This window comes from Labrus mixtus, chromosome 17, assembly GCF_963584025.1.
Source record: "Labrus mixtus chromosome 17, fLabMix1.1, whole genome shotgun sequence".
Classification (NCBI taxonomy): domain Eukaryota; kingdom Metazoa; phylum Chordata; class Actinopteri; order Labriformes; family Labridae; genus Labrus; species Labrus mixtus.
In genome coordinates this window covers 15576003-15720181 of record NC_083628.1, presented here as the reverse complement: position 1 = coordinate 15720181, position 144179 = coordinate 15576003, and the positions used below count along the sequence as shown (strand labels likewise).

At 39.9% G+C, this 144179-nt stretch overlaps 2 protein-coding genes and 1 long non-coding RNA gene across 4 annotated transcripts in view; all 3 read right to left on the bottom strand.

Moving 5' to 3' along the window:
* Positions 1-21342, bottom strand: part of ulk1b (unc-51 like autophagy activating kinase 1) — a 25386-nt gene extending 4044 nt beyond the window's left edge. Inside the window, exons 1-25 of one of the 2 annotated variants that reach the window (XM_061060760.1) lie at positions 20672-21342; positions 19589-19681; positions 18444-18485; positions 15445-15477; positions 14158-14194; positions 12367-12540; positions 10397-10470; positions 9983-10084; positions 9124-9182; positions 8102-8184; positions 7752-7802; positions 7287-7378; positions 6063-6228; positions 5857-5911; positions 5598-5684; positions 4884-5015; positions 4628-4776; positions 3688-3932; positions 3353-3558; positions 2726-2847; positions 2338-2466; positions 1655-1839; positions 1149-1333; positions 533-651; positions 235-392 (exon numbers count right to left, since the gene is read on the bottom strand). In XM_061060760.1, the coding sequence (XP_060916743.1) occupies positions 235-392; positions 533-651; positions 1149-1333; positions 1655-1839; positions 2338-2466; positions 2726-2847; positions 3353-3558; positions 3688-3932; positions 4628-4776; positions 4884-5015; positions 5598-5684; positions 5857-5911; positions 6063-6228; positions 7287-7378; positions 7752-7802; positions 8102-8184; positions 9124-9182; positions 9983-10084; positions 10397-10470; positions 12367-12540; positions 14158-14194; positions 15445-15477; positions 18444-18485; positions 19589-19681; positions 20672-20761 (2868 nt within the window). In that variant the 5' untranslated portion in view covers positions 20762-21342. The remainder of the gene's footprint in view (positions 1-234; positions 393-532; positions 652-1148; positions 1334-1654; positions 1840-2337; positions 2467-2725; positions 2848-3352; positions 3559-3687; positions 3933-4627; positions 4777-4883; positions 5016-5597; positions 5685-5856; positions 5912-6062; positions 6229-7286; positions 7379-7751; positions 7803-8101; positions 8185-9123; positions 9183-9982; positions 10085-10396; positions 10471-12366; positions 12541-14157; positions 14195-15444; positions 15478-18443; positions 18486-19588; positions 19682-20671) is intronic. The other variant, XM_061060761.1, reaches the window with a different exon arrangement.
* A 10935-nt stretch (positions 21343-32277) lies between these two features.
* On the bottom strand, positions 32278-121066 carry LOC132992291 (matrix metalloproteinase-17-like). Its single transcript, XM_061061504.1, has 10 exons — positions 120565-121066; positions 72863-72995; positions 71609-71744; positions 54609-54895; positions 45569-45745; positions 44974-45076; positions 42335-42417; positions 41498-41650; positions 41089-41346; positions 32278-33786 (listed from the first exon to the last, which is right to left on the bottom strand). The coding sequence occupies exons 1-10, from the start codon at positions 120697-120699 to the stop codon at positions 33461-33463; spliced, it is 1791 nt and encodes a 596-aa protein (XP_060917487.1). The 5' UTR covers positions 120700-121066; the 3' UTR covers positions 32278-33460.
* Positions 99185-100109, bottom strand: LOC132992420 (uncharacterized). The gene is made up of 2 exons (XR_009676330.1): positions 99876-100109; positions 99185-99796 (listed from the first exon to the last, which is right to left on the bottom strand). It is a non-coding gene; the product is annotated as an uncharacterized LOC132992420 (long non-coding RNA).
* Positions 121067-144179: the final 23113 nt, after the last annotated feature.

Genomic DNA, 144179 nt, shown 5'->3' with positions numbered 1-144179 from the left:
AATCCCTTGATCATAAAGAAAATGCTCGGAGCCAAAGTTTTAAAAGAGAAATGAAGAGTGATGGGTGGGATATTTTTTGCCTTGCATGCACTACAGTTTGTAACGAACGCTAGGACTAATTGCTTGCTGGATGCCCACAGAAACAGTATCTGACTCATTTGGCTGTGGCCCCTTGGTCAATAACCTTTATTTCCGTCTGTTCTGTGCAGCTGTCTGACTCTTCCTCTGGCTTACCATCTGCACAGTGTGGCTGAACAGCAGCCGCTCGGCTGTGATGGAGGTGATTTGGTCCATTAGACGGTGTTTCCTGGAAAAGAAGCGCTCCAGACGAGTGCTGAGTGAGCGACAGGATGCCACGCTGGACTTGTACAGCTCATTCAGCCTCTTAACCACTGTGTGTGTAGATTAGACATTTGAAAAAAAGAAGAAAAGTCATTATGCATTCTGTTTATAATACACATTTAATTTCATTGTTTTAAACATATTCAGAACTTAGAAAGTAATCTGTCTTAAAAAATGAAACGTGTCATACCTTGTTTGACTGTAGTAGATGGGTAGAGTTTGCCCTGTTTCACTCGCTCCATGGCTGTGTGTAAGGCAGTGGACAGGAGTTCTGCGGTTTTCAGGTAGAGAACCAGCTGTTCTGCATGACTACGAACATAATCACACAAATGTTAGTGACAGATCTGTATTTTAGGAACTTGATCTTAGAATGGAGGGTGCAGTCACTAACTAGCCTCTAACTAACCGCAGCGGTCAATTAAGAATCTGGATGAGCAGAGTTTATCCTTTTCTATTAAACAAGAGGCTCCCAATTGTCAAACTTTAAACTCCAGCTGTAGAATCCAATACTCCATAACTCAATTATACTGATGTCAGTTTGTCTTTGCTTGAAAAGGTTGTAGACATAGCGACCAGCATAAATATTAATACCATATTCCAGACAATATTCTTGATATTGACAATATTGAAGTACAAATCTACTAACTACAACATGAAAGTCTGCATTGACAAGTATTTCTGCTTATTTGCTAAATTTAAAAGGTAATGCACAGGTACAATTTCCACATCTAAATAATTTTGCATTAACTCCAGAAAATAGCATCATAGCTCGTCACCAAATAACAATGCTGTTGATGTGTCCTTACCTCCACTCTCGGCTCAGTGAGCTTATCTGATCTGCTACCACACTCTGCTGCTGAATGAGGCAGGGATGAGACTCGTCCGCCTGCTCCTCAATCACCGCAGCACCACGCGCTCCAGCCACCTCCATCAGACAGCGGGCGAAATCCAACATGAACCGCAGGCTTTGCACAGTGTCGGTATGCTCCTGCTGCACTCAGACGGAGACAATAAGAAAGACAGACAGTGAAGGAGAGAAAGGGAGATGGGTTTGTGATAGAATTTTAAGGGAAGAGCACAATAATGTGATTTCCATTCCATGTGCATTGGTGCTAAGATCAGAGGTTATTCAATGCCTTTTATTAGTCCGGACTGGAGATCCACCCAAGGCCATATTGCCACAGTGTCTTACCACTACATGAATGAATCTGACTGATGTACACAATACTCGAAGTCAAAGGAGGAGGATAAAAGAGATGGCTCCTTTTTCGCTACATTTCAGATCAATGCTGTGTCAAAACCTGCTTCTCACCTCCATCAGCGTCTCCTCAGGCAGTTCGGGAGGCTCAAAGGTCACATGACTGCCCATGTTTGCTGTGAAAGGATCAGTGAAACTGAAGCGAGGACTTGAAGGAGCCTCAAAGCCATCCAGATACACGGCAGTCTGGTGGAAGCGACTTGTGTAAGAGCCTGCAGGGCTGACTGAAGTATAGGAGCCTGCAGGAGTCAGATTAAAGGGGGACAAAGATGTAAGATATTTCATTCATATCATAACTCATACCAATTTAAAGGTTTTACTCAAGAGCCATGAATTTTCAGTCCTATGAAATGAACAGAAGGTCAATGTTGCGTGTTGTTTTTGGCTTACACTTGTTATTGACCACTTAGTGGACGGCAGATTTGTTAAAGTTAATGATTAACATCCTTCAGAAGCTTAATGAATTTGTCTAAAGTTCCCATTAGAAATAAGACATTTGTGTTTATGGAACACTAAAAGTTTGGGTTATCGCTTCTTTAATGCAACTACAGTGCATCTCTACATAGATTAAGTCTTGGTCAGTAGAACTCCATGATCATTTATTAAGTTTCAATATCATGGAAATACATTTTTGCTGTGTTTGCATGTGTGTGTGTGTGTGTGTGTGTGTGTGTGTGTGTGTGTGTGTGTGTGTGTGTGTGTGTGTGTGTGTGTGTGTGTGTGTGTGTGTGAGTCACCTGAGTGTTTCCTCTGTCTGCAGGGTTGAGGTGGGGTGCTGCCGCTGGGAGGAGAGCCCACAGTGAAGACCACCTGTGCTGGGCTGCAGGAGCCAGGTGCAAGGCCTCCAACACCACCACCAGGGGGGGCTGAAGCGCAGTAAAGGGCAGTGATTAAAGGGCAGAGCCTTGAGACCATAGTTGAAAATGAAATCTTACAGAATTAATCTGAATATTGCTGTAATGCATTTTTTTTTTTTGCCATTTGTTACGCAAACTAATAGCTGGAATCACAAATATTAAAACTGTGGGTAATTTAGCTTTCAGTCTACTCCATGGTAACGTCAGCAAGAGTGTCGAGATTGGAGAGTACATGTGTTTGTTAATGCAGGTCAACAAATGTTCCCACCTGTAATGTCTATGGCTTTTTCAGAGGTCAAGTTCTCTATGCTGCCTCGCTCACCGGCAAGTCCAGCCGGTCCAAATGCAGCCATGAGCAGCATGTCAGACAGACGACCTGCACTCTGGGACCTGCACCACAGAGACACAGAGCAGAGAGCACAGAAGAAAAGAAAGTGGTGTGAATTATTCAACAGCTTTGATGATTTTTACCAGCTGCCTTCTCCTTTCCTTTTTTTTTTTTTTTTTTTTTTTCAGTTTGTCCCACCTGCAAGCTTTTATTTAACAGGCCCTCTTTCCACTCCATTAAAGGTTAATCATACCTATCTTTATTTTCTTTCTCCATGCCACAGCTAAGAAGAATAGATTAAAGGTGATTTGTAATACTAAAGATGTCTAGCTACTGCATTGTAATTTAACTTGAAAGCAATAAAACAAAATGCAATTTGTAAGAAAAGTGTAGGCAATAAAAAAAAGACAAGCAATGCAAATGTTTAAAAGGAAGAAGATACATCTCCCACTCAACAGTAGGTTATCATTGCACATGCACTTCTGTCAATTCACTCCTCCTGGAAATACATCATCAGCATGCTAAACAAAGCAAATACAAAACAAAAGAGAAAGACAATCGTCTAACCTTCCAAAGCCCTTGTTTTCATTGTTAAGCCTGTGGATGCAGTGGGCAGGCTGGGTGACCTGCGTAGGCGTGAGTTGTCCTGGGTCTCTGGGCTCTGTTTGTGCAGTCCTGCTGCCAGGCGAGCCAATGACCAAACCCTGCTGTGTCAGGAAGGTCACAAGGTTTGGAGAGCTGGGGGGTTTGGGGAATTCAAATGGAGGGATGGCCTGAGAACAGAGACGAGAGGCAGAGGAGAAAGGGACAACAGTTTAAATGCTTGGAAGTCTCGTTCAGGGTATCTTAGGAGAATAAAACACAAGCACATCCTTCTCTTTATATCAGAAAACAAAACTCACCCTGGAAGGGGAGCCAAGGATGGTAGGGAGGGGGCTACGCTGCATGAGCTCACTGAGTCTGGGGGAAGAGTGCAAGGGGCGGACAGCCATCATGCCTGCTGAGGGGGCCACCACCGGGTCTGAGTGCTGCTTCCTGATCTTCTGCCTGCCACCACCACTGGCACACTCCAACAGACAGGGGGCACTGTGGAGCCGCGTACCCAGCCCTGTCGTCTGTGGGTGTTGATGAGACGTCGGCTGGGGAACTGTGGGACAAAGGATGGTCAAAAAATGTTTCTGTTTTCAGACAGCAGGTGGCATTGCAAAAATGAAATGTCAGACAACAACAACACAATGAAACATGCAGAGAGATAGCAGAGATTGACAAGTTCCATCTAACTCCCCTGCTGCTCTGCTGGCATTCAGACAGCTGAGAGACTGTCAGCATGAGGCACAGAGGAGATAAGAGCAACCGGTGGTGAGGAGAGCGTTTGTGTATTCATGAGGTTGCTTCTTTTTCAAAATCAATAACTTTCAAAACTATTGACCGATGTTGACTCAGAGAAACAGAAGCTCTTTTCTGAAGTGCCGGAACTAAGCTCAGCCGTCCTCACGTCTTTGTACATTCATATTGATTCTGTGACGGCTTAATATTGGTGTCCCAGTCTGTGATTTCACATTGAGTTCCAACTTTGCGGAAGTACGCCACAGTGGGAGTTTCCATGTCTGACAGTCAGACATGGAAGCACACACACTGGACCCGCCTTCAAATAAAATATGTGAGATGAAAATCCCTCATTGCTCTAATTGCTAACTAACCATGGCAGTTGTATTAACAATTCACAAGCCAATCGGTTAAAGATAACACTACACTGATAATGCTAGTCCATAACTTCATTCAACATGTAGAGTACACAGAGAAAAATCAGTATCAGTGAAATAAGTTTACAACGTGAACTACCTTGAGGTGAGAGCTGGAATGGTCTTGCACCTCCAAGGGAAAGTCTGCGATTGGTTGTGACTGGTCCCTGCCCGTGTGGTGGTGAGGGCCCGTTCCGAGCAAAGCCCAGAAAGCTGCCACTGCTGCACCGCCGCACTGGTGTCGACAGCCTAGTGCAACAAAGTTCAAGATTCACTATAGCCCACTAAGAAAATGGAACTACAAACTGAAAAGTTGCAACAGCTGCGCTGTGTTTGTGTATCGTGTGGACACAGACCGTGGTGAGCCATCCTGTTTGGTTGAATGGAGGTTCTGCTCCATGCGCTGGTAGTTCTGCAGCTGAGTGGGGACGGGGACAGGCAATGACTGACCACTGTTTCCATAGTTACCTCCTGAGGACTCGCTGGGCCTGCCAACAACAGTGAGAGGACGTGAGTGCTAAGGGAAACAGCTAGACATGAGGGGAGAGAATGTGTCTGTGTGTGTGTTTGAGGGGACAGAATAGTTTAGCACAACAGCGACACCAGATATGATGGAGTCAAAATGTTCAGTAACTGTCAGTCCTGTCAAACTTGTACAGTGTTTTTAAAAAAAACAACAACAACCAATTAAAACATTGTGTTGTTATAAATATTCTGAATAATATATTCCACAACTTTCAATATTTTTGATACAAAATAAAAATTCTTCATGGCAAATGAAACACTGAGATATACTAATGTGGCTATTGAGCGAACGAGTAACTTAATTCACAGCCTAATTCAACAGCCTGCAGCCCGATAACACAAGTCATTTGTGATTACTTTCAAATGTTACTTTGTACCTGAAGTTCACTGCTTTAGTGGATTAATAAGTGTTCCAGATTTAAAAGTGATCAGTCTACTCTGCCAGCTACTTCAACTGCTGCCTCTTCTTAAAAGAACCGTTTTTCAGATCTCAGAGTGCACTACAAGTATCATCACAGCCAAAGCGTTGGTCTACATGTCGTTACCTGACAGGACTGGGAGACCCGCTGTAGGACGGTGAGTGGGGTGGTGTTTTGGCTTGGCTACACAAACCAGCTGAAGCCAGCAGAGAGCTAATTAGAGAGCAGATGAGACACAGGAGACAGGTCATTGGGACGTTCCATTTGAAGAAAAACAGTATGTATTTATGTCTCGGTTTTCCTGTGAAATCAGTGATAGTCTATCTCCTCCTGATATATACAGAATATGATTTATATTTATGATAAACTGATCCTTGCTTCTTACCCGCTGGTCATCAGACTGTCCTGAAGTACTTTACTCTCACACGTCAGCTCAGCTGCTGGGAAACCAAAATATATGAAGAGATTAGAAAGATCACAAAAAGAGCACTTATACATTAATAGTAAACATGTAAAAGAAAACAGTCCTAAAAGATGACATCACACTTTTATTTTTTTTCATTGGATCCCAGAGGGACAAAAATCTCTTACTGGTGAAGTTAGCAGGCACCATGACGAAGTCATCTGTGTCGCAGGAGGAGGAGTTCTTGCTGCTGCCACCGCCCCCAGACGAGTCCTTGAGGAGGAAACCAGTGGCCTCCTGGGTAGGGGAGGCCAGAGCTTTGGCACGCAACTGCTGACCCTCAGCAAGAGACTGCTGCAGAGACAGGGAGACATACAGAGTAGTAGATTTGAATGAAACCTTTATTGCCCCTAGGGGAATTTGCCTTGCACAGAGAGCTAAAAAAAACACAATACAAACAAAAATTTACAGGACAGCAGATAAGAACACATAAAAACACACTAAAGCATCACATGATTCAATGAGGGATTTCAGCAAGTTAAATAAAGTGCAGAGTGCCGAGTTCGTCCTGTATAATCAGTTCTTATTAAGCAGCTGAATACTGCGCGGTACAAAGGATGTAATGCCTCTTTTAGTCCTCATCCTGGGCATTCTGTACCTGCGCCCTGAATTCAAGAGTTCATACTCTGACCAAAGGGGGTGCAGAGGGTCAGCTGTGATCTTCATGGCTAAATTCAGTGTGTACCGGTCTGTCAGGAAATAAATGCTGTACATTTGCTTCCCAGTTATCTTGCTGCCTAGTTTAACAACTTTGTCCAGTTTGTTCTTATTTTGTAAGGACAGTGCTCCTCCCCAACACTGAATACAAAAGGTCAGCACACTTTCAATAAAAGTCTTGTAAAATAATTTCAGCATAATGCTGTCAACATTAAAATTTCTTAGTTTCCTCAAAAAATAGAGGCGCTGTTGAGCCTTTGCATATCTTGCTTTTGTGTTGGTGTTCCATGTCAGTTTGTTGTCAATTATTGTGCCAAGATACTTATACTCTGGTACAATTTCAATTTCTGTGTCCATCATATTTACAGGGGAGAGAGATGATTGTCTTCTAAAATCAATAATCATTTCTTTGGTTTTCTTTGTATTTAAAATCAATGAGTTATCAGAGCACCAGTTGTAAAAGTTGTCTAGCTCAGCTCTGTAAGTGGTCTCATCGTCATTTAAAAGACCTATCAGAGCAGATAAACAAGAACAGAGAGGATAAAAGAGCAAACAGCAGAGGGTGGCCTAATAGGCACACACTTGGTTGAGTTCTATGGCTGCAGATAAAAAAAAAAAAAAGACACAGCATCATTACTGAGGCAGAGTCAGAGAAACAGGGAGCAATGAGAAGGTTTTACAGATATTAAACATACCGGTGGTGAGGCGAGGTGAGAGGTGGACGAGCTGCTACAAGAGCTGGCTGATGCAGAGCTGGGGAAGCAGGTCATGGACACAGTAGGAGTCGCTGTAAGAAAAAAAAAGCAAAACACTCATTAGTATAACTCAAGACTCACATCGCGGTTTTGTGAGAAACACTGAATGTAAACAGAATCTTCTTCTGTTTAAAAAGTGCTTCACAGGGGCCTAAACATGTCATGACTTTAGGGTGTTGTAATGAATACTTCCTTTTTCATGTTTGCATCTCAATCCGGCCGGCTTTAATACTAGATCAGGATGTTTAATAGGATAACTTTCACTGAGTCAAATTACGGCTAATACAGTTATATATTATTTTGGACAATTCATGTGTGGTTGTGTACACAACAAGTAAAGTCATCGTCGATGTACTGACAATTATCCAACCAAGCGAAAGAAGCAAATTGTTTATTTGTACTCACTCTTTTTCATGGATGAGCTGGCTTCCAGGAAAGGATGAGAGAAAAACTCATCTAGTAACAACACAAGAAGAAGTGGAATCAGTTAGAGGCAGTGAAGCAGAGCAACATTTCCTACATTAACAATCTGTGATGATCCACAGGATTGTGCATCAAGTCATAGAAACATGCACGCACAGCCTTCTCTCTCTGGGTATTTTTTTTTAGAACTCTTTCTTTTAAAAAAAAGAAACACTACAGTCACAAGAATATTTTTGAAGATCTGTTGGGTGCTGTTAGTTAAGAACATTAACATCTACATCAACAGCAAATATTCATGTTTTTGTTTTTCACTGTGATTAATGTTCACTTACCAAAGTCCATGCGGTCCTTGTGGTTTCTCTGCAGCAAACCCAGCAGCAGGTGTCTCAAATGGTTTGAAGTCTCTCTGGGGATGCTGAAAACAAGCACAAATATATCTTCAGATATTATACAATGGACCAATATAAATACATCAGTTTTCCTGGTAGGACAACTTTTAGGGCGCACTCACACTAAGCCCAGTTGTCCCGAAAAATGCTGAAGTATGATTACCATAGTGGCCCCAATTCATTTTCTTTAGTGAAGTCTAACAATAGACTTGAATTTTTACTGACTTTGTAGCTTATTTTGAGTCTTTTTGGTCAGATATGGCCCTCTAACACTCATGGACTTCTCATCTGACAAGGCGGCTATAGATTATACATCATCCATCATCGTCCAAGTTATGTTACCATGCTTGTCCTCGTACATGGGCAAGCACGGTACGTGCCAAAGAAAATCTCTTTTAACCGTGCCAGGGCCAAGGAAGTGTGCTGTGCTTGAGCACGGTACGGAGTATTCACACCAGTCAAACAAACTGGACTTTGGGGGTCCATCGTGCTTGGGTACAGTACAGTGAGCCCTTAGCTGGTTTTATCAGACAGCTGTGATAAACTGAACTGTAAAGTCATTTTAGACTTTGTGCTGTACAAAAAAAAGAGTTAATTGTTGGTAGCTTTCATCTTTATTGTTGCATTATGACCTGCTTTTCAACTGTTAAAGCAACCCGACTCCCATCTCTGTAGATCAATATTTTTTGTTGACTAATCTACATATTACATTTTTAAAAGCAGTGCAGCATCATGAAAAAGAAAAATACACAAGTCTCTAAGATGAGCTAGGGTCAGAACATCACATTCATTTTTTTGTTATTATGAAGATGAACTGCTGGAACGTTTCTTAACTCTCATTCTCAACATCTTCAAATAAATGTAACAAAGTACACGATGAAATTCACTTTATTTTGTGTTTTACCCTCACATCTGTTTATCAAGCCAAAAAATGTTCATGCTGTCATTTTCTCAAATCCACTTACTTGGGGCTGAGAGTTTTGTTTTTTTCATAAAACAGCCGGAGGTCCTGGGGACTGCTTGCCTGGAAATAAAGAAAGGATACGGAGAAAGTTGAAAACCAATAAATGTTCTGACATCTTATTTATTCCACAGTTATATAAACGATGACAATCTATGCTAGCAGTGTGCAGGCTAAACCCACAGGCAAACACCTTTAAGGACATGCTCCCATCTCTTTTGTAATGACACATTGCGACATGTTTGTCAGTGAAGCTAAGAGTAACGCTGCTCTTGGAGTTTCAAACATCTTGCAGGACGGTCTAGAGTGCATGAGGCATTTTGTAAGATGGTATGTGTTTCATCTTTCACTTCATCACCTAAGTCAGCTGAGGAAAATGATTGGGTTTCTGTTCCAGCTCTTGTGTCACATGATTTGGAGAGAAGAGAGACAGCTTGTTTGAGTTCTTCAACAAACAGAGTGAGTGGAAGTTTCTTGGAAACGAGGAAAACATGTTAAAGGGACATTCGGCAGAGTTTCTGTGTCATTGTCAATCATTGTTTATTTATTTGTAGATACTGTAGTGTTTAGTTTTTTATTACTTAGCGCTTCATTTTCATTACCCTGAACCACATGACATTCTGAACTTAATGCACATAATGCAAAAGCCACTAAAGAAGTAAACAGACAAGAAGCCAGTCCTGAAAATAATGTTGCGACTACTTCTATGAAACTGTGATTATTCAAACTTTTCTACAACAGAAATAACAGCTCAAGATAGATTGACATGATCTTTGGCCTTAAACCTTCCTGAAATAAAATCATTCGGATTAGTTCGGTCCCTGAATCAATCATCATGCAGACTGTTCATGTAGCGCTTTTACCTGAAAAGGTGCCTTCCCAGTTAGACACTGAAACACTATGGTTCCAATACTCCACAGGTCCGCCTTGGCATCATAGCTTTGGGACATAATGACTTCAGGAGCCTTGTGAGGAGGAAAATGTGAGAATGAGACGCTTTAGTGGAAATATGAATTTATGAATATGACGTATTACAGCTGTACTGTCATAGAGACTGTGTTCAGCTAACACTGTGAATCTAGAAGAATTAGCCCTGAGTAGAAAAAAATCAAACACTTCTTGTTCATGTAAATATCCTTATTTTGAACTAAAACTACAGTTTGTCTTTGTGGAAACACAGATGTCATCAAACATGATCTTTTGTCCAACTAACAATCTTTAATTTGACATTAAAATGATTTACTTTCAATTTCGTAAGAACCTACAAAAGAGCTCACCATGTACATGGGGGAGCCACAGAGAGTTGCCGCCATCATGTTGTTCTGAAGGTACCTGGCAAAGCCAAAGTCGGCTTCATAAAGAGAAAGGAAAGAGGAAGACGGGTTGTTAGAAGAATGAGAGACACTTGGGAAATGGGATAACATTGGTTGATGGATGCTAAAGCGGCCATATTGTCATAGAAAACACATGCAGATCCCGAGGACAGTTTCAAACTAATGAAAGAGAAGAAAAAAAAAGAAGGAATTTCCTGAAGAAAGATTTAAAGCTGAATTTTGTTTAATATGACTTAAAAAATCTGTGGTAAAAAGTCAAATCCACACAGGCTATTTAATCATCATTCTTAAGCAAACCAGTCCACTACGGATGTGCTTGAGTCAGTATCTGTGTCCAAGTCAGCACAAAGAGTGTACAGTATACGGACAGTCTGTTTGTTAGTATGACTGAGCTGCGTTTCCCACAGTCATGAGGATTATAACATTCTGCAGTGATGGGGACTGGCACAAGCCTCACATTGAGCTCCCACGGGGCGATCGAGTCTCTCCAGAGGACCAGGAATTAAGAGGCTTAAGGATAAGCAGAGTTTCCAAACAGCTGAACAAACACTTGCTTTGTATAATTGGTTTTGACACTTACTGTAAAGATTGCTTGCTCAGTCAAAATCTAAAATATAGAGAATTTTTCTGTGAATACATTTTTCACTTTATTGATTCTTTTATTTTAGTTTCACCAGGTGAAGACTGTAGACACTGCAGCTCAGGGAAGATTCCTAAAAAAAATGAATAAATTCTCTCAAATGAGTTCAATAAAATAAGGGGGGGGGGCGGGGGGATCATTATAAAGCCCTGCTGCAAAGAGGTAAATAGGTTGATTAGAGAGTTAGGGTTTCAATGTTCTGCTATTAATGACATACAATTAGAGTACGCTTCAGTAGAAAGTCCTGGTGCTTTACTACTTTAAATGTGCTTTTTCCCTTTCTTCACATAGTTTGGTCCATACAGAGTATTTATCAAAAGACCTGTTTAATTAAAAGAAATGTAAATTTTAACATACATTGCAAGCTTTTTTTTTAGATGACAAGGCTCAGTGTGAACTACATTGTATAAATTGAGTTATAAATAAACCATGAGATGGATTGTTTTCTCTTTGGTTTACCGTAAAATCCAGAATATAACACCGGCATATAAGACACACAGTCTGTTTTTGGGCTCTCCCAGTGAAAAAATCTTGACGATGTCTATTTTGTTCAGCAAAGTCTACAACGTGCAGTTTAGGTTCAGCTCTTAAAGCACACATCTGTTTTGCTTTGTGGAGTTTGCACTTCTACTAGCTACAGTACGGTAGTTGAGTTTACCCGACGGAGACAGTTGTGAAGCACCGACGGCATGAGAGTTGTGCTTGCCCACCTCCGCTGGTCACTCCTCAACTTTCCTCAAAATCTTTCAATCTAAAGAGCACTCCACAAGGTTTATTTACTGATCCATGTACCACTGTTTGCTCTAAATGCATGATGTTGACCTCGTGAGGGAGAAAAGATGTCATAAAGTCACACAGCCAGCCTGGTCTGTGTCACTATGTATCCCAGCACAGTGTGCAACCATCTTGCAATACACAATGAATGGAGATGAATTTTTGCTGTGGGAGATTGTGGCAGCTGCACCCTTGATAATGACGGTACATGTGTCAGCATTTTATTGTGGTATATAGGACGCAGCCAACTTTTAAGATGACTAAACATAGGTATTAAAGGTGAGTCTCTACAGCAGACTTAATGCTAATTGTTTAAATGTTTCTTTTACTGTTGATGTCTTTTAATGTATCTGCAGGTAGAGTGGTTATAGAGTTACATTTTTTTCATTCAGTTGATAAGTATGCATCTATGGCCTTTTGCATCAAGAACAGTGGATTAAAAGCAGCATAAACATGTCAATGCGCCGTGTGTTTCATGCCCTTTGACTTTCACACCTACCGATCTTGATGCAGGTGTTGTTGGAATGTGACTTGCGTCCTGGTGGGTAGGAGAGCAGAATGTTCTGGGGTTTCAGGTCTCTGTGGATTATACCTTTGGCCTTTAGGACCCTCATGGCCCCTGCAATCTGCTGCAGGAAAACCCGAATAGTGTCCTCACTTAGCGTGCCTTTGGCTGCGGAGACAAGCAAACAATAATTAAGAACAAGTTGACTTCTTTACACCGGCTGTGAGGAGGGATTCTAACAAGTTACAGAGCATGTTCAATTCACCTTTGCTGTATGACAAAAGGGTGTGGTAGGTGCATAGGGACTGAATGAGCCTCCTTCCTAGAATTGGATATTATTCTAGTTTTCCTGAAACATCTTTGAGTCAGACAGACTATCTGAATTACCTTCTAAAAATATCTATAAGATGATTTTTCTCCCTGTCCTCTGTCATCACCCCACTGCCACCTCCTGCTCCCTATCCTTCCCTCCGTCCAATCACCTCCCTCAGCTCACTGTGAGACAGTATGGTTCTATGTCAGAGTCCCTCCCTGGTCTTGGATTTCGCTCTGGTACCACCTCCCTTCTGCCTTTCCGACAGACTTTTTACTGTCAGACTCAGGCTTGACTTGGGCCAGGAAAATAAAGTTGTGTTTGTTTGACCACAGCGGGCGGTTTACCAAATACACCTCCTTTTTTTTCGTTACCAAAAGGAGACTAACATTAGAGTATGGTGTTTTATTTTAGCCTGGGTACCAGTTAGACAGAGTAAGAGGGTCTGTCCCTATTTTTTTAACATAGTGGTGACCTAAACCATACTTTCTAGAGTATGTTTATCCTACACACTGTGTGTGTTAAGACTGAGGAAAACAGCACTGGATTTTCTCTGCTGTGTATTTCATCGTGTGGCAAAGACAATGATCCATGTCAAGGTCATTTAAAGTACATGAAGCACAAGATCTGCCTCTAGTCTTTGCAGGAACACAGATCAAAGACAGTTTCAGCCTTAATGTGTTTATTCTAATTTAAAGTTGTTCTCTACTTATTTTCTTGTCTTTGCTAATGTTGATCACTTTTCCTCTTTTCTTGCCTGATCTCTTCTCAAACAGTTTCTGACGAAATGTTATTTGTAGAGGGCTCCAAGAATGTGTGTAACATGGATCTGGGTCAGATGTATTTTATCTGAAGGTCTAATTGGTTTCTTGTAGCATTGTCAATTTACAAAAAAAGATCCTTAAACAGGTGGACACTGTAGTTTCACTGTAAATTGTTTAAAGGGGACATGTGAAAAACCCACTTTTACAGTGCTTTTGAACTTATATTTGGGTAACCTGAGCGTCTACCAACCCACACATTGTGAAATAAACCCATCCAGTCCTTTGTTTGTGGTCTGCACAAGTCTTACAACACAGAGAAAAATGCTCAGGTTCAAATTTGCTCAACTTGTGATGTCACAGTGGGATTCTGGTAAAAAAAAAATCTCCCTACCCTCCCCTGATATCTCCACCCATTGACTCCATCCCCAGCCTAGAACAAAACTTTTGCGCATTTATGCCATTTTTATTCTCGCTACAGAGGAGTGATGCCAACCGGGAAAACTCAGGGGGGCTCATTGCATTTAAAGAGACACACACACCAAAACGGAGCGTTCTGAGAGAGCTGGTTTATACAGGCTCACAAGCCTCCTCTGGTGCTTGATTCATGGTCATATTTTGACCAAAGCACAGCACAGATGTTTCATTTAGACCACAGGGGACTGTTTTAAAAAGGTAGAAAAGGGGTATAATATGTCTTCTTTAACTTACAGTGTAAGTAGTCAGCGAGGTCACCTCCATTGCAGTACTGAGAATAGAACAGGAGAGGAAGATTGAGAACAAAATACATAGGAATACAATTGAGACACACAGCAAACATATAACTATGGTGAATAAATGTGTGACAACAACAGCTCTGTGAGGGGACTAGAATTCAAAAGAGATCAGGGCAGTGATTTGCAGAGGAGCGCTGTGTTTACAGACGGCTCTCACTCACAGACACAATATAAATGAAGCGGGGGAAGGACAGGTTGTGCTATGAAAGTCTGTAATTTCCTTATGGCACTAAGATAAGCAGAAACAATAAAGAAAATGAATGACACAAGACAAAGATAATATAACTGCTGTCCTTTTTGAAGCTATATTACACCTGTGTTTTTGCTTCATTAGAACTTGTTATAATGAGTAACTACTATTTCCTTTTTTTTTTTTAAATTGAATCACTTTGAAACTCTTTGGTAAAATACAAAACATTGCATCAGTATCATTGTTGAAATGATAATAAATTAACAGTAACCTTGTAGAACCCAGGAAGACTAGTTATGACACAGCTATTGGGTAACGTAACTGAATAACCCAAAAATACATGTTTTTCTGATTACATGTTATGTGCCTAGTGTGTGTGTGTGGTTGTTTTTTTTCTCTCTGGTCTAGTCCACACATAGGTGGGTATTTTTGGCCTTTTCCTATACTCGCAATGAAAGTTTTTCAGATATTGTAAATACATTTTTGAATGTGCTCATACTTAGTCCCTCCTTCTTTTGCCTGGGTTTTATTTTTATTTGTATTGTTCCTCTATTTGTCCCATAGCCATCTCAGGGAACGTAACATTACAAATTCCATCCTTTTATGAATCCCTACAGCTCAGCATATTCACTGTGAATGTGAATACTTCATTTGAGGTCGGACACTTCTGATTAGTTATGTCTGCTTTAAAGCAAGAATGACCAAGATAGCATTATGCATTAATCCAAATGATGAAATTCTATCACAACTAAAAGGGCTAGCATGAGAGACAATTTCTGAACTTGCATATATGATAATATGTATTGTACTGGCTATAAAAACTCAACTTAGTTGGGGAGTATTTTACCCTGTGGTTCTCAGACATTGAAATAGCTCAGAGTGAAAAAACAGTAGTAACATTTGGATGTTGGCTGGCGGTCATTGAGCCCTCTTGATGCCTGAGAACAAAGCTAATTATAGCCCAAGCCCTGTCTGCAAAAGCTGAGACAATATGGCGCTGAGCAAACAAAGCAAACATCAGGGGCAGCTTACCTCCATTACCAGGTACACTGAGCTGGCAGTTTCCTAAAGAGGAAAGAGATAAGAGAGGGGAGAAACAAACAAACGTCAGCAACAGACACAGGAAGGAAACAGGTGGAGCTGGTGCTTGCAACAGTCTGCATGGTAGCACAGAAATGAAGGATTAGCTAGATGCTACAACAAACGTGTTTGTTTGAGTGTTGTGAAAAAAAAAAACTGTGCTACATTTATGTGCCAGAAACTGTCAGTGTATCAGAGCATTGGCTCTGCTGTCAATGTCACAAACAAAATAATTAATACATCACAGAAGGATTTACTAATTTACTAACAACTTGGAGATGTCCTGATAACACACTGAAGGGGATTTTAGAGTTCCACTACTTGTGTGACATCATTTATCTACTCTTCACTTGTTTTCCCACAGACAACCTATTTGAGGCACTAGTTTTCAAAAAAGGAAAACCACAGTGTGGCCTGGTTGGAAAAGCCCTCTTATCACATAGCAACAGATGACTGCAGTCTCTCACTCTGACCTACGTATCTCATTGAATCCCCCCAGTTAGAGGCACAGACTGTTTTGTTTAGTTCAGCTGAGTCAGACCTTTCAGAATTGGTTGTCTTTGGCTTTTATTGAAAGTGGAAAGCAACTGGCCAATCAGCCAGTTTTTCAGTCAAAGAGCCAAGCGTCTGGTGTTTACAGGCTGTCTGTCTCTGCTGCATTTATTCAACAGTATAAACACACCAGTGGAAAATACTTGATGACACATCATGACTAAAGTTTGAAAGTACCATGACTAGGTATATTGTTCTGAAATAGTCAAGTCTCATTTGCAGCTGTGACCTTTTCCTGGAGATGAAGACATTACAATGGTCCCATGTTTGTCAATGAGCAAAAACGTGTATCTAAATAAAGCATTGCATTAGGGCTGAAATGTTCCCAGTCCTTTCTGGAATATGAATATGAAATGTCAAACGTATTCAAGAAATGCAGCAATACACATTTTTTTGAGGGGGAATTGTGTCGAAAAATGACTAAGGAGCCATGCTGAAATTCACCAAACCTCTAGTCCGAGTCAAGACTCAAGTCCCCAGTGTTCAAGTCCGAGTCAGCAAAGAAGAATCTGAGTTGAGCGTGTGAGAGTGCCCTTTACTGTGATCTGAGTTCAGGTTGAGTCCCCATTATCCAAGTCCAAGTCAGAGTCCTTAAGGTTGAGTCTGAGCTGAGTTCCTAACACACCAGCACTTGCAGAAACTGAATAATTGATCATGGCCTTTCAAAACATAAAAATCAATAACAGAGTCTTTGTCAATTAGTAAGTCTGAGTCCCCCTCTCCTTTTTCCAAGTCCAGATGCAGTAAAAACTCAAGTCTGAGTCATTTGTGCTCGAGTCCAAGTCAAGCCACAACGAGTCCTGAAAAATCCGGCCTCAAGGTGGACTCGATTCCAATCCCTGGACTTGAGAAATACAACACTGCTAAAGAGTATTATTCTAGGTTTAGACTATCAATCCATAAATTGGCTCTTTTTGTTTCTTGCTCAATATCTGTGAGTGAAAGGGAACTTTGTATCGCAAAAATCTTTACTGGGAAGCTTTTGTTTGTAACTGTGGGACAATCCATCTACTACAAAATGATTGACTTTCAAACTCATGAACAAGTCGCTTTAAGAAGGTATGACAGAAACAACGTGGAAATCAAAGAGAGCTCTCAGGTGTCAAGTGCATGGTTTGGTTTTCCATTTCCTCCTGACCTAATTAGAATGCTGAGTGGTCGGATCCCCCACTCAGAACATCAACATGGACTGATGCTGAGCAACAACAAACCTGTAATCTAAGAGCCCAGCTTGCACTATCTGAAATGACCAGAGAGAGGTGCCACTCTTAGTCAGGAGAGAGATAAGAAGATGAACTACTCTTGAGTTCTGCATCGGAGATCTGCTGCAGTTTTATCCCTATTTGTCACCCTTACAAGGTGACTGTGCTGGGCTGGCTGAGCAGCTACCATTGCTCAGCAAATGCATGTATGCATCACTGGTCAGGACTTTTTTTTTTGTGAACCTTTTTGCATGATGACTAAGCTGTCTTACAGAAATAGATAAGGGTGGCGGATGAAAGGCCAACTGACAGAAAGAAAAAAAAAAATGAATTTCCTGCCCTGGTAATGAAGCATACAGTATCTGTTTACATCTGCAATTCATCTGAGGTTTAGTTATGAGATGTAAGATGGGATGAAGAGGTGAATAGTTGCCCTTACATGAACGCAAAACCACAATTCTCTTCCTGATCTGTAACGGAAATCAGTAAGGATGCACATCAACATTCTAGCAACATGTTTTGCAACACTTGTATTACTAAATGTTGACATCTTGCAAGTAATTCGATACCTGCAGCATTTTTTTTTCAACTTCTTTACACGATTAGTCATTGGGCAAAAAGAATATAAACATCTGATGAGTTACAGAATTGTTTCAGGTCCTACTCCAAACTTTCTGGCAGCTGAGAGCGGCAGACTTGGTTTTAGGCTTCAGGCATGAACATCACCCTAGGCTGACAGCTTGTTCCTGGAAAAGGGTAACTAAGGGAGGTCAAAAAGTTACGAAAATTACAGTTCCCAGAGAGCTTTGAAAACAGGAGACCAACAGAAGCAGCCCATGTGACTGTCGACAAAATGTAAACAGTGTTGGACTAAGGCAGAAGTATTTACTGGAGGCTTTAAAGGATTTTCTAAACATGGAGAAGCAGAGGAAAACACGCCCCAACAAGAAAACAGAACACATTTTTAAAGGCTCATTGAACAAGAAGGGAAAACAAAGCTGCATGAGGTAGAAGTGGGTCATAATGGAACAGACACATTCAACAACCCATCTGCTCTACATTGTGAGCATAGGCTGATGCCATAAACCGGGCCAGTAAGAAGTGTGATGATTATGTACATAAACAGCAGGCGTGACACTGTTGCTGTCAGCCTGTTTCTGACATGATCTAGATGTCTGTGAGTGCAGCAGTACATACCTGAAAGTCTAGTAAGGCAACTATGTTCTCATGTTTCAGTTCCTGCAGAGATGACAGAGAAATTATGAGAAAATGATTTTTGAGCTCTGTATGAACTGCAAGAAACTCAAGACTGTTAACTTTTACTTTAACTACATGTGGCACCTCTCAACATCTCGACATCCTGAATGATACAACAAACCACTGGATGAGTCATCTCACATTATGAAACATCAAGGTGACACATTCGTCAAGTGAAACAATGTACTTCTGAGAAATGCCACTGGTGGTGTTCAAAGAAGATGCTGTTCTTTTTTTTTTAGGTCAACATTCTTTCTAGTGTCAGAAAAACAAACGTTTCTTAATTTACAATACTACAAGGACAAAGATCTGCACAATAAGAAAAACATGAATATTCAATATTAGGGTAATGATATGTAACGTGATAAATAAACCACATTTACAAAGTGGATGTTTGCTATAACTCACAGTTTTTAAGTCTATCTGCTGTTCTTCATGTTTTGCAGTACCTTTATATAGGTACCTCCTGAATGCAAAATTCAATTTGGCCAAAGAAGAGATGCACTATCTAGTTATAAGCTTCCCCTTGATTCGTATCATCAATTTGGTGGCAACTGTAACGTTAGCTTTGGGCACTAGATAGCCAAGCGGCTATCTTGCACTCCCCATGTACGGAGGTTGCAGCGACCGTGGGTTCAAATGGTTCATGTCATTTCCCCCCAACTCTCTCCACCCACCAGCTCCTATCCCTCTTCAGCTGGCCTGTCCAATAAAAAGGCTAACATGCCTAAAAAAATAACTTAGCTAGCATGATAAACCAAGTGGTGAAAAGAACAGCACTTCCGCTATTTTGAATTATTTCTGATACTGGAGAGAGACCGGTCACAAACACATGCAATGTGTAAGCAGCAGAATAGCAACAAGACACAAGAACTGCAAGTTACAGCAAATATGCAGACGTCAATATATTTGTATATCTATCACAAATCATATTGCCATGAAGTATTCAACACTATTATCACACATACTCTCATATTGTTTAGGTCTAATTAAAACAAACTGCTGGGTTACTTATCGTGTCTTAAGAACATAACAACAACATGGGAACGGGGAACCAATTGGAAAAAGAGCACTTGCTGACTTACCTTGAGGATTTTGATCTCTTTCCCCAACAGTGTCTGGGATTTGGCCAGGTTCTTCTTGTTTATGCATTTCACTGCAACCTCCCAGTCGTGTTTCTGGAAGGACACGGAACATAAACAGAAAATAAACACGAGGCCGTCTGAGTAGTAAGCTACGTGAGACACTTAGCGTTTGCATCATTCGTCAATATCAACTATTTACACTACACTACAAAAGCCAGTGAATTAGAGACTTGAATACATTTGGACTGGACACATACGGTGACACACAAAGCATACTAACTGGGGATTATTTTGAAAGGATGCTCCACTACAGCTGGCCATGCTGTTGGTGACAGTGGTCTCCTTATGGATTAAGGTCTGGTGACTATAGTAGTGTGGAGCAGCAGTGAGTCTTGTTATAGGACAAATACAACCTAATGTCATTGCCAGTGAATTTAATGGCATTACGGTACATTTGAGGTATTTTATTTTGTTCAAATTGCAATATTTGCAATTAAAGCCCTTACCTCTTTCGATGATTTAACCTACTAATGGAGCAACAGAGATGCTAGGCCTATTTTTAAACCTCAACCTGTTTGTTTGTACTAGTCTAACCAAATGTGACGTGTTACATTACTGGTGTTTATTAAATAGCTTTAAACTGGTATTGCAGGACATGTTTCAACATGTTCATTAATAATGGCCCCAGTATGAAGCAGCTCTCTAATGGAAACATCTCTGCTACCACACATTTGATTTAGACATGAGTACGTGCATCATCCGCATTTTAAACCATACGAAGTGTAAAATATCTCAAAAATGACTATCCATACACTGACAAAAGGTTTTGCAGGTAGGCCTATAAAAGAAAGCATTTCATCATTTTAATCCAAAACTGTCTGTTTTTTTTCTTTAAAGAACATCCTGTGTGAGCTCCCAGGCCTCTTAAGGCCGTACAATGAAAACAATAACAGCAGATGGCACAACGACACGCACAACTCTCAGGTAACCAGACAACCAAACCATTCACCGACAGTTCACCTCGTCTATGTTTGCATTGGTCGATATCTTTTAAAGTAAATATTACACGAACACAATATTCACCTCTCTGTTCCTTCCCTTGAAGACGACAGCAAATGCGCCATGTCCGATCAGGTCCTTCCGACTGAACTCAAATTTCCCCACCGTCTCCATACTGTTCCAAAGTCTGATATTATATTACTCAGACTTTGACAAATGACTAGGTGTTCTCAGGTCAGTCTTCTTGGTAGCAAGTGCTCCTTTCTCCTCTGTCAAATGGGGGCAGCAGCAGGGATGTTCACCCCCTCTCCCACTTGCTATGGGCTGCCTTCCTGAAAACAAACTGTCCTCTTCTCTCATGTTCACACGCAAAGTTTTTTTTTAGGAGTTTAACTCCTAACGGAGCTGTATAGTGATCCCCATCGCTGTCGACGCCACCAACACAAAGTTATCTAACTTAACAAGCAGCTATCAGACGACTTTAGCTGCAGCTGTCTTTGACGGTCCACCTTAAACAGCAGCTCGCTGCGTTTTGTTTATATACAGAGGATTCGTAGTTTTATCGTTTGAAGCGGCCCCACGGCAAAAAAAGACATTGACTGCGAAATTAAAAAACGCCCATAGTGTCTAAAAACCAGAAAAGACAAGATATTTGTAGTTATCTATTGCAAATAGCAGCAGACTCGCCGAAAGTCACAGCATCGATAGTTCCAACAAAGCAGACGGCGTCAAGCCTCCGCACGAATAGCGCATGCGCGCAGAGCAATTACAGCTGTTACTTTGACGTCAGATGATCAGGAGCCACGATGTTTGTTTTGGATGGTTAGACGAATTTTATTTCGCTTGAAAATGAGGATTGGTCTTTAGCCTATATATTAACAATCAAAAACACTAAATAATTGAAGAGCATTCTTGATTTTGGAATACAGATGTGTAATCAGAAAAATGCAATAAAGAGAAATATGAGACGTAGGCCTATACGGGGCATTCTACCTTATTAGTTCAAAGTGCAGTCCCATTACAAAAAAAGGTTTAACAAAACAATTAAGTGTTCAGACATGGATATTTACTGAGATTATATTATGATCTATTTAAACCCAGGGCAAAAAGCTAAATAAATACAAAAGCATCATTTATAGGGTAGTAGCCAGGAGAAGTAGCTGTCCCCAATCCTGACCCTTAAATTTCAATTTATGTAAATACCACTTAAAACATTTTTTGATTTGTTTCAACGGTGTGATTTAAAATATCTTTATGATTAAGTTTAAACAAAGGTTGAAAGACTTAGATTTATTGTGAGTTTAATTTTAAAATTAAAAAACTATGCTCCAAAAATCATGTCCCTTGTTTTCATGTCACTACCGAAACATAAGAGTTTAAGTGGCTTGGCTGAGTCTAGATTTAAGCCACACCCCTGAATTTTTGACCAGGAAGTGACATTGCACCCCTGTACCCCATGGCTGAATGATAGTTTTTTAAATAAATGTGCTTCAAAGTCTGAAAATCAGTCTGTAACTTTAAAAATTGTCACTACCAAACACACATTCTCTTCAATTATGTAAACTTTTTGGGGTTTTATGCAAATGATTATGTTTCTATGGGTGTACAACTCTTCAAAGATGTGTTTGCTAGCCATGTGCTTGCTAGCATTCTTTAATTATGCTCCAAATTAGCTAGAATTGTCACTACCGAAACAGTCAACACCGATTCATATGGTCAAGTTCGGTAGTGACAAAATGGACTGGTTAGTAGTTAAATCTCATCATTTTGAAATAAATGTATTCAAATGTCTTAAAAGCAGTAAGTTTCTTAAGTATCATCATTTCAATCATCTATTTACAGCAAATAAGCAATTTACAAGTAATATTTGTACTATAAATGGTCAGGAATTAACATTTTTCTTAAAAAATAAATAGTTTTTTTGACCACTAAACATACGTGCTTGTAATATTCCCAACATCAGACATGTTATGAGTTAATATTAAGCAATAAGGTTGAGGGAATATGATAAAACACTACAAAGAAAATACTGGTCACTACCGAAACACTGGTTGTTTGTAAAAATATATATATTTATTTACATAAGGGAAGTAAACATAATATTAACAGGTTAACATGATATTGTTTTTATATTAATTATTTTTATTAATACTATGTTTCGGTAGTGACAAATTTGGGGAGAGGAAAAACATTCCGAAACAGCCTAAAAATACAATATCAAATTTAACGGTTCTTTTACTAGATTTGTGTACATATATATGGTACAATATATTTAGGGATACATTTTTGGGAATAAAACTTCAAACATTTCAAAATATTTCCAACCTGACTTTGAACCAATTCAGTAGAATGGCCCGTTCACTTTATGCTGACGTCACAGCGTTTTTGAACTTTTTAATCAATTAGGCGTTTCTTTTTGCCTAAATTCAACGATTCTTTAAATACAGTATGTTTTATAATACCACATGGCCTTCATTTAAATGTTTACAAATAAACTATAATTATGGCTAATACCATAAACACTTTCATTACTATAATCACCAGGCATCCTGTAATGAGAAAATATGGATGGAACCCAAGGTGAAAATCAGCTTTATTTATACAGGTAATGTAAGAGTTGACACAAAAAGCAGTCAAAATATAGGATGAGAGGGGGTAAAGGGAGACAAATAATTTCTCAGCATCTTAAAAATTCCAGAGATCCACATTTCCAAAGGGAGGGAGACAAATATATACATAGAAGAGAAGAAATCAGTTTCAATCCCCATTTGCCAATTACAGCAAGTGAAATGAGTGTTTGGGAGAGGAATCATAATGGAGAAAATTACCAATGAAAAGAGGAGACAGCAGTCAAAAGAAGAGGAGATGATGGAAAAAATGTTGAAGACAAATTAAGATAATCTGGAAAAAGAGGGCATCAGAGACGTATGGCGCAGTGGCAGCTGGAAGAACATCAAAGAAATGGAGAAAAAAAAGAAACTACCGGGAGGGGTTTCTATGTCAGGATATAACTCAATGCTTACATTATAAGTGAATTATATATACCAAATGTTCTAGTCTCATACATAAGACCAAATTCCTTTTAGCAGGCAGCTGTCCAAGGACTCTTTATGGCATACAAATAGAGGCTGGTAAAGCAGAGGATAAGAAATTCACTTGATCTCTTTAGTTTGTGAAATAAGAAGGAAATTATTTTTTCTACCATTAATTGTGTAACTGTTTCACTAATGTAGAAGAGCACTACTCTGTCTTTGTTTCAATGACTTAACTTTCCCCTTAGTTATGCCCAGAGACACATTGACTCTGAACTTAACACACATTAGGCCCCTTCTCTTTTCCCCCTTCCATTTAGCTCAGTAATATTACAATTTTGCATTTAAGAAGTCAGCAATGATGTAATGTGTCTTTTTACTGGCTTGGATTTAAAACACTGCTTCATAACCTTATAGCCCTATTATTATCCTTTTAACGTTACTTATTATTTATTTTTTTTACAGTGAAATAAACAACTTAAACTATCCACTGAAGTGCTCTTTAATCCTGTTACACACGCAGAACACTCCATTCATTGTATCGGTCTGTTAAGACTAAAACTCTCTCAATCAAATAAGAATCTAAAACAAACAAATGCATTTCTAAAACATTTCATTAAATCATAAAATATTCATCATCATTTTCATAAAATGTCATTGAAAGTTTTTTTTTCAACTCAGGTGCAGATGCTAAATGTGCTCATAGTTTATATAAAAGAATGCAGCAATATCAAAAAGACTGAGATATGATTCATAACTCTAAATTCCAGCATAAGCTTCAACTAAGGGGTTTATTGTTTAATGCAGCTTAATCAGCTATTGTTGTATTAAATGCAAATTTTTGTCATTTTTCGGGGGGGAGGGGGTAGATTCCTGAAACACACAAATTCAGAGCAGTTCCCATGTTTAGGTATACTGGACACGTTCTGATCTGGATATTAAAGTACCAGAAGAGGGCGATAGAGGACCACAAAAGCGTGCAGATCTATCTATGGCATTGTGATGGAATCGCCCATTTATTTTCCACCAATTTCAACCAAATGTAATTGAAATAAAGATGGATAAAATAAATTATCTTAAAACTCACTTAACAGTTTAGTCCAGTTGTTGAACATAAACATCAGTGAAACATAATCTTAACTATAAATATTTAACCTCAAAATGTCATGTAACCAGAAATAAAGTCTACCAGGAAGCAGTCAAGAGTTTTTGAAAATACATATTTTGGTTGCAGTGTAAACATTGTTAGTACATTGTCAGATATGAATTATTCAAAATAAGGTTACTTGTTTAGGAGTGACATTTTACAGATGTTTTGGCACACAGTCGATGCACCTGTAAGATCACCTTGAAGCATTACGCACCCAGCTCACTCTCCCTGGCGGTCTGAACTGTTGAACTATTGCATCTTGATGTGAAGTGAGATTGCAGTATTGTATAATACTGGTGCTGTACTGTCGTTGTGCATGCCATCATGAATTAGTCATCATGAGTTTTCCTAAGCCAAGAATCAGGCTTCATTCTTTATAATGAGATGCATCTCTGACAGCAGGCTGCTGATGCTGTGATGTGTTCATGTTTATAAGAAAAAAACATGTCAGGACTAACTATGCTACTCTTCAACACATTTCTCTGAGTCAGAACGTTTCACTATGCAGGACAGTTGCTGTATTTTGCTGTAAGCAGCCCACCAGCCTCTGTCACAGGTGTCCACTCTGCAGGGGTGTGCTCGGGTTCTGAATATTTTAGCTGCTCTGTGGTTCCCTCAAACTGATTGATCGATTCTCCCTTCTCCCAAATGAAGCCTCTGCTGGTGACAGCTGGTCTGAAGGCCTTCAGGACTTCGGTCTGGTTATAGGAGAGGCTCTGATGGAGCCCTGCACACGAATTGAATGCAAATAATGTGTTAAATTACACTTTTAATCAAACGTTATAGCACATGAAATATCTTGAATTCCTGCGGCACACATGCATGCACACATACTGATCAACAAAGAGTTAGCTCATTCATCCATGCAAGGGCGTAATAACCAGTTTTATCAGGACACACTATGTATATGCAATTCAGCCATGTTCTATATATATGTGTTGTAAAAGACCTTAGTTCATTAACACAGTTTAGTGTTACTATTATTTTAGAGTAGTTAGTGATTCTTTTCCTCTTTTTTTTAAATTTATTTTTTATTTTTTATTTTTTTACTTTTATTAACCAAACGCGCACACACACAATCACACAAAAAGAAGGAGATACAAACAAGACGGGAACTGTGGTACGGTACAGTTTTGCAAGCAGACTTAGACCGAAAAACAGACAAAGAAAACAAAATAAAAGGAAAAAGGTAAGTAATTAAAATGAGTGAATTAGAAAGAGGGACACAATAAATAAATGGATAAACAGGACAAAGAGAAACATGGGGACAGTAAGAAAATAATGTAAAATAAAACTGGTCGTGATTTTTGGTGTTATTTGTTTGTTTTTGTTTTTCCCTTTGTATGGATGCAAACATGATGATTACCAAATACAGACTATTTGTAAATTATATTAAAATGGTAGTTAATCTAATTTCCTCTCTCCTCCTCGTTTACCCACTTGGTTCTGCTGTGGTGAAAGTGATTATTTTCCTAGCAGAAACCCAGTAAACAATCACTGACTTTTTCTATAATTATTCATTTTTCCTTATCTGGAATGAATGTAATGAAGGTCCAGTATGTGTATGTCTGAAAGATAGTCATACACTCTCAAGCACAATGGGCATTATGGTGACTTGTCTCTCTTGAGGTCCATCCGAAGCGATTGTGGTCACATGAATTTCATTGTGTTGCTGCTGTCTGAGTTGCGTGGGTAGCTTCAGGCTGCCCCTTGACGTCATTGAAGTTGGGCGTGTTTCCCTGCTCCAATCCCTGGTTTTATCAAAGGGCACCTGTTTGGGTGAGTTTCACCCGACGTTAGTGAGAGCGAGTAAAATATTTCCCACACTTGTCAGTAATGCAGTGAGAGACTTAACCTTCACCAGACAAGGCTCACATGTCCCAGGAACAAGTGGAACCGAAAAAACAAGTTCCCAGCTCCATTATTTATTTATTTTAGGAATTTTTCATTAACAATTCGTAAATTTTTCTCTAATTTGAGAGCCTTTTCATAGGGCCCCCCATGATACCTACGTTTTATGAGACTTTGTATAGGGGTAAATAAAAGAAGAGTATTTCAATTTGCCATGTTGTTCTTTAATATATTTTGATGGGAAGTGTGTTTTATCGGGTATATTATATCAGGTAAAATATACCCAATGTTAGTGATGGTCTTACAAAACTGTTAAATAGCTAGGATTGATTTTTTTGTTGATGAGGATATGTTTTGATGAGGCAAGGATACCGTAAAGTATAGATAAGCCTTCAAAAATGTAAAGAAAGGCAATTAAGGAAACAAAAATGCTAACAATGTGTGTGGGTCTTTTTTTGCTGTTGCTGTTATTACAATTTCTTTATCTCCTGCAGCTTATATTCTGATCCAAATTTGCATTTTATTATATCTGAAACAACTCCTCAATGCTGATCTGTGACTAAACACAACAAAAGTGCTAATTTTTTCTTTTTTATGCAAGTCAATACAAAAAAAAAAAAAAAAACATGAAAAAGTGATGCACAAACACAAGTTCTTTTGAAATATTTTCTTCTTTCCATATTCACTTGTCTCCACTCAAACTGCTTGGTGTCATGTTTTACAGCATCATAACCTTATGAATCCTGTTTATTATAAAGAAATGTACCTCCTTGACCGAGGGCTAGGTCTCTCTCTACTTCGCTAATACCATGACACTGTACCCTGTACTCTTCAGCCTTACATCACACCCACACAGCTCAATAGTCTCCAGCTTTTTCATGTAGATGGATAGCTATGGATCATGCTGTGAAGGTCAATACTTTCTCAAAGTCATCACCGCAACAAATTGAACTTTAAGGACTTGATCAGCATAATAGTTTTGTCTGCAAACCGCATTGAATGCTCAAATGTGTGATCCCCGCAATTAGGTTATGCCAGATAATTAAACTGAGAAGCTAAGGGAAATTCAATACACTCTATTACAACCGAGTGAGCCTTGGACTCGAGGGAGACTTTGGTATTCATAGACTAAAGTGTTTTTTTAAATCATCAAGTGGCTCTAACTCCAGATGGAAACACACAAGCCATTAAATATTAGTTCAGTGGTTTCATTTTACAAATCTGAACATCTGACAAAAGCTCTGATGCTCTCTATCTACAACACTTTAACAAGCCTCCTGATAAGACAAACACTTACTCTGTTAAGTGTCAATGTCAAGGATAACTCAGTATTCAGGAGCTGTGCTAAATATGTTCAATGTTCTCGATTACAGGAAGTTGATTTGAAGAGCTCATCTGAAGGGCTCTTGTAGGGAGGATTCCACTGATTCAGTAGTAAACTCCTACATCTTCTCCTGTGACTTCGACTGACTAAAAAGGCAAAACAATAAATAAGTAGAACCAGCATTTTTTTTTTATTTCACTTCACAACCTCTGTATTCCCAATCCAACCCCATAGAGTCTAGATTACCCACAATGCAATTCACCCAATGACAGTTTGTTCTGACTTTTAGCCAATCCAGCCTCAAGCACCTAGTGTCAAGCAAAGACAGACTCTGTGGTCTGACAATCTCAACTGACATCACTTGAGGCAACCGATTACAACTATTGTGATGCTCCGACACTTTTTACACAAAGTAGCATACATTCTTTAGTGATAAATTGAGTTTCCCATCATGGCAATAAAAAAAAAAAAAATTACAGTCAAACATTAGCCTACTGTATCTATAATTCTAATAGCTGGTGTGTACATGCTTATATGCCTCCAACTTTTTACATCCAATGTAGGACAGTTAGTTTGTGTTGAGTGCATTGATGTACTGTTTTAAAAAGTAATATGTTTCTGTTTTGTTCTTACCAGAACAAGTGCTTCTGAAGCATTGCACAGAATAAAGTGTGTTCACCAGAGAGGCTCCAGACTGACTGACAAGAAAGATCCAGGAAGTCTGCAGGTCTATACTTATTTATTACCCGTATCCTATTAGAATCAAAACATTTTTTACTCACGTTGCCTGCATGCAATTATTTTGTCAACCAGAGTGTTCTCTTTGCTTTTTTCTTCAGTGCAACTCTGACAGCATTGAAATAGGCGATATAAGGTGTAAGAAATAAAAATGTCCAAAAACAGACAAAAAAAAAATTGTTTCAATTGAGAAGGCCTTGCTTTAGTACTTACATAGTTATTTTTGTTTGTACTTTGAGTACCCAACATCGAAGCTTGTATTCTAGTCGGCACATTTTCAAGGTGATTCAAGGTGAAGTCTCTCACTCAGTCACTTTGTGGAACCAGATGTTTAGAGTGAAAGTAATGTCTCTGCTCAAACTTTGAGAGGAAATGAGGGCAAGAAACTAATTTAATGTGACCTTTTGAGGTATGGCGGTAGACGTCTGCCTGAATCAAGACTGATAAGTCTACCAGATAGACTCTCCCCCTGCAAGCTTGAACCGAGCCCTGCTGCAGACCCTCCCTCTTCCTCACTGCTTTGCATTAGATTGCATGGCGCTTAGCACCTTCACTTGCACAGTGACGTAACTGTGGGGACGGTTTTACTTTATTGCATGCTATGCACTCTATCTGTTACACACTATTTATTAGAGGGCTCAATTTTCTGCCATTTTTGGAATTGCATTTCAACTCAGTGTTGTGAAGATATTCAGGTTGGCTACGTGCTCCACACATCAGAATCTTTACAGTGTTTGAGGTATGAACACTTGAAGAACATGTTCCTTGGTAGTTGCAAATAGTCAACCTCAGTTTTATTTAGAGGTGAGTAATAGCAGTTCAATATATTTTCATCTGTATGTCTCTGTGTGATTTTGGCTATCATTTATTTTCTTATTTCTATTGCATATTGCATGATACATTTAATCATGTCCTCATCCGAAGATCTGTATCAGTGGTTAAACCAAGGGTTCATTACATAACACAGATAATGGCTAAAGTTCTTATAAAATGTCCCAGAATAAACATATAACGCTTCTTATAAAATGTAATATATTGTGTTCGTTTGTAAGTTATTATTTGGATTATGCAGCAGGACCTAAAACATGATGCAGACATAGTTGACGGCCTCAGGAGACACTGAAGGCTACATCTTAATGATGTAAACCTGCCTGTCTGAAAATATTCCACAAAGTTGTCACACAGCACAGCACAGCCACTCAGGACCGAGCCAGGGCGTGATGCCTTCATTTAACACAGGGAATGTTGGAACTACTGATTAAAATGGAATGATGTTTGAAAAAGCAATGACTTGAAATTCAGCAATTCTATTGAAAAAATATAATTTATTACACTTCTCTGATCAATTATTTGTTAAAAAATAAAAAATAAAAAACATAAAAACTATGACATTTGCAATTACAACAATTAGGTTTGGTTAAAGTAACAGCTTTAAAAGGATCAGTGTGACCGAGAGCTGAAAAGTGACCTGTCCTGCTGGTTTTTTTTGCCCCCCTGGGAGCAGGTGCTCTCTCTCAGTAGCCGCAGGGCCACACTGGTTAATTAACACCACTCGAGTGTGTCAAGACGAGGGAAGAAAAATTGCCATCCTGGCCTGCAAGACGTGACAAAAGGGAGATGCAGAAGGAATAACAATGAATTTGTTTTAAACTAACATGATGGCAAATTACAAGAATTAAAAAAAATAAAAAAAGTGTATTAACAAATGTAACAAAGGTACGACCTGTTACGACAAACCACTATGGCTGTTGTGTGTGAGCATGTTTTCTCTGAATGCATGATAGCAAATGAGAATGAAAAAAAAAAAAAAACAATCACACAGGAGGATTTGAACAGCAGACATGCTATTAGAGGATTTTAAACTTGATCACACACAGAATGGGTGTAATCGGGGTGCTGGTGGCGCAGTGGTTAGTGCGTGCGCCCCATGTATGGAGGCCTTGGTCCTCCAAGCGGGTGGCCCAGGTTTGAATCCCGCCTGTGGCTCCTTTCCCGCATGTCATTCCCCACTCTCTCTCTCTCCCTGATTTCCGACTCTATCCACTGTCCTATCTCTACATCAAGGGCACAAAAAGCCCAAAAATGAATCTGTAAAAAAAGAGAAAAGAATGGGTGTAATTTGGTTGTGCATATTCAGTTGGAGGTTCTCTGTAGCCTAGCCGTTAATGAAATGCTCATTTAAGGAGTGAGGCTGATGTTTGAGTGACAGAGGAATCTGTGGTGTGCCATGTTCCCAAGCTTTTGAGTTGTTTGCCAACCACAGTTCACTCTGATCTAAACTGAGCAGGATCTGAGCTGCTGATATTTTTGGATCAGGTGACACTGCTTGTCTGATACATTTGTGTGGGAACAAATCTGGATATATATATATAATCTTCTGCCAGCAGATCTGTACCTAAAGCCCCTCAGAACGAGTGTGGTTGGTGGTGTGATTGAGGCGATGAGTGTGTGTGTGTGTTGCATTTCGATGAACAGCAGTGACCATTGCAAGATAAAAACATGCTTAAGAGTGAACATCAGAGGGAAGGAGAGCAGCTCCCAGTTGGTGTCTGCAAGCTGTCACGTTACCTTCATCTGTCTTCAAGGCTGGCCTCCTTTTCAGTACATCACTCAGACACTCTGAGTGCTCTGGATGGGAATGAACGTGACCACAGATAGCTGATAAAGTCATTCAGATTCATTTATTTTTATACAAAAATATTTTACATTAAAAAACACACCTCCAAATTGAATATACACAGTCCACTTGGTTTTCTGCAGTAACCATGGAACACCTCAACTCAAATATATCTGTGACTATATTCAAACTGTAGGTAAATATATCAGCAAGAATAAATCTAGTCAATTTCATCGTAAAGAGCTAAGATCATCGAAAGAAATAATCCAGCAGTGAGGGAAAAATAGCGCAGTGACCTATAATTTAATGAATGCAAAGTGGAATCACAATTTATCCGTATTTCATACAAAAATACAACTAAACCAATACTGCCTCAGGGAATGCTTCTGCACCAGGGTTGAAAACGATGACTTCATGAATGAGCAGCTGTTGAGTTTAGGCGTCTGGGTAAAGTATTGAAAAAACTCTTCAAATGGCATTAAGTGACATTGAGAAACTTGGATTCATATGTGTCTCGCTGGAAGTCATTAATTTAGCTTAATTCTCACAGCCCGTCGTGCCATTTCTTCACCTATAGCTGCACTGAATGGCATTCTCCTGTCTTCAGCCGTTTACGGCTCTGATGCCGTTCATCTTGCACTCGACATCCCAGCATGCCATTCATCTGTCTTCCTGTCAGCATCCCGTGGGGCCATTCATCTGTAAACCTAACAATCTATCTGCACGGCATCCCAGGGTGCTCTTCACCTGTCTGCCTAGATACATGCCGAGGTGCCAGTCACCAGACGTGCTACAGTATCTATATCCTAACTGTCATTCTATCCCCTGATTTGAGTCTTACAGGCAGCTCCTCCTGTCAGGCTGTATCAAAAATGTAATCTCTATTTCTAGGATTGTTAAACACAAAACCTGACTGTGCTCACAAACAATCTTGACTTTAAATAACCAGAAATAAACATAAATGTTAACATAACCATAAGGAGAAAGGTTAAAGGCAGTTCAGCAGCCCTGCTGGATGTTTAACGTGTCAGGTACTTGTTATATCGCTGTCTCTACATTTTGGAAAGTTTACTATTTGTTTCTTGGGGAGGGTTAAATGAGAAGATCCAAACTTTTCTAATATATGTGTGGTAAATATAAGGCTATAGCCAGGGCCACGTTAGCTTAGCTTAGCATAAGAAATGGACACAGTTGGAAACATCTAACCTGTCCGATGTGAATTCAAGGAAATGAGCTCTGTGAAGAACCAGGACAGTGATTATCATTTTTCAGATTCAGATTTCATGAATTTTACTGAATACTTTTTACTATATATTTTTTTTCATTTTTAGAGTGTTAATATATATTTCTTTGTTATCTTGATTTGTTTAACCATCCACTGCTGGAGACGAACTGGAATTTGCTTGTACATTAGTGCAAGGACAAAAAGGGTATTCTAAAGTATTCTGACAATATAAAGTAAATATAAAGTAAATATTTAATTATATTGTGATTGAAAGGTTACAGTTACTGAGCAAAGCTAAGCTTATCAGCTGATACCTGTTGCCTCGACAGACATGAGAATATTTCTGAAATGTGTTTCATTTCCCTAAATGTTTAAACCCAACTGCAGATGAATAAATCAACCTGCAAAATAAGAAAATCTCAGGAGGCCATTCTTCTGCTGCTGTTCACCTTCATACATCCCACAATGCCATTCATTATTGCTGTCAACTTTCTGTACATGGAAAAAGAAAAGATTAGGGGTGCGGATGAATCACTCACGTGTATTTGATGAGAACACATTTCTAAACAGTCACATTTCAAAAAAGGCTTCCCTTGCAAACATGAGTCAGTTTAGCCATTCAAGAAGAAACTAAGAGATAGAACTTGTGGTTCTGTTTAATGCAATTTATAAAGCACGTTGTTAGCATTATCACTCAGTCAGTGGACTGGTTACTACATGTTCCCTTGTATATTATGATAATGTATATATGCATGTATTACCCATACTGCAAGGCGCTTTAAATGACCATCAAATGGCATGTGAAATAAATAACAACAAAATCATAACAAAATCAATTCATATTTATATGAACAAAATGTTCCAGTTTGTATTTAGACTGAGTCCACTGGCCCCCCCCCCCCACATTAAACTGCCGCTTTGTCCCCTGCTTTGGCATCATAGCAGTTCAGAGCGGAGGGCCAGCGAGAGCGTCCAGAGAGGTGGCAGCAGCCACAGGGGAGAGGGGGAGGGGCGGGCACCTAAAGGCGAGGCAGTGTCCGAGGTGCAGGAGCACACCTCGTACCCGTTCTCTGCGTGGTCCGGGTGTTGGTGCGCGTTGCCTCTTGTCTCCGTACTTTTGGGCTCTGCGTCCGGAGAGTCCGACTGCATCTCCGTGCACAGGAGCCAGTCTTTGGCGATGAGGCGGGGGAATCCTGCCTCCACCTCCATGTCGCTGCCCGGCACTCGCCAGTACTCCTTCCCCTTGAAGAAGTAGGACGAGCCTACAGGGAGAGAGAAGGTGCTCGATGTTAGTATAAGTTCTAAAATACAGTAAAACATTAAAAGAGACAAGTTAAAAATACTGATTCCACTTTGTTTTGTTTTGTTTGTGCCCTTGAGATAAATAAGATAATGCAAATGAAGTATTGATATACAGCAAACACTACATCAACAGGAATATTGAGAAAGACAATGGTATAAAACAGATGTTTCTTTTCTGCTTCCTACAACAAATGTTTTTTTCCCCGGAGCATTTTTCTCTTCTACCATTCCTCTCCTCCTTTCAGCTTATCCGTCTCTTAAAGCCTGTGATATCTCGGCGGTCTCACTTTCCTTCTCACTTACTCTTCACTGACTTGTGACTTGTCACCATGTCTTCTTCATTTTTCTCTCCTTGCCCTTTTCTCTCTATCTCACTGTTTTCTCTCTGTCCTATAGCAGCCTAAAGGCAGATCAAAGCTGTGATGTGGTTCCAGTTTCTTGGCCTAAAAGTGTTTGTATGGGAACTTTTGTGTTGTATGTATATGCATGCATTTTATAACTGTATACTATAGGGTTGGTGAATTTGTTGCAGGGACAGTCTTCTATATTGTCTTTGGTCTGCCCTCTCTCCCTCTCTCTCTCTCTCTCTCTCTCTCTCTCTCTCTCTCTCTTTCTCTGGTTCTCACACACGCTCACGCACTCATCAAAGAACCTGGGGCAGGACCTCTGAAGCTGGCAGAAGCCCAGACAGACCTCTTAACACCTGACAGGAGAAAGCGCTTCCACGCGTTCAGCCGGGAGTTGCTGCAGGGGAGAGAGGTGATGTTGCTTACTCCCACTGAGAGCAGCCTGAAATAAACAGTACCTGCTGCTAATTAGTTGTTCTTGTGCCAGTTTCGAACATCTACTAAGTGCGTTATCAAAGCCTAATCTGCACAGCCAACTGGTGGAGGCATTTCTTTAGGGGTGTTTTTTTTTCTTGGTAAAGGCTGCCAAAGCCATGCCAGATAAAGTAAACATTATACATCCCTGAGGGAGAGTAGTAAGTCCTCTGCATATGACCAGTTCTAATTGCAGGAACAGCAGGCAACCTTTTACCAGCACCTGAGGACCAGAAACAGATAAAGCCTCTGTCCAGTCAAAAGAAATGTCAGGAACAAGCTGGTAGTATAATGTGAAAGTGTGGCTGGAAATCTTTTCTGTTCCTAGAGTGAATTGGTGTAATAACGTTGCCAGTTTATAACCACAGTAACAAGCTAAAATGCTGCTATTTAGGATACATGAAGGGACGCTAGGGACATTTTGTGGAAGAAACCTATAAATTAACAGGGAATTAGAAATTCTCTCGGACTTTGGTTTTTATAAATTATTCTTAAGAGAAACAATTACAACATCTTTTTCATGATGAGAAAAAAGGCATTTGTAGGAGACAACATCTAAATAATCACAAAGCCTGCAGTAAAATAGCAATATTGATTTACCCCACAGTGTTCAAGCACAAGAAAACAACAAAAACACAGTTTTATAATTTGTTACACACAGATGGTCTCACAGTCTTACAAAAAAAAAAAAAAAACCCTCATGGGAATATCAACTTGTTTCCAAAACTCCTATTTCTAGTTCAAAAACTAGACTTGGCTGAATACCTATCAGGTCCTACTCATACAGGAAGGTTAAATTAAAAATACACCAACCTTGTTTAGCATTTAACAATAAAAGTGACTTAATCAATCAATCAATCAATCAATCAATCAATCTTTATTTGTGTAGTGCCAATTCATAACAAATGGTATCTCAAGACACTTTACAAAAACCAGGTAAAAGACCTTACTCATTGCTATAACATCTGGAAAGACCATCATGAGCACAACACTAAGCAACACTTACAAGATTCATAAAGAGCTTGGACTCTGTATAAACCACATGCACAAGCTTTTTGATTTGTGTCACATGTACAGGAACATGCTAGAAAAAATACAGACAAACTCATCAACAATTATGGTTAGGGTTAGGGAACTCCTCTCTCGCTGCTGAAGGTGGAAAAACAAACAAACTGAAACATGTTACTTGGAATTTCGTGATCAAATGCTAAAATGATTTGCATCCAAACGTTACAGCTTGATATTCTCTTAAAGAGGTCATATTATGCCCTTTTTGGGGTTCGTATATTTAATCTATGTACCTACTAAAGTATGTTCACAATAGCTAAAGTTCTAAAAAAGTGTCTGTTTTCATGTACTGCCGCTCCATGCACCGGCTCGCTTCTGACTCTCTCTCTAAGGCTCTGAAGTGCCCACGTTCAGAGTCCCCACGTGTGCCAAGTCTGATCTGATTGGTCGGCCCGTCTGGCTAAGCCCATTGGCTTGTTGTGGCAAGCCCAGCAGCTTAGATCAGTGATATCACACTGACAAGACGTCACACTGGCAATTTTTTTTCGAGGGGGGCTAGAACCGTTACATGCAGCTAATGCTGCAGCGAACAGGAGGACGTAGGAGAAGCTGCGTTTCCGCGGACTTTGAATTTTTGTACATAGATGTGCCTAAACATGCACAGGACACTTGGAAAACACACTAAAGGGCATATAAAACCAGAAAAAGCATAATGTGACCCCTTTAAGGACCAGAACTGAGTGTTAACGTGTTGACTGAAAGCGAGATCGACAATGACACAAATTGGTTTCTCTTCCAGTAACAGTGGACACTAACTAAATTCTGTTTGGTTGCCTGAACTGCTTTTATGAAGACCATGTTAAAATGCTTGAAGAGGGCTATTAAAATACACCCAGTTTTAACAAAACACTGGTTTTCTACCCTGAAAGCAATCCAAAGTGATTCCTCTAGTGATAAAAGGGCCCCAGTGTTCATTACTATTTATATGCAAGACTATGATTGATGGTCTAACAGCTGCCTTTTGACTTATTCCATATTTTCAGGCTTGTTAAATCGTATTATCCCCCACATCCTCTTTTGCTTCACAGTGCTTGAATCAAGTTATGAAAAAGACACTCAATTTAAACCTTTTTAGACCAGGCGGCCAACTCTCACTGAGAATATTTCAGTATACTAAAAAACATGAAAAAAAAAAGTATAAAAAGAAATTTGAAGCTGGCACACACTTCAAAACTTTTCAATAAAACGTTTTCGTCAGCTTCATCAGAACCTTCAGCCTCTTGTCCATGCAGTATAATTGTAAGAGGCACACTGTGATTATTTCCCTCATAATGCAGTTCATTTTACTCTTCACCATAATAATGACTCATCATGAAGGGCAGTGTGATGCTAAAGCGCACATAATTACACAGGGCCAGTTGGGAGCTGACACACACACACACACACACACACACACACACATTCCTGCTCATGTAGTGTATATGAGGGTTTTACAGCAACCACTAGACATTTTATAGAAGCTGTTTTACAGGCACAGATGCACATAGACTGTAAAGATTACTGACATTGCAGAGTTGTGTGTGACATGCTCTAATAATGGCCACATTACCCAACCAGCTCCTATAAAAGTGGCCAAGATTAGAGAAACCAGAGGGAGAAGAAGAGAGAGGGAGGTTACAGGAAAAGTTAAGAAGGGGAGCGAAAAGACACACGAATCAACGCACACACTAATTGAATAATATAAACTATATATGCGTGTTTGAAATAATGCATTTTTTCGGTGCATCAGTAGTTAATTTAAATTGGTCATGAATATCACCTTGGGCCTTCTTTAATGATCAGCTGCTTTTATTGACAAAGCTATTTCACTGAGTTGGACTCTCTACGCCTGAAAGCGTTATCGTTCTATGGAGGAAATTACAACAACCACATACTTAATGTAAGGTAAAGCTATTTGTTTTCAAGAGGGTACGTTTAGTACTTCAGATGCTGACTCCTGTGAATGTTCCCATTATCTTGATTGTTATGTTGGCGTTCAGTGTTCTGCCGATGTTTCTTGTGCTGGATTAAACTGCTTCCTTCCAACCACCTCAGCCTGTTAATTAGAAACATTCAAAGGCATGCATGTCACTGCTCTGAGATCAGATTTTTACCTCTACCTCTAATGTTACTCACAGAATCAGACATCTATACAGATCAGTAACAACATTACTTATGCACTGCTAATGTCTCATTGTGTCCAATGACACCCTGAGTATTTTACTTTATTCCTTTTGTAAAAGAAGAATAGAAGATTTTTGTTGCCTCCCCTGCAAACACAATACCTGTCGGAGCCACACTAATGGGTCAAAGATCGTAAGAGGCTGATTTATGTTCGAAAAGGTCAGCAGTGGCAGGTGGGAAAAGGTTGAGTAAGTTGCCGGGTCAGTGATTGGCCACATGTCAAAATAACAACAACAAACAGACAACAACACATGAGCCAATGTGTGCTGCTTTTGCAGAGAACAATGCTCGTGGCTTCCATCTGGCACTTCCTTGACTTTCTTAAAAGAGATTTCACACACCACAATCACATTCTGGATAAAGTTTGATTTTTATACGAGTAGGAAGAAGTGCCAATGCTGCCACAATGAAACATTTCTGATAAAGGAATAGTTAGTGGCAACAGATGAACAGAACAGACTCAAAAAAAGAAACAAAGAGAAGGAGTGCATGGCCAGAATATGAGTGAACGTTTTATGGGTGTGTTTGTGTAGGTGTGTGTGTGCCTGTGTGTGTGTGTGTGAGAGAGGGAGATTTTTCTTCTCACATGTAGAAGTTTAGAAAAGCATTTCATGCTGAAACTGGAGATGTGCAGAGACAACACCTGATAAAATAGCTGTTATTCTCACTGCTGCGACGTGAATGATGCCCAAGCTTTTGTGGATTTCAGTCAACTGCAGCACACTGACACATACTGGCAAAAGAAATCATGTTGACACACACATGCAATGACAACAAACATCTATTAAGCCAGGTAAAATTATTCGTCTGATAAATCCTTCGCTGACTGTTTGGGCTGGCATTTTCAACAATATGAGGAAATTCAATATCAACCTTAAAGAATGCGCTGCCAGATGAACACTCAACACACAAATCCCACAGAGAATATCTACATCTTTAGCAGTTGTTGGTTCTGAACTTTTTCCTTTCTGCCATCTGGTGCTGGGCAGGTACAGTGACATGCTTTTCTAGAGCTTCTTCACTGAAAACAGCTGCTTGTTTATTCTGAAAATGATCTTGATGAAAGAAAAAGTTGTAAATCAAACAGAAATATACGTAAAGCAACAAACTAAAAGAGGCTAAAGTGCTTCATAGGGAAAATCCAGACACCAATGTAATTCTCTTTGGTGTGGTTTGACACTAAAAGCAATACTATTGGAAAAAAGGTGGTCACCTATTTGCTGTTTCAGCCTCAGCCATTGACTCTATATAAAGATGGACAGTAAATCTATTACAGCATCGTTTAGCGGACTCTGTTGCTCCTTATGCGTCTTTTTTTTGCTAGTTTTTTATCTTACCTCGGTAGACCCCTTACTCTCTTAAACTAATATGGTAGACACAACTCTGCAGGAGCTGTATTTGTCAACAGACCTGTCAATCATGGCGCATACCTCTTTTTATAGGATCAAATAATAAATTAAAACCAAACGTCTCAGAAAAATAAGCATTCTGACATGAATTGGCATGATAAGAAGTAATAATGACAGAAACAATGTTTGAGATTGTATTGTGATTTTATAGATGGCCCCATTAAGGAGGCGGGGTTTACGACCTATACTCCAGACAGTCAGTAGGAGAGTCTAAAATGTTTTGGCCTCACTTTTGGAGATCTGTCATGTCGTCCATCTTTTTTTTCCAGTCTAAGGCCTCAAACACCTCTTTTTCCATTTGTTTTTGTTATTCTGTGTGCGAAGCTCCTTATACCTGATTATAATAGTTAGTTAAATAAATAAATACTTTTCTTTGTTGCCTATAATGATCATTTCCAAAAAATGTCATATGATCAATTGCTGGTATTAATACTTTGATTAACAAACAAATAATTCTAGGAAGGTAAAAGGGTGATCAAGAGTGTAAGTAAAATATCAAAATATGCTCAGTTATGGGATTGCTGCACACTTCAAGACTGACTTAAAATGTGGAGTATATATCAGACAGTAACTGCACTAAGATGTGATTCAGAAAAGTAAAAACAAAAATAAATACAAAAGTAACAAACACAACTAAATGCAAATGCTACTAACACTGACAAGCTCAAAATAGTTTACATTTTCTTTTTGCATTGTTCAACAAGTGGAATATGGTGAAACAGTATATGTAAAACTGTGTTTGTGTGCATGTGTGAGAGAGACACTGTGATGGTGGTGTGAGGAGTCTACAGTGAGGTAACTGATCCGGGCAAATTAGTTGATGACTGATTCACTGTACCTGTACGCCAGCGGGGAGTCTGTAAAATGAATGTCTGCCCAAATGGTTCTTGTCATTGTCTTTTTTTGTTTTCCTGTGCTGTTCAGGCCATACAAAGAGACAACTGACTGATTGTCTCAAACTTTGGTTTAATCTCAGGGCGGGGGAAAGGCAGAGTGTTATCAGAAGATGGATCTGCAGAGGTTAATGCAGGAGGGGAATATCTGTTAGACCTCCTTGTTTAGATTAGACATCTTATCATTGCATCCTAGTGTTTTTTCTAAACTGTGTGCTGCCCATGAAGCCGACCACTGGCTCACAGTCTCAGCTTGAGTTAATAAAGGGAGACCAGCTTGTGGATTCATAACACCCAACACGATTCTCCAGTGTTTGCAGTGTAAAGGTCAAGGCTGTTGTTGGCTGGCCGAGATGCCAGTCTTACAACCACTTTCTGGTACACTGACTCAGTGTCTTAATGAAAAAAGTTTTTGCGTCTGGAAACTTGAGCATCTTGGATCCCCTGAAGGCAAACATACAGCAGTAGTGTTTCCATAACCACAGCTTACTTTTTATGGGTCACTGATCATTTGCTTTTTGGTCTGCACACATCTTAGTTTGCAAGAGCTTCTACGTCTAGATGGCCTTTTTATTAAACATATGAGTGTGTGAGTGTGTGTGTGTGTGTGTGTGTGTGTGTGTGTGTGTGTGTGTGTGTGTGTGAGAGAGAATGTGTTTGTGAGTGTAGTTAGGTTATAGTGTTCACTTGCACGATAAAAACTTCTGTCAGAAAAATCCTTTCAGAATATGCCTACATACTTGTTCTTACCAAAATACCTTTGTATAAATTTACCAATCATTTTTAAACATTCATTTATTTAATATCTGCACATCTACCTTTGACAACCTCAGAGCAGACTGAATAACACAGCGAGCTGATTTAAAATGAGAGGAACAAGAAAACAAGTCTCTCGATTTACTACTCACCATCAGACCACCTCATGGCGTCATCAAGGTGCGTTGGCAACCCCTTCCACAGCGTGCTGTCTTTAGGATATCCCAGATCCATACGCCTCAGGTGGTCGTCGTAGCGCCAGTACTGGTTGTCCTTGAAGAAGTAGGTTTTGTCGTTGTGGAGCCAAACAAAAGCTGCGTCCACACCGTCCGAGGGGAGGCCGAAGTCACTGATTGGACGAGGGTAACCCTCCTCTACATTATTGTCTTTGAATACCCAGTACTTCAGACCTGAACATGGTGGAAACAGAGGTCACAATAAAAGACAATTCATAATTTTATAGTTGTATGCATTCACCTGAATACTAAAAAACACTGATACTTTAAGTTCAATTTGGCTTTTAGACAGAAGTATCCCAGACACATACAAAGGAATATTTACCTTTGAAAAATACTATTTTGTGGTCCCCTGGCCTCTCATACACAGCGTCCACGCTGTCCAGGTTGGGTGGGAGACCCCTCCAGAAGCGATGGATCTGAGCGGGACGCAGAGACACCAGATGCCTCTCTCTGGTAAGTCGCCAGAAATACTTCCCTATAACAGAAAGGAACAGATTAGTGAGAAGAACATCTTCCCAACATCCTGGAAGAGAGTAACAAAAGAAAAGTCACATTCAGATATCTTGAGTCATCAAACAGCTGGTAACAGAGACCAGTTAAAGCCCCACATGTTATTACATTGAACTCAAATGTAAAGAATTACTGAAAATATTGTGTTCTGTACTTGACATTTTTGTTGTTTTATCTACCTGTGAAAAAAGCAAGTTAGGAAACAAGGCTTGTGTGAAGGTTTAGAGCTGTAACAAAACAATTAAGCAAGAAGTGACATATTCTGAAAGAGCCAGTAAGGTTCATGTCCTGCTATGTTTTAATACGCTTTGTTTAATTTACCAGACTCACTGGTTAATAAGCTGAAAAGTCCCAGCTCAGCAGATAGGAAGTATACCGCAGGGTGGGCCCTTTGGGACCACTTTGTGTAGACCGCAGAAAATGTGACAGTGTGTGAGTCTGTGATACAAGCCCTGGGAGCCACACATGACTTGGCTTTCTATTGATCACTGGAGCCACCACTCGCCCAGCCCCCTGTCTCTTACTTGTTTCCTATATCTCCCTCTCCATTCCCCACTTTTTCCCCCTCTTCTGTCTCACTGTCACTCTCCATCTATCCGTCTGTCCCATCCGCCTCTCTTGTTTACTTTCTCCTAATAGACTTGAATACCTTTGAAAAAGAAGGCCTCCCCTCTTATTTGGGCCACTGCATCAAAGTGACTGGTGCATCTGTCGGGGGCATCCCGAGCCAGCCTGGAAGAGCGAGAGACAGAGGACAGGAAAGGAAAAGTTAAAAGAGGCAGGAAACAGGAAAAGTTTTCACTATAAAAAATGTGCATTTGCAGTGTCACGTTTGCAGCTTACAAAATACGACCTCCAGCAGTTGAATCCATTTGCATACAAAGAAACTCCAACTGTAATTATTGCGGCCGCCTACTGAGAGCATCTTAATGTGTGCATGTATCTGCATGTGTTTCTTTCAATTAAATAGGCTAAACATTAGGTTGAATGCTATCCCACTGACACGATGAGGTCCCCCCAGTGCACATCTCCCCCGGGGGCAAAGGGATTTAAAGCACTGACGTGGTCCGCCTGCCAATGATGGACGCCATTAGCACCACAGATCTGCCACTGTGAGTGGGAGGCCGCCCGCTCTCGGTTTTTATCAACAAAGATCTCCATTCAGAGATCTATTAACACGACAACTCGGCCTCGCGGTCAGCGTTTGTGACCCTTTCGCGAGCTTAATCCAGCTTTTCCACACGTCGCGACCAGATGGAGGTGGTGAAATATGAGTAATGAGTGCGGTGGAAAAGGGCAGTACTTGTGAGGGGAAAAAAAAGAGCTTTTAAATGCCTGTTTAGTCTCCTGCATAAGATTTGTTAGTTAGTGTGGGTGTATGCCCGGAGGTCAGCAAGCTGCCTTCTCTTGATCCCATGAATTAAAAAGATCATTAGAGTACATTTAATTTATTTGCAAAGTAAGAAGGATGTGAGCTTAATTTGCGGTCATGTCAAATGAAAATCAAATGTGTTGATACTCATACATGAAGTTCAAAATGCACTATACTGGATAGAGATGTATTTTTTTTGCCTTGTAGCTCATGAGCAGTAAAATATGTGCCAGACACAGGCCCAAAAATATAAAAGATAAAACTAATAAGTCATTTTCCTGGTGGGGAGGAGAGATACTGTAGCGCAGCAGCTTGGATCCTGCTGTAGGGAGTCGTGTGAAATAACAGATAAAAGACTCATGAATCCAGGTCATCACTCAACATTCCCTTAAAAAGCATGTGCTGTGTAGTCTGACAGGCACACGGTGCATTGCAGAGAACATAGGGTGGGTCTGATCAAGTGTCTCCCTTCTCCTGAGTCACATGTCCTTACAACCGCTGCAAACATTAGAATGACATTTTGTTTTGATATTCATACTCGCCATATGATGATTCCAGTTATTTTGAACCTTCCTTTAGCGGCACTCTGGACCTTGTAAACATTGTTCTTTCAACTAACATATCCCTCTTTACAAATCCACTCACTATGTTGATGCTACATTAACGTTCATGCTTCAATGTTCTCTCTCTATTGAATACCAAATTATCAGCAAATGCAAACATAATGATGGATTTGTTCCAGAAGTTTTAAACCTACTTCCTGTCCATTCCACTGAGAACACTCATGGCGAGCACACTGCAGAGACGGAGAGCCGTTGACCTGTGTGGCATGCTATAGTTAATCATTCTAGATGTACCCAAGCAGTGATAAACAGATGGGTACTTGTACCAAACGGGGTACTTCTACAGCTGCCTTGCTGGCTTTATTCTCGATTTCAAATTCTAGATAGATCTGAATAAAGAAAATGACATTCTGTTATAGCCTGAAAACCAGGTTCAGTGTCTTACTTGACAGACCAGTACACCCTGATTTTAGCCAACAAGATTACAGCAGACCCTCTGCACCCCCTTTGGTCGGAGTATGAACTCTTGACTTCAGGGCGCAGGTACAGAAAGAGGCATTACATCCTCTGTGAAACGCAGTATGCCACTGCTTAAGAAGCTCTGATTATACAGTATGAACTTGGCACTCTGCACTTTATTTAACTTGCTGCTGAAATCCTTCATTTAATCATATGATGCTTTAATGTGTTTTTATGTGCTGTTCTATGCTTGTTTGTATTGAGTTTTTATGCTCTCGTTGCAAATCAAATACACCTAGGGGCAATAAAGGTTTCATTCAATCCTTCTTAAAGTAATGAATCAATAGCTGACACACTTTCTGCCCCTTAAATGACCTTACAGTTATTTGCAACCTTTTTTAAATGCCATAAATGATTGCAACATCTGTAAGTAGTTGAACAATATGCAGTTTGATATAACTTAATATAAACATGATATGAACAGGACAGTTTGTCTGCATAAGATGTTCTTAAGTTCAGCTGGTTGGGCTCTGGAAAAAGTCAGCATCAATGTATAAAAAAAAGAAGGGATGAAGACCTGTCCTAGAGGCTCCACACTGCAGTATTTAGTGGGTCTTTTTTTACTTTTGACTGTCTTTTTTAGTGTTCATCCAGAGGGGGCATTTATCACTGTGCTCCACTCTCTTCGCTGAAGCTGTGGACAGAGTACTGGCCAGAGGGCACATGGCAAAGAATGAAACACGAAGTGTGTGTTAGAGAGGGGCCAGAAAAGTAAAGAAAAGTATAAGGAGAGGACGGAGAGTTATTGCTGAAGAGATTAAAGTTATTCTTTTTAATATGTTTTCAACCAGAGAAGTTCAGGTGTATGTGAAGGACACCGGGTCTTCTACTCACAGGAGAGTGGACCTGTTTTCAGGAAGGTCCAGCAGGACAGGAGGTTCAGCCGTCTGGGAGGGGATGCCGGGGCGATTTGTGTGGGACACGGAGTCTCTGACACCTACGGGAGAAAAGATCAAATGAACACACAATGACAAGGAAATGAATGGTACAACTTATTCTTCAAGAAAATAAAAAATCTACTTAAAAAACGCTACCTATTCCTTACATGATTTGATTTGTTCAGGCACTTCCACTCCCCAGTATTATTACAGTATGTTGATATTTAATTGTATAATTGCATACAATTCTTACTGTATTTAAATCTACTCTTAAAACAAATGTATTTAGGCCCCTCCTCCTTCACAGTCCTGGCCCTCAGCGGTCCTTCCTGCACTTCATTCTCATCTTCATGATCATTAGTCTTCCTCCCATTCTGCTGCTCTCTATATCACACAGCGGTGTGATAAGGTCATATGCTATAAAGAGGTCCAATTAACTCACTCCATGTTTTCATTAATCAATAACCTTTCTCTACAGACCTCATCAATTATTCTCGCTCTCTATCCATCTCACACACACATACACACTGGGGAGAGATATTCCCTCGTACCGTAGAGCTGCCAGACTCGGACCTTGTCTTCATAGGGTAGGTCGTACTTCAGAGGGTCTCCCACGGGACCCTGGTAGTACGGCCTCATGATGGACTCCATGGCCGAGGTGTGGACCAGGCCGATGGCATGACCGAACTCATGGACCGCAACCGCAAACAGATCCATCCCATGAGAGTCTGAGGAGACAGAGAGACAGAGAGAGAGAGAGAGAGAGAGAGAGAGAGAGAGAGAGAGAGAAGGACATGGAGATTGTCATTTTTAACACAAGTATGTGTTTTGTGGTCTTTTCTTTGTTTTTCTCATGCAGCTACATTGACTGTATTCAGTTGAGATAATGCAAAAGTATTCATCAAATGAATGTATATTTCCATTTTCATCAATACATATTTGAACTTTAAAATGAAGCTCTCATGAAAAAAAAGAAAAATGTATTTTTTGCACGCCTTGTCTATTGTTCTGTGTGCTACTGCTGCAAAACAAATTTCCCCTTTGTGTGACAATAAAGAATCTGAATCTCATTTCTCATACTGTTTTGCATTCACTCCCACAACAAATGAGCACTCACACTGTCCTCCAGTGATCAGCCGTTCTCATCACCTGGTTACATCTTTACCCTGAATGTTAGCCTAGGTAAGGCAGGTCAGCTTTATTTCTACAGCACATTTCATACACTGAGGCAAATTCAGGGTGCTTTACAGAGAAATAAAAAACATCAGAGATTTGCATTTAAAAATCTCATGAGTAAACGATTTAAAAATCCTTCAATTCATTAAAAAAGTAAATTGCATATAAGTTTAAAAAAAGTAATAAAAATTGAGTTTAGAAAGTTAAGTTTTCCGGCATTCGAGGGTAGAGTTTAAAAAAGGAACATTTGTAGCTTTAAGGTAGTCGTCGTCAGAATAGTCGCACATCAACTGGGTGAATAATCCACTCTGAGCCAATCATATGATTGCCAAATATGGCTTTTCTCTACCCACAGTTCATTCAAGCCATCTTTAGAAGACATCAGGCGACATCATCAGCAAACAACTCCATCTCCAATGTCTGGACTCCTCGAGAGAATACATCCTGCTGCTGCTCAGGGCACTATCTTCAATCACCCCGTCTCCCTGTGGAGTTATAGCACCAAAGACGCTCTGAAAATAATTTATAACCACATCATATGTACATGATAAATATTTCTTTACTTCATTTACTTGTTACTCCCGATTGCACTGGAATTAAACGGGAAAACACACACCATCCAATTTTGAAAATTGCATTTCGCCTCCCTCATTTACGTGAGCAGTCAATTCAATCAAAACAGCAGCTTCAGTATGTTGCACTCACAGCACATTTTTTTCTGTCCTACAATTTTTGCTGTCCAGCCTGGTAGTAAATTACTTGAGAAGGAAATTGCACACTCCAAATCTTAAGACATGGCTCCTTGTTTGGTGCCTCTCAATGTTTCAAAAATGAATCTTCATCATTTTGGGGATGTTAGAGGAAACAAAAGACATAAACGCATCATCAATTATTTCAGGGTCCCTGCAAAGATCTCAGCTTCGGCTTTAAGAGAGATCACCTTGCTGCATAAAGTTGGTGACTTTTGTAAAGCCGACACAATCCTCGTTTGCCTGTTTATCCCTTTTAGGAGTGAACTCTATAGGTTGCAAGTTAAGAGGCGTGACAGGCAGCTCTGGTGGCTGTGAGTGCTTTAGGCATGTGCAGTAGTGAGATAACTATGGTAATACTGCCTGAGCCTCTGGGCTGCCAATCAAACTCTGAGTGCAGAAAGACACCTAAACAGGCTGCAGGCTATTAAAGAACATGTCCCTGGATGTTCAACTAAAAAAGAAAAAAGGGCAAAGCTTCCAAAAAGTCATTGTCTGGCTCCGCTAAGCAAGACGAAAACAGGGGTTTGGAGATTTAGATTTGCAAAAATGTAAGTGCTAGTTGTGAGGGGCAAAGCTAGCTTAGAGTTCCATGGTGGCTGGGCTGAAGTCTGCCTTCTGTTAACCTCATGTTGGCCCTGACGCGGCAACATCTGTGTGTCGTGCTCTCTCAAAAGACAAAAGGACAATTGGAGACATGCACTTGTGCCCACAACATCTGGGATTTTCAGATGCCCAGAGCCAACTCTAATCTACAGGAGCACATGGTGCAGGGAGGAAAGGTGGATAAAAGGAGGGATCGACAGGGAGAGAGCAGAGATTCAGAACAAAGTAGGTACCATGTCATGGTATTTACAGTCCGTCTGAGGTTGACAGAGAAAAACCCTAATGCCTGCGGACAAAGTCAGAGCTGAGAGATTTGGGTGGATGAATGAGAGCCATTGAGTTAGACACCCATGGCAGAGAAGCAGAGAGCAGGAGAGAGAGAGGTTTAGAACAAAGAGACTGAAGAAAGAAAATACTTCTGCATGGTAACCAACCGATTTTGCTGTTTTAATGCTGCAAAACGTCTAAAAAATGTCATCACTTTGATGCACACTAAATGTCGTATATTAAGGGATACTTTTCCCTTTGAGGTAGCATGATGTATTCAGAATGCTATGATCGTAGCCTGCAGCGCTGACTGAATAGTTTAATAAAGATTGGTACCATACGGTAGGTGGAACACTATTAGCCTCCGGCTCCCTTTCTTTCATGTGAATCCTCGTAGTACCTTCCATTACCTTGCACCATGATGACTCAAGAATCGATACTTCTATCAGAATGTCTGAGGCAGGGAATGGTTTTTACTTTGTATAATGCAGGTAAAACCAGACTAAAAGGGCTGGAATGGAAAAACACATTCACTTGATCCGTTCATTAGCATGTATGAACTAAGCAGAGGAAGATGATACAGCAATTCCAGCACATTCCCCTGCTGGTTAGACTGCAGGTTTGAAAATGTGTGTTGGTTTACTTCCTTTTTAAAGATTAAAGGAGTAATATGTTACTCTGACACCTGGTGATTGAAACTGATACTACAGTCCAAATTCACAAAATTGGAGAGAGCTTTCTTCCACGGAGGCTCACAGTAAGTTCCTGCAGATTGTTTCTTACAGTGAAGAAGCCATTACACATACTGTACATTACAGTCTACAGCAAAGTTCAGGGAAGCTATTAAATTCCATATCAGATACAGCTCAGACCTCTTACACATATTCATTAAAAGTCAAATATATTAAGATCATATTCAGCGAAGGAATAGACTAGAATCCCTGGAAAAGTATGAAAAAGGTGCCAAAGGTGCTTTTTAAAGGGTTGATAAAACGTTCTTAAACTACCTGTGGATTTAAAGAACTGAAAGTAAATATAAGTCAGATTTGAAAGTTGTTGTACAGAAAACCTGGAGCACTGACTAAAATATGTTCTATTATGCAACATCATATTCTTGCAAAATACACTTCAATGTGCCCTCTAGTGGACAACATATGTATTAAAGACATTTTGGTGTATTAAATTGGTTACAACACAGTATGTTTTGGTACTGATTATTGGAAGAAAGCTGCATTAAATATATCCTATGGTCAATAAAGGCTCTGTTAGTTAACTTTCCTTTTGAGCCAGTTTGTATATGTTCGTTGACTATTCCCTTATCAGTGATTTGTCCTGCCCAGGGTTAAGTGGATACAAAGAGAGATAGTGTCATGGTAAAAAAATAATTTTTATTAAATTACAGAATGCATAATCTCCTTTTTGTGAATATTTAGAATGTTAAATTATGCGTGCACATTTAGAACCATTTGAGCAACTGATGGCAGCTATAAAAAATGATTTGGGACTGTCACATCAATGATTTAAATAATACAATTTCAGCATGCAACAATGAGCAACAATTAACCATTAAAAGGCAAATGCTTTGGGAAAAAAAGAGAATTCAGTGAGTTCCTTCTCTTCTAAAAAAAAAAAAAAAAATCATCATAATCATGTAATATTTGATCCAGTTTTTAGTAGCTGGCAGGCTATTTGTACCCTGATGCATATGAAGTCATTTCACTGCCACCTGTGGATCAGTGGAAGTCTGAGAGTGTGAATCTGTCGTACCATCAGCCTGTGTGCACACTCTGCCAGCCCACCTAACACACTAACGACTTCCACCTATACTTCCTTCTGTCTGAACTTTACCTGTTGTCATAAAAATATTTGCTTATTTAAACTGATTGTAGAAAGCAAACAGTTATACAATACATTCATATTAAAAGTAACTTGTACATTGTTTTTAATTGTAAATGATCATGTTTGTAACTGTTAACTAACTGTAACTTGTCTTGGGCTTTGTGTTCCACATTCATCACTCTTATCAGCATTGTTTTCGAGACATAGTGACGAAAAAACGTTGAATGTCATTAGATGTTACATGGCAAGCACCACATAATGAACTAGGGAAAAAATCTAATCACGAATAATCTCTGAGAATAGGAGCAAGTAGATGGTGAGAACGAAAATAAAGCTAGGAGGAAAGTGCATATAAGATGGTGCTATATCCACTGGATGTTTAATATGGTAACTGTTTCCCAAACGTTGGGACGTATTTACTTTTCTAATTTCTTCACCAAGCATTCAGCACTGCCTCCACATGTCAAGAAAATCTATAAATGGAAATACAAGTTTAAGAGTCAGAGTCAGTGCTGCGTTTAGTTGGAAATGACTTCTAAAAGTGCATTCTTAGTGCTGTGAAATGACCTAAATGTCAGGCAGAGACATCTGAGTACCACGTTGCTCTAAAGTTACATAGTAAATTGGGTAGCTATTATCTTTTCAAATGTATTAAGAGAGAAAGAGATGATTTGAAATTGTACAATTAGCAAGGACCTTGGCCTTGAGATAAGTCCCAATTGCTCAAGGCCTTCAGTGAGAGAGTCCTGGAGCAAGAAAATGGGTAAAGATCACAATCTCTTAATAATGATGTCTCCAGTACTATCTATATTTAAAATCACATGAACTCTAATTCTGTTCAAATAGAAGGTGGCATAATCAAAGTAATCAACACGGTGTTGTTGTTTTTTTTTTATTGACATTGATCGGCAATAAGAAACAGAGCTTTCCTGCCTTTACAGAGAGACGGGATGCCCTGACGTACAAATGGAAATATCTGAAATGTTTTGTTCGAAACACATTTCATCCTTCATAGTGTGACGGAAAAGATGTAACCTTGAAAGCTAGAACACCTAACGAGGAAAGATGATTCACAGTTGGCATCTTTTCACTCCTTCTTGTGCCCCTCATTGGACTATCAGTAGTGTTGGGTTATGACAGGAAGTGTATTCTTTGCAACTTTGTTTCTTAATATATCTTTGTGTAAACCACCGGTGGTCATTATGATGAATAGTTTCATTCTGGAGAAAGAAGTAGATTGGGTTCAAAAACTTAACCAACATCTATATAGATTATTCTTAAAACGTTGTGCCATTGTGCCCAGTGTTGAAAGATCAGAAAGAGTTATGCAATTGTTGAATTTGTTTTTGCTTTTTCCTTTTATTTATCATTTAATTCTTTCATCATTTAATACCTAGGTCATAAAGTCATAACCTTTTTCTGCTTTCAACATTTCCTGTTAAACTTACACACACTCGTAGTGCCTACGCACCTGTGAGGTCAGGATAAGTGTGCCATGCATTGAAGCAAGGCCACATAGGAGCTCGTAGGCGTATAGCGTTTCTGAGTATCAGCTCTTCTGTGTATCTGCTCGGTTCACGGTCTTCGAGCTGAAACCACGCATGAACTTGGCATGACCTGTGGATGCGTCACGTTTCTGCGAACATGCATTGTTGAGGTGTTACAGGATCTTGAAAAAAGAGAGACTTTTTGGCTATAAAAACCCTGTAGAAAATCTGATCGGGGTTCCTTTTTGCGAATCCACGTCACTCTGACTTTTGAAATCCCATTTTGGGACTTAGTCTCTGAGCCAAGATCTTTTAAAACCTCAAGTGTCTACACTCACAGGTTTAGACTTTGGTCTTTGAGTTTTCATTTTCTTTTACTGTTTTGTATTTGCATTTGGAATATCATTTGAAATTTTTAAATACATTTTCGGAAACTTTTTGAAATCATTTTCTGACTGAAATCATTTACACCACAAAGACTGGAAGTTCCCCTTAAGGACCCCGTGTACCTCGGAAGGTAAGTTTTGAGCAGCCACACCACGGCACACTTGTCTTACTGATTTAAATTACACACTTCATACACACCTAACATCCTAGCGGGGGGAGTTCACAGTTATTTCCCCTCCTCCGGGGGGTAATCTAGAGTCCTATACCAGGGGTTATCCTTGAATCCAATTATTCTAGAAATGAATATTAGGCAGATAATCCTGGGGCTGTGATTACAACTTGTTCATCTGTCCTCCAAAGGGTGTTAGAGGAGTAATTTTACATTAGCTCCTTCCACTAGGAAAGAGTAGACTAGCAGGTTGGTAGGGAGTGAACTCTCATTTAGTTCAATAATTAGTTAACTAATGTGTGGTGAGCTTCCGTTAGCTATAGTAAAGTTATTCACCCCTTTTTGCATGTCCAGGACATGCTACACCAGAAACATCAAAACTGATGTGAGTTCAAAATGTGAAATGATTGAATTGCTCTAACATATCATTAAAAGCTTCACCAGGGCAAAGACTGTAGATAACAACGATCCTGGATGGATTATAGATCCACCTGCTGGTACAGCCAGCTTCATCTACAAGTCCAGCTTCAGACTTTAAATTGCTTCTTTTGGTATGTATGACATCATAGTGAGTCTGTGAGCCCTAAGGATCCTGTTATTCAGCCTGAGGTTTAAGTCAGTACCATGACACAAGTGGTTGGTATGAAGGAGAGCTGCGTCCTTATCTGTCTATAAGCATAATAGTATTTGCACACATAGGCATGAGCCTCTCTTGACATGGAAGCTGCACAAAACAAACTCACTGAAGTACTCCAACTGATAACTTAGAGATAGGAAGGGATTGGCTTGTTAGCTTTCTTGCTAAGAGTTGGATAATCTCTGATACCAGGAACTTGTCTGTAAAATAAAGCAATAGCTATCTTAATATAAAGACAAGAAAGAAGATGTAAAAAAAACTACCAGAGGCTTTAAGCTCACTACATGGCCCTTTGAATCTATTTTGTTTTATCTGTTTTAACTTATTCATGTATTTGAATATAGAAAGGCTGGCCACATGTCTCCTGTCTTAACTGTACGCTGAGCTAGCTAACTGCTTGTCGTAAGCCGGTATGAATCTTCTCATCTACCTCTCTGCAACAATGCACGTAACTGAAGTCACACGTCACACCCTTGAGAAGGGTGACGTGTGACTTCAGTGGCCACGCTTGGCCAATTCTTTCGATATGTGTCGAAACACTGGTCGGTTATGGTATACGACCTCTCAAGTTTAACTTTGCATTAGTGTCAACCTGAAGTACTTATGAGGTCTCACACCTCACTTCTATCAATCCACTGACAACCTGATGTCTTCCATGTTCATTGAGTGCGAGTAACCACTGGTCCCATCCATCTTTTAAGAGTGAATGCATTCTGACCTGGCTGTTCAGACTGAGGTCGCAATGAAAGATATGTGACCTGTATCTGATTACAGACCACATGCGAGGTCTGATTCAATCTAAAATCTGATTTTAAATGATCAGTTTTAATGTGACTTTTGCTGTTCAAACTGTAAAAAAGAATCACATCTGAACCACATACTGTATGAGCAGAAAATCAGATTTAAGTCTTTTTGCCAGCAGTATGAATGAAGACTCAGGTAAAACTACCAAATGTAAAATATCATAGAACATTATTTTGTCTCTGACAGATAACAATACCTGAAGGTTTCAGCTGCTGCTAGTATTTCTTACTACATCTATTTTATAGTTTTATCGGAACCACATTTATCAAAATGCTTTGTGTCAAACCTTCATCCTGCAGCTTTGTACTACAGCTGTTACCTTTCTCTGGAATTAAGTGTAAAGGTCCAATTACACCCACACACACCCACACCCACACCCACACCCACACACACACACACACACACACACACACACACACACACACACACAGCTAAGCTAATTACAAAAAAAAGGCTTTTTACTTTTCTCAGAAGACTGTCTTGGTTTTTTTTTTCATCTTTTTGAATTGCTATACCATGATTTGGGGAAATGAACTTTTCCATCTCTTGCCATAAAGAGACAGTGACATTTTTGCACTAACCAATGTGTCCACAACCATGGAAATCTCATCACTCTGCCATTTTGCCCAAATCCCTCTTGTATTGATTGGCATTGAGGCAGCTGTTAGATGTCATCACTGACTGTTGCTTCAAGGTTTGTAAGAGACATTTTCCTTTCAGCTTTGAATCAATTGAAACTTTTTTTCTGTTCCATAAAATGTATGAATCACTTGTCCCCCCAGAACAATCATTTGTTTGAAAGTGAAAGAACATGTAAAGGCCTTGATTTGGACAAAATCCCCCATTGCAATATTTTTTTAAACTACTGGGATTAATTGAAGTCTCAAGTACACCTCCATTTCTTTAATATATTGCTTAAAGAATATGAAATCATGTTAATCAGTGGCATAGTGCAGTAGACTGTTTATGGCACTAAGGGGTAAGGTGAGGACCACTTGTATACCTCACAATAAACCTTTGATTAAAATCACATACGGTATGCATAAGTCACAACTCGGAAACCTGCTGCATCTGAAGCCTTTGCATGCTCAATTCAAAGTTCTTACATATAAATGATTGATTATAGAATCTGGAACATGAACAAAGGCTACTGTAGAAGTACAGCTGGGCTGAGAAATACAGTTAGTGTTCTAGTTTGGGATATGGAAGTCTTGGCGAGTAAAAGAGTTCAAAACACTTCATTTTCAAGGCACTGACTTTTAAATCTTCATATTTCTCTTCTGGTTTCATAGAAATGATTCAGGGAGATGTTTCCAACAATATCACTCAATATTTATGCAACCCCATTATTTTTCTATCTTCTCCCCTCCTTTTGATGTCGACACTCACTGTCGTTTAATAATTAATTTAGTGCATGAATATGCAGGCGCATGTGTACAACACTTGACTCTTAAAAGCAAAGTTTCTCACCTGGAGATCTGAAGGTCCAGGCCTCGTCATCATCAAAGTGCGTATCCCCAGCTGTGAACCTCTCTCCGGGGAAAAATGCGTGTGCCACGGTGCCCCCCGGCCCATCAAAGGGATATCCATCATCGTGGTCGGCCTTTGTGAAGTCGATTTGAATGTCGGCGTCACTTCCTGCCACCTCGTGGAAGTTAAGTGGTGCGATGTCGCTCCAGACCTTCAAAGCGTAGTACATCAGGGCTCGAACAGTGTCCCTACCCAGTAAGGCTGAATCCTTAGGGAAGGTCCGCACTCTGAGGGAAGAAAGGGAGGAGACGGATGAGTTACAAAAGAGAAGAGAAGAGGAACTAAGGATTTTCATTCTTAGTTGTGTTGTTTGCCTCGTCAGAACCCCGGGGCAGTTTTGCTAAGCAGAGACCAACGAAGACGCTTCATAGTCTTAAGTTTGTTTCAAATTATTCATTGAAACTGTGAATTCATGAGAGCCACCCATCCGGGTACTTTGCCCAAACGATGCCGGCCCCGCACCTTTATGGGTGAAATCATTCCATCTGAGTGAATAGCGGTTGATGGAAAACCGTACTTTAAAACGGCAAGTTTGAGCCTAAATCCTATGACCAGTGATGTAAACATTTAAAATATGACATTTGTGAACAGTGATCGGCAACATAACATTATAAAATAAACACAATTAAAGGTGTACAGGAGTGTTTATTCAGTTTCTCTGCGTCAAACTGGTCAAACTAGCACATACTGTGATCAGAGGAGTCATACTGACCTGATGAGTAATTATTAACCTCGTTCCCCGAGAGGGATCTTTACTTTTAAATAATATATCTTTGTAATAGTTTCTAACAGTGTTCATAGCTGTAATGGACTGGTTATGGACGTTTAGTTTAGAGAAAAAAAGGACATAAACTCTGGGTTATCAGCTGATTTAGAAAAGAACAACATATGTAATGTCACCAAGATGATATTAAAACCTTTTGTATTTATACGTAAATGTTTACGAGTGGGGCGAGACGAAGAGGTGTTATATCCAGCTAGTGAACTTTTTACTTTGACATTTATTTTTTAGTAAGAGGATTTAGTGTAGTGTTCCTCAGTTTAGAGACATTCTCACCAACCCATCACCCTGCTGTCTCTGATGTTATATACTGGGTTTATTTCTGATTAGATTTTTGATTGTGCCAATAATGTTTTTTCACATGTAGTATGAAATGAACTGTAAAGACAAACGTCTAATCTTTGTCAAATTAAGGGCAGAAACTTCCGGATAGGCATTTGAATACAGATCTGATGCGTCTTCCTTTAGGTTAAATTACATCACTGCTGTTGGTCACCTTTGCAGATGTTCATAGTAATATAGATAACACCATGTTTTTCCAAAACACAGGGGTTGTGTGACTTAAACCACTTTGTCAACATACCCTATTAAGCGTGCAAGACTTTCAAATTTCTGATGAACCATCTGCAAGTATGTTTCAGGTCAGCAATAACCCGCTGCTCAGGTTCACTTTAAATTCATGCAGGAAAAATCAAGACCTCACAAGCTCAACTTACAAACTAAACAACTTTTGTCTCCAAACCTTTATCCTGATAACCTGCTGACTTTTTTCTCACATCCACTGAGGATAATTAAAGTCAAAACAACTTTTGCCACCAGCCACGTTTAAGACCTTTCATCCCCACGTGAGTCAAAGCAGCAGCTGTTTGGATGAACTGTGCTTGTAGCTGAGGCTGACCGGACCTTCACTGTCAAAGTCAAATTTCTTAGCACCTGCCTGAGGAGCTCATACAAGCCATATCTCTTTAATCTTTTAAAAAGGAAAACTTGTGCAAACAAGCAAGATCGGTCTGAGTTAACCTCTGTTTCAGTTTGGCTCTCTTTCACCAAGGCTTACTTTTTTACTTTCTTAAACTGGGCTCATGGATCCTGAGCAAAGGCACTTTTCTTGAACTGCATGCCAAACTAACTTTTACATTTTCCTCCAAACACACCACCTAAAATCAGCAAACCAGCACTTCATTGAATATAGATGTCCTAAGAGCCAAGCAACCAAAGTTTAAAACGCAGAGGTCTGTGTGGAAAACTAGAAGATATAGCACAAATCATTTTAGAAATTCTGAGAGCATCTATAATCAATATTATCATATTAACTATGAATGGCTTTTACAAAATGAATCACTCATGAACCCACACTGATTCATATTAAAGGAGTTTCACTCAGCTTGGGGGAGCAACTTTAGGCCTCAGAAGGTACTGTAGGTACCTACAGTAAAAAAAAAACCTAAGCAGGTTTTAACTTGTTAGGAGGTGGTGGAGAACAAAAACGCAGACACTCAACGAACTGCAGGATCTTGCACTGCCGCATTGACTTAATTTTTCAAGACCGGAGGTTGCCGCTTGGTTTCTAGGCATTAATAATAATAGAAATGACCAATCTTGATGTTCATGTTTAAAAAAATAAAATAAAATCATAAAGATACATTAATATTATTTTCAGTCCATTTCATAACGAGGAGGCTCACAGGAGCTTTAACATTGTCGGCCTATTTACAATTCTACAATTCACTTAGCAGACGCTTTATTCCGAAGCGACGTACATCAGAGAGTAAGTACAACACATGCAAGGATCTAGAAAAAAGTAAACAACGTCAGTAAGAGCAAACGATCAGCTTCGAGTCCGATTGGACACACAGGTGCTGACAGGAAGTGCACAGAGGCAAAGCACAACATTGACGGCAGTTCTTGAGAGCGCTAATCAGTATAGAAACCATCTTATAAGTAGTCGTTATCAAACAAAAACCATCGTCATTACCATCATCATCATCAATAATATTGAGACCTTCGTCATCATCATCATTAAGGTCGTAGGTATTCATGAAAGAGCTGGGTCTTTAACTTTTTCTTAAAGGTTCAAAGGGACTCTGCAGATCGAATGGAGTTTGGTAGTTCGTTCCACCACCGGGGGGCGACAGAGAAGAGTGTTGGCAGAGCATATTGGGCGGGAGGGAGTGTAGACCTGGATTATAGAGTTTAGGTAAGGAGAAGCCATTTTTGTCGCTGTATTTAATAGTCAGCAACATTACCATCATGTAATTTGCTAAGCACATTAAAAAGATTATTCTTGATGACCTTCTTTCATAGTTGAGAATATAAATGTTAATGTGTAAAACCATTGGAGATAAGTATACAACTACATGTTAAGTCCTGCAGTGGAGAAAAAAAAAGTCTGCCATGTTAAATCAGTTCTTTCAACGGAATTTTGCAAGTTAATTTCAGTGTCTGTCCTCCCTATAGTCAAGGCTCACATTACCTGATGTTTTCACTACAGTGAACGCTCGAGCTGCCGGTTGTTCTGCTGTTACCGCCATGTCTGAAAAAGGACCCAGCGATGCAAATGAGTTCATTAGAGCAGCTAATTAATGCATTAAGTAGCAAATACGTCTCTGTCAACGTGCTGTCACAAAACACATGGGTGGTATCAGCAGCACACGCTTAAACCTAATAAGTAAGTGTTGGTTTGAAAATGAGACTTAGCTCATTAAGATGCAAATCAATGAAGCGATAGTCACTTCAAGTCTAATCACATCACATATTCTATGGAGAGATGGTGTAGTTACTGGGATTATTTTCTCGTGTCGATTTGCCCACACAAATGTGCCAACGTAGCCCACTTATTAATTCTGCCAGATCGTCTGACCCTCACTGCAAACCACAGTTAGCCAAGGTCACCGCTAATAGCTCAGCCTCCACAGACGATTCACCTGCTTATTAGTCTTAATTCAGACGGACGAGAGCGTTTGTGTGTGTGTGTGTGTGTGTTTGGGGAAATGTTGATGAGGGAGAAAGATGGAGAGGCACAGTGCTTAGTTTTGTCAGTGTCTAAGTGTTTACGGGCATCCAAATGTGTTTGTCAGCTTGTGAGTGTGTGTGTGTGTGTGTGTGTGTGTGTGTGTGTGTGTGTGTGTGTGTGTGTGTGTGTGTGTGTGTATGTGTAATTGTAAGCAAGTCCGCCAAGGTCAGAGCATTCCTTCCATGCATATTAGATGTATTGAGGAGACCTAGGGAACTGCTTGTGTTTACATTTGGAGAGTATAGGTGCATATCAAGTGAAGCAGGTGTCGTATCCCATGTGGTGCCTCCTCTGAATCTGATCCTTACAGAACACGTCAGGTATTGTGTCCCTGTGTCGACAAAATAACAACGTATTTCTTACCGCTTTGTTGATTATGTTTTCATTAGTTGACCAACTGGTCAGCTCAGATGTTTATTTCACAGCTTGATTCAATTCTTTTAGTTTACGCCAGTCATACAGTCTATTTAAAGGGGACACATTATACCTCTTTTAGTTAGTTAGTGAAGGGAAAAAAGATTTAAAAAAATGTGCAAGTCTGAGTCAGATATTTGACAAAAAAAAGTGGACAAAAAAGTGGACAGAGAACGAGGATCTAAAAAAAAGTGTAAAAAAACTTAAATCTTCCATTCAGCAAGTTGTAAGATAAAGTAACGTTGTTCTATGGACAAACACATAAGTTAATGAGAACATATTATACCCCTTTTAATACAGTCCCCTGTGGTCTAAATGAAACATCTGTGCTGTGCTTTGGTCAAAATATAACATGAATCAAACACCAGAGGAGGTTTGTGAGCCTGTATAAACCAGCTCTCTCAGAACGCTCCGTTTTGGTGTGTGTGTCTCTTTAAATGCAATGCCCCCCCCCCCAAATTTGTATTATTCATAATCATAATTGAAGCAAACATATATTGTTATTACAAATTAAGTTAAATGCTCCAAACAAAAGCCTAAATTGGCAATTCAAGATTACTTTCTTAATTTTATGATCAACATGTGGAAAGTCAGTATATTCAGCCGATACACCGGCAAAAAGGTTCAAATGAGTAGTTTTTAGTAACTTTATACAAACTACAATTCATAACTTTACTTGAAATGAATTGCTGATAAACTGGTAAATGGATGTGAGCTTGTTTAGCTTGATTTAGTCTTCTGACTACTCAAAGTGCTTTTACACCGCAGGTAACACCCATTCACACACTGATGGCAGAGGCTGCTATGTACGTGTCCATCAGTATTAACTAATCTCATTCATACACTGCTAACAAAGAAGCTGGAGCAACTTGGGGTTAAGTCCAAGGACACGTCAGACATGTGCCTTGTCTGATGCAGGAGCTCCTGTAGGGATCAAACCCCCGACCTTCCATTTGACAGATGACCGACTCGACCACCGCTCTACTTTTCATCATTACAGTACGTCTTGACTCAATACAAAGTTTTCCTGAAGGAGTTTCTTGACCAAGACTGAGAATAAGATGAAACATACATTTTTTACAAAGTCAAAATTATTATATTTACCTCTATTTATTATATTATCTTACAGTCAAGTACTCCATTACCTGCACTGGAGTGCACTGAGATCCAGACAAACCCAACACAGTGTGTGTGTGTATGTATTACTGAACCATGAGAGAAGTCTTCGGAAGAAGAAAAAAATCATTGAAGCACAACAAAGACGAATTTCACGGTGGATTTTCTTTCTCAGTTTTCGATGAAAAAACAAATTAAACAAAATGCTTCAGCTTAACCGTCTTGAATCAACCCTCCCTTTTCCTTGTATTATCACCCAACCTTATACAGATAATCTCCTTCCCATAACACTTGAATAACAATCATCTCTAAGGTGATTAAGATTCAGAGAGGAGATAGATGTGTATTTTTCTGTGTGGAAAAGATTACAGAGAATGGATTGAACTCCAAAGGGCATGACAATGATGGTACAATCCCGAGCTCCTGCAGCCACATGTCGGATGTGTCCTTGAGTAAAACATTGAACCCCATATTGCTCCCGCTGCTTCGTTGGCGAATTAGCAAATACTCTTTTTACAAATGTAGTTTAACAGCTTTATATTTACAAACTCAGCAGATGAATCCAACCACACATCTAACTCTCTCAAGAAAACTGAACATTCCCAACACGTCAAACAACTGATCTAGCCAAAGTGGGCTTCACTTGATGCATATCTTCTGCCATAACTCACATCTAATAGCTTTACTAACATTTGATTCTACAGCTGCCACTGCTGCTAATAAATGTCCACAAGTAATAAATCTATAATCTCCTAGCTGGGAGTTATTATGGTCGGGTCTTACTCCCTCACTGCCTAACTGGGAGGGACAAGGTCAAAAACCTACACACCAAACTTCATCTGTGTTCTAGGGGTTTGGCCATTTGACGATGCCGTTATTCATCACTGATGGCTGAGGTTTATTGTCCACAGAGCCCTTTGCTAAAGTAACATCATGATTTAAAAGCTCTCCTTGGCATGTCTGCTCTCAATTACTGCTCCTTTTCATTACGTTCAGTGCAATACACACCTGTATCAGCTTATGAAACTTGTGTTTAACTATTGACTTAACAAAACAAGGGAGATACAAAAGTGAAGCCAAGATACCTCCCGGAATTGGCACTGACGTCTTGCGCTGGTGATGTCAGAGTCTGAGCAGTACTGATTGGCTGTCTGACCCAAGGTTTTCAAGTCCTGCCTGTTCCACTACCCAAGAGTCATTTAACTTTCATAAATAATTTCAAAGATCGCTCAGGTCAGCACGTGGAGAATAGATTCTGGTGTCGGTTTGAATCAGTCACTCTTGTGACAGTGTTTGTTACGTTTCCTCTCGCCCTTTCCGTCTCTACTTTGCTTATTCTGCATACACAGCACTCCAGGAGCCGCATCAAGCTGTCAATCATTGCTTTATGCACCTCTTCATAGCATCAGATAACTAATTGACTCCAAACTTCTAAAAACATGTTTAAAACAGCATAATAACAACTAATTTTTACTACAGAAACCATGTTTGAGAAAAATGTATCAGACATAAATTTCCATTTTCTAGACTGACCCTGGTCCAATGGCAGAGGCAGTCTTTGGGACCTATGCTGCAGCCAGCCAGTATTGGGTGTTCCAAGTCTTTTAGCTTCACTTTAGGATGCCATCACGTCATCCATCTTTAAGTTAATCTGTTTAACCGTTAGACTAAAGTTAAATTCCTTTCTTTGTCAACATGTTTCAGCAAAAACAACCAATATCTAGGTGTGCAAAAACATAGGTTATTAGATATGAGTAGAGCAGGTTGAACCATTACACTCCAGCATCTGGTTTAAAAGAGGTTTAGCCTCCTTTAAGGCTAGCCTCCAATCACTAGAAAGGACAGTGTTGAAGCAGCAAACAGACATCACACTGTCGTGCCTAAGACTTTTCACTGTTTCTATCGCCATTCTTTGCTTCCATTTTGGTTCTTGTGGTCAGTTGGAGACCTGTTCTTTAAAGTTAACAAACATCATCCTCTAACTGCCAATTTCCACATCGTTGGTGTGTGCTGCTTTCCGTCAGCAGCACGGTTCGGCTCCGTCGGATTGGTGCGTGCCCTGCCTCACTTGGCCCGTTTCTGGAGGGTGACAGCAGCAGAGTGCAGCCATTCAGCTATAAACACATCACTGAGAACTCTAAGATCGCGTGGGAAGAAGGAGAAAAACAAAAACATGCAAATACCATTTTGCTTTGTCTCTTTGAGGATGATTTGCTGTTCATTCTGTGCCTGTTTGTCGTAATGTTGATGAAGTGATGCAGGGCCGGCTCCAGCCATTTTGGTGCCCTAGGCGAGATTAGGATTTGAAAATGTAATCAGGTCTGTAATACTGTATTTTTGTCCGGGTTGACGTGTGCAACAGGCTCTGTCTACAATAGACCCGGAGGTTATTTAAAACAGAGCGGAATTGCGCTGCAGGCACACGCCGGAAGCGGACGGTGACGCTTGCTGTGGGAACAGGAGCAGTAGCAGCGAACAGCGCCACAGTGCAGCGCACGGACTATGTGCTAATTTTCTGTTAGGCCATGTTTAACTTGATATAGGCTGACTTTGACTTTGCCCAACCCTATCCACACGAAGCCTCCGCTCTGGAAACACCAACCTCCTTCATCCCCGCCAGGACTAAACTCCACACCATGGGTGACCGGGCCTTCTGCTCCTCTGCTCCACAGTCTGTGGAACGCTCTCCCCGAGCAGCTGAGGGCTCCACAGTCTGATGACACTTTTAAAAGGGCCCTAAAAACCTTTCTAACAAAGCCTTCTGCTTGTGCTTTTAGTTTCGTTAGTTGCTTAGTTGATTAAATTTGTTTTTATTTCTATTTTTTCTTCCTGCAGCACTTTGAGATTCTTTTGCAAAAATATAAAGTGCGTTACAAATTAAATGTATTATTATTATTATTACACTGCTGCCCATATGGTATTCAGAATAATGAATCCATTGTTAGTTGTGAAGAAAACAAAGAAAGACTAAAACTTAGACTCATAGCTTTTTTGGGCAAACCCAGCCAAAGGTCAAACGAGTCAATGGTTTCTGCAGCTCTGGAATAAACATGTGGCTGGTCGCAGTGATGCCTCTGTGATAATGTTTATTTCCTTGAAATTTCATGACCGTGACTGATGAGCAGTTAGAAAGACACAAGCACATGAGCCAGCAGAGTTGGTAGAAAAAAAAAAAGTGCAGATGTAAGAGTTTCTGGCTGCAGCATAAAACAGGAATCATCAGTGGCTCAGTGGCTGTGGGCTGTTTAGCAGCAACACAGCTCCTGAGTGCGCATCATTGACTCGCAAATAAATATCAGAGTACAGAGTGTGCTGTCAGACGTTTTCCACATCAATCAAATATAATACCTCCATAAAGAACTGCTTACATCAAAGAACACCCTGACACTACTGAGCAGGCAGTCCTGGGCAGACTGTGAATCTTTTGATACGGTGCTTAACTGACAAACAGAGGATGGAAGATGAGGACGAGGAGGGAAAAGTGGAAAGGGAGAGGGGCATTGTAATAGCCTGTTGGGATAGTATGACAGATGAGAAAGAGTTAGTGAAGGGAAAAAAGATTTTAAAAAATGTGCAAGTCTGAGTCAGATATTTGACAAAAAAAGTGGACAAAAAAGTGGACAGAGAACGAGGATTTAAAAAAAAGTGTAAAAAAACTTAAATCTTCCATTCAGCAAGTTGTAAGATAAAGTAACATTGTTCTATGGACAAACACATAAGTTAATGAGAACATATTATACCCCTTTTAATACAGTCCCCTGTGGTCTAAATGAAACATCTGTGCTGTGCTTTGGTCAAAATATAACATGAATCAAGCACCAGAGGAGGTTTGTGACCCTGTATAAACCAGCTCTCTCAGAACGCTCCGTTTTGGTGTGTGTGTCTCTTTAAATGCAATGAGCCCCCCCTGAGTTTTCCCTGTAGACATCACTCCTCTGTAGCGAGAATAAAAATGGCGGACATGCGCAAAAGTTTTGTTCTAGGCTGGGGATGGAGTCCATGGGTGGAGATACCAGGGGAGTGGGCGGGATTTTTTTTTACTAGAATCCAGCTTGTGAAGTCACAAGTTGAGCAAATTTGAAACGGAGCACTTTTCTCGGTGTTGTAAGACTTAAGCAGACCACAAACAAAGGACTGGATGGGTTTATTTCACATTGTGTGGGTCGGTAGACGCTCAGGTTACCCAAATATATGTTCAAAAACACTGTCAAAGTGGATTTTTCAAAATATGTCGCCTTTAAATGGATAATGGGAGGGGCACATTTGCAAGACATTTCTGCTCATGCATTATAAGGGCACATGTCCTCCCACAATAAAACCCACTTCATTTCTCAATAGGCTGCAATTCTGTTGCACACAGTCAAGGTAATGGATGGAGACAAATCTCCCTCACAGTTGTGTGTGTTTATAAAGGTTCTACATTATTCTCTGTCAGATTCAAATGTCCCGAAACCGTCTCTGAGACCGTCTTTACGAGGTCATTAGCCAAACGGTGTTATGAATATGAAATGAAGGGGGAAAATGAGTTTTTCCACTCTATTATGCACATTGTCTCAGTGATGCAGCGCACCTCTAGAAGCTTCATAATTTCCAACAATAAAGACGGTGTCAAGGTTTGACTTCAAAACTCAACTCAACTCAAACTAAACTCATTTGTGCACAATCCAGTGCCTGATTTCAGATTGATGTGATATTTATACGCTTGTTGATTAGAGTGTTAGCGATGATTTCCCACCTCACAAAACAATTGAGCACAAGAGTACAACAGTTGGTATCTATTAAGTAATTTAGTAAGCGAGTCCATAAAAAGCAGGCAAGCAACGTTTCCTTTTCCACATTAAATAAAATACCTGGAAAACTGCTTTTATTTTTATTGCACCTAAAAGCTCCTGGAGCTGCAGATCTCCATAGAACATCAATATTTTACAATGTGGCTTTTTTGATAAACAATACCATATGGAAACTTCTCAAAATGTGACTGAATCAGAAATAATAAAAAAAAAAAAAAACAATCCACAAGTGTTCGTAATAAAAGCCCGTTAAATTAACCATCTGTTTCTTGGCAGCAGCTCCAGGGCTGACAAAAAAGAGCTACAAAAAAGACCGGAGGACTATATATCTTTATTTCAGTCAAACTTGGCTGAGAGCTGCGAGTGGAAAGGTTGCTTCACTGGATTTGAAAGACAGACTGCCTGATTCTGCAGGCTGAGCGGGGCTGAGCTGCTGGCGTCGTGCGGTGTCTGATCGGCAGTAGGAGTTTAGCAGTAGAGGGGTGGAGAGGTGGAGAGAGGAAGAGGGGAGGGGAGTGATCAGATGGAAAAAAAAAAAAAAAAGCTAAAATGTTCCAGTCATAAAACAGCAGGTCTTCACAGAAGAGGGCATGCTCGTGAAGCAGATGTTGATTCTGTGCATCACGTTTGGTGTGGTGTGATGCTGCACTGCTTACACCTGGTTTTCCGGGTCAACTCAGACTGTACCCCAAACATATCCTGACGCCTGGGAAAGTTTCTGTATCTCAGACTGGAAGCTTCAGTAGAGGAGGGCGATGACACATGGGCAAAGTAACTTTGGAAATTTGTCATCATTAAGCCATAAGCATGCTGTCCCCAGTGACGAGACTCTTCCCTTTTTACTCATCCCTCTGGCAGTGTCATTTGGTTCCGACGCTGCATAAAGCCTGAGTGAACAGGGGACTCAAAGCGCTAGTTTGAACTTTGCAGTTGATGAACAAGCCCAAATACTAGTAAATATATGAATATTTCACGATCCTATGCCTCTGATGCTTGAACTTGAAAAAAATAAACTCCTTTTAATGTTTTTTTTTATCACTATTTGAGTGTAACAAATGTAAATCTATGAGGCAGCCAGGCCGATTTGTAGATTTCTAACTAAAAAAAGCTGAGAAGTTTTTAACACAAGACTTAACATTAAACACCTCATCTACATCCTGCTGCCTCGACATCCCCACACTCTTCTCCCAGTCTCAGCTGTACTCAATATCTTCTCCTTCTTTTACAGTAACTACTGCAGCTACCTAACTTATGCTCCCACTGCCTTCCCATCTTTTCTACTCATCGACCTGTTTCTTCAATCCTCCTGTGCCCTGATGTCCTGCTTTCCCTCTGGATCTTACTTCATTTCGCTGTTTGTTCTTCCCTGTCTGAGATATATTAGGATGCTCAGTTCACCATTGCAGGTTGCTATATGGCCTGTCTGGCCAGCAACCCACTCGCATCAAGTCAGGCTGACCTGGACAGAGTGAACACTTTCCTTAGGCACATAAATTCTAATTTAGCAATTACACATCCACCAAATACATTACTGCTTCTTTTGATCTGTGCTCACATGCATCCTGCTTCTTTAAATATGTATAATAAACCATATATTTTCCTGGGAGCTCCTGAGCTCTCATGTCTAGAGAGAGCTCTCCCCCCCCCCCCCCCTCCCATTTGTGTCCCTATCCTTCTTCCTGTATCTCCCTCCATCCCATTTTCCAAGCCCAGTGCAGTTTCTGGATTTCTGCCTCTTAAAAGAACATTTTTCTTGCCACTTGAACTTGTCTAAATGGATCAGCGTTGGGTCTTAGTCATATAATCAGTAAGGTCTTTTACCTGAAATTTTGTAACATAACAATGAGTAAGGTCTTTTTACCTGCTCTTTTCATGAATTGGTGCTATACAGATAACGATTGATTGATTGATTGATAATGTAGTTTCAGAATTCAGTCCTTTTCATCTCAAAACAAGGAACTACTTGATCAGTCATTTAAAGCGAACGAAAAAACACACCTTGCTCAAAAAGCACCCTATTCAAACTGAAGTGCTTTGAATCCACTTTAAAACCAAACTTTCATTCTTGAAAAACAATATCTCAGCATCACATATTCTGAAAGCTTAGTCGACACTTTCACAACCCAACCTGCCTGTTTCAGTGTGTTCCAGCTGTCAGCTACACAGCAGCTGAACTGAGAAGCCGTGCTGACCTGTCAGCAGTAAACAGCCTGCACCTCATCTAAACACAGGCAATTCAACCACTTACACTCTTTTCTGTGTGGTGTAGGAGATAAGAATGAGGCTTAAAAAAATTGCAATGGGCCTAAAAACAAGCTTTGTTTTGCAAAGCAGCTTTAAATGTTGCTTTGGTCAGTGACACAAAGATTACAGTTTGTATACAGCTGTATGTGTTTAGTTTACCCAGATGTATAATTAGCATAAAGACATTTCATACATTCTGCAGCTGTTAGATGCAGAAGGTGGAATCATAACATAGAAGTAACTTTCACCTTATGTATCACTTGCTCAACAAACAAAACTCAATAAAAGCTGAAGAGATTTGTGTTGCAGCTGTGCAGAAATTGCAAACCACAAGCTGACAGTCACTTTGGGTTTTTGTTTTGCAAGCTGAGGAGAAAATCAACAAAAGGACTGTGCTCATTTTTTTGTGGCTAAACTTGTAAAATGGGAAAATGACATTGAAAAATCTCCGGACACATGCAAATTATTCAACCCTTACTGTCCTGCGGAGAAAATAGCATGCCGCTGCTCAGGGGTTGTTTGCAAATATTTAAAACAGCCATCATGCATGCCTTGGCCAAAGTTGGCACAATTGCAAATTATCTTAAATGCAAAAAAGAAACACATTTACAGACACCAGCATGTGTAGCCAAACACAGCTTGCTTTAAATTAGTATTGCCTTTTGAGAGTTGATGGTGACTAAAGCACATTTATAAGTGGTTTCATGCAGCATGACCTAAAAACTATTTTTTTTCCTGTAGGACTACTAGACTGTTAGTTATAGTTTGATTCAGGGGTCAAATCAGTCCAGGGCTGTCCAAGGCTTTGTCACAGCATACTCGGCTATACTTTGTTTTTTCTGGTTGTGTGGCTGTGTGGCTGTGTGAATGGTCTGGAGCCATGAAGCAGGACTTGGATGTGAGTGTAATTTTATCTGGACAGCTTGCCTTGCCTGACTCGCCTCGGGGAGGAAGCCGTGTTACAGATGGTGAAACTGGTATCATGTCTGTCAAATATGGGCTTCAGAATAAAGAGAAAAAAAGAGATGTCCCCTTCCGCTTGTAGCTCAACATCCGTCTGCAGGTGAGACTGAACTCGTGTTGAATTCGTGAACTCGTGCTCTGGTGGAGTGGAGGGGCTCAAAGATCATTTGTGCAATCTGATGCATTACAAGACCAAATTGCACTAAGCTGCAAAACCATATAAACACTTTTGCACTTAATAATGTGTATGAGACTTGAGAATCTACCGACATGCTAAAAGGACTGTGAAGCTGTACTAGTGCACAGTTCTTTTAGTTGATTGTTAACCCCTGTATGCAAACAGGTTCACAATAACAATGCTATGCTGTTTTTTTTTAGAAGTAACCTATATTAGTAAGCATGTTAGCAGGCTAATATTTGCCTATAATAAAAAAAAAATGCTCACCTGGGTCTGAAGAGAATGTCATTGATTTTGAAAGTTATTGGTTTAATATTTAGACATCACGAGGTGTAAATGAAACTGAAGGTTTTGTCAAAGCTGTAATTATTAATCTTGAGAAGCACTTTAACATGCACAACAAACTTAATGTGTTAATTCATCCAATACTTGATAATCATTTTTATGTAGGCTATGGAAAACATAAGTCATGAGGATTTATCCTCTGTGGGCCATGAATGTCTGAACTAAGTTTTATTGAGATAAGTCCAAAAGTTGTTTCAATATTTCAGTCAAGATGGCACATTCGAGGTTTGCACACGATTTGGTTCTGAACAAGTTGTTTATTTCTCTATTTTTCTAGGGAATGTTTGATCAGGACACTCATCTTCCTGCCAAGAAAAAATAGAGATACCACTTACTCAAAGTCGAACAGTGTTCAGACCTCCTATATGCCCTGCAGTCAATATTTTCTGTCTTCATGTGGTTATTTTTGCCTGCATGAACGTTGGCTTGGTCACCTTTCTTATCTCACATATTATGAAAAATACTTATTTAAACTTGTTGAAAAGGGGGACAATATGGGACCTTTAAATACGAAGAGATCAACTGACAGGCTGTCGTTTGTGAAATCTTACACTGTACCTATCATGACTCAAGATAATGCATTGTTTGTAATTGGTTGGGGTGTGATTAACGAGGAATTCTAACAGTTGCCATCCAATTTTTCATTTAAAGTTTGTAAAAATAAAAAAGAAAGTCCTTTCAATGTGTCAAAAGTTAGTTCCATACTGCCTCTCTTATCAGCATCATCACAGCATGTTTAAAATGGGCAAGGTCATTGAACATGAATGGTTGAAGTGAGAAGCGGGGAGCTTTTATCAAACGTTTTTGCTCAGACTGTCGTGCCTCGTGTCTGCTTCCTGACTGACTGAGCAGCAATGACCCTTTACATCACAGCCCATCTCTCCAGCAGGGAGAGAGAAATCAGAGAGAAACCCAGCCTCAGTGTGGCTGGATAATAATGTGTGCGTTTCTCTTCATTACTGGTGGTGGTGCAGATCACAAATCCCGCAGTTCGGTTCGAATCACGGATTTTGATCACAGATCGGGACTGTTTTTCTGGATCGTTCATTTAGCAGAGGTTTGTGTGTCAGTGCTCTAGAGATGCAGCTGCTGCCCATAGTCAGACAAACAATAATGCATGTTTATTTAGAAACGAGGCTATATAGCCTATCTTTAGTTTTTGGAGCCAACACAGCTCTCTGGGTTTACAGCAACAGACTACAGCAGGCTGCATCATTACTAACGCAAAGCTACTGATTTTTTATCACACACAGACACCAGCTGCTGCGTGAACGAAGAAAAGACGAAGAAGTGTTAGAAACAACGTTACAATACACAATGAAATATCAACGCTTTATGGCCCATTTCTGTGTGAAAGTCCAGAAATGATATAGAAAACATATTTTAAAATACTTTGTGATGTGTGCCCTTCTACACGCTCAGGTACCAGAATATACTTTAATATCTTCCTATTTGTACAGCGGGTCTACATGGCACTACTTAAACACTGCCTTTCATTTCACTGAGGCTCTGCACAGGGATTAAGCGGAAGTATTTATTAAAGTCTGTGTTTTTCATTGATCACTAACCAGTACATATTTTGTCCTTTACAATCATCTCCTTTAGATTATGATTTTAGCCTATTCCTGTCTTCTTAAGGAAGAGAACTACTGTACTGTTGTCTGAAATAGTTTTCAGCCTATACCACGAAACAAGAGCAAGAGCATTAAAGAATTCATGAAATACAGTCACTGATTTTGGTTTTGGTTGGCCTTCCCAAGATTTTCATTGCCCCCAATCTGGCCACACCTATACAGTATGAACATTTCCTTGGGGCTCCACTACCTCTGTGTGATTCTGTCTAATATTCATTAGCATGATAGATGAGTTTCCAATGACATAAAGCACTGAGAACCCAGAGTTTCTCACACAAATGATTTAAAAAAGCAGGTGGTTTTCTAGCTCCGCCATGTCATCTTGCAAACGTATTACTCTTCTTCTTTGTGTCTTTTGTTGTGTCTGCTTCTTCTTCTTCGCTTATTATTAAATTGTTGCTAGCAAACAATTACGGGGATTACTGCCATGTGGACTAGGTGTGGATACTGCGCTGTGTGACAGCCTTTTACAGTATTTATCCTCTCAGACGTATTCATCATTTGATTGCTTATTGGTATTTTTTAAGGAATGCATTCACACATAGTACCCAAAGTGACTGACACACCAGCTTAGATCATAATCTCATTGAATCACCTCTCATAGCGTGTGAGATTCAGCACAGAGCCAACCACATGTTCCTGTGCTTTCTAACACTAAGCTGTGTCCCTGACAGATGGTCCAGCTGCTCTTACATGACCATTTATTTTGTTATGTAGGAGTGGTCTTCCTGTTTCTTTACGGTTTGCTGGACTGAATTCACCCAACCAAAAGCTTTCCATCTTGAGGAGGGTCTATTCATCGACCAAAGGATTCACACACGGAGAGTAATACATGACTCCCAGCTTGCGAGCTGGCCACATGCATGCCATCTATTATTAAGTGAGCAGTTCAGTGTAGCTTTATGTATTTAGGTGATATTTTCCCTCCAGCTAAAAAAGGATGAATTGGACTTATTCTCAGCAATGGCGTTGTACAATACTTCTACAGCCATGGCGACGAGATGGCAAAAGTTTCTGTTCATAACAATTAGTTCAAAATGCACATACAGCAGACGGACAGACAGACAGGGAAAAAAACACAAAGCTTTAAACCCACTTTTATATTTCTGATTTGTGTGTTAGATACAGCTGTGTCTTTCCCCTAACACAGACACAGTGTTTCTATATATGTGAGATTTGAATGGCGAAAATGAGCACGGTTTCCAATTAATAGCGTTTAATGTGGTAGCCAAGCAACAGCAAGATGCCTCTCACTGCCAAGAGCCCACTACAATGATCAGGATAAGAACTCACTCTGAGTCCATTGACTCAATGGCCTCATCTACATGAAGCACCCTTCAACAGTCAGGATTATTACAGAAATTAATTATGAATGATCATAACAACGACTTTTGAATCTCTTTTTTTTTTGGGGGGGGGGTGTAAACTCATCTGGTAGAGTGTGGATTTTATGTCTTCCTACCTCCAGGACAGATGCCTCTTATTCCACTTGTTCTGAGGGTTCAAGCCTCGTTTCCTGCGGCCCATCGTCCCCTCTCCTTCAGACACATCTGGCAGAGAACATCTGGGTGTTTTCATGAGACCAAGTGTGGCTTGGTCTGTAGAGGAGAGGAGAGAGATAATTGTGATTTAGAAAAATAAGGGCATGTTTATTAAACCTTATTCTAATATAAAACTGTAAATATAACTTTACTTATCCATCTCTATGACAGCTGGAACACAAATTTACTTGACAGGGTTATTCAGATTACATCATAAATGCATGGAGAATTCTATAGGAGAGGATACCCACCACTTAGGAACAACTGTTTACAAATGCCTGTTTCAGGGGTTGTAATTCATACTGCATGTGCTCATATACATACATAAAGTGTATGTTGAGGAAGGTACAAGTGGCCTTTGGGGCCATAAATCATACATGCTATGTGCAAAACCCTCTTACATGCACAATCACACATCCCCTTAGACTAACTGTTCGTACCATAAATCATACTTGCTCATCCACATCTGCACTCTCTTAAAGACATTCACACACACAGCCTCCTCTTCATATCGCTTGTGGTTCATGTGACGGTGCTGTGTATGATAAAGAATGATACTGTTTGTAGGAGAGGAGTGTTCGCTGTGTGTGTAGGTGACAGTTTGTAATGTAACAGCAGAGTAGAAGGTCTACAAATCAATACACTGTTATTGTGTTATACTCATAAATCACATAGTATGCAGTACTGTCATTCTACTGTGTGTGTGTGTGTGTGTGTGTGTGTGTGTGTGTGTGTGTGTGTGTGTGTGTGTGTGTGTGTGTGTGTGTGTGTGTGTGTGTGTGTGTGTGTGTGTGTGTGTGTGTGTATGTGCGTCTTCGTGTGTGTGTGTGTGTGTGTGTGTGTGTGTGTGTGTGTGTGTGTGTGTTACAGGGATTATTATTGATGTTAACATGTGTGTAGACATATACGTACAATCTAATACAGCGGTTGTCAGGGGGACTTTGATTCATCTCCAGGGCAGTTTCTAAAGCCGTAGTTTGAAATGTAATTACTTGAAATACATTAAAATATAAAGAAGAGGTTATATGTTCTCCCAAATGTTCACTTTTTAATCAAAATGCTTCTCACTTCTTCACTCTGTCTCTCTTTGTTGTCACAAACACACACATCTTAAATCCATCCATCCAAAGTGCCATGATACTCCCTTTAAAACAAAATCACACAAAGTCACATACCGAAGACCCCGGTCTCCTTCAGCCCTCCAAACTTCTGCATGGCTTTGATGGCGTTGGTCAGGGCCTCTTTGGTTTGAAGCTGACCAGTCGCAGGGTCGGGGGGCGGGAGGTAGCCAAACTTGCTCAGCCAGTCCTGAAAGGGGAAACAGAAGACACAGAGTTCAAGGGTCATGCTAGGCATTTCAAAGACTTGAAGTATCCCGAAGCTGCTGAGAAGCTCTGACACCTGTTCATGTTTACGGTATCTGGATACCGTCTGTTGTCCATGTGCACTAACACACTGTAACATGTGAGCTTTGTGTGTGAATGCAACCATTTGTACACATGTTTCATGAAATGACAGACTGGCAGCACAAGCTATAACCCCATTACTGACTAGTTTGCATGCACTCATGTCTTAATAGAGCACAGTCATAATAAACATTGTAAAAAAAAACGTAATGATAAGCTATGAAAAGTCAGCTGTGAAGGCATATAGTGATATCTGACTTTACAATTAAAGTGTCACAGACTGTGAAAAAACAAAGTAGAGGACCCAATTGCAGAAATGAACTAAAGTATTTCATACACTCATTCGTCCAAATCACAACACTCTGCTGACAAATATGTACATTTTGAGTATAATGCCATTTTTAACGACCTATTAATAATGCAGGTGAAGTAAACACTACTGATTGATTGATTTGCTGTTTTTGGTGTGTATTGGATTTTTTATGTCTTATCAGGAATCACAAAGTGCTTTCATTGATGATTAAGTTATCCTGTAAGTACATTATCGCATATCCAGAGGTTTAAAAGTTATAGAGATAAGAAAAAGTAGAATCAAGAAAATGAATGAAATGTGATCGCTGTAGGAAAACTGTAAAGATAAAAGACAGAGCTGATTCAGAAGTGTTTGCGGCATTCAAGGTCTCAGCGTGACGCAGTTGACATGTTGTATACAGCGTGTGGTCGGGGTCAAAGGCATTGGGATTCAGGTGCAGGTTATGTTGAGCTGCAGCTTCTGCCGATAAGCACTTTAAAGTTCAAAAGCCACCTGGCCCACTTTTCACTGGTTGAATGATGATGTCAGAATACCGAACAGTTTGGAAGGGTGTATATAAAAAAAAAGAGGATATGAAGCAATATTGATCCCTGTTATAAAATGCCTGTTTTTTTGGCAGAAACTGCTCAGGATTCAGCACCCTGCTCAAGGACCAGCTTGCTAATGCTTGAACACAGTCCCTGCAGCATAAAAAGTTCCCTTTACTGCACCGCTTCTTCTAAATATAAAGATTTTTTTTTTTTTTACTGGATATGGTCCAGAAAAGAAAAACAAGGTTGTTACATCAGCTGGGGTCCACAACACTGACTCTGTGCTCCACACAGATGGGCAACTTTTCACAACAAGCTTCTTCTGCTCACCATTTGTGTGGAAACCAGAGATAGAGAGCATCGATCAGAAATACCGTCTTTGTCCGTTTTAAAGCAGCAATCTAAGACAACAGGGAGAAAAGTATTCAGTTTGTGTTTCCTCGACACTGCGAGCGTCTTATTTCATAGAGATACACTTTCATAGAGAGCTGATTCTCAGATGCCTTGGGACCAATTTTCTGCAATAAATTGCTTAAGGTTCATTACTCTGAATACCAAAAGAATAAGGACCAAAGAGAAAGAAAGAAAGAAAGGACTTGTCGTCATGCATGGAGAGAAAATTCTGCAGAACTGCAGCTTCCTGTCTGAGTTCATCCTCTCTAAATCTGTGATTAACTCAAGCACGAGGGGGCTGACGCAGATGGCTGAGACTCCGCTCTCCTTTAATCATGCATTATTAAGACACGCATTGACAGAAAACAGCGGCACAAAGTGATGTGTAGCACCCTAGTGTTCCCATATTGTATTCTTGTACTTCAAATGACAGGGATGTTTTCAGTACGGAGGCATATTCTGCCAATCCTGCTGCCACTTTACGGAGCTTTTTTTTTTTTTTTTTTTTCCCCCCTCACATTTTTCTCTGAAGGAAGCTGGCGGGATTGAGTTTGCTCTGCTGTGGTTGTCATTAAAGTTTACAGTCTTTATAGTTTGTGTGCAAGTTGTAGGGAGGAAGCGGAGAACATCTGATTCGACAAAACACAGGCTGGATGGATAAACAATGCTCATGTCACGTTTAATCCGAAGGATATGTGAAAGAAATGTTCATAGAAACAGAGGGATGATTGGATTTGTCACCTGGCCAAAAGCTGCCCATTCTGACGTCTAAGAACTTCTGCTAAATTGAGAGGAAACATGCAAATTTAGAATTACAATTTTTCACTAAGTAACACCTACATTTTATTTATTTGTTTGTCACTTAAGTAGCCATCAATCTCACTGTCCCTCAGCTGACCTGCAGATTAGCAGATGCCAACGGCTCTCTTTTCCAAGGCGATAATGCGCAGCGCCGTAACAAAGCCCCACTGTCACTCTGCCATTGTCCTTTATACACACACTCAGACACACATACACGCACTCACACTTGGTGCTGGTGCTGTTTTGCTTCCGTTAAGTCTAGTTTTTTTTTCCTCTGCTGCCAGCTCAGCAGCTGAACAACTTCACCCCACCTTTATATATGAGTGCAGTTTACATTAAAGACGAGGCACAACAGCCCCGCCCTGAACAGACTATTTCAAAAGGGTGACATCTTTTACGATGAGAAGTGACTTTAGGGTGACCGCTGGACCAGTAGTTATTCATGCACCACATGTACAGAGGCTGTAGTCCTCGGAGTGGGCAGCCGGGTTGGAATCTGACCTGTGGCTCCTTTTATCCATTTCATTCCCCACTCTCTCTCTCGCTCCAATTTCCCACTGTCCTTTCTCAAATAAAGGCACAAAAAGCCCCCCACCCCCCAAAAAAAGACAAAGAAAAGTGACTCTGTAGATATCCAAATGTACTAATCAATAGATGTGATTTATGGAAAGACCTACTTTTCCAGGCAAAGGATTAAACTCATTATCCGAGGTGCTTTCTTTACGGACTAATCAGCTGTTGTGAGACTAAAAATATAATATACAGAGAATACTTTGATCTAAATGCAAACATCAGAATGCAAATGTTTGGCAGGTTAGAAGAAAATATTCTTTATTGATCCCAGGATGTGGAATTACGTTTACACTCTGTTGAGACATGCTACTCACACATAGGATGAAATACTGACACAGGTGACAATCACTGTTCACTCACACAAAAAAAAAACTACCATTACAAACAGCTGAGAAAAATCTAATATATCATTAGTTTGCAGATATTTGGGTGTAGAATCCGGACACAAAAAAAAACAACTGATAATGGGGCCAGATATAAAGAACCATGAACACTTTTTAAAACGTATCCTGATAGGGTTTTGAATGAGTGTAACAAATTTGACAGAAATCCTTCAAATAGTTGTCGAGACAGTTCACCAAAAGGTTTCAATCTTCAGACCAGGCTGAGGAACCTAGCAACCCAAATGTTGCCCTCATTAACAGGGCAAGATTTTCTTACGCAAAAACTAAGCCATGTGTGGTAAATTTCATCAACAGAAATACTCTTCAAATCCGACAATTTACTGCCAGCACCAACATTCAGTGCGAGTGCGAGAACCAGTTTGGCCTTTATTTAACAAGGCGAGAAATCAAGACTGTGGAGGTCGAGACAAAAAAGACTGGCCCTGAATGTTAAGTATTTGGACATTGTCTGAGGTATTGCGGATTCGTACTAAAATCAACATTCTGTCCAGTGTTGGGGTTGTTTATTAGACAGTGAAATGCTATTGTGGTACGTGTTTGTCCACATGGATGAAGGTCGTTGTTCCACCTTGTCAAGCATCCTAAACTCTGTCATCTATCTAACTGTCAGGACTGCGTACTGTTCAGAAAGGTGACTGTACATGTGTGAGGCAGGGCGTGCGAAAGCCGAATAAAGTCAGAGTTTAACCCGACAGAACACCTCACTCAGGGGGAAGTCGGAGAGAGTCACACAGAGGTGAGATAGAGGGCGACCTCTGATGAGAAAGGGCTTCTGGAGTCTTAAGATCTACTCATCCTCAAGGGAACCTTTCTGTTCTACATCAGCCTTGTAAACATCAAACTGAACCCCTGACTATGATATCACACACCACAAGAGAGACACAGGGGGTGTGTGAATGTGAGACAGGCATGCATGAATAACATCTCCCAAAAAAAAAAGGAAACGGAAAAAGAAAAAGAAACAGACTCAGATGCACAAACACACCCACAAAGTGCCTCTAATGATTCCTGTTGGTCTTGTTCAATCCAACTTTTTTTTTTTTTTTAAACTAGTAGCCTATAGTAGGGCATTGTTTGACAGCTAATTTAATCTCCTGGTTTTTATTCCTGGACCAACGTTAACAGATACTTTCATCTATAAGGTGAGTTTTGTAGGTAGTGTATTGCCAGAATGGCTTTTATGAGTTCCTGGGAACACTTCACTTTCTTTTTTACAGTGTAAAAACAATGCTCCCTTGTTAACTTGAAAAATTAAGCTGACCAAACTGCTATCATTGAATGACGGGCAAAACACCAACCTTTTTAACAACCATTGTTCAAGCCAATTGGCTGAAAAGTTTTTATCAAATGACAGAATTAACGGTTCATGATTCTACACTTCAAATTAAGCATTCCCATATCTTCAATCTACAAATACCAATGTGGTCTTAATTATGGAGAAACCGTTTAAAGTGTTTCAGTTTGTGGCACGTTTGAGTTGTTTCTGGACTTTGAAGAGGAGAAAGGCAATTTGTTTCTATTTAAGGATCATGTGATGGAAGTGCATACCTCATAATGGGTATTGATCAGAGACTGACTGAACAGAGTCGTGGGCTGCATGGAGGGACCAATCATCTTAACAGGATGTTTTAATCAGCTGATGGGTGGACTCCCTGACATAAGCAGATCTACGAGGTCAGGATGAAAAGGGATGGTGTGACAGCCAAGCTGAGACTGAAGATTTAACAGGATTTTATGAAACATGATAATTAATGCACATTTGTACACTGACATGGCTCACACGTGTCTTTAGTAATATGGATAGTGTTTTCAGTTGGTCCACACCTTTAGACGGAAATATGGCCCAATCGTTGGATTATTTGTCATCATGTTTATTACAGAAACAAATGTCCTTAAAAGGATTAATCCTACTAATTTTGGGGTTTCTCTCACCTTCTCCCTGCACAACTATAGTGTTCCCATTTGTTTAAATGTCTTCACCACTACTGGATGGATCGCCGTGATGTTTACCCTTCCGATGAAATGCAATAACTTTGGTCATATCCTCCGTAATCCATTTTCTCGCTCTGTCTTTGTCATATACGGATTAAGTCTCCTTGAAATGTGAGGCACATTGGAAAGAGAAAGTAAACTGAGGATTGAGGATAACTGAGCAGCGAGATAGCAAAAGGTGATTTTTTTTTTCATTAATCAGCGATCAAAGAGGTCAATACACAGAGATGAGGACAAAGACAGTGAGCGAGAGTAGGCTGTAAATATATGGATGTGTGTGAAATAGCATGATGTAGCGATAGATAGAGATCATCTTGTATTGATTTGAAGAACAACTTGTGTCATGAGAGGTAAAGTATCTGAATTCTGATTTTAGTAGGAGCATATTTACTATTAAAGTAATACATACATGTACATTAGAGCCCCACTGATTAATCAGCCAGCCGATAATATAGGCCGATATTAGCATATCCAGTGACTGTTGGTATTGTGACATTTTATCGCTGATATGCGCCGATATTACTCGATTTATTCCCCAGTCAAATAGCATTTAATTTGAGTATAATTGCATTATATTAGCATTGCTCTTACTGTGTGTCACCAGCAGAGGGTGCTAAATGGATTACACCAAGCATTATCACTCTCCAAAGTGTCAAGTGGTGATGTGCATACATGCGCAATTATTTTCCAGTTCAGTGACCATTTTTCCTTTATTATATATCTTTACCACAAGTGTTTGAAGATGTGTATCCATATCTATATTCTGTATCTCTACAGATTGGAGAAAGATATTGGTGGATATACCAGTATCTGATTTTTTCTCTTCCTAATATTCATATCGGTATGCGGGCCCAAAAATTCCATATCGGTCCGGTCCTAATTTGCATGTGTTGAAAATAACCAAAACAATGCTTTCCAAACAACTATTGCAAGCTACATGAACTCTTTCCGCCTTTGAATATGTTCATTTGCAGAATAAAAATGCATCGTATACTTACTTAATAGGGTTGGAACTTTGCATTCATTGTGCAGTGTGTGTTGAAGCTGTGGTTGTCTGACATGTTGCTGCTTAATGTGGGATTTGTATCTGCGTCTTAATGAGACACTTTGATCTCCCCCTTAATTAAGACATGAAGCATCCAGAGAAACTCGAGCAACATCAGGGTAAAGATGAAAGAACACAGAGTACATAAATACACACGGAAAAAATGAGATAAACAAAAATGTGTTACAATTTTACCACTTCAAAATGGAAGATACTCATGACATAGTTTCAATATAAAAGAGTTATCAGAATGTCAATATTTTTTCTTCATTCATTCACTTATTTTGTACAACATATCCTGCATCCCCAAATCTCTAAGTCATTATATGTGGTTTTTTATTATTTGTGTTTCACAGTTTGCATCATCACACCACTTACTTTTTCAATGAGTAAGACAGTTATGCAATGATAAATCAGTTTAAAAGGATGAGTGAAAGAAGTGGATATAAACGGCAAGTGTGAAAAAAATACAGAAAAGACGTCGCTAATAAAGATGTTGATGATATAACATCATTACATGTTCCATCACAGTGAATACTGACACTGGAAGGTTCTCTCTTAATCGTCTTAATTGAAATGAACTAATACCACACACAGCCACATACCATACAATCACAGAAGCCTTGGTATATTATGTTATATCCATGCAAAATGTTATATTAAATGTTTCATTTTGATTTATAATTGTATAATGGCAGCAGGAGCACTCACAAAGGGCAGGATAATTACATAAGAACTAATCAGTGCTGTGTGTTGCACATCTTTTCTCTATATCGTTGTTGTCAATGGTCTCTTGATATTGTCGTCTGGCTTGGTTCTCAGTCATGCTCAACTGCCCAATCACAGTGGTAAATGCATGAAAAGGTGAATTTAGAAGTCTGATAATCAGTTCTCAACAAATAACAATGGTCCTCCTGATTAGACGTGAGGTTATGAAAGCTTTTGACCATCCGTCTGACTGAAGACTGGTCTTACATAACCTCTGTGGCGTGTGCAGTAACTAAACAAAAGTTAGAGAGTTCGTACTAGCTTCAACAGTTTCTGTTTATCAGCTGTTCTTTTTGTTGAAACATGACATGTCTTTGCCCCCCTTGAATCCAAAATGAATCTAAAAAGCTGTTTTTTTACTACTTAATTTACACCAAGTATTAAGAGGGTGGTGATTAGTCAGTTTGAGCTTCATCTGTCTGCATCAAAATGATGTAACAACATGGCAGTTATATCCAGGCCTCCATCCAATAGGTCAAATGTACACATGATAATCAGTGCTTAGTTACATAAAACATTTTTTTATTTTTAATATTTAGCGAAAATGTTGGACTTTTCAATATTTGTATTAAAAATGTTCAAATTCGAATAATGATGGAATTAAGATTCATTGTTGAGCCCAAGTTCAGATGTAAACTTGTGTAAATCAAAACAATGTTCAGGACTCCTGTTTATTAAAGTTTATTTTTTTCTATTGGAAGGACACGAAGAACCTTGAAATCTTCACTAAGGGTTAAAAGGTCAAAAGGAAAGGTCACATGATCATTCAGATACACTTAGTGTAAAAAACATGAGGACACATGAGGGAACTATTGAAGACGTTAAAACATGTTACAGACGGGATGTGAAATATTGTTTTGCTTATAATCCTTATAAGATTTCTTGAACTAATGTCATCTTAAGTCCAGGTTTTAGCCATTTAACCATTCCTGAAAAGTTCCAGCAACAAGTCTACGCATTATATAACACAATTCTAAACTCCTTCATGCAGCTGCAAAGTGCTCTGTTCAGGTAAACAAGAAATCAGGTTAGTATTTTATCTACTTCAGAATAACAGGTGAATATCGATCCCCACAGTATTGTCAGATTTGTTCTGCTATAATTGAATAGTTCTCATATACACATGCACACATACGCAGTGCTTCTCAGACTCTCGGATAACCTCCTACAATCTGTCAATGGCTATTAGGGTGGGTATTAAATCAACGTAGCTTTTGTTTGTTCCATTTCGTGCCACATTATCTGTGAAACTAAATCCGTTTTGTCTGAAATGCCGAGCCCCTGGTCACTGTAATCCTATAATACAGAAAGGACTAAAGACGGTTGACACAAACAGAAGATATGTCCTGCTTTGTTTCATCTCTCTGTCACTACCTCCACTCCTTTTTTCTTTTTTTTTTCCCCCCACTGTTTTCCAATTTTAACTTCTTCTTGTCTGTCTTCAGTCTCACAGCCGTTGCTCGGACTCCCACCTCTCCTGATTGGGTGATACTTCATGTGCACTGGCATGCTCTGATGAAAAATAGAAGTAGCACTCACCGTAAAGATGATAGAATAGGAAAAAAAGCGGATGAGACACAGAGACAGGAAGACAGACGAAGCTTACGGAGGTGGACAAAAACAGCCTTTGAACAGAGCTTTCTGTTTTTAACTCACTACATTCCCTCATGTTGCTAATCAGCGTCATTCCAGCATCATGCAACACATCCTGCCAGATGGGACGAACTCTGTTCCCGATTCCTAAAAAAGGTCAAAGATCACCCTGCCATCCCTTCATCCTCTGTATAGAGCTCAATTTGTTTCAACCTCCCTCCCTGTGAGCTCCTCATTTGACAAAACCTCGCTCTGTTTCCCCCCCCTCAAGGAACAGCTGCTGAGTCCACTCAAACTCCGCCTTATTGACAAGAAATGAATCACCGGGAGCCGTTTAACCCGACGACCCTGCTGTCTCTCCAGGATCTGTGAAGTAGCAGTGGCCACTTTAGTGTTTACATTGTTTAAAGAAAGACCTCAGGGACGGGGGACGGGGGGGCAGACCTTCACTTTCCTGTCTGTCTAAGGTTATGAAGCTAATACCAAACAGACAAAAAAGGGTTCACTCCAGGTAGCACTCTAGAGAGAAAAATGATTTCACAACTGATTCTGTACAGTGAAGTGTAGGAGTAACAGCAGGATGATAAATCATATTTTAGTGTGGCTTATACATTTAAAGAGACAACAAAGCCAGTTGTTATTAGTTACAAGAGATTATACACCAAAAAAACGGAGGGGAATTTTTAAATCTAAGATAGCGAACATCTCATGGGAAAATCTTTCTCTAACTCATGAGAAACCTCTGCCCCGCTTTTCAAAAAAACTGAAAATTCCTTCAGTATGTGATGTAAACATTCATTAGATATGTGTTCTTACATTTCAATCATGCGTTCTTAGCTTTTTCTTTGCCATCATTTAGAAACTTTTTGTAAATGAAATTCCCAGATCCATTCATATACTACCAGACAGATTGATCATCTTCATCTCAAAACACGGCCAGTTCTCCCTCAGATATCGTGGCGTACCAATACGTGTTGTTGTCTTCCACGAGCTGACGGCATTTGTTGAGCTACAGTGATGGTAGAGAACAAGCCCCCATCACTGCGGACCACAGCTACAAGTGTGGAGAAGATGTATGAGGAAAGAGCGGCAGAGTTATTCAGGGCTGATTTGCAAAGACTTCAAAAAACAAGAGCGAGTCTGTCATTACTACAGACTTGTGGACAGCTCTCACCACAGAGTTATGTGGAACCATCACTTGTCATTTAGTTTAACACTGGTATATGAAGACCGCTGTCCTTAGGACATGCAGTACTGATGAGCAGCACACCGCAGGAAAAATGGCGGACCACAAGGATGTCCTTGTCTGACTTGTCTTTTTACAGTAAAAATATAAAACTAACAAGTATTTGAGTACTTGTTCTTAAGGAAATGAGACTTGAATATTGACATTACTGTAAATGCCCCTCCGTTGTTATGAATGCTGTAATTGTAGTCAAAAGTTGTACACATGCCTAAAATATGTTCACATCAAAACAAATACCAACAGACACAAGCTTACAAGATTGACTGTTTTGTTCAAAAAATGTCCTCGACTCCACCGAAAAGCGTATTTCAAAAATCCCTGCCCCTTCTGTGTCACATCAATCAACGCAGACGCTCCGCTAACAGCCGAGGAGATTCTCTCCCTAACACCCAGGGAGTGTGTGCGGTAGCTGCTGTGATGCTATCATTGTGCAAAGCAGTTGGAGCAGCTTTCCATTTTCTATCAGCAGCTTACTCGCAGAAATCCTTTACTTAAAGCATTACACTGGGATGATATAACAGGCAGATGATGGCAGCTTGTGTGTTTGACTAAGGAGCTCATAAAAACTGAAGCCAAACGCATACTTACAGAAACCCCCCCCCCCCCCACCACCACCACCACCACCATTTCCAGAAGAGATGGAGGATTAAGTCTCACCTGTGCAAACAAAGCAGGTGAACAAAAAAGAGGATGGAAGAAATAGCTTAAGAGAGAAATTGCCTGCAATATACAGAGATGGTTGCGCAGCTTTACAAACATGTTTGATCACACCCCAAAAAAATGTGCTGCCACTTTGTCAGGCAGAACGTAGAAGTGAGAATCCAACTAAGTCTGGATGTAGTGTGTTGTCTTACTCCTCACAAACAAACAGCATCCATCTTTTTGACAACAGCGCCGGGCTATTATAAAATAAAACGGATGTACTAGACTTTTCCCCAACTACAGAGCCAGAGCACATGTTATTTACCAACCTGCAGATTACAACAAGGATTTTTGAAAGCTAACATAAGGGTCTTACTGTATCTCTGAGCTGTACAAATCATCTTTTTTTTTAGTCCTGACAAAAACTAAGTGATCATTTGCAAATAAAAAGTCATGCGTATTCCAATAAATTGAAATCTCCAAAGGAGGGCAATAAATGCAAAAAAACTCTTCGGCCCTTCAAAGTTTAAATACTTTACATGCATGCATCTTTTGGTGAATAAAAGTTAAAAGAATATATATTGTCAGCCTACAGAAACAGCAGTTGGAGGTTGTTTTTGCTTCTGTCATGAGATGTGTTTCTGAGACATATACAGGCAACATTCAGACACACAGATCTTAATTAAAAACTGACTAGAGGTCAAACTTCTGGGCCATTTTGCCTCTATTTGATAGGACAGCGGAAAGAGAGGAAAAGCTGGGAGAGAAAGTGGGTGATGACATGAAACAAAGGGCTGAGGTCAGATTTGAAACTCACAGACGCTGCGACGGCTGTGCAGCCTCTGCACAACGAGTGCTTGCTTCAACCACTGAGCGAACCGATGCCCCCTTAAATTCAGATCAAGACCATTAGTATGCTGAAAAATAAAGCATTACTCACTCTGAGTTTTGACTCCACATTTATCCCAATGGTTCTAATGAGGTTTACTGTAGTCTCAAATTTGAGATGTTTTTTTCTGAAACATCTTTGGTAGCATATTCACAAGCACACAAATGACATCATCTTCATCTCTGCTGCTTCTGTGGATCAGCCTGTTTTTCAAATCGATACAGTTATTAAAGGAAGAATGTGTGACTTTTTGATCCAGTAGATGTCGCCCTTGAGCACCAGCATGAAACCAACACAAGCTGCTCTTTGGCGACACCTCCGCTATTCTGAAGCCTTCGCTCTCCACCAGCAGCACACGTCCAACAGCGTGAGCGTAAAGTATAGCTTAATAGTAAAGTAGACATAATAGTTGATGACACAATTATTTAATTACTAGTAGCGTTAGTTATACATTTTTTACATACAGTAGGCCATGATTTGTTGATATTATCACCATCTAGTGATCATAGTTTTGGGATAAAAAAATATTAAGGGAAACTAAGCCAAATGGATCACACATGTGAGAAACCACTAACCAACTCAAAGTAAGTAGTAAGAAAGTACGTTCTATATCCACCAACCCAAAATAATTACACTTTTTTGTGTTTCTAATATCATATAACAGTGATCTAAGTTTGTTTTTTTACGAAAGATACAATCCAAGTTCAAAATTACAACAAAAGCAATGTCATGGCACTTTACAAAAATGGCAGGTCAGGGCCATACTCTTTATTATGTTATTGGAGACACTGAAGATGAACTCACCATGAGCCATCTCTTTGCAACAGTGACAAGAAAAAGGTTTCTCTTAACAGGCAGAAACCTCCAGCAGAACCAGACTTATTGGTGAATCTGCCATTAATGGCGAAAGTAGACAGTAGAGACGGTAACTGTGGCTATCGTCGTCTTGTCAATACACGGCTGTTCGGCTTTGACTCAGAAAAAAAAAACGTCTAATACAATATTGTATATTATTACAATATTTTCTCAAGAGTAAGATTCACGCGTTTCACTGGGTATAAATGTACTGCTTTTATTGTAATGGAGATGATAATTTAGTGTTCAAACTTGAATTTAAACTCCCTGCTCTCCATTTATTTCCTCTGCTCAGAACTGCGTTATTTAACTTCACGGCCAAGTCTGTAAAAGTCAAGGTCAACAACTCACAGAGGCCCTAATGTCTTACAGCAGTAGTATAGACTGCCTTTAAGTAATTAAAATACTTCAATTTGTCCTGCATAATGATCTTTGCAGGGATTTATTCTCCTAGCAGAAACAACAATCCATATTGTCCTGTTTAGATATTCTAAGAGTTCATTTTCCTGCAAGAATATCTTTGATCTCAATCTAAATGGGGAAAAAAAAGAAAAAGAAATGTAATTGAAATGTAAGCGGATGTATTAGACCCAGAGGGCTTGTGGATGGTGTGTGTGGCTGGATACAGTGTGTGATGAAGCGTTTTGAGTGAGGAACTAAAACAGTAGTGCTGTGTGCGCACTACACCAACAGCATATGTTGACCCCCGGGTCATGCTTAATCCGAGATGTCCCTAAAGCATGCGCCACTGTGTGTGTATGTGTGTGTGACATTCACACTGGCTGGTATGATGTCAGAGAGGGTAAGAAGGATAAGTTGAGAGGAAACTTGGTGAGAGGAGCATCATATCCCTCCTCATCTAATGGTATGTGGACTGTGGAAGATAGAGACAGTGCACAAAGAGAATAAGTGACGATGGTTGGAGGCTATGTGCTGCTCACATCTTTGAACTTCTGGACTATTATAGTTGAGGCTCCAGACTAGAGTTTTACTTCTATTTTTTCCCCAGTTTCTTCTTCGAACAACTATTTTTTTTCTCTAATAACATTGGATCAAATCACTTTGTGTAATGTGTTTAGCCTCTAGCTTACAAGAATAACTTACTCTTAAGAGTCAAACTGAGTAACAGAGAGCTTAGTGGAAAGTTGGGACGGAGCAGCATAAGCTTTAAGAAAACAACCTTCCATCCATCGTCTTGGGAATTTTACAATAAGTCAAGAAGATTGGGAAATGGTAAGATGGATGAGCTGTCCCTGTTTTTGGTAAGGACCCAATGGGGATCTTGGCAGTGCAGTCTTATCTGCTTCAAAGAAAAGGCAAGGGGTTTATACAACAGGCTACACAACTGGCAATTATGAGAGATACAAAAAGAACCACACTTTTATTCCTATCATCCTGTTACTGATCGGCTGCAAGGATTGTTATTCAATTAGTCTGTCAGTATACAGATCCAATCCAGTTCTGTTCTTTATGCAAAGGAACATGAATAAAAGAAGACAGAAGTAGAAATATACATACATAATGAACAGGTGTAGCCAAAGAAACCTCTGAGGGCTTGTAAAAGAAACCCTGCATCAAGTTTTGTCACAAAACACCAACAGGTTTTGGTATTCAGAAAGTCAGATCTGTCCGTCCAGCACTTCGGCAAATAATGTCGCCACAAAATATTGGGTGGGTGTCCATGAAATATCATACAGACATTTGAGGTTCCCAGAAGATTAAAAGCGTACTGACTGAGACGAGCTTCTGATATTTACTCTTCTGCTAAGACAGGGAAAGGTTTTTAAAGTTTCCATGGATGGAAGTGACCATGGATTTGACAACTTGTTTCCTTTTAAAGATACATTTTGGGGCTTTTTAGCCCTTTATTGGAGAGACAGGACAGTGGATAGAGTAGTAGATATGGGAAAGATAGTAGGGAATGACATGTGGTAAAGGAGGCCGGACCCGTACCCAGGGCGGCCTCAGCCTCTGCACATGGGGTGTGCAAACTAACCACTCGGCCAACGGGGCCTGACAACCAGATTCTTCAAAAAGTTACATCAACAACCATTGCATGGGTTGTTGGTGAATTTGGTGCACATTAAGGGCCCTACAAGATGGATTGTAATAATATAAGACTTTTTGCTTAGGTTTAATGCTGAATGCCTGCAAAACGATCGTCATTCCCCTCAGGGAATTTGTGAATTGAAGCAAGCTACAATAAAGGCCTGTACTGAATATTACTGTGATGTCATTTTTACCACGCTTAGAAACCTTACACCCTAGGTAAAACAGAGCGCTGCCTGATGCACATTCACATTTGCCCGCATTGAGTCATCAATTTTCAATATTGGGACAAGATAGGACACACATGACCAAAGAAAAATTGTAGACAGTATTTACCTTTTCTCCACCTTTACCAAAAGTTTAAACCAACAAGAGAACATACATTATGTTGTTCCTTCAATCACAGTTTGCTTGGTCTTTGTTTGTGATCATTGATACACTTAGACTTGTCTTCCTTTACTATTTGAGAAGCGAATATGGTGCAGATACATTAAGTTTAGGCGTGAAAACTACTTGGAAACAGATAGGAAAGAGTGATGGCTTGGGCTCAGATACACTGAGATTGTTTTTAGTTTCACAGGGAAACCAGAGGTCTCAAGACTGAAAAGGAAACTGCTTCACTGCAACAGTTTTAAGAGCTCACTGAAGCATGCACTTCCATGTCCTGCAAACTACACCCGTTGAGTTAAAATACCTTGTTTTGAGGGAGCCCCATGAGCATTTGGCTGTGGACTCAAAGACAACTTGCTGCAGATTACATACACAACTGCCTACCCAGTGAGCTCAGATCACTCGACCATGCTAACTCTCCTTCAGTCTACAGCCAGTTTCTATGGTTTTGCAATGAGCTTCACAGCTTCTTGCACAATTAAACCGTTGTTAACACTTTGTGAGAACAATACTAGAAGTGTTTGAATAATTTATAAAAATGAACTAACTTGATATTCTGTTCCAAAAATCATTATTAAAAGAGACATGAGTCAACAAAAAATCGTTTACAAAAAATAATGCTTTCAAAAATGGGTTTGAAAAATCATACCTGCAAAAAATCTTTTATTTTTAGTCACAAGCTAAAACATCAGAACATTTTAATGACCTTACCAGTTGAAGACATCACAAGAACTTATTGTGCTGTAAGTGTAATTACTGTATTTGCAATGCAGGGCTAGATCTCCAGGGTGGATACATCTTTAATATCTAGGGCAGACTGTGTCATTTGTTAGTGACAAAAAATAAGACATGATTTATTGGAGTTGTAGGAAAAAACTTAAAACATTCTTTTGTAATCAATGAGCACATGTTTTTTGACTTGAGTTCTCAGTTTCTGAATTCTGAAAGGGGGGGGGGTCACATTATTTCTATGCACTGCGCTCCAATGATCCCTGTCTTCCATTTAAAATATAAAGCTTGTTCAAATTCACAGCGCATTTTGTTAAATCTGAAATGTCAAAATGAGTTCTGCCTTGGAGAAACGTTAAACTCTACATACCACTGAAGAAAGCGAAAAAAAAGGTGTAAATGTTAGTCCAGACATTATCTGTGTTTTTGCACCTTTCCATCATTCCTCAGCTCAAAAATAAAGGCAGCCTCTTGATGTCTCATGGGCCAATTTTAGGAATGTGTTTGACTGATGGAGGATTAAAATAGAATCAGAACTGTTTGAAAGATATTTTTGCTGACGACAATGGAGTGATTCACCATCCACCCATCCCATTTGAAAAGTGTCATGAGGGCAGCAATGGGTTATGGGTAAGTGCCAATTCATGTAGTTTCAAAAACCTTGAAAAGTCTATTCCAATATTTTACATCCAAATCCCCTATTCTGCATTATACAGTGATTTATCATGCTTCTTATTCACCATTTTATATATTTTATATTTCAAATTTTGTTTTTGAGGAGGTGTCTTTGTGGCACTCTGGACATTTAATTTCAATTCAAATTTTGTGCAAACACCAGATACAAAGCTTTGTGCCTTAGGGTTAATACACTTGGAAGAATTTTGCTATAGTGCATGCAGCTCTTGACAAGCCATGCTGGATACCACATCTTCCATTTTGTAGTTTGAATAAGTTAACTAACTTCTCAAAGGAGGATCTTTTTTCAGATAAGTTTCAGACATAACAGACGGCAGGGTGAGGACTTTAAATGAAGGGATGTGGTATCGGCAGAGCTCTGTACGGCAGTTTAATAAAATCAGAAACATTTATACAGATAAAAAAAAGGGTATAAAAAAAAGCAATACAAAGACGTGACACAGCCTGTGGGCCATAAATTGAGGGCAAGGCTCTGAAAGGGATAAACACAATGGAGGACTTCTGGGTAATGGACTGCAAAGTCAGCCATTCATTCAGGAGAGGATTTGAAATCTGGCCTGATTTAAGCGACATCTTCATTTCACGTTGGTATTAAATCCATTTGTAGTGAATGATAATATCTCACTTGGAGACTAAATTACTTGGAAGACTTATTACAGATTGGCCTTTCAAATGTGTTTTACCAGGATACAATACACACTGAGGTCTACAGAAACTGATGCCATGAAAAGGGCATTCAGGATCTGACTCCTTTTGGATGTTAATGTTCCCATAGTGAATGCTCAAGCAACATTCATCAACGTTTTTTTTCTTCTATTTGTTCATAGGTAGAAACTACATTTGAAAATCCTCCAGACTCCACTAGTCTCAGTTAGAATAAATCATGTTTGACTCTGTGCCACAGTTTATGAAGGCAAAGCTATTTTGCATAATGAAAGAACAAGACATCCAAATCTGTTTCCTTCAAATACTATTTCAAACAACACCACTCGGCTCCTTTCACTTTGATATAAAGTTAATAAACTCATCTCTAAAAAAGGGCATGTAAAGTGCAAAACAAGTGGCAAAGCCAACGGCCGCTCTGAGGCTCAGGTTGCATCATGCAATCATTTTAAGTTCCTCATAACTTTCCAGCGTTTTGTAGTCGAGCTGCTGTTCATTGTGATGAATTCAATTCAGGCAGGGCATCTGAAGTTCACACGCGTCAGTGCAATCCCTCCGCATGCACATCATTCATTTCTCTTCCATTCCTACCGACTTCACCTTCACCTGTCCTTTCTTGGCTCTGAGACATGTACATAAAACATTTAATGCAAACCCTTTCTTGTAAATCAGTCCAGTTCTTTGAGACGTTTCCAGCTGCTGATGCTGCATAAACAGATCAGAGATTATTTCTTTCCATGCTATGTGCTTATCTGGGGTTTAAATTGAGCCGATTTTAATTATTTTCAAGATGATTTTTTTTTTAAATGATCCCAAGCTCTGATGAAGCAAAATCTTTAATCATGTATTTATATTTGTACAGAGAAGGAATCCTGCTGCAGAGACAGTGGTGTAGTTTTGTCTATTTCCACCAAATTTCATGCTCAGGATTGTTGCTCTCCACATGGTACTGTATACTGACGCGCTGATATTATTCTGGCTTACAAGTTTGATTACTGAAGCTGACTGGAAATTGTTCTGTACAATCTCAGAACTTGTAGAAGTGCTGCAGTGTGTTCCAAAGAGGGGTCTGTACAAGTTTCAAGTTTTTAGTTTTTTGCCTTTCTATTATGGAAAAGCAGACACCATGTTTTGTTTTTTTGGTGCTACTATACTTATTAGTAATTTACACACAGAGAAAGCTTAATAAAAAAGATATACCTACTTAAATAAAACATAACATCCCATGTGGGTACACTGCAAATTCAACATATTTTATTACCTTTCTACTGAGTTTACATAAAGAAAAAACCTGATAATGTGTTAATTGGAAGACAATAAAAAACACTGACTAGGGAGCATAATATTCTCTAAGTGCATTTATGAAGCAAACAATACATTGGCGCGACTGTGCAGAGAAAGCTAATTGTAAGCAGGACACACACAATCACTTTTATGCCTCCAGAAGCCATGGTGCTCTCACAGTCGGAGTCTGATATATTGCAGTCATTACCGAATCAAATGCGGCCATCAAAGATGATGCATATAAGCTGTTATGTCCCCTCACAAGTGGACACCAGAGAGAAAACAATCACTAACTCTACAGCGGGAGTCTGCTGCACTATCTGTCCCCAACACCATAAGTAAAATGGAAAATAAAAGAGGGATACAATTATCTGTGTGTGGGGGGGCTGATCACATTGTGACCAGACCAGCTTCTACCCTGCTGGAAATAGACTTTTACTCTCGCTGATAGTGTGTTAATGATTGTGAGAGTGATAAGAGACTACATCAAATCTTTGAGCCAATTAACCAAGTATTTCAGTCGATCTGACTTCTTTTAATCTTGGTTGGCTTGCTGAGTTTAGAGACCACATGTGATAAGGACCTGTTGATGTGGTGGATATTGCTGGCGGAGACAGAACAGTATCATATTTCTGAGGGGGGGGGGGGGGGGGGGAGGAGAGAGAGAGAGAGAGAGAGAGGGTGTTCAGTAACAGATGGTCTCATCGGTAGAAAGGGTCAGTTGAGCACTTTTTTCCCTTACATCTTGGCTCTGCCCTCATGCCTCTGAGTTAAGGGCGCTTGGTGACCGGCTGGCCTCTTGTGTTCTTGCTTTAGTTTGGCCTTGGTGCAGGTGCATGTTACAAGTGGCCACAGAGTGATAGTCTACAAAATGACTGTAAGACAATTGAATATAGCCACTGTGAAGTCACACAGCCATTTGCATGCTACAGTTTTGAAGCCTCAAGTTCAGAATAATGTCCACTTCAGCTTGGAAACAAAAGTGACCGAAGGAAAGGTTGAAGCAAAGTTGAACAAATATTGCAGCTATTTGTCCGTACGGGGATTCAGTCATCCAGGTTGTGGTTGTTCTAAGCTTTATACAAAGGCAGCTGGATCAAGCTTGAAATATTGCCTTAATGCTTCATTTGCATGCTAATGAATGTTGTGGTCACATTAAAGTTGTTCACATGGTCAAGCCTGGTCCACCAGTCATTTAAGAATTGAAGAGGCCTCACAGACCAGCAGGGAAAAGTCTTAAAGAACTCACCCAATGTATCAAACTAAACTCTAATATAGATATATAGTTTACAGCCGAGGTTAAACGATTTACCTATTAATTAGCGATTTAAAGCAATGTGTTTCTCACAAAATAAGATTCAATTTGTTGTCTTAGCTGGGGGCAATTGGCTATTTACTACATCAAGAAGCAATCTGAAGTCACCCAGTAAGCTAAGCTGGTAGAGTGTTACAACAGGAGCTAAGTCCTTATCACAGTTGCCCAGGTGCAATTCCAACCTAAGCCCCCTCCAACCAAAATCGCTTTTTTCATACCAGGGATGCCATATCAAACCAGGTTGTAAACACGTCTATTTCTGCTCTTTAGTGGTCCTTTCTACATGGAGCTTAACAGGGATTTCCTGCATGGCTGTGTTACATATGTGATATACAAATGTTATACTATTTTCATACCACTTACATACTATTCTCCTCTGCCACTGCTATGAAGAAAATACCACGTCTCTAATTTTGGACCAAAGGAAAGAGAGGTGAACAGCAGGGAAAATGAAGGAGACATTGAAAGAAAGAAAGTGGTAAATGGACATGGGAATGTCAGTGCACTTTGACCAGAAAAAGGAGCAAACTTAATCAGATGCTGCAGAGATTCATGCAGTCACCTGGCTCTACTTCACAATGAAAGGAAATATTCAATCGTATGTCACTAACAGTAGATTTTAAGAGTAATTTGCCACTGAAGTAGTGACAAATGTGGAGTAAAAGGGTCTATTTTCAGGTAAGCAAGAGTTCCTGTCTTTAAGATCAACCTGTTGGGATTCTAATCTATTGGTACAATTTGCTCACTGTACATTATCCCTTCCTCATAAAACTACAACTCAGCGCTATATGCTTGTCGTGTAACTCGAGCAGAGGAAAATAATGTCGGTATTCCGATACAGAAAGCTGATGGCACATCAATTAAAGCTAAATCATCGTTTGATGACCACCGTTCCACTACATTGATTGCATTATGCCGGATAGAGTTACACCCTTTTTGTTCTCCACATGGACTGTTTTCCAAGGCCTAATGAAAAGCTAATGAATAATAACATTTCTGTTGCAAATACACAATTCCAATAGCAAAATCTGGCTCCATGCAAACATTTTCTGCATTTATATGCTGCCAATAGGGATAATCCTTAACTCACTTTACTCACATCTCTGCAGTTTTTGAAAATTCCCCTTTGGCTACTCTAGCTCTGTACATTCAAAGCAACACTTTATTATTTAAAAGAAGAAGATGAAGTGATACACATTGGCTGTCAATCTTTAACTCCAGTGTTTAAAGTGTATTGAGCTGTACGTTTTTGTTGAAGCACAACATCACCAAGTGGGCCACTTCGTGTCTGTAAGGCTTGTGTCATTCGCAAACTTCACCAGATATGACACACAGTTTGTTCAAACTCCGTAAGACTCTGGAAAGAAGCATGAAAAAAACAGCCCTGTGGTGCAGCTGGCTGCTGCTTTAAGTGGCATCAGAAGAAGATGCCACAAAAAAAAACCCATGAAATCTGCATTTCCTCAAGCAGTGAAGTGGACAGACATTTCATATTTCTTTATTCTCCTTCTCTGTCTTACATTCCTCTCCACCAAATGCTTGGTTTAGTGGTATAATATCCTTGGGGCAGCATGGAAAGTCAAGAGCAAGCTGGCACAGGCACAAGCTCCTATGAATGAGCAAAAAGCACATTGGATCAGAGCTTAAGCAAAGATAGGGAAAAAAAACCGATGAATAAGCAGGAGGATGGGTTGCCAAGGTTGGCAGAATGATCACTTTGAGTCACTGTTTGACCACGAAAAACCGAGAAAATATTTAGTCAGAAGACCAAGAAAGAGGTTGTGTCCACATCATTTTGACTTTCCCAAACTGCTTTCGGGCTGCAACTCATCTTCAAAGTGAATCCTTATGTGAGGTACTTGTGAACAAGCAAAGGTTTTGTGTATTGGTTGATCAATTTGTTATCAAAATAGATTACAAGACGTATAAGAAGAGTCATCTGTTGGATTCAAAGGCACTATAGCTGCAAGCAGATGGCACACACCCCAGCCTGCTGAAGCACTCAATCACCTCATTAGACAAGTACTTTCATCTAATGTGCTTATAATGGGACACATGGCTGACTTGTTGTACGGATATGTTCTGCTAGATGTACTTGCTTTAACACCCAGTTTCCACTCGTAGCTGAATGCCAATGTTTAATTACACATATCTAACTCCGGGATATTAATTCAAATATAATTCAATTTGGTGGACCATCGTAAAGTAACAAAGTATGTGTGTGCGAGTGTGTCTGAGAGCAAGAGTGTGACAGGGAGGATTAAAACGCGGCTGGTAAGTGAATCATTTAATCCCTGGCTTAGAGACAGCTGCTTCTGCAGAGGGCTGAGACACATCTCCTGTCTGTTGATGGTGGGGAGAGGAGAACAGAAGAAGAAAGGGAAATTAAAAAAAAAAAGAAGGACGGTAGGATTTAAAATCTGTACCTCTCTCACCTAGATCTTCAGCAGTAAGTGACCCAGACATGGCTGGCTAATGGAGGCTGCCAGTTGTTCAATCCTGTTAAACATAGAGCGCTGAATGAGTGGAGGATGGAGGGATTGATGGAGGGTTGGTAATAGAGGGAATTGATCTGAAAGGCAGCAGTGCTGGAGCTTTCTGACAGAGATGACAATGCAGTGTAATGCATGTAATGACTCTCCAACTGTGCACGCACGGCAAAATGACTCAGCAAGAGAGCTCCATGTGGCTTAAAGAGGCACAAAACATTCCATATCTCCACTGGCAGATAGGCGTTCTGTTAAACATTTCACAGGTTGCATCATACTCCTTACAGAATTCATAGAGTTCGCATATAACTATGCTATCAGCACCTCTGTAAATGGTAAATAGACTGCACTTACGCAGCGTTTTTCTGTCTGAGAAGGATAAATGCCTTTCATTTACCTGCTCACACACACACACACACACACACACACACACACACACACACACACACACACACACACACACACACACACACACACACACACACACACACACACACACACACACACACACACACACACACACAGCAACACACTGATGGGGACAGAACAAGCAAAATGATTGCCTACTCTCAGAGAGCAATTTGCCGTTCAGGTGCTCAAGGACAGTGTGACCTACCACCTGCGCCACAGTCAACTGCAGCCAATCCAGTGACCACCTGTAGGAGTTTATATTTGTTTACAAGTTTACAACCTCTCGTACATGGTGGTTTCTCATTTCAAACTCCTCAGGAAAACATCGAAAAACACCTTTCTGCCTCTCTCTATCAGACTTTTTTGACGCAGCAGGTTGCGGCAGATGACTTTCCACCAATGTGCCACGTTCTGCTTAAAGGTTCTATATGTAACTTTTTACATGAATCGTTTTTTATCGCCTATTAATAAGCCTAACTGATGTGAAAAAGTAAATGTTCACTGTCTATCTGTGTTGCCTGTATAACATTTTTACCCGGGTCGTATTTTCCGCAAAGCTCCAGGAAGTGACATTCTCAACGTCCTCCTCACTCCGCTCCGCTTACAGAGATCAACAGTATAAACTCATCACACACTCCCGCTCTCAGCCAGCGCCTGCAGAGACTGTCGTTTGTAGGCTGGAGAATGAATCGAACATGGAATCTGTTAGTGCAAATAAACGACCGGCCTCAAGCACAACATAGACTCCTTCACAGACTTTCACATGTGTACGACCACTTACCTCCTCTGTAAACGTTATGCCGGTAAATATCCAGCGTTTGGCGGCCGATGATGATGCTCGTTTGTGTACGTTCGAGCACGTATGACGAGCGCGCGAGGGAGAGCGAGCAACAGGTTACTGGTGCAGCTTGCCTAACGGCCATGAGGTATCACTACAAACGCAGTATTTTTGAAAGTTACATATAGCCCCTTTAAGGTATCAGCTTGTTAAAAGGTCGGATTCAAATACATGCATATTGTGGATTCAGTTGGGGTTCTGTAAGTAATATAATAGAGAGTATAGGTCTAAACATAGATAACTTGTTTTGATTTTGCTAGTAGAAATTGATGGATTGACTCATGACTCACTACATCTTGTGGAGGTCACTTGCAGTACAAAGATCATCTTTGTTCAACTCTGTCTTTTGAACAGCATGTGAAAGTGTAGAAAGAAACAAGACAGACAGTTGGCAATTCAAAGAACACCCTTTTCATATCCAAGAGCATTGTTTGAGCTTACTGCTGAAGTGCGTTCATGTCCTCAGGAAAAGAAAGGGCCAATAAAGTAAAGCCATATTATTAAACAAGTTGAAGGACAGTTTTGATAAAAAAAAAGGAACACCACATCAGTTATATAAAAATGCTTTGAATATGTCAATGACGCCCAGAGTCAGATGAGGCAAGCTTATTATGTCAGCAAAATAACAATCTTATTTATTACCTGAAGTGGGAGTTTTCCATATCCAGAACATTCTCTGTCAGTGGGTTTCTTACTGTACTTATGTACTGACATTTTTAGAGTTTTGTAGTTTAATACAATCACTTCTCAATGCATTAAGGATTTAATCATTCTCTGTTGTCTGGCTCTTCAGTAAGCAGGGAAACATGTAAAGCAAACCTTATTGGCTGGTATAAATGCGTACTCTCATAATGATACGATATGTTCCAAAACTATTTTTTGTCCCTTTGGGGAAAACGTGAGTCCGGGTGGCAAGCAGGGCAGCGCCACCGGATTGTAATGATTCATTATCATAAACATTTTTAAATCAAAGTCACGGATGATGACAAAATCTTTACAGCCATGTCCGTCAAAATTATGGACCGCAAAAAGGTCTAATGCAACCTCAACACGTTGTATAAAAGCGCTTTGAATGGCTAGAAGAATAGACAAGAGCTTTATACTAATTAGGTTGACAGTGCAGCTCATGATGATGAAGTCAATCATCAATTGAATAAAGTCTGTCTTGAAAAAAATTAAACATTAAGACATGAAGGGAGGGGCTGCACGGTGGTGCAGTGGTTGCACCACCGTGGCTGTTGCCTTACAGCGAGGAGGTTCCTGGTTCAAATCTCCGTCAGACAGGACCTCTCTGTGTGGAGTTTGCATGTTCTTGCTGTAAAAAAGGACCAATCCAACCACATCCTTATTCATATTGATTCCAGTTGTAAATAGCTACCAAATGTGTCCTGTAAAGAACACTTCTGTAAACCACAATTAAGTTCATTCCCACTGCAGGCCAAAGTCATAACATGTTTCCATGAGGCAGTGGTTTAAGTTTAGTGTGTTTTTATTGGAATACCTGAGGTCTGGAGTTTTTTCCTCTTTTAGAGTGCACATTTGTTTTAACAAACCTATTGCCGCCTTACTTGTGCTTAAATAACATTTCAATAAAGCAGGTGGCTTCCAGAGAGGATGCTGTGGCCCAGGCCCTTTTCCCATTTTTACCATCTGTGTTTGTTTTGAAAACCAAGAAGGAAACAGGTCTGTTTAGCAAAGGATGTGGACTTGGTAAACAGTGCCGTTACAAGTCACTGAGAAACTAGGGTTAGGGTCATTGTTATGTTACTTCTCGTAACTATGACATAAGGTACACACTATCAAAGTACAGCTCATTTTTTAGATGCATTTGAGCTGTTATAACAGGGATGGATAATTAATTGGTATTTCAGTCCAGTCAAAGTGTGAAGCGCTAACTCTTAAAGGTGTTGGTCCTTCTGCAGCTGTCAGAGTTTTGGACTTCTGAGGACAAAATTATCCACCAAATGGCATATTTAATGTGAGCTCCAGAGGGGATTCACACAGAGGGCACCAAGTAAAAATAAGTCCGCCTAGGTTCAAAGATAAACAAACTGATGGCGTTTGGAGCCAATTAGGACATGCCCCTGTAACTGGAGTTTATTTGAACGGGCAGAAGATTCAGTGGCTCCACTCAGGGGAAAAAGCCCCCGAACTTTCTTTGAAGTTCCTCTCTCAGTGGGCGGTAATGTGGCATGGCACAGAGCCAAGGCCCACAAACACAGGGATTGAATAACGCCTGCCCAGTGTCCCATGCTGTGGCGTTCATTCCATGTGCCACGATAAAGAAGAAATATGAAAGTGTAAAACATAAAGACGTGCATACAAACACAAGCAGACACACACATGTCTAACAGAGCAGCTGAACTGTCACATTTACAATCCTCTGCCTCACTTTTAAGTGTCCAAGTGTAATAGTTTGTGAGTGGGTTTATATGTCAACAACCTTTTATGTGTGAAACTTAAAATAAATTCAGTACACTACGGCGGATGTGTTTCTTTTCTACAAAGTCTTATTTATGGATTCATTGGCTTGTATTGCATTCATGTGGTGTTGATGCTATCTCTGTCGGCTCCAAGTTCAAACAGGAATACATATGAATGTATTTGTGGATCTAGTATGTAATTTATAGGCCCCAGGGTTTAGCTCTGCAGCCAGTTCACGACAACACATGTGGAGAATTGATGGCAACTGGCGTTAAACACAGAGTCAGATCTCATTCCATGCTGGGTTTTCCTTCCCCTTAAAACCAATAAAATATTGAGACAAAATAAAAACGGCTCTGTTGGTGTAGACATGTTGCTCTGGATACCATTGAGAAGTTTAAATACAAAGTGGGAAGTCCAGTTGTGTTGTTGGGAAAGTCTCAAAGCAGTGGTGTATTTTAAGGTTTGTCCCAATACTAGAATTTACTTTGATATGATACCAGTTAAAATCAATAAAATATTACTGGTAGCTGTTTGGATACAATGGCAACAAAAACAGAATTGCCAGGTATCCAATATTGTCATTTTTTTGCTTTTTAATAAATAAAGCAATCTTCTGCACAATGTCTACGGTGCAATAAAACATTGCCAAAGGATTTGTTCTATTTAGAAAGCAATCTCTCTTTCTCTCTCACGGCAGCTTTTGGTTTTAAATCTGACTTTAGATCTGTAGTATAATATCGCTTCAATACTTTATGATATTGGTCATTAAGTAATAAAATGTTATTGTTTTAAAACATGTGGTGTCAAAAAGTGTATGAGCATTGCAATTTGGGAATGTTCAGTCAGGAAGACTTTATTCTGCATGCTCATTTTATAGTTTATTCTCATACTGTGTGACATCTCTCCTCCACGCACGCTCCATTTTCTTGTAATTATCAGCTGTTCACATCACCTGGTCACATCTATCCAATAGCACTGCTCCACGCCATCATCGTCAGCCTATCATATTGCTGCTGTCTTATTTTAAATATGGCTTTCTCCTCCACTATAGTTCATTCAAGCCATCGTTAAGTGCGACCCTCCACCTCCCCATCACCAACAAGCCTTTGCAGTTTCATCACCTTCTTCATCCCATCAGCCTCAGATCGCAGCATCAGCCATCGTCCGGAGTTGCAGTTTGGTCAGCCTCTTTATCCTGCAAGTCTCAGAAGACATCATCAACCTTCTTCTCATCAAACCCCATGTCTTCACAGTTCAATCAGCTTCTTCATCGCATACGCTCAGACGACATCATCAGCTAACGCCTCCACCACCAGTGTCTGGACTCCACGGGGGGGGGATGGATCTACAACCGATAATCCTGTCTCCCTGTAGAGTTTAAGCACCACATATTCTCTGTACTCAATATCCCGTATGTGAAATAAACACTTAGATTTGATTCATCTACTTGTCTCTCCTGATTAAAATCAAGGTGAACCACAAGTACTTCTGTCATGAGCGGATTGATGAAAAATACAAAGAGGAGGTGGAACCAATTGCAGAAACTCGGAATAAGATTTATTTTAACAAAAAGGCTACAAACAAAACTTACTTTCAACCAAAAACTAGAAGTCAAAACACTAGAGCAGAAGACGACCGACATCCAACATAGACTCACATACGACAAACAACACTGGCAACTTACAACAATGATCTGACAGCAGGGAAGGAACACAGAGACTAAATAGAGACAGGGGTAATCAAACCCAGGTGAGACTAATAACACAGATGAAGACAATCAGGGTAATCAACACGGAGGGAAACACACAGAGACAGGAATAAAATACAAGAAACACAGAGGAGAACTACAAACTAAGTCATGAAACACTAAAGACACACAGAACTCAAGAATGTAACATTACCACTCGAACAAAGAAACACAAGGATAAGAAACTACAAAATAAAACAGGAAACACTAAAGACTAAACTATGAAACATTAAGACAAAAACACACAAGGGAAACAAGCAACACTAGGATGGACAGGAGAAATTAAAACATGGAAACCTGAACGCTGAAATACAAAACTAAATGAGACCAAATCATGACAACTTCCATCTAACAAAACAACTTGGGTGATATAGTCAGCATCAGAATGCAAACACTTAATATCCTCAATGATGATCCGTAGTCAGAGTTATTCCTAAAAATCACAAGTGGACAAAAAAAACATTCTCAGATTTTTCCTCGGCAGACAAATTGATTTAAAAACTTCAAAATCAAAATTTTAGATGGTGATTCTTGGCTCCCATCCCAAGTTTAGTAACAAAGTTGGAGAGAAGGTCAGAGAAGTATTCATGTCAATGCTCGGGTGGAATGAGTCACATTCTTCATTGAAATAGTTGAACTTACTCTGGATAGATTCTGTACTTTGTAAAGCAGAGTAATAATTCATGGAATCAAGATTTAGAGGTTGCTGCAATGGCCACAGACATTTGCAGAACCATGCCAGACCTTACAATGTAATAAGAAGAAGCAACACAAAGCTCAACCTCCTTGAATTCATATTCCCAACAAATGAAAACCGTAAAAGCTCATGTTGACGTCAGTTCAGATGGGCAATTTTTTCACCTCAAATCTGAATCCCACAGTGCACTTTCTGAAATGTTCACCTCACATGCAGCTGAAAACTTTAGAGTTGTGTACACTGTCTTTGTATGTGATACCTCAAGCGTGCTAGTGTGTCTGACAGCAGAAGCACAACACCTCTTTACCTGTCAAACAAACTTCTCATCACTTTCAATGCTTCAAACTTCAGTCGCTACTTTCTCCACACACAAGTTGTTTCACCCTCAAGCAGACACAAACTTCCTCACCTGATATGGTGTAGCTTCCCCCCCCAGAAAAAAAAGGTTATCAAACAAAGAACAACAAAAGATGCCTGAGTTTTATTTAGAACCCCCACCCACCGCTCCGAGCTGTGAAAAGTGCAACACACGTCGCTTGTTGACGAGTAGTTATTGTGACACTTCAATTGCGGTATCTGAGAAATGACATGTAAAACCAGAAGGCAGAAAGTTTGTGTTTTGTGTTTGCGGCACCTGCAGAAAGACATCAACTTTCAGGGTTTGCTGTAGTGGATCTACTGTAATAAAAACCTACCGCGAAGACGAAAAAAGGCACGCTGTGGATCAGCTGCTTCCCCCCACAGCCTGACACGGAAACCTGCAGGAGTGCGCTCTGATTCAAACAAACTTCAAGGGTGAAGAATGGAAAGTCAAATTGGACAAAATGAGCTGCAGAGGGAGTTTGCTAGCTTGGCTATGTGACACTGTTATAGCCTGGGAATGAGGTCAAAGTTCATACTCTGGCGGTACTTCAGTCTTGGGAGTGAAATGGGGTGCCGGGACGCCAGCCACACCTTTCAGACTGACACAGCCAGCTTGTCCATGTGTGTTTGAACCAATTTATTTCATGGCCTATCGGCTACTCTACCGTGTCTCCATCCATAATGTATCCCTTTCTCCATGCTGGATGTCAGGGGGATGGTGTGTGTCTGTGTGTATTTTCAACTCCCCCTCCTGTGGATAAAGCTGTGCTGTATGGTAATGAGGTGCTTTTTTAAGCACAGCACAGTCCAGCTCAGCTGCATAGCTAAGTGTGGAAGTGTATACCAGGAGAATGCTCGGCAGCAGGAAGAGAGAAGTCAGTGTGGAGCTCACGTTACAGGCATGACAAGCTGGTGGTGAGGAGAGATTTATTCAAGTTCAATGACTTTACGACGCGTGTAAGGGCTATGAAGACATGAAAAAGCACAGCTGAAATAACACGTTAACACAATTTTTAGTATGTGCACACATAACGGAAAATGAGCGGAGGACGTATGACACTAGCTTCATGCAGCGTCTGTAGAGGTTAAATCAAAAGTTCTTGCAACAGTTGGAAATGGAGACTTTAAAAAACAGCCATCATTATAAAACTTTCACTATTTCAGCAGCGTGACCAACACACAGGTGCACACCGACCCATGATTTATGTTGCACCTGTGATACTAAAATTCACTTTTCTGCATCTACATCTACTTATATAGACAGAAATGACAGCAAACACTGTCACTTCACACTTAAAAAAAACTATCACAGTCAAAAAATACCAAATAAACCCATAAAAACAAAACTTACAGAAGAACCAACGCATAAAAATCAACAACCACAATTCATTCATGAGTAAGTGAATCCACATATACTGTAAAGTATGTGCAAAATAATACATGCAGTGTTCAGCAATAAATCATTCAGGAACAGAACAGTTTCCAACCGTCACCTGAGGCACAAGTTATCTTATCGACTCAATTCTGCTTAACAATTGCAAGAAAAATAGAAAAAGTAAAGATTTCACCTAAGCCTGTTTTTATGGGACAAATATAGGTGGTGACGTAGATAAAGGGGAGAGAAAGCCCTGCAGTCCTGGATTATAATGACTATGTTTTTTATCATGGCGGCAAAATCTGATAAAAACCTCCAGATATGAGCTTGGAGAAACAGTGAGAAGCAAGATGAAGAAGCATCACTGACTGTGCGGAGCTACGGGGTTTTTGTTTACCTCAGCAGTATACTTCAAACAATGGAGCAGCTTTAAGCAAGCACAGTCAGAAAGTGTAGCTGCTTGGTTCTGCAATGACGTAAAAAAAAAAAGGAAATGAAGCATCGAACTCTGCAACGACTCAACAATAGCTTCTAGCATCATTATGTAAGCAGATGAAGTTGTATGAAATGTTTGCTTGGTTAATGGAACAGTTGAATGAAGGGAACTTTAAAATGCTGAATTGTAGCCATTTCTCCACAAAACAGTGTTTTGCCTATACTCATCTTTAATCTGGTACTTGCTATCTCTTCTTTTTCCACTGCGGACCGTCACTGCATACTAGAGGAAACATCTAAGAAAACGATGGTTCGTCTTTTTTACTTAACATTATTTACTTAAAGCTCCTGTGCACACATTTTGGTCAGTGTCAGTTTTGGCGCCCCCTGTGGACAAATTGATACATTTCCTTTCTTTGCTGTTTTTGTCCTCAACATGCGTAAGGAGTGTTTACTGACTGAATTTAAATCCTGCTTTCTTTTTGTCAAAAATATCCCCCGTTGTGAATCTTTACCTCAGAAATGAAACACATCTTGTTTTGGCAACAGCTGCACATCCCCTTGTCTGACACCTACCCTATAGCAGCAATTGAACACATTAAACATTTCCTTGTAGAAATGATCAATCTTGTTGTTGATGGTCTCTTTTTCTTTCGTAGTTCCTATAGAAACATCAGTATTAATTTCAGTCTCTTTCAAAACCAAATTAAAACTCCTCCAGGGAGCTTTAAGGGACTCAAGCTACGTCACTGTTTTGTCTATGTTTATTAGTTTATTTCATAATTGTGTATTGCAGATATTTCACTATTTGCACAATCCCCGCCGCACTGACTTCTTAATCAAAGTACTGATAGTCAGTCTTGTTGTTGCTATTGTTATTACAACAACAGTTCTGTAATAAAATCAGCGGCCTGCGCTGTTCAGCTTGCTTAGCGAAAGTGTCAACAAACATACATCAGGTAATGTCCAAAACTTCTAAAAATTGATAACACAAACAAGAAGAGTTCCATCTCTTCAGCGGAGTCCGTGATGTGGACAATGAGGTATTTGGAGATTTGAAAAGGGAATTCCTTTCAGTTTCAATTTTTGTTCTGGCAGAGTCAGTAAGTAACACCGCAGGCTTTTGGAGTTTCAAAGAAAAGTAATTTCTGAGAATATCCATCATTCGGATAATTCATGATTCAAGTTAATGAAAAATACATTTAATAGAAAACAATGGTTGATTAATAATCAATCATTGCATGCTAGATTTCATTAAATCTGATTATTGAGCCGATTTTTACTACAGCAGCTCCCTTCTCTTCATCTTGCCTTCACAAAGCTGTCTTTAAAGGCAAACCACTAAACTCCAAAGCTTCTCATATTTGAAGCTAATGAAAGTGAAACTTGTGTGTTTTGTAAAGTCGTACGATTCTGTCAGATTTTGCACAAGCAGAACATGCAAAGCTGGGCCTTGAGGGTTATTTCCCTTTCATGACATGATGCTTCTACATAATGCTGATGTACTTTTATATCTGGTGGTGTTACGTCTCCCGTGCATCGATGCAGACTCTCTGTCCTGTTCAGACAGAACATCGACTTGTACTCGCCATGTTTTAGGATTTAGTGATAGAGAGAAGCATGGATAACAGACAGGCTGTCAGATTGTGAGTTATGCTTCATAATGTACTTTTAAACAATGCTGTAAGTTAATTAAAATCAATCACAGCTCTTCGTTAAATGCTCAGATTTGCTGTGAAAAGTGTGTGTTCACGCAAAAACAGTGAACAATTATATCTGCATAAGAATGAAGACAGGAATCTCTGGGTACCTAAAGATGAGATTCTATTCCAAAAGCTTTGATTAAAAACACATCAGAAGTCAATGCAGAGGTTGTGGTTTTAGTAGCATGCACGCATGAGACAATCAGCATATTCTCTAAAAGAGTGAATATTAAAATAGATTAAAAAAAACAAGTGTGCTGGAGAAATGAAGAGGCTCTCTGCTTACTCCTCTTGCTCCAGGTGGGAAAATGTAATGTGAATGTTAGTTGTATTGCTGAAATATTTGATCTTTTCATGACCCAGTTTGCACATTGTGTGGCTCTTATCCAACTCCTTTTCTTACCCGCTTCAGTTTATAAAATTCAAAATGGGCCCATTTGGTCTGCCTGGAAAATCTGTAATGACAGCTCAGAGTCAGCCAGAAAGAAACGGCTGTAGCCTCTGTTCTGACTGTTTCAAATCACAACAGAAGCAATAACAGTGAAGTGATGGTTTGCATTATAAGCTGAATCGGACCATATTCAGAGCGCCTACGCGCAGACTGATGTGTTTGTCAGTTTGGATAATAAAGAACAAAGTCATTGGAGGGGCCATGAAACTCTTTTCAGTCTCAGTTAATTAAACACATCAGGATCAAGGAAGAAGATGTCTGTCCCTGATTGATAAAATTGTCATCATGATCAGTTACATGTGGGTTTATCACATGTAACTGAGTGGGGTGGTTTGAGTCTGACCAGTGGCTCCCTTCCTGCACGTCATTCCCCACTCTCTCTCTCTCACTTATTTCTGACTCTATCCATTGTCCTATCTCTAAATAAGGGCATAAAAAGCCCCAAAATAAACATAAAGGTCGAGGTTCTCTGTCATTGTGCCTGCCAGTACTTTTTGAATTCAGACTGAGTTTTCTGCCTCGATGCAAATATCATCAAAAAACAAACGAGAATTGATTACTTTTCTCAACCCTGAAAATATACAGCTGAGAGGACTGATACTCTATTCTAATATCTGAGAGCACTCCCAGAACTCCAGTTGGGCTCAAATTACATTTAGTGTATTGGTTGTAAAACAGATCAAAGTGATGCAAAATTGAACTTAATAGTGAACATATATTGCCAATAAATCCAGATGCAGAGCTGCAGTGAAAAGAGTATTGTGTTTTACTCTGAAGGGTATTGATTAGGGAAAAACAAAGACAAAAAATACAAATTGTGGCTGCTTCAACACTTGAGAAAAAACTTAGTTAAAGGTCAGAGGTTTGACAGAAAGTCACTGAAATATAGTTAGATACGTCAGTTGTTTTTTGCAAGGTTTGCACAGACTTTCACACATTGGAAATAGGGTGTTCTTTTTTTTTTTTTTTTTTTAATCAAATAGGGCTTCCATGCCCTGCTTTCACTCTGACCATGTGGGCATTTATTTTGAAAGCAACAGCATTTATTTTGAAAGTAGCAGCATCTTTTTTTGAAAGTAGCAGCATTTATTTTGAAAGTAGCAGAAAGTGTTTGTGTCAAAAATCATCAGATTCATGAAGTGGCAAAAACTCAAAAATCAGGTTTGTCCTGTAACCTCTCCTCTCGTTTACCACAGTGAAAGTGTAGGTACAGATCATCAAACATGCAGACTTTATCCAAAAAATAAATGTGAGAGTTTAAAGTTGCTTAAAGTTGCTGTTGGTTTTATTACAAATAAATGTAAGCCAAACAATATATATGTCCTGGCTCGAATGACCTAAAAAGCATGTAATGCCTATCATTAACATGGCTGCCGAGCCGGCGGTCAATGATGTTATACATGCTGTGATCTGTCTTCCTCTCAGGTGCGCTCTGCACCTTGGCCTCACCTCCTGTCTAAGACGCACATAAAAAAAATAATAAATAAAATGCGGAAAAAATGAACAAACAGTGCAAATAAATGAACTTAAATGCAGCTCCTACAGCCTCTAACTTTAACTCTAACTCTATCTTATCGAGAGAAAGAAAAAAAAAAAACACAAACTCAAAGCACTTAGTCTGAGATCCAAAAAGCTAAAAAGCAAAAATCCAGTAAATTACTGACATTGATTGACAGTGATTATTCCATCTGTCAGTTACACAATGATTGTATGAGTAACCTGAACAAAGATATACACATATCTAAACCTGGACTGTAAAAATGAATGGACAAAGCCTGATATCTGTTACTGCAGGGGGCTTTGGAAGCTTTCATATAGTTTGCCCTGCCACCACGTGGGAGAAGAATGGCAGTCACGCCCCCTCAGGTACACTGTGTCTAGGGGCTTAATATATCTACATGTGGTCGCAAAGGTTCAACTGAAGGAGAGCCAACAGACTTTCCAAACTGAAGAAAATACTTCTTCTTAGATCTGAAAATCTGCTCTGAAATTCGCATAGTAAGACTTTAATGCATCGAGGTGATTGGGAAAGATACTTGCATTTTAAGATGAGGCTTTTTATAACTTTGAATGTTTAAGTCTTCATTGTTTAAAGCATCTCTAAATCCAAAAGGAGTTCTATCTGTGTGTAATGAATAAAAACAACCATGAGAGTCATGGCTATGATTACTGTACATACCCAATCTTTGTTCTTGTGTTGATCATTCAAATGAATATTTTCAGTATTAGAAATGGACCGAATTGTTGCAGAGGAGGGGAATGTTTCTTTTTCTTGACTCGTTGGACAATAATGGACTTAAGGACTGAGTATATGATGATTATTTTCAAGCTGCTTGCCCCACAAGCTGTTTATTTTCTATTGTTGTTTGTGTCTCCACATAAATGAGAAATCTGAATAAATCAAAAGTACATACAAACATGAACTCTGACTTACCCATGATGCAATCAGAACAATTGTTTTTGTGATTTGTTGTTGAACTTTTAACATTTATATAAGTTCTGTTCTTCAGTCATTAATGTGACACCATTCCTACTTTGTTCAATTAGAGATTATAGTATTTGGTAAACAGTCTGATCACTAAATTACTTGTTCTTTGTGGAGGGTATGTAATTAGTTTAATTGTCGCTGAGGGAGAGCCGTACTGAGAAATAACTCTTTCTTTGTTTGTCTCCCATGGGCTGAAGAGAAAAAATAAACTCTCCACATACCTAATTAGTCAATGACTAATTGCTCAGCTAATGGGCACCTCAAGATATGATCTTGAATGCAACAGTCAACCCCTAAATTAATGGGTCTGTGTATTGTGAGCTGACACCGAATGAAGAGGCAGAGTGTGATTTTTGGATCCATGGTTTTACATTCTCATGACCTCACACATTTCAGACAAACACCCAATTTTACCCCGTTTGCAGATATGCAACTCTCTGGTTTGTGTTGCTTCTTACACACTTTACTTTGACATACAGCCAGTTAAGTCACATTTTTATGGCATAAAGCACAGATATGTAATTCCAAAACACACATTTAATGCTCCCTTTAGAGCCATTTTTCTTGAGCTTTTCTTTAAAAGCAAAAACTGCCTTTGACTTTGATGTTAAAAAAACTGAAAGTCACCATTGCCAATCATGCGTCTGCCAGTCTAAGCAATGAAAATCAATAATGAAGTGAGAGCCTTTTCCTTCAAACAAATAATCACACATTCTGTATTTATTACAATTCTTCCAGTTTCAGAACTTCAGTAGAGCCCTGCTGTTGCTTTGGGGTTTCCTCCAGTTCAGTGGGCTGTCCTCTGGGTTATTTTAACTTAAACATGCGCTCTGCAAACTCCAGAAACTGCCATAATTACAAGATGTGGTCATTCCTTTGAATGGCTCTGAGAAGCGAGAACCTTGATCTGTTACATGACTGGAAGGGGGCGAGATGCCTCGGTTAAAATGGGACGGCCACATGGAGTTGATTTGGGGTTTTCTACTTGGGGAGCCTGAGAGTGAGCCAGACAGCTTCTTACCCACAGTAACAGTAAGTCATGAATACAGCAGGAGCCAACACTGGAGAGGATCAAATGCCGCTGAAAAAAAAACCCAAAAACCCCAAACTGCATTCCCAGATACTTCTCTTAAGTCTGTACACTGGATTAGAACGCTGTGTAACCAAAGCAGAAACATGCATACTTATTATTTAGCTATGCATATGCATGGTTCAGTTTGGTAAATTTCACTCTGCACTGGTTCTGGTGTCGTAATTTGCTTTTCCCGTGTGTGTGTGTGTGTGTGTGTGTGTGTGTGTGTGTGTGTGTGTGTGTGTGTGTGTGTGTGTGTGTGTGTGTGTGTGTGTGTGTGTGTGTGTGTGTGTGTGTGTGTGTGTGTGTGTGGTAGTTTGATGCAGAGCAAACCATGCACAGGTGGGAGGAGAGGCACAGGCAGGTGGGTGGTTCATTCAAATGAGGCAGCACAAAGACGGTTGTTGGCATTCCAGTTTTTGGAACTGGGTCACGTTGCACTGAGATTAGACGTCTCAGAAATGCATCTGTTTTGGGTGCAAGTCAATACATCTCCTATTTGGAAAAAAAATTGTCAACAAGAGTGATCTATGCTTGAAGCAAAACGTTCAGAAAAAGCACCACAAAAAGTTTTAAATCTCTCTGAACTATCTAGTCAAATAATCCTCAATAAGCGTGCATTTGAAAGAAAAAATAAGGTTACAGCTGTAATGTTGGTAAATAACTTTGCATTTATCTGTAAGTTAAAATGACTGATTTGTTCAGTATCTGTTCTCCACAGCTGCTTTATGCTGTTTGAAAATGTTCTCCTTCAGCTCATTAAATCCCTGCCTGCAGTCATCTAAAGGCAGATAAATCTGCAGCCTCCAATTGGGGGGGGGGGGGGGGGGGGATTCTGCAGCAGAGTGCAGTGTCATTACACAAGTCAGTTTACTTTGATTTAATCACATGCAAACGACAACAGGCTGCTAAAGATTTACCATACACATCTCTAACAACTCTCTTCCCTGCAATTTATGCAGCAGACGTATGATTACTGGGACTCATCAATTCTGTGCATCACCTCTTGTTGTTCCCCGAGAGGGTGTTTTAAGTTCTCTTTTTTGAAATGCAGTGCACTTGCATCACATCAAGAATAAGTTGATGGGACCTTTTTAAGAGGTGAGATGATGCAGCATCATTATGTCAGAAATACCTTTGGATTGATATTGTTATGCTAGAAATGTGTGGGACACGATGTATGCATTGGTTTTTTGTGTACAATTCTTTTACACAACCGGCCTGTCCCTTACCCAGAAGATTATATTTGTTCAGTAGTAACCTACGGTTCCTTAGGCCTCAAGATGCAATTCTTCAATTAGAAACAATTGTGGCAAAAGGCATCTAAGACTGATTAAGATTTGTATTTATTCCTCCCATGAGCCATGACAATTCTCTTGACTCAAGCTCTGCAGTCATTGTGTCAAACTTTATCTGTAAATCGACGTGTTTGTCATTGTCTGAAGGAGTCGTGCTGAAGGCTTGCAGCTGTTACACATCAGTCCCACAACACCACGCTACAGTGGCAGCCAATGAGGTGTCAGGGCTCTGGAGACCCTTGTCGAATGTCTGTCTGAGGAAATCGTAAACTCCTCACTGATGCTGACAGTCTTCTCAGAAACTTTCACGTCTCTGGAGAACTTGCACACTTGACAAGGCTGAGGTGACAGATTGGATGGGAGCAGATTGAGGGACCGGTTTTCCCCGCCTTCCTGGGAAGCTGAGAAGGTGCATTATATCACACACTGAACATTTGCTCACCGTCATTTTTTGATGAGAAATAGCCTCTCTGCGATGTTCAAGTCATCTCCCATATGACATTGTTCCTGAAATAATCTCCTTGCCCTGAATATGGGTCCCATGATGGGTTTCTACAGACAGAAGGTCACACAGCTTGAAGGAAGTGGGACAGTTGTGCTAAATGTATCCTGGTGATCTAGGCTGAGAGTCTTACAACATGTTGAAATGGCAAGTAGCTTTTAGAGTGTCATTCTGGTGTGATGCAAACCTTATCACCCACTTAGCAAATGTAAACACTGAAATGATAAATGGTAAATGAACTACAGTGGTTTTTTAGTCCTCTGAACACTAGCGCTCCTACACTATGTCACATTTACCCATTCACCCACACATTCAATCACTGATGGCAGATGATGCTATGTAAAGTGTCCATCATTACTAACTAATCCCATTCATACACATTCACACACCGCTGGCTATGCCACCGGGACCAATTTGGGCTTCAGTCTTTTGCCCAAGGACACTTTGACATGTGAACAGCAGGAGCTGGATCGAACTGCCAACCTTCTGATTGAGATTCCACCAACTACCACCGAGCCACAGCTGCCTCATCAAAAGTCATTTTAACAAAGAGATTTAGAAAAAAGCACTCCTTTTTTTTTTGCAGCTCTTTCAAACCTAAAGTATGGGCTTTCCAAACCCTTACTCACCCAATAGGTTACATAAAATTCCCAATCAAAAGTGTATTTAAATGCTGTCATAACTACAAAGGACTCTTAATTATGAAAACAAAAGCCAACTGACTAAGGTCATATGATTGTGTCCTTTCCTGTCCTTGCAACGCATAATAGCAAAGTCATAATAAATGACTTGAAAAAAGCTTCATTTGCAAAATAGCACTTTAAATAGCGATCTAAAAGAAAAAGGGAACGAGGCTGAGGGGGGAAGGACTGAATATAATGCAAGAGAAATGTACACAAATTCCAGGCCAACACGTTGAGCCTGCTAATGAGGGTGGTGGTACTATTGGCAGGCAAACCTGCTGAATGAGAAACAGGGCTTGGAAATGGAATGATTTCCCAATTATACTATTCAGAACAAAAACTGAATTATTCAAATGAACATTTTTCCATCCTGATTAACTTAAAGTTCCTGAACCATTGTTGGGCGGAGGATGGAGGATTAATGGTCCTTGAAGGAAATGAGGTTGAACAACAGAGTGAGTGGAGCATGTTTGAAGCCTGGGATTTTGCTCGTTGAGTCATTGTTATGGTTCCCCTAACAACACCAGTGCACTTAAATTATGGATCTAATTAACGAACATAGTATGTGTATCATGAGACCTATTTAAAATTTCTTTCTAGCAACCTTGCAGTTTTGAACCCAAACAAAAAAAAACAAAGGGATTCTAAATTGCATTATACTTGCATCATAGATTATTGATTGCAATCTTTACAAAAAATTAGATTTTGATTTTGATATACTTTGATATACAGGGTTGGCTGTGGCTCAGTTGGTGGAGTAGTCGCCTCCCAACAAGAAGGTTGAGGGTTCGATCCCCAGCTGAGCAACATGTCCGATGTGTCCTTGGGCAAGACACTTAACCCTGCATTGCTCCCGCTGCTTCGGTGGCGGTGTATGAATGGATTAGTGTTGTACTTACTCTCTGATGTACGTCGCTTTGGATAAAAGCGTCTGCTAAGTGAATTGTAACATTGTAACATAACATTGTAACCTCATTAATCCCCAAGGGGAAATTCTGGTTTTACACTGTTATATTAAAGACATGCTTCTCATGATTTATTCAGGAAAACGTTTTTTTTTTATCGGGACTGTAAAGATGACGTCTTGCTCATTGTTCAACAGTAACACAATGAAATCTGAAGTAATGTTTGAATGTGGCTTAGATCGCTGACAACCTCTAAAACAGCGGTTCTCAACTGGTCCAGCCTCAGGATCCACCACCAACTCCTTTATAAGAAATCTCGACACAAATTCAGCATATTTTTCAACCAATCAGAGTGTTTTAAAAGTGATTTTTAGACTTTGTGACACTTTCATTTCCCAGGCACCCTTTTGCGACCCGCTGAAAAAGACTCTAAGACCCACTTTCGGGTCCTGACCCACCAGTTGAGAACTACTGCTCTAAAGAAGGGTTACATCTACATTTGTTGTTATCATATTGACCTGAGGGCTGTTGATACTTTAATAACTGATAAGATGGACCTATCATTTATTATCAAGGATAACATGAAAATGTAAGCAGGAATACAAGAGTGACTGAGCATGTTCTTTCCTCCTATTTCTGAAAATAACTGTTTGTTGTTGCTGTTGTTTTGTTCTGTCTTACAATTTGAAAACCTCATAAGAACTCGTCATTTTGATTTCTATCAGTGAGGGAGAGTGAGCTGCGGAGGTTTGAGAGCAGATGGGGGGGGGGGGGGGGGGGCCTATACCGCTCCAGAGGAACTGACGCCAGATGGTGGTGTCATTGAAGAAATTAAACAGGAAAATGAGAGTGAGAAATTGACTGGCAGGGTGTGGTTGGTGCTTTCATGCAGGTGCACACACACACACACACGCGCGCGCACACACACACACACACACACACACACACACACACACACACACACACACACACATACACACACACACGCACTCCCAGAATCTAGAGGGTTAAGGATCATTGGTCCTGTTTCTTTAATGAAAAAATTCCACCGGTGGCTGAATACACAGTAATTTAAGGTAATTTATTACCTGCTAATCTTGCTCTGGCTCGCTTTTCAAAAGAGAAGCTCTGAATGTTCAGGTGAATCGTTCCTTTGGGAAGCTGCGCTGCTCTGTTCCAGTGGAGAAAATACTCCTCACGAGGAACATAATACGGTGAGCAGAAAACATAAAGCATATTATGTTTTAGTTGTTATGACTCGGTTCCCTCAAGTGCTGAAATTGCAAATCTGCGCCATGGAGCCATATATCAAATGGGATAGAAAAGATATAAAACAAAAGCCTCTGATGTGTGGTGTAGTTACTTAAGGGCTCGTTTTGTGTTTCGTTTGAAGACACACACCGTACGTGAGATCTACAGTCTTAACCAAATGCCAAGTGATGGAGCTTCATGGCACTGCAGTATGAGGGGACACGGGAGGAACCATGGTAGGAATCGGAGGGTTGTTTTGTGGTTACATATTTGCTGTGTTCCTTGAGTGCAAAGCCATCATTGCAACACACACACACACACGACTATCCACAATGTAGAAAGACTGATGAGTACAATCATGTCATATCTGGACTTGATGGTGAATACCGTGGTGAAGAATGATGCGTTCTGTCGCTGCCTGCTGCTCCAGTGATAAGATATCAGTCATTGGCCAACAAACAGAACTGGAACCATCGACACAGATTCTTTCCCTCCATCTTTCATGATGAACTAGGCTGTAGTCAAATGGCCTTGATAAATGGTCTTTGCTACCTGAGATCAAACAAGAGAATGCTTTTACAATGAACAAAGCAGGAAAGCTCACTATCTCAGGTGATTGAGAACAGTTGAGTCTAAATACATTTTTACCCCGTAAATCAGGCGTTTTTCCTTCCAAATCAGTGCTACGTTAAGCTCTACTTCGCACATGCCACTCCTCTCTTAGAGGGATTTTTCACCACGTGCTATATCGACATTTTTCCGACTCATGTCTTATTTGAATAGTTATGACCATGACTTTCACATCTACTCCCTTCTCCCCCTGTTCTCCTCAGCGAGTGCGTCACATGTGGCATCCTTTCAGAATGCATTGGAACTTCAGGTGCAAAGACACCCATGCATTTTTTTTGGGGGGGACTAAAGAAAGAGTCTGTATTCCACCTATTTCTTGGCCACCAACAAAAATTGAAATATAACACATTTCTTGGACCTACAGGCAATAAAAGGACACTTCCACCTGCTTACGTAAGAAGTGGTCAAGCTTGGTGACTGCAGTGAAAACCATAAACTTGAAAGAGCACTTTCATGTCTTTGTGGTTCAGAGGCACAGGAAGTTTCTACATTGTGCCGTTCAGGGTAAACCTTGAGGGTACTGACAGTAACTTTTCAGACTTTTTTAAAGTGTGCAGAGACAGTTAGCTATGTGGGAATACAAGGTTTCTTCTACCTTGAAAAACCTCCTCATCAAACCTCAGCACACCATGGCTTACGGTATATGTTGCAACAGAATCCTCCACAAAAGGGTGAAAGGAGCAGAATGAAAAAGCATTCTCTGAGTCTACAAAGGGACAGCACACATGTGGAAAATGTTGCAAAAGTGGTTTAAGAAGTTTCCATTCTTTAGATTTCTTTTCTTAGTTGAAAACTTGTCACCAAACTTGCTCTTATATGATGGAAGTAACAATCCTTTTGCAGCCATCTAAAGAAAAGTCTTGAGAAGTTTTGAGAATTTTCATTTTTGTATTACACATCAAACATCCACTCAGACCCCCGGGTACAAACGCTTCAAGGAATCCATCTATAAGCTGAGCTGTTCGTCATCTGACATCACTGCTGGTGGATATGCATCTCAACATGTACAGGAAAATGAGTAACAACTAAATGAAAGTGCAGTGAATGGCCACACAATAATACAAAATTCACAATTTCGTATTGTGTCTGTTTGGCTGGTATAGAGACATTGATAAGAGATTTAGATTACACTGCGTAATGCCTCACACAAACATCTGTGATTGTGTCTCTTGTTGGTGGAAACTAGGCTTGAAACAATTCCCAATAAGATATTGAACCGTTCGGTAAGGCATCCATGGTTCAATACTGACTTGTGAATTGCGGTTTTAACAGTTTGCCGTTTATCTAGTTTCCGCGCATTGTATTTCTCTCTAAATTGGCTCTGCCTCTGTGTGTCTGTGTGCCTGTGTGTGCCTGTGTGTGCCTGTGTGTGCCTGTGTGTGTCTGTGTGTGTGTCTGTGTGTGTGCCTGTGTGTGTCTGTGTGTGCCTGTGAGTCAGCACGCAGGGATGAGGAAACCCCGTCGCCAACTGAGTTAATAGCCAATCACCATGCGCTAAAGTTTGGTGACGCTGACAACAACATTACTTTTAGCACAGCAAGCAGTGAGGAGCAGCCAGGCCCGGAGTGGCTAATCAGGAGAACCGGGACAATTCCGGGGGCCGGGCTGCCTGAAGGGCCGGTACAGTTTATAGATCACACAGGCTTCAGTCATTGCTCAAGTCGCGTAGACCAGTTTCTGATAGTGTGGAGCGAGCGTGCGAGCCTGGAAAACATGTACTGCGCAGTGTTTCCCACTCGTCCTGGTATATTAACGGCCGCAAACGCCCTTTTTTCCGAAAGCCTCTCTCCCTCATTATGTCAAAAACATGCATTAAAAGATAACTGTGGGTCCACGAACGTGAGAGGGAGAGAGAGCTATACGGGTGAGCGAGAGTCGGGGAACATGCCATTGTGCATATAAGTGGACGAGCGAACAAAAAGTGAAATTGATCATCTGCTCTACGTGTTTACATGTCAACCAGTGAAGTGTGTGAACTACATGGCAGGCTGCTGTCTGTTAACTAACTGATGTCTTTCAAACTGCTCCGATGTGCGCTGAGTGCTCCTCTGCGTCTGCGCATCACCCTCACTGCTCACCCATTTGCATGTTCAAATCAAATGTGACCTTTGCAATAGGCTGAAAGGAGAGCACCTGAATTTGTTTTTGCTTCAAAGTAAAATAAATAGTTTTAAAATGAACCGTGGGCTGACTGTATTGTTGCATCCCGAGTGGAAACAGCCTCGAGTTTGACACCAGTGTCAAACGCAGGAAATCATGGAATGATTAACTAGATTGCTAACATTTTTGAACACAAAAAGACATTGGGACTCATTCACCAACATTCACTCGAGAACCTTCTTGAGATTTATCTGAAGTTGTTGTTCCTAGGAACATTTCTAAGAAGATTCGCCAACGTGTTCTTAAAGAAACTGAATTGTTAGCAGCTGTGTTCTCTCCTTGTATTGTGAGTTAAAAGCGTGTTCTTGTTATTCCCAATTAACATAGGTAACCGCCCACTCATGCCCATAAAAGGGCATGAGTGCAGAGCCCTGCAGACACAAAAACATGAGCTGGTAGCACACGATCAGGTTTTGGAGATGCCTAAACGAGGGCTGATGATGTCGCCAGCGGAGCACGAGACTCCTAACAGAGAAGAAACTTTAGCCGTTCTGAACTGGAGGTCAGCAGCAGACAAGCTGTTTTATTCAACAGAGTGAGTAATGGTTACACAGGGACACACAAAAAGACGCGTGGGATGCAATAAACATAACTAATGGATGTGAACTGAAGTGTTACGTTATTTATTTTAAAAGACCACTCTGATTTATATGATCATATAAATATATTAGAAATTGTATTGATTATGAAACAGAATATTGTAATGTTACCCTATAATATTAAACAAATGTAGCTAAAACCAGTCATTTTCCCCGGGTCAGCACTCAAATGTGCGTAAGAATGCTTCTGAGTGTTGGTAACTTCTGTTCTTACCTAAGAACAAATCCAACATCCTTTTTACCTCATTAGCTTTCTACACATATTCTGTCTTTTTCTGTGTTTTTAATACCTTGCTGCAAAACTAATCGCCCTTATGGCATAAATAAAGTTGACGTTGAAGTTGAATCCCAGATTCTTAAGAACAGTCGGCGAATGAGGCCTCATGAGTTTTGGATTCATTATTATGTTTTTCCTGTAAAAAAAAGTCTCAAGTCTGCGTCAAAATCAAGGCTGAATTAGAAAGCTCCCAAAGATGAGACGATGGGACGTCTACAGAATGCAACACTCCAACGATATTAAGGATACAGTTGATAACACCTTTTGTTTAATGCTTAATGCTTCTGACACAAAGACCTTGCCGGTCGCCCAAATATCTTCATGGCTGCAAGTGTAATTTCTGCCCATATTTTCTATTGTTATGCTTTTTTTTCTTAAAATATGTATGATTGCCCTCCTCGATCAATGAGTGTAGAAACTCCCCTCGCTCTTTGAGTCTGATAACATGCAGCACCTGACACAGCACTGCAGGTGATCAGAGAGGGGTAAGGTGAGCCAATTAAAGTTCTGTTTATAAATTTGATAACAAAGCACATTTAATACATGATTTGGCTTTAAATCAATAGATATTCTACATCTGTTCATGTATTTCAATGTCTGTGATGTTTGCTGTTTTTGTTTCTTGTCTGTCTGCCTGTGTGCAGCGGCACACTCGCTCACTCGTATCGTCTGAATAAGCTCTCTCTCTCTCTCTCTCTCTCTCTCTCTCTGATGTTGTTTTTCAGTTGTTAAGAGAATAATCAACTAAAACTCCAAAGTCTAGTGGAACATCTAGTTATTCTGCTCGGTCTGAATGGATGATCGAACGTCTTTCATTTCTTTGATTATGTTTAAAAACCTCTCTGGAACATCTCAACGTGTGCACAACTACAGAGCTTCTATACCTGCTTTGAATTGTTCCCCTCTGCAGGATGTATCATGAACAAGTTCAGACTACTATAGCAAACAAGAAAAGCAATCACGCACATTGTTCCACTACATCAACATAAACCATATAAAGATGTAAACGTTTTTAGAAGCTGATGACTTTAATTGTGCACAGGTTTTAAAGAGTACTGCAGCACCCTCAGCACTTACAACAATTTAAAGACATCAAATCGAAAAAGCTAATTTAAAAAACAGACACAAAGAATTACAAAGAAGTAATGATAAAAAAAAACATCAGTACCACAATCGGCTCAATTGTTATTTTGAACATCGGTATCAGCTCTGATTCTTACAATCAGTGCATCGCTATGTGGCTCCATTTAAGACAATGTAGTGATGATGTCAGCATGTCAGCCAAAGAGGTAGAGTAGATTGTTCAAAACCGGAATATTCTGCGACAAGAGGCTCAACAACACGGTACACAAGCTTTTATTATATGAACTGAGTAACCTCCACTGAGAGGCATATTTAGAGCATTCAACAAATATGGACGTTTTTTAAGTCTGTGTCCATCACTGTGGTGCCATGTACTGTAGTCCAGGTATCACAACAAGAATAATGGTCGTTGGAGAGGCTGTGTGGAGGCTGCAGCTGGACCACTTTGGGCTGAAAGTATCATACAGCTCCATCTAGGAATGCAGGGAAGCTTGAGCATTATTTTCTCTGCCGTGATAAATGGAGAGAAAACGCTGAGGCTTCACCTCAGGTTTTTTTCTTTTCTTCCATCGGCTGATACCACTGTGTCTGTAGAGAAGTTGTGGTTCGGACAATTTTATAGAAATTGTTGAGTAACTCGAACATTATTCGAAGTAAAAATGTTGTAGTGGAATAAATATCGTTAAAAAAAAATGCCCACACTGTCCAATTATTCTGGCAAACAGACTGAAAAGTCAAATTTAATGTTGCAAGTGGAAATTGAACAAAACAAGATGTTGATGTAGAATGGTGGGTGATGGGGAGGGGGAGGGGGGGGTTATAGTCTGATCCAAGGCTTTGTTTGTGGCTGAAGTTACACAGCAAGAAGAAGAAGAAGTGTGTGTCCTGATGGAAACCCTGTCAGTGTGGCCAAACTGACCTTTTGGATAACCAGAAAAAATGAATTCCGAGCTGAGGTGCAATAAAGCATGTCCTGATGTCAGCATGGTTGGCATTCGCCTCGGCTAAAGGTCCAGGTACTTCACACACTGACAGAAACACCACAAATCTAAACGTACCGAGACTACTTCGCTTCTTCTAACATAAAAAGGTCTTAGATGATGTAAATTTGGGACAAATCTAGGTTTCCTCCACACACTCTTAAGCCTATAGATTAAAAAAAAGATGCGCCACAAAATCTCACAACCGACGCCTCTTTTCTGTTAGATGTGTGAAGAATATAGAGTCGAATAATGCAAGGAACATCACGCCAAGGTGGAAGAATGAGTAAAGAAATAGAAACTGAGCTACTTCAGCTGCCTTTATTTCTAGTTATTAAGAAAAACGTAATCCCACAGCTTTGCGAAGAGTTTGAGTGCTGAAAAACAGCGAGACGGAAGTTAGGATGAGTCGTAATAAAAAGTGATGTCGCCCCGAGGAGTGGAATTGTGGGAAATGTCACTTCAATGAGGATGAAATTACTGTGACAATAATCAGCTTTTTACAAGCCAACAACTCAAAATTCCCCCCTTAGGAAATTTTGAATATTCACATTTTTTAAAAACAGTTGACACGTGCACAACAAAACATCAGTTCATTTACAACTTTCGTTTGTGCAGGTGCCTTATCCTCAGTGCTGACTTTATATGGCTCATTGGTTGATGATGTTTGGTTTCGTTCATTACTTATGCATAATTTCACTTCAATAGAATTAAAGAGCAACATACAGCGTAATGTTAGTTATCTTGGGGTGATTGGTTACAAGTGAATCGCACTGGCACATAAATACATAATTGCATAGTTTGAAGTGGAGCTTAGATTTCTGGTCAAATCTATTTGTTTATACACCTGATCAATACTTCTGCTCTACCACAGCCCTTTGGGATCCTCAGTTGTAAGCACAACAATTGTATTTATTTGGTCTTTCAGAGTCATGAACAGAAACATCTGATAAAATAACCTATATCATAATCTCGTGGGTTTAGTCCCAGTCAATTGTACCAATACAGGATAAAGCAGCAACACAGTGAAGAGGTCGATACAATGCCAAGGCAAATCCCTTCACATACATTTATTTATTAGCCCAAAGGTAACTTGGCATTTGAAATTCTAATTATGAATTTCTCTGGTTCCTGGGCAGGTGAAGTTTATTTGCAGACTTTTTTTTTTCTCATCATGCAGTGTGAACCGTCACTCTGTCTCGTGCACTGGGCTGCAGCGGTGTTAAAATTCAGAGCAAGTATGCGGACAAGACAGCACTTGGACTCTTTCCCTGGACGTGAATGAGTGGCCGAAAAAGAGGGAGAAAACGTCACCCCACGGTCCCACAGTGGGGGCATGATTAAAGCTTGCTTGCCGGTAGCAAAACTTTTAACCCCCCCCCCCCCCCCCCCCCCCCCCTTTTTTTTTTTTCATGTATACTATAAAATAAAACTTACCACCCCTGTGTCCAGCTGCTCGGTAGTCGGAGAAGGAGCCGCTCCGGTCAGAGGTAAAAACCACAATATCTGCACCAACAGCAGCATCTCCGGGGAAATATTCCTCATCCACTTGTGAAGAACCAAAAAAAACATTGTGCCCTATGACAGGCTGGTCCTGCAGGGCTCAGACACCGACCCCGACAGCAGCATCCACGGGATAAAAGACACGCTGACACTCTTGGATAAAAAAAAAAATAAAAAATGCCCGAATTATTTTACCTCACTGTTGAGCGCAAACACATAAAACACATTAAAAAACCGGTGCTTAAGATCATCAGAGCACTTTATGAGCCGCAGAACTGCACTTGTAGCCGAACTTACGCCTAAGTGGTCATACTCAGAGGAAACCGGCGTGTTTCTGCCTTAAATCAAGTCCATCACAGATGATAACCCTGGATCAAGACGCGCGAGCTCCCCTCTCCGGTGTTGCGTCTCGAGCGCTGGAGAATGAAAGCAGCTGCGTGCGGTTGTGTCGCGAGCAGCAGGGACCAACGTCAAGTAACCCAAACTAAGACGTAAGACTTCCGGACACTCTCTCCAAAATAAAACCCTCACTCTAGTACTTTAAAATGGAAGTGACTTTTTGTGATTTGTTTACACTGAATTGAAGGCATATAGTCTACTTAAAATGTGAGTGAAAAAATGGTTAATTGCAATTTCAGAGCGATTGTATGTAATTAAAAATATTCATACCAAAAGTATGAGCCTTAAGTCTATCTACGGCTTTTCGCTCTTTCATGTCTCTCTCAATAATATACAGTTTGTGTGTGTGTGTGTGTGTGTGTGTGTGTGTGTGTGTGTGTGTGTGTGTGTGTGTGTGTGTTTGTGTGTGATTTATTTATTTCATTTTTATTTATTTATTATTTAATTCTAATTACATTGTCTTAATTGTCAATTCAATTAAACAAAACATTGTCTATAAACATTGTCATAGTTTACAAAACTGTTTACGATGGTTATTAGTAATTTAACACAGGTTTGTCTAGAATGTTGTTTTAGATATTTCCAACACAGGAAATTACTGACGTACAAAAAAAACTATCATAATAACAGGTGATATGATAATAAAGTTGGCTTAACATCTGTGCCAGCAGCTCATCTAGATTCTGGTCTATTGTGAACTGTCAGGCCATGACTTAGTTCATCATTCCAGCATTACCGGTCACATTAATTTCCACCATGCCCCATGTTTTTCTCCCTCAGCTAGTCTTCCTAATCCACTTTTTCTAAGCAATGTTACTGTTTGGCATTAATCTCATATACTACCACACACACACATTCACACATTAATAAACCACCCCATTTGAATTTGGGATCTTGTGCTTTTATTTTGAAAGTGAATTTCTAAATCTTCCACGAGGCTACTTCTAGTTTTTCCTGGCTTTATTTAAACAGCTGTGAGATAATTAGGATTCAGTTTGAGGCGCCTTTTATTTAATCTCTTTTGGCCTTTAATCGTGATTCATCAAAGATATGAAAAAATGTCCCAAAGACGGTAATTAAAGGATGTGCATGCTGTTAAGCTAGTATCATTATGTAATGTCATGCTGGAAATTAGATGGCACATGACTTAATGATAACTGCTGACTAATTGTATTTCTAATAATTACTATTCCTGTCTCTGCAGTTTGGCAATCGAGTTCTGTTCCCTGCATATGTCTCACATAAAAGGCTGATTGCCATAGCCAAGGTTAAATTTAACATAATCAAAATTCCATTTAAAATAAATGAGATACAAGGAAAGAAAGGGGATGTCATTTAAAAGTGTGAGGGAAGGTCTTCAACAAGAAGCGACTGAATTGTATTTTCTCAGTTTGAAACTCAGTGCATCATGGTAGCTTAATGTCAAGTAGGATCCTTCAACTGGAGGAAACAAGTTCAAACCCCCAATATGGCAATTATTCACCCTCGTGAAATGTCCTCGAGCTAGGCTGAATCCTTGTTAGTTCTAGCAGTGCTGACCTGAAGACAACCCTGCACCAATGCACTCAGGCCTCTATTAGGAGGGTGCATGATGGATAGAACACATTCTAGGAGGAATTATACACTAAAAACATTATTCTTAGCATTGTTTGGAAACACAGTTAGCCGCCTGCAAATCATCAAGGTGAATTGTCAATTGAAATCTTGAATCATTATGCAGCTGCACGCTCGTTGCACAGTGCCCACCCAAACGCAGGCATCCACATGCAAGCAGAAGGCAACTTAACTATTCTGTGTCTACTTTGATAGGCAGTCTCCTTAACCTTAATGCACTGTCACTAATGATTCACTGCTCTGCTTTATTGTACCACAGCCTCATGACTTGACTGCAAATAAATGCATAATGAGCACATTGGCACAAGCACCCAGATACACAAATTAGGCTCATCCAGTTGATCTACTGCTGGCATTGTTGATTTCCATTTCACATAGTTTTTCTCTGTAATGTTTAATGGTTATATCTTTATTTTACAAAGACGGGATTTGAAAACAGCCACTACATGATGAAGCTGTTTGCACCGTTAGGGTAAAGGAAGACCAGAAAAGTCTTCGGAATGAATTGCACCTAATTAAACAAGCATATCAGCAAAGGCTTTGAAGAGAAGAAAGTGCGCATGTCTTTGAAATGCAAAGATTGTGTACCCCCTCTTTACACTTTCATTTTCAATGCATTTGCAAGAAAACCTGACAGACATCACAACATTTATCTAATCATAGAAGATAACCTGCACAAGACAACACGCAACCAAGGGCTAAGGTCGGATCCGAACCCATGGACTATAGCCTCTGTACATGGGGTGCGTGACACAACCACTAGGCTATTGGCACTCCTACTAGTTTAATTTTTTAATACAAAGGGATCATTTTTTTATTCGATTACATTCATCACTGGTCCTGATAACAAAAACAATAAATATATAGGGCTCTATTTTGACACTTGAGAGAGCATTGTCTAGCCCGGCTCACACTGTGCGATTTTTCCCCGATTGTATAAAAGTCGGGGTGGCATGTCAGCTCACACTGTGCGACTGAATCGTTTAGGACGCCCGACCAGAACTTGAGATTTATGTGCTCACACTGTAAAACCCGATTGTCGGACACGGCATTGTTTATTGTTGATAAAATTTCATTTGAAAACTCCAGCGGAAGGCGGTTGGTGAAAGAGAAGGAAGTGAAAGTAGTTGTAGGACATAGGAAAGTAGATACAATTGTAGATATATGGATACAAGTTTCAGAGAAGTGCTGCACTGCACTTTCTGCCGAACCCTTCCATGATGTAATCGTCAAGATTTTAAATTCTAAATATCAAACATGTTTGAAATAAATCGGGGCGTCCCCGACAATCGCCGGGCAGATCGGGGACGTTAAGATTGGATCTTTGTACCGCTCACACTGCAAGATAATCTGAGCAGATAATCGGTTCCGAGCAGCCTTTGCGTCGGGAGAGACCCTGCGATTGTCGGGAAGGAAGAATTGGAGCTCAAATCGGCCCGATTATCCTGCAGTGTGAGCCAGGCTTAAAACAGTGGTTCTCAACAGGTCGGGCCTCAGGACCCATCAACCAGTGTCTGAAATACAGGGGGTCTTGGGCGGTCTGAGACCCCTTGATTGACACTTGAAACAGCCTTAACAGCAAAATTTTGAGGGGTCTCTGGAAAAATAACATTTCACCTGCAATTGTCACTAAAAATGTATTTCAGATATTCAAGATATCCAGTATTAATTAGTAATATTACAAAACATTTGTTCAAATATGAATACAGAAAAATAATGCAGTGCTTTCCCTTATATTGCTATTTGATGTACCGATAATTCTTCCTCCTTACATGCGTGGCGCTGTGGGTTAGCAAACCATGACCTAACGTGACCCAGCCGGACAATCTTGTCTGGCATCCTGGCTTACGTTACTCTCGATTAAAAAGTACAGACTTGGTGAGCGTCAAGTCAGGGAAATATGTCAAAGAGAAAGCAAAATGCTTTACTTTCTAACTTTGGATTCAGTTCTAAAAAGCTGAATCGGAATGACACCAAAAAAAATAGCGAAAATGCAAGCATATGCAAATGCATGCGGAGTCTGGGGCTTGACTCTCGCCCAGTCACACCCCACAACCTGCACAGGTGGATGCAGAGAGCCCCTCTCAGGGAGACGGAAACGGAGGAGGTGTAGCGGTGGCTGCTACTTGCTTAAGTGACTTGCCGGCTGGATGGACAATTAAGCAGGTAGGAGAATGGCTTGACGTCAAGGATGGAAAGTTAGGATGCCTCGTATGTAGTGAAAGCGAAAAGCTTGCTGCTCTCAGAAAAGGGACCATGTATACACCTCGCAGAGGAGTGGATCAATAGTAAAGTGCGGGCCCTGATGCTGTAGGAACAAAGTGGTTTGGAGTCTGTCTGAATGCATGTTGGTAGTTAAGCAACGCACAATCTGGGCACTTAGTGAGGTACAGGGCACAGGGAAGTTGGATTAAGTTGCATGATAAATACACCTTAAACAGATGTGTTTTGGGTGTAACATTAATCAAACAAATCAGAGTGTAAGCTCTTACTCCCTTTAAGAGACTGGGGGGCCTGCAGGCTGGTGTGTCGGTTTTAATTCTGGAGATGGAGATAGACGGAAACTTCAGTTTTCCTTTCACTGTGCTGTTTAAGAACGAACACACCAAGGACACGAAAAATATATTGATGATGGAATGCAGTTATAGTTCGCTGAAGCTGTCCTACAACATCAGAAACAATCAGAAAGTTCAGAAAAAAAATTCCACAAGGCACTGAAGCACAACTTAATCAATTATTCAGATTTCCATGTAGACAGGATTTAAACTACCATTCTATGTGCGAAACATGGGCGCTAACTGTTGGTGCATTGCATGAAAAATCAACTGAGTCAAGTAGAAAATAGGACAGGCACCTTGGTTACACGCCAAGACGCTTTCTGTGCAAGATAGGGGCCATATTGTTTTTTTTTTTCCTTTTTGTTGGGGGCTCAGCAGAATTCACTTCTGCTGTGTTCGGCCGAAAGCTTCAAAAGTTTCTGCTTTGCTTCTAGTCCCTGTCACACTTGTCACATGGTTACAACATTATGATAATTGTAGCATCTGTATTTTGTATCTCACAGCGTGTCTGCTGGCGAAAAGACACTTCAGTCATTCAACTTTATATTAACACAAGGTTAAAAACATCCATTTTCTCATCACAGGCCGCTGTGCACATTCTACCTGAAGTCTTTTGCCACCTTCACACTATTTCCCAGAGAAGATGCAGCTCATTTTACTTTGTTAGAGCTTATAATTATAGGAAAACACATTGCCCAGTGCAGACGTGGGCTGGATGAATAAATTTGTTGGCGGCCATTGTTATGCCCGCTTTATTTGTTGTGGCAATTTGAACCCAGTTGACTGCAGACTTCTCGCTCTGTTGAAGTTAATGACCTGAGGATAGATTGATATTTTCAAATACCTATCAGTACAATTCAAACATGTCATGTTGTATCATAGAGGAGTTATGTGAATGTTTTTCTGTTGTTTGGTCAAGTGTTGTTTTAATTGTTATCAACATAATTCATTGCTAATGTATTTTGTATTCACACTGTCAGCTCTGCTTAACGAGCTCTCCCATTAGTCAAGTTACCACCATGGTGTTACAAACCATCGAGGCATTCATTAATCTCTTTGTCTTATCTGCTTTGTGTATGCACCTGTGTGCTCGACTTGATGTCTGATGTAGTCTTAAATTAAAGCAAGTCATTTGTCATACACACTACATATTCCTCTGACCTTGTAGAATAATAAAAGTAAAAATCCATACCCAAACTGTTACTGTACAGTACATATAGCAAAGCCTTCCATGTTTTTATATGATGATGATGTTGTGATTAGACTAAAGAATTCATACACTACAGGAAGTAATTCAGCCAAAAAGCAGTGATTGGTCACAGAAACAAAAGCTCAAAATTATCAGGCAAAAGGCCTGGAGATAAACAAAGGATATGCAGTGCCATAGCCATCCAGTGTTTTCATTTTAAACAAGCCAAGCCTTCTGAAGCAATGGCAGTTTTACATCACCAAGCTGTACGTGCCAGGATTTAAACCCCGGGAACTTTTGTACCACCTGTGCACCCAAGAGACAGTATTAAAAGGAGATTTAACTGTGAAAACTTAATAATAACTTTAGATTATGCAGAGTGTTCCAAAGATTAGATAAAGGCTCTAACTGTTAATGCGCTAACACCCTTTTGAGGAATGAGGGGAAACATTGTTGACAGATCTTACAAATTTGGAGGAGAATTAATGTAGCAGTTGTAACGGCTGTTCTTCAAACAAAAGGAAAACAACCCAGACGCTTTGTGTTGGTCGAAGGGTCTGTAAAGCATCTTTTTTCAGTTGAGTTTTTGTCTTATTTGTAAAACACTATATTTATTAAACACAATTCATTACTTTTTTTAGAACATATTCAGTACGGGATAATTCACAATGACTACAGTGTTTTTTCAGATTTATTTTTTAACTTTTTGTGCCTTTATTGTAGAGATAGGACAGTGGATAGAGTTATAAATCAGGAAGAGAGAATGTGGGGAATGACATGCGGGAAAGGAGCCACAGGTCAGATTTGAACCTGGGAGTAATATAGTGTCCATACATGGGGTGCGCGCACTAACCACTGTGCCACCAGCGCCCCGAGCACAGTGTTTTTGACAGTGTTAATGGGCTAGTAGGTGTATTTTGTGTAAACAACTCTATGTAAAATGTACAGGACTACTTCATGCTAAATTGATAAGATTGGTCGTCATGTAATTTAAAACAAAATCCTACAATATGTAATGATGATAACCCAATCACCCTTCACTGATTCTAGAAAAAAATCAGTGGAAGGGCTTGGATTTTAGTATAGAGGCGTTCAGGTTTGCGTCTGTAGTCAGAGTAGTATTGACAAATCAAGTTTCAGCAAGCTTTGGTGTATGATGTTATGACATCCTATTTCATCAGTGACAATCTGATGACAATTTATTCATCTCCATAAACAGACCTGCATACAATCCATTTTGGTAAAAAAAAATTCTAACGAGCGCATGTCTGTTGATGCTGTGAAGCCAATTAGTGATTCCATTTCCCGACTTCTTAGAATGCATCAGAAATTATCAAACTGATCACACTTAACAAACAAGCAATACAAAAGTTGATTGCGTTCACATTTATGAATCATGATTTTGTTATTTCTGCTAACCTAATCACAATCAGTTTCTTCTTGGGTTCTTACCCCTGAATTAAGCCAGAGTTCACACAAGGTAAGGCAAGTAGAGAGACACGAGAGGCTGAGCCACAACCACTGAGGCTATGGACCTGAAGGTCGAAGTATGATCCTGAGCTCTCCTGCAGCCACATGTCAAAGTGTCCTTAGGCAAGACACTGAACCCCAATTTGCTTGTGAGTGGCACACCCAGCAGTGTGTGGAAGTGTATGAATGGGATAAATAAATACTGATGGGCATTTTATATATCAGCCTCTGCCATCAGTGTTGGAATGTGGTGTGAATTGGTGAATGTGACATGAAGTGTACAAGCAGCTTTGAGAAGCCTAGATGACAAAAATAGCCCTATACAATTCCAAGTCCATTTACCAGTTAACTTGAAAAATGTCACTGAAAAATCCGGACAAATGATCACTTATGGTTAATTAAGGACAAAATGTAATAACAAAAGCTGGAGAAACTTGAGTACAGCTGTTCAAAAGTGCAGATAACATTTACTGACTACTATCATAAATAAAGTAGGAGGAGGATCTGAAACAGATGTGTTCTCGGCAGGAATCAAACTACATGATTACAAGCAGGTGTGCTGCTCCAATGGAAGTCAATGGGAGAGAGAAAAGAGAAAAGTAAATCAAAACACACCAGGCATACAACATTCAGACAAAATGGAACTTAAAAATGAAAATAACAGCCACTCACATGGGTCGCACATGTGGCGGGATCGGGACAGGAGTGAAGCCTCTGTGTAACTTACTATTTACAGCGAAAACAAGAAACAAATGAATGGGTGCCATTTTGGATAATTTAATAAACCTTACGGCATTTACTTTGAAGATACGGAGGGGCAAATTTTGATACCCTTTTGATTTGAACACATGGTCGCATTTCAAGTTGCCAGTTGGACTGTAGACAATGCTGCACATAGAGAAAGGAGTCTTGGCTGGAAGTGATTGATGGTTGACCACTGCTGTCTACGCCATTATTCAAGAGAAGTTGCCCACCATTCCCAGAGTCATGTAAAAATCATCAGAAGATGGTTGATGGATGCTGAGATTATTTAAAACCTTCATGAATTGGCAGAAACAGCTGCAACTGGCTGACAGCTCTTCGTCCTCTCTGGTCTCACAGAAAGGCTCCACAATTGACAAGAAACCTCACACAGATCTGGCAAAAACAGCGCCACGAGACTTCAAGTAAATGAAAATAAAATCCTTTTGTTTGTTTGTTTTTCTATTTATTTGTGTGAACGGTAGACAGGTTTTATTAGAAGGCTTCTCCAACACTCACTGATCCTCAGAGACCAACACATATCGTCTAAACTCTTTTTCAACCTTTCCCTCACCAAAGAGAGTGCAGATTTCCAACTACGTTCCACTTCTCTATTAACTTTCACTCTAAGGCATTAGAAAAACAATGCATTATTCCTAAACAAAGACAGTCTTCTTCTTTTTTGTCTCCTGTTTTCAACAAGAGAAGCACAGGGCATTGGCGAAGCAAAATTCTGTCATGCTGGGTGAATAGAAATCAATAGAAACACCCTAGAGAGGTCGGTGGTCAGAGGGTCAAAAGAAATTCAGTTTGGATAAATTCAAATCCATCACCTGTCACCTTGAGGAAGTTTGAATTCGGAAGAATTGATTTTGTCCTCCATTCTGAAACCATTTTTATGGGAAACCTTCTTAATCAATAACAACAAAATATAAGAGATTATTGTAACGTGATGAAAGACCAGACTGTAAATCAGTAACTGTTGACCAAGCACTTTTGTTGCGCGTGTTGAATTTGTTATGTCTTTGAGACTTCTTTTTTATCCTAGTTGTAAAAAATGCTGCTTGTCAGACACAGAAGCTAAAATGATACAGGGTAAGAGAGGAAGTGCCACTTCAGTATTTGGAGTACTGAACTACTCTCACCAAAAGGGCCTCCTTTTTAAAAGCCACTCTAGACCTGCGTTCCACCCTTAGAGATTGTTTAACATCAGTTAGCGTGATGGGAGTGTGTGTTTGTGTGCACCCTTGAAAAAAATAAGATCCAAGGTAAATTGAACTTGCTGTAGCTGCTGTACATCCATTACCATAATATTAATGCATTGTCCTTATTGTTAACATCTCCATCTAAGAGCTACAGTTTGCATATTTATGTCTCCATCTGTGCCTTTTGTCCTCTGAAAATACCAGGGTATCCACTTAGGCCTTACATAAAGGTAATATTTAAATTCTCCTCCTGAGGGATCAATCACGTTGATGTTAGATTTTACAAGGGTCAGATCTGTCATGAATGTTCATCATCCTAAAAACAAAGACAATTTCAGTGATAAATGTTTCAGGACATGCCAAATCAAAGTCATTATCAGAGTTTGAAGCCCTTTGTCTTTTTAAATTGAGATAGATGGGGTAGATTTTTCTCAAAGTTCACATAGAAAGTCCAGAATATAATTTAGTTAATTAAAACATACTCTGATATGGGGGGTCCAGAGGGAAACAGGTTTGAACTGTCTTCCTGCAGGACAATTACCATTGTGTTCACAACAGTCCAACATGCAGCTTCTTTGCAGCTATGTAGCTCTCTCTAGTACCATTTGTTTGAGCTATGTGGGGTTCAAGATCCTGCTAGCTACTGGTATGGTAGTTGAGCTGACAGCCTATTGATAACTGTGAAGTATGGACCCACAACCTGCGACCATTTCGCCTAGGGTTACACTACTCACCCCTGCTTGTCATTTCTTGTCTTTAATTGAGGGGATCTTTTCAATCAAACCAGCACTCCACTAGGTTCGTTAAAGAATACAGTATACCACTGTATTCTTTAAGTGCATGGTTATGACCAATGAGAAAGAAAAGCTGTTTAAAAGCAGGGCTGCCGGCCTGGTCAGCATGACATTCTTGGGCAGTGAAGCTGGTGTTTGCGATAAGCAATGAATTGGGGGCAAATTTTCAATGACGTCAGGTCTAGTGTGAGATGGTGGCGGCTACACTTGGGGTCATGATGGCGTATGTCTCAGCATATTATACTGGTATGTCGCACCAGTATATACTGTAGGATGCGGCCAACTTTTAGGCTTGAAAAAAAAAATATTAAAAGTGCATCTTATACAACAAATGAGCTATGGAGCTCACATATATTACAGCAATGCTAAAACATCATTCTATTAAGATTATTAATATCTGTAAAACATGAAACCGTAGCCAAGGAATAGTTAGCTTAGCCTAAAGATAGGAAGCAGTGGTAGCTGACACTTAAAGCCTACTTATTGACGTTGTTCATCTTTATAAAACAAACAACAGCAATTGTTTGCCTAAGTTACTTTGTACAGTCAAGAAAGAGTAAATAACACAATCTTGCCAAAAAGCCTGGCTTGTTATTCACAGACTTACAAGTTTATGTACAGAGTTTAAAAAAAGGATGTGTTTTGAATTCATATTTAGATCATTGGTAGAGGGATTTTGTTACCCTTTGAAAAGCCAAGCTAGCTAATGTTTGAGTGCAATTCTTAATGCTAATTATGCTAACCATCACCTAGATACAACCTCATTTTAACAGATATTAGTAGCTAACAAAAATCTTGGAAATTAAGTTAATGAGCATATTTCCCAAATTGCAAAACTTTTTATTGTTATTAACACATAAACACTAAGAAGAAATTAAAGACAACAAATGAGTAAATACTGATATGGAGGGATTGTCTGAGATGTGTTTCACAGAGAGACATGTGTCCACACACAACACTTTCCCCTCCTTGCCCTCAAAGACAGGCCCTCATACTGTCATTGTTGGAGCAGTCGAAGCAGTGAAAAGATGGGAGCAGCCACACACCTGCTCCCATCTTGTTACAGTGACTGCTCTAATAGAAAACGTGCTCTGAGTAAAGAACGTGTTTGTCTCATTGGTCGGACCTCAGCGTGAGCAATCAGTGAGAGTCGTCAATGATTTAGATCAACAGCGCTCTCAACGCTCCTTTACACAATCCGCAGGTGTGCTAGCGCTATCGTTCATCAGTAAAATATTATTAATTAAACTCCACTTTCCCACTGTGTTACTGCAAAGAAGGGCCCTTCACTTCAACAGCCTCCCTAACAATATGTAACATCTTTAATTAAACATACTCACTGCCTGGAAAACCATTGTGCTGAGAAGAGTCATTTATTAGCTGTAATTAAAATGATTTTTCTTTTAATGATAGGCCTTTTAGTTTGACTCTTTTTAGACTCCAAAGAAAACTGGGCACCAATGGGTAATGTGCTTCTGTTATGCTTCTATGAGTCAGGAAACATACAGAAAGAACTTCACATCATCAAATCAAGGTCAGACTTAAATTGGGGATATCTGGGTCCCTCAGGAGAGGTGAAGTCCAGACACAAGTATTAAGCCTTTGTTTGCATAGTCTCCCTCATGGCGTGCACAGAGAGAAAGTTAAGTGATTTTTCATCTTGCATGGCAGTCAAATTTGAAATGTCTGACAATGTGTGTTTTTTTTAATCAAGGTCCTGTGAATACGTTTTATTTGATGTTGATTTAGGCATCCTCTGTGGACAAGGTCAGAGGTCAGATGATGCAGGCAGCAACCACAGCTATGTCGGAGGAAGTGGAGAGAAGCAGCCAGTGGATATGGATGAAGAGGTAGGACTCCTGCTGGGTCCCAAGGTAGCAGTCCAGGTTGACGCAGAGGGGGGTGTTTGTGGGATGCCAGAATTCACTGTTGAGCCCTCCTGAGACGTCGTGGGCTTATCAACGAAACTTTGAGATAGGAAAGTGCCCACTTGAAAACCCCTCTATGTCTACATTACCCAGCTAGGTACACTCTTAGGTGCTTTCAAATAAAGGATTTTTTTTTACATCTTGTCCTATGTTTTTTAAATCTGTGTACTAAGTGGTGCCACTCATCTCATTGCTTTTATCCTATACATATTAGTGTTGTAAGTAGTATGTAGTGTTTCCTGACAAAATATCTCACCCGGCTTTCTTCTAACAGTCTAACTGTGAGTCTTTGCCTTTGGAAAATGATACACTGACTGTTTCTGGGATGTACTGTTAGTTTTCTATTACTGACACATACCCCACAGCAGCTATGTCAGGCATTAAAAATAACTTAATTGAAATAATCAATCTTCATGCTAATGGTCTTGTTTGATTTTGTTGGTTATATAGAGGCAACAGTCTGAATTTCAGTCTGTTCAGTAAGGAGCTAAAAGCTCATCACAGGAGCTTTAAACAACAAACAGTCAATTTCACAGACTGCTGCTAGGACACAATGTTCGTTCTGATATTTATTCTATATAAATACAACTGATTGATTTATTGACTGTGTTCAGCCAAGCATTTGACTCAAGTCTTTTTAACATTCTAGTTATCTCCCTTTTCCTCACTCACTCATATTTTTGAGAAATTATTTTTGGTTATTATTTGGCGCTGTAAAAAGGGGATGCGATGCCGAAAGGGGATGATAGCTCTGTTGACAAATGCGACCCCTGCAGTGCTGTGTGCACAGGATTAGCATCAGAGTAGAGGAGGAGGAACTGCAGGAGCAGGAGCCAAGAACACTTAATACAATTCATTGAACTTTCCATTACGATAAGTGTCTGTTTCGCACTGACAGTAGAATCTGTTCTGCTGTGGACTGTGAGGAAACCTGAGGTATCATTATGCCGTTATCTGTAAGTGTGTGTTTTTGTTACCTGAGGGGTGGGACTGCAATACCGAGTCTCCACCAGCCGACACCTACTGCAAAGACTCAGGTTCCAAAATGACGCCATGTCATAGCCAGACATTTCAGCGTGTCATTTCTACAATGGGAGAGGTGGAGAAGTGTCATCAATCAGCCACTTATTCACTTAGTGGTCTTTTATCAAGTTCTACTCTTGTATGAATTGCAGGGGAAAGAACCCCAACAAGACTAAAGATCTGTCTTCTTTCAGTCTATTTTTCAGGCAAGATTGCCCACTTACTGATCAGTATTGTCACAATATAATTTCCATGTGGCACAGAAGAACTTAAATAAGTCGATTTGATATTTTTGTATGATGACTCTGAACAACTTCCTAGATCTCATCCACATGGTATCGTGAATCATGAATTTCATTATCGTAGCTGGGGAGCTGCGTGGGACTTTACAATTCTTCATATCGTTTTGTTTTTACTGCAACAGGCAGAAACAGGGGACAACACTTTCATTGGAAGCGCTGAACTTTTGTTGTTGTGGGTGGGAATTCAGAGGTCTGGAACCATGGCCTGAAAACCCAAACTGTTATATCCACCTAAATGGTTGTGGTTTAAGGAACAGTTACGTTTGGCCTATCTCCAGATTGCATAATGTGTACACAATGAAATATGTTCACATTTTATTGGAGGCGGAAAGCACAATAGATTCGGAAATTCTAGAAATGCATATGTTATGATCCACAAAAACTTCCAATTTCCATTTCAAAAAAGCGTAACAAGGTAACCCCGGATAAACAGACCACCGGCTCTGAGACTGCTAGATAGTCGACGAGCTCCCAAGAGGCAGCGTAGGCGAGTGGGATGTGGTTCAGCATGTCCTCATCTACAGTGACAGTCACATTTGTGTCTGGAAATTGGAGAACGCTGCCATCTCCTCCTTTGCTGAAAAACTGCAAGGGTCTTACGAGGGTGGTCAGAGAGCTAATGTTGCAGTCTGCACCTTGATTATTTTCTTTCCATGAAATGCATATTGATCACAGAATGCATTTCCATTTGTTGTTAGTGGCAATAGTTTGATTACATGCTTGATTAAATCTGGGGCTGCAGCCCAGTTGCAGCACTTGGTAATGAAATGTGACATTGAGGCTGAGAGAAAGGCTGCATGCAGACGCTGCTGCTGTTAGAAAGATGAATGTAGGAAATTTAGCATCTACCATCTCCTTCCTCTGTGTCTCCTAGAGTCTGAATGAACGGCAGAATACAAGGGCTGTAAATGAGAGAGGTAGGTAGACATGCATTTCTCATATTTCCATGCCAATCAGACTCAAATGTTGATGAGTTCTTGTGCCTGGAGGAGCCAAGAACATGATTCTAGCTTCTACACATGCAAATGGGTAGACCGTAAGTAGTTCTAGTTGTATCAAAAACGAACAGGTTCATGCGAGTGTCTGTTGGTTTACATCACACAAACAAGGTCAAGTAACTCAGGACCTGTACCATTAACTGAAAGACAATATTTTTGTATTTCAAAATATTGCTTCCCAATATGTACATGTAAAGCTTCACCTATGAGAACCCAAAAGAATCATAGAAAATGTCATATAAGACAAATCACAACAAGTGAGGAGCTTGTCAGAAACACAAAATCACTGACTGAGATGCAGCAAGAAAACAGTCCTCACTCAAGAGGCCTATGCCTTCTGATGTCATCTCTGGAGTTTTTTAAGCACTGTCCCGAGATCCGGATTTTCCTCAGAACAGCCTGCAGAGCAAGAGACAAGAGAAGGAACAAGGGAATCATTAAGCGTATCACTTTCTGCTTTTCTTTAGGTTTTGTTCATCATCAATTTCCTCTTTCCCTAGTCCTGTATCAGATATTCTTTTGTTCACTGTATAGAGTCTGTACAGCTTTACAGCTTAAACTAAAATCAAGTGAAAAGCAAAGCTAAAGAAATGTCAACATATTCAGTTAACAGAAATCAATGGATTTCAAATTCACTTTTGTTGCGCACATAAAGAAACATACATCTGCACCACAATGCACAGTGAAATGTTTTAGAACCTGTTGAGTCAGAGAAATATACACATTATTTACACACAATACATTTTAAATACAAAAACTCCAGAGAGTACTGTTACTAATCATTAATAATTCACTCATTTTTTCAGGAAAAAAACCAATACTCAGACTTCAGGGGAAGCACAGACCGAAATAATAAACGAAACATCTTTATCAAAACCCAAACTATCTTAAATAAAGAAAAGAAAATACAGTCATCTTACCAAACTATTTAACAGAAGAACATAAAGGAGGGATCAAAAGAAAAGGCTTATCTCCTCTACACCCACATATTTACAATATTTAAACAGAAATCTAAAAAGTTATCTGTATGCTGTCAATTAAAACACAAGCTTTCTTCACGACGGTCGCGTTGGGAGTGAAGAGGAGGGGGCGTGTCAACATCCCCAGCTCGTATTTTAAATTTTGCTCAAATTATATTCAAACAAGAAAAAAAAAGAAAAAAAATTGACTAAAAATAGAAAAAGGAAATTAAAAATAGGGATTAGTGAAAACTAAATTTAAGCAAACAAAACAATATTAGTTTGATTACAGATAAAAATCAATAATAAATGATTGGTAACCCTTATTAAAGGTTAAATGAAAAAGAAAGGTCTTCATATTCTTTTAGTTCACTGTCTGAAGATCCAGAGGGAGGGTCCTCCACAATTTCGGGCCATAAAAACTTAAAGCAGCCTCACCAGTATTTTCAAGGGAAATTCTTGGAAACTTCTAAAAGAAAAGCAGTGAAGTCCTCAGAGGTCCAGTTGGGTTGTAAAATGAAAGGCAGCCTGTATTTGAGGAGCTGATAAAACATTTAAAGACTTCTTAAAAGGACTTTAAAATCAATTCGTAGAGAAACAGTTGAGTGCAGCGATGAGAGCAGATGGGGTTTATGATGTTTATAATGTCCTTCCTTTGTATTGGTTAAAAACCTTGATGTGACCCTTACAGCAATTAACTCATGGTCTCAGAGACTTCTTGGGGGACTCGTAAAAAGAGAGTTGCAATAATCTAAGTGGCTGTCAATAAAAGCATCGATCAGTTATCCAAAATCTATCTGGGTTAAAATTTTGGTAACATTTCTAAGATTCTTATTTTCTATTTTTGCAACCTGCTTAAAATGGCTGATGCGATTTAAGATCACAGTCTACAATCACCCCTGTTTTATTTTAGTAGGACAGGCAAATGTGGATTCTAGACTTATTTTTTTGTTTTGTTTTCTGTGTGTGTTTTGTGTTTATCTGGCTGAAAAGACACATTCTCCACTTGGGGACAATAAAATTGAAGTTGTAGTTGAAGCCACGTGCATCTTTTCACACAGAGCTGTTTTCATTCTCAATGTCTATAGCGACACAGAGCATGTGAAAATGACTACATGTTATGAAACACTATACAGATGTTACAAGTTATTCCACAGCCTGTTAATAAATGTGTTTACACTTTGTTGCAGTTCATATTACTTGCTTCCCTGGGTGTTTGTATACATCCAGTGTTGGGTGGTCTATTAAGCACCCATTCTTCACTGATGATAAGTGTCAGCGCAGGCAGGGCTAGTTAGCATTGCTCGCAGTTCAACAGTGCTGTGACTCTGACAGATAACCATAGGGGACGCAGACAAGCAATGCATCATGGAAGCACTGGTCCAGTCGCCCTGCCCTCCTTCTTCGTCTTCTCTACATTCCCCTTTCATCTGCTCTTCTTCACACATCCTGCATTTCCATCGCCCCTTGTCATTTCCACAATTTGTATTTGTCAGTGTACCCTGCCTTTGAAGGCCCTGCTGCGTCTCGCCTGCAAAACAATAATAAAAATAAAAAAAACACACGAGTGACTGGTGTTTAGCAAGTAGAACAGTTCAAAGACAAGATGAATCCTATCTGATTTGCATATTGTTTGCATATTAAGTGCTACAAGGTTACATACTATTCAACAGCCGAATGTATTCTGCTACTCTTATAAAGTGCAAGTACTTGGATGAAAACAAATAATTGTTGTGAATTTTTCTGGGTGACATTTGGTAAAGGAGAATCCACTTCAAGGAATCTTAAATGTAAATTGCAACATTGTAAGGAAAGGAAAACAAAATCCTGCGTTTTTAAGGAGTCCATTATTTGTTTTGGAGCCCTTCATGGTCACCTTGGAGACTTGCTTTAAATTTGTGCTTTCCAACTTTCCATGGCACAGACAGAATTAGGGCATGAAAACACCCTAAAGAGTCCAAACTACGGTTCCTAATATAAGCAAGCAACAGTAAAAACAGTGGGGTTAATAGCTTCAATGCTTAATTACCAGCCCTCGGCTCTCTGCGGTGCCCAGGTTTGGACATTGTAGTGTTAAGAGAGGGCGATTCAAGAAGGTGCATTTTCTCTTATCAGTGCAGGGTGCAGGGAGTGGAGATTTAACCAAATACTAAAGCTATAACCCATGAAATAGCTGCACAATTTCCCAAAAATGAGGGGTAGTTTTGAAAACAGAAAGGGTGTGAAAGTGACACAATGAGAGAGAGAGAGAGAGAGAGAGAGAGAGAGAGAGAGAGAGAGAGAGAGAGAGAGAGTGAAATACTTAACGGAGGGCATGAAAGGAAATAGAATGAGATACTTAGGAGATTGTTTTTAAGGAGTGCCCATAAGGCCTTGCCCATTACTTACTTGGAGGAGTTTACAATGCCAAATGTTTCAGCTCTGACAGTTTTGCAGGCCGTGTAAAAGGCTTGACATGTCCTCAGGCAGTTTAACAAATGGTCATAATGGAAGAAAAGGAGTACGGGACTGTACTACAATGACTGCCAGTGTCCTTGTCCAAATCTGTGAGAGTCAGATGTGTGAAATCCTTGGAAGGATAATAGCATTGTCCTTAAATATAATAAACTGCCTTAAGAAAGGACTCTTTGTTGTCAGGGAAGAGTCACTGTGGACATCTTCTTCATGAAACATAAACATGAACCAGCAAGAACCTGCCTTCTTCCATACAAACAATTAATCATTCAGCCCCTTCTGCGAACTTCTGATGTGTGAAATGCAGTCATGTTATATTGATGAATTAAATAAAGATTAAAAGACACTTACTGACAAATACAAATTGTGAATGGACTTGAGCTTGTATAGCTCTTTTCTAGTCTTCTGACTACTCAAAGCGCTTTTACACCGCAGGTCACACCTACCCATTCACACACTGATGGCAGAGTCTTCTGTGTAGTGAGACCATCAGAAGTAACTAATCCCACTCATTGGCATTCATACGCCGCCGACAAAGCAGAAGGAGCAAGTCAGGGTCAAGTGTCTTGCCCAAGGACACATCGGACATGTTGCAGCAGCAGCTGGGGATCAAACCTTTGACCTTCCGGTTGAGAGACGACGATGAAATGATCCATTTGTTGCCCACAGGTTACAAATCTGTTCCCATAGTTCACAAATCTGTTCCAGCTGTTTACAAAATCGTACCAATGGATTGCAAATCAGTGGGCATGGATTATAACTCTGTGGATTATGAAGCTGTGAACAGAAAGTACAGATTTACACAAGGCTATTGGGAGTCTCTGTAGTGATGGCAGAGTAGATGAATATTAGAGCTTTTTTCACCTGCTTCCCAATGAATATCTGCTAATTACTGGCTAATTACAGGGCTCTCTGCTCTGAAAAAAGAACAAGTGTTTTAGCTCAGTTGGTAGAGAAGGCGCTCCATATACAAGGGAAGGATGATACTTGTGTTTGTTGGGTGGTGGTAAGGTTTCTTATTTCAGCAAGAAAATTACAAACCCCAATTTGCACATATTTCAACAGCACAGCTTCATAGTAAAAGACCCTGGGGGATTATCTTAAAGTCCCCAATTTTCACTAGTGGTGTAGTCTTTGTGATGCTCAGGTATACCTACTAGAAAAAGTCCCAGATATCTGTCTACCCACTTCAAAAAACACAAGGATACTCAACAACACACTTTCAGTCGTAAAATTCACCTTGTGTGCTCTTTCTGTGTTACAAAGTGCGCACTCTTGGACCATGTGGGCTTTCATCAACTGTGACATGATGTTACCTTATTACAATAAAACCGCACAGTTGCTTTGCTGTCATTTATTTTGCTCAACAGTTAGCTAGTACTAGTGTCGAAAGTTTAAAATTAGCTAACATTGATGTGTACGATCACTTAAGAACAACAAAGCAATCTCAAACTAAATTCTTACAGTGTTTCCGTAAGGCTAATGGCCTGATGCTACTGCCGTTTTGATGACACAAATAATGCTGACGGTAAAGAAACTACAGAAAGAAAGTCTGATAACTGTGATTACACAGATGTTATTGTAACATTGCCCGATTGTGATTCTGATACTATCGCTGTACCTGGAGAGTGGAAGTTGCCCATAAGCCATATTAACATTAGTGTAAAAGCAGGCAGGAGATGGTTTGGTAAATTTCACTGAATTTAGCTAACTTCATTAATGTTTAGTACGGTTGATAAATAAATGCAGGAGAAGAGAAGAGATGCTGCTCCTATGCATGCATGTGTTCGGAATGCAATGTTGGGATCCACTGTACTGTATCTGATAAAGGGACAGTGAAAGACGCCATACGTCCGTGTTACTTTTATGAGAACTCGAACTGGACAGCCGTGTGGGCTGAGAGTCAGGCTGGAGAATTCTAAAACAGGCATCCTTGGTAGAAAGTGAAAGCTAGGTAAATATCAGCCAACCTGCAAAGCTGGTATAAATAAAAAAAAGTCAATTATTATATACAAATGAGAATATAGTCAATTCATGGTCATCTTAAAAGTGTATTAATTTCAGACATTTATGCAATTACTATTCAGCTCTTCTTTAGTTTGCATTTTAAATTAGCTTTAAAAAAATTTCAGCTTTAAGCCTGTGCCTATACATTTAACATCAAAGCTAAATTAAACTCTAAACGGAGCAATATAAATTAAAAATGACCTAACTATATCATCAGAAACACCAGGAAACATGCTATATTGACATTCTGGCTTCTCTGTCAACAAAGCCAGTATGTCCTCCTCCTAAGTTTTGATTTCAGTGTGAAATGGTCTGTATTTGTTTCGACCACCCGCCAGGCAAACAGCAAACCAACAGGTGTTGCAGCGATGGAAGCGGGCAAGCGAACTGGTTGAGATACAATTGATTCTACCCGACCTAAAAAGCCTCTGCATTTTCTAATAAGCTCCACGAGCAGAAACGTGGTAAAACTAGGATAAATATTGGAGATGCATTTGAAAAATTGAGAGGTTAGAACACAGAAAGGTTTCAAGACTGATGCAGTGCTGGCTAAACACGGAAGCTTTCATTGTTTGCGACAACCTGTGTGCGCCTCGACTCTATGGAGGAGGGTGCTGGGGGGGGGAGACAGCTCCCTTTTCAATGTTTTGAATTTGGACTGCTGTAGGCCTGACCATTTTAAACACAGCGTGTCAGAGTTACATATTGCTCCTTTCACTGGTGGAGTGAGGTGATGAACAGTTGAAAATCAGTCCAATCTCCCCAGCTGTAAATGTCGCTGGCTGTTTAAGTCTTATGTTGCTTGTATTAAAAATTGACAGGTTGATTACACATAATCAATCTTTTAGTATATTCTCAATCATGCGTTGATGCATACTGTATGAGTTAAAGCCCCCTGCACACAGTTTTTTTCCGGGCAACACTGGTTAACCGGTCTTTCCACGACTCCACCACAGAGTCAGAACACAGCTCTCTGTTTCTCCAAAACCACAGCATGAAAAGCTGCCAGCTTCACCAGGATGAAGGAGCATGAAGGAGCAGAGGGAGAGAGAGACGGGGAGGGAAAGAGATCAAATTGATAGATTAGATAGATTTGAGTAAAGGCAGTAAGTAGTTAGGCAACTAATCACAAAAGGCGACACAGTGAGGAGTTGACTCAGACTCATGAAGGCAGTAGGAGGCAGGAGCAGGTCTTTTTTTATTGGTTTGAACTTAATTACGTTATTCATCTCTGAACTAACCCTGCCTACTTCACACCCAAAGAGTTTCAGAATTTTAAATGACAAAATCTCAACAAACGGTTAAGAGATCATCTCTGATACTTTAAGAGAGTGAATATTATGTACATAAGATCATAATTAATAGCGTTGGATGATGTGGATTTGGGATGAGTGTGAACGAGGCTGGGGGGGGGGGGGGACAGTAAACCCCCCCACAATTTGAAACACATAATACAACAAAGGAGACACCAAAATGTTGAGCAGCTTAAATCCCTCGCAAAGCAAGAATGGCATCCTCTTTTAAAATGTTAACAATTGGTCTTCTCATTGAGAACCCAACTTTTGTGTTGCTGGCATCAACCTTGAAACGGGAATATAATTCTCCCAAAAAATGTCTCAGTTTCAACATTTTATATGGTGTCTTTGTGCTTATTTTTTTTTTATTAAATATTGGGTTCCAATGGGTTTATAACCATCACACTGTGCTTTTATTTACACTCAACACACAATGTTCCAACTTCTGAAGAAGTAGAGCTGTATGTGTCTTTCAGCAATGTGGTTTAGTAATTTTCAGTTCACGATTCATGGTTTTACAGTCACACATGAATAAATTACAATCATGTTTTAACCTTGTACCTTATAACGTATTAATATAATATTGGAGATGTGAAGAACTCTCCAAACGACTGCAGGCCTTATTACTGGTATGATGTTCAGTTTAGAAATCTGTCAGTCCTGTGTTAAAGATTCCTCCCATGCACCCTATAATAACCTGTCACAACCTTTTTTCCCCTCATTATTTATTCATATCTACACAGTTCAGATACATGTGCCCTGCTTTGGACTTTCTAAAAATATTAAATTTTTCTCTTTTGGTTGCTCCTTTAAATTAACATTAATGGAATCATCAGAGTGCAAGTAAACAAAGTGCTGCGTTTCTGTGCTGCTTGAGTGCACACAGCCCTGCGGTCTTTCCGCTGTCTATCCAACAGCTTGTTGTTTTTAAGCCTTAAACATCTTAGTTTATTTGATGAGACATTAGAACTTTTTGGGGCACTGACTGGTCATCCACTCAGCTCCTCATTTTGCAATTCCATTTGGCCTGATGAATAAATAATGCTTTTTCTCTGCCCCATCCTCTTCTCCCCGGAGTGCGGCTTATAAATTCTGCTTGTTTTATGTGTTTGCGTGTATTTGATGGACATGAGTGTTTGTTTCTGGCGGCTTGTGGGAATAAATGATGAACAAAGACATTATATTTCTGGCTATTAAAAGGCCCCCTAGAGATTTGATTGGCTCCTTTGTCTTGTAGATTTTTTTTTTTTTTTTGTGACATGCATGAACCATATTTGAAAGAGCTTTTTTTAAAAGTCAATATCCCTTCCCCTTTTCCCATATGTTGTTTTGCTCATAAAGCTCCTCTTATCCTTTTGTCAAAATGGCTTTGTGTGTGTTTCCTGAAGTCCAGCTCAAGGACATGCACAAGAAGCCGCTCCACTTGTAGATTTTCAAAAAAGGTCTTACTATTTTTGATGGTTCAAGGGACTCCAGGTCCTCCATAATTTCACCAGAGCTAGTCGAATTCAGGGATGAATATTCCAGACTGTCCCCAGATGAAGAGTTTTTGCTCTTGAGCCACAAATCATTTCCCACATACATGCCTCAAGTATGCCTTCAGTATTCACTCTCCTGCAATTTCTTGATTGTTCAGTGTTTCGGGGGAGCACAGAGCTCCTCTTAAAGTGCTCCCAGTGTCTTCAATGACAAACACTCTTCCAGCAAGAGTTCCACACTTTTTTAACACATGATCCTATCTAGCAATAGAACGAACATTGTGCTATTATGCCTTATAAATCTTATGTCTGCTATTTATTTCCTATACTCTCTTTCTTTCCTACTTTCTCAGCCCAAATAAAAGATGGCTACCTATCATTAGCTGTGTCTAATTCAGGGGTAGCATCAATGAAGGACCCAGCCCTCATAGTCTGCAGACCACTCAGCACCAACTCAAATGAGACACTCTGGTCTAAGGAGGATTTCCTGTTTGCGTCATCATCTGTTTCAGCCCTACACTTTCATTTCTGAGCACTGCTCCTGTTGCCTAGCAACCTTGACAGCAGCACCAGCGCTAGCTGACATAGCCAATATCACGTAACTCAACTTTTTTTTTTACAGATAATTTAAAGTGTAAAAGCCATTTTTTTAAACATTTGAATCGAGTTGAAACCAATTACTTACATTTCAAAGTGTTATCGACAGCAACTTGGAAGTCCAACATCATGTTTCCATTGGGCGAACCATGAATCTCTGGATATGTTGGGCCACGAAGAATGCATAGGTTGCTTCCTTCATATACCTGGGGAAAGGAATTATCAGAGTCCCCTTTGCCCTTTGCAGGATGCAGTCCCTGGGACACAGCTAAGTGATAGATTTTTGTGAATTTCTTTTTTTTTTACTCAACCTCTGGCTGCTTTTGGATGTTTGCTTGGACCTGATATTTCTGTACTCTGGACCTGAACTTCTGCCATGTGTGGGCGGTGATTTTACTTCCATCACCTGCCATTCCATTGCATGTAATTGTTTCTACCTATCAATGGATTTGTCCTTAACCATTTTTGCCAAGTGCTTGCTGGTAGGTTGATTAAATCTAGGTATCTGTAAATAATAAATTATAGCACTTTCTATAAA

Bases quoted from the DNA above. Each gene is read 5' to 3' on its own strand.
- LOC132992291 (XM_061061504.1), bottom strand. From the start codon at position 120,699: ATGTTTTTTTTGGTTCTTCACAAGTGGATGAGGAATATTTCCCCGGAG. The intron at 42,418-44,973 runs GTGAGTAGAAGA...TCGCTCTTCCAG, and splicing joins GAAAACAGGTCCACTCTCCT to GCTGGCTCGGGATGCCCCCG. The intron at 41,347-41,497 runs GTAAATATTCCT...CACCATGTTCAG, and splicing joins CAAAATAGTATTTTTCAAAG to GTCTGAAGTACTGGGTATTC.